This window comes from Rousettus aegyptiacus, unplaced genomic scaffold (assembly GCF_014176215.1).
Source record: "Rousettus aegyptiacus isolate mRouAeg1 unplaced genomic scaffold, mRouAeg1.p scaffold_m13_p_16, whole genome shotgun sequence".
Classification (NCBI taxonomy): Eukaryota; Metazoa; Chordata; class Mammalia; order Chiroptera; family Pteropodidae; genus Rousettus; species Rousettus aegyptiacus.
This window is the reverse complement of record NW_023416291.1, coordinates 26,375,964-26,520,142: the sequence shown is the minus strand read 5'-3', so window position 1 is coordinate 26,520,142 and position 144,179 is coordinate 26,375,964. Positions and strand designations below refer to the sequence as shown.

General features: G+C 38.1%; 1 protein-coding gene and 1 pseudogene across 1 annotated transcript; one reads left to right on the top strand and one right to left on the bottom strand.

Moving 5' to 3' along the window:
* Positions 1-48,349: 48,349 nt before the first annotated feature.
* MFAP3L (microfibril associated protein 3 like) lies at positions 48,350-84,396 on the bottom strand. The gene is made up of 3 exons (XM_016148209.2): positions 84,232-84,396; positions 62,869-63,294; positions 48,350-50,210 (listed from the first exon to the last, which is right to left on the bottom strand). Exons 2-3 carry the CDS (start codon positions 63,161-63,163, stop codon positions 49,279-49,281), a joined length of 1,227 nt encoding a protein of 408 aa, XP_016003695.2. The 5' UTR covers positions 63,164-63,294; positions 84,232-84,396; the 3' UTR covers positions 48,350-49,278.
* A 51,887-nt stretch (positions 84,397-136,283) lies between these two features.
* LOC118612611 lies at positions 136,284-136,402 on the top strand (annotated as a pseudogene).
* The last annotated feature ends 7,777 nt before the right edge of the window (positions 136,403-144,179 follow it).

Sequence of the window (144,179 nt, the reverse complement as noted above, 5' to 3'; positions counted from 1 at the left end):
ATTTTAGGGCTATTTATAATTTTGTAATGTTTTCACCACTTAGCCCGCTACCTTGCACAATCAAGGGCAGTTAGGGAAGAGGATCGCTGCAGGCAACTTGATGTGTTTCAGAATAACTAACTCCATGGAGGTTACACTTTTGGCATAGTAAGAACAAAATCCAAACTAATTTTTTTTTTGTAACAAAAATATTCTGTTGGTTTCCATTTTAATAAGTCCAAGCGCTCATTTATTGACATTGTTGATCTTTTTAAAAAATTATTTTTAATTATAGTTGACATAGAATTCTATATTAGTTTCAGGTGAAGTGTTAGTCTTTTAAATGGCAGTTTTCCTAACAAATTACAATATGATGTTGGGTAGCCCTTTATACACTGACTTTTTTTTTAAGCTTTATTGAGATAGAACTCACATACCATACATCTTACCCACTTAAAGAGTTCAAGTCAAAGTTTTTTTTTTTTTAGTATATTCATGGGGTTATGCAAACATCACCATAATTTAGTTTTAGAACATTTTTATCTTCCCTAAAAGAAACTCAATATCCACTAGCAATCACTCCATCCTGCCTTCTGGTCCACCTGGGCCACCATTATTCTATTTTATGTTTCTATGAATTTGCCTATTCTGGACATTTCATAAAAATGGAATTATACAATATGTGGTCTGTTGTCACTAGCTTTTTTCATTTAGCACAATGTTTCCAAGATTCATCTATGTGGTAACATTTCTCAGTACTTCATTTTATTGGCTACCGAATATTTCGTTGCATGGATATAACCATATTTTATTTATCTGCTCATCAGCTAAGGGACAATTGGGTTGTTTCCATTTTTGGCTATTATGAATAATGCTACCATAAATATCTGTGTATAATTTTTATGTGGATGTGTGCTTTTATTTTTCTTGGGTACATACTTAGAAGTAGAATTGCTGGGTCGTATGGTAACCAATTTTTTGAAGAACTTTCAAATTGTTTTCCAAAATAAGTTGACTTTAAAAATGCTCCCTGTACTGCTGCCATTCTCTCTTAGACTAAATTTTTTCATTAATTTATAAATTTTCTAGTTATCATATTGTTACATGTATACGCACAATTTATAAAGTCATCAACTCAATCATGTTTTGAAAATATTAGAATGCCAAAATTGCCTGTTTTTCCCAGTCAAATGAATTTTTAGAGAACCATTTTATTTCCTTCTGGGGTTGCATACAATTAATTCGGTTAAAAAATTTTAATTTGAATATGATTTTATTTCTTTTCTTTTTGAGTAGGTACTAGAGCCGCACAGTTCAAAATTCTGGAGGTACATAGTAAGGTACATGGTGTGTGGTACCCTTCCCTCCACCATGCAACAGGCTGGAGGCAACAGTGTTGTTTAATGCTTATGTAATCTTTCAAAAAAGACATTTTAATGCAATTTTAATTTTAAAAAATCAACTTTAAATAAATGAGTATGTGGAACTATAAAAGTTTTGTTCTAAACTTGGTTTGGTTAATGAAAGTCAGAACAACATATGCCTCTGTGATGACTTTATTTCAAAGTTAAATAACAGTAAAGAACTTCAAAGTTCAATAATAATTGTCTTAAATAGCTTGAGGACATAATCAAAGCTGTCTCTGTCTCTTTAACTTTTAGTTTTCCCCCAGAAGCTAATACTTGATCTACCACCTTCTGGTTATTACCTCACTTTGTCTACATTTCCTAGACATATTATCTGCTGATTTTATCTTCTCTAACTCGATTTCGGCTGCAAATGCTTTACTTTACGGGAATCATTTTCAAAAGTCTACAAAGCTGGCTCCTGCTGACCCCCAAACCACATGTCACACCTTGCTCTTTTCTCTTTCACGAGTTCCAGACATACAGACATCCTTTCAGTTCTCGAACAAATAAGTTCTTTCCACCTCAGCATCTGGCACTTATAGGTTCTTCCCTTAGCCAGGAAGGTTTTCTTCTGCGCTTCTGTGACTAGCGTTCCTGTCCTTCAGGCCTTCTCTTTAGCTAAGGCCATCTCAGCTAAAGCTGACCTCTTCTCCTTTACTCTCCATTGCATTTGACTGTTAATTTCCTTCATAGTACTCACTGTAGCATTGGTTTACTTACTAGTGCATGGTCTGGAATCATCTATTCTAGTATAGTCTATGGTCTAAAGTAAGAATGGGAAAACTATGGTTCAAGCCTTGGGTCTAAGAATTGATTTATATTTTTTTAAAGAGTTATTAAAAATTGTTTTTAAAAGCAAAGCATGCAACTTGGTGATGTCTGCGAAACTTTAAATATTTACTATCTGACCCTTTACAGAAAAGTTTGCTGACTCTCGGTCTAAGCAATAGTTTCCAAAGTGTGCATTTTAAGGTGTGTACAAGATAATCTAGTGGGATCTTCATTGTTTATCCTTTTGCAGTTATGTATTATGTATATTTTATACAGTAAGTAATATTTAACACAGTATTATAAATTCTAAGTTAATATGTGCATTCATGTATTGGAGATGGTGCCGAGAAATGTTTTAAATTATGAGCTTGTAAAAATTGTGGAAGCAACTGATACTAAAATATATCATTTATGAGGACTGGAGCTACATTCTCTCCTTCCATATTCCCATCAATTAATACCCACTCAATATAATATTTTTAAAAATAAATGATGGTAGCAGACTTATTTATTGAGCACGTTATAGTCTCTAGGCATTAACTAAGCTCTTGCTATACAATACAATTTTTAGTGATCACAACTACCCTATGACCTAGGTCCTGTTACCTCTATTTTACAGCTGAGGATCTTGAAGCCCAGAGAGGATAAACTACTTCCTATAGGTCACATTAGTAGTAAAAAGTAGAGGTCAAGTTTAGCTGCCTGTCTGAAACCAGTAGTTTTGTCTAATTTTGTTCCTTTTGACTCTTTACATCAGAATACAATCATATTTTGGAGCCATTTCTGCCTCAAATGATGAAGTCAAATTGACTTAGAAGAGTTAATCAAGTTTCCAACAGCAGTCAATTAATGTGATGAAAGGGTGTGTATATTTCTAATAAGATAAGTCACCCTCAATAGTATTAACTCTTGAAGTTAGATTTGGGATATATGAGTCTAAGTATGGTTCTGCAATTTAGTAAATACATCATTTAACTTCTACGAGTTAATTTCTTATCAATAAATTGGGGCTAATAATAATATTTATCCCAGAGGTAGTTTTGAGAATTAAATACATGTGAAAATAATTTCATACTAAGGTTTATAAGATATTAGTCCTTCTTTAGTCATATATAACTGTGTAGGGGCAGATTTTTTCTGCTATCATAGTTTTGGCTACTACTGTATCATGTTTTGCTTAAACCACTAGGCAGAGGAAGGAATCAGAGCCCAAATCTAAATGCGACATTTCATTTTTAGGCTTCTTATAAGCCCTAGTTTACTTGATTTTAGTCAAAAATGCTCAAAATTACTCTCTGCAGTGTAAATTTAAAAGAGAAAACTAGTACTAATTGTCATGTTCTTTATGTATATATTGGAACATGGAAGGATATAATGCTTTGTCACATACTGATCAACATTAGAAGCAAATTTGAAGTTACTATTTAGATTTTTCCAGTGCAACTCCTATTTATTAGTCTTAAACTTAAAAAAAAAAAATTCTTCACGATTAAAAAAAATACCATAGCTCTTTAAACTAATTTTATGTTAAATTATAAAACCCAAAGCATATACAACATTTTCATTTCAAATAACATCTTTCACTCATTTTAAATACTGAACTTCCAAGGCCTTAAACTAAATCTGAAATATAAACGTTTAAAAGGAAAACGAATCACATCAAATCATTCTTACAAAATTCTACAATTTTTGCCACAAAGCTTTTATCTCCTTTCTTCCCCACAAGTCAGTGTCTTCTGGCTTTTCTTCCACAAGGCCCTTTTGCAGTAGTCACAAGGTTACATTTTTCTCTTATTTTCTACCTTTGTCCTTTCTCTGGTTCTAGGTACTTATTTAGAAATTCCTAGCACATAGAATATGTTTACCAAAGCTTGTAAATATTTATAGATCTCCTTTTCCTCTAAATAATTGTACCAATTATTACCTAATGTTCCATTTAGCAATTAATCATGTTCCACCTTATGACAAAGTTTCTCTTTTGACTTGAACCATTATTTTATTGCTATTTAATTTTATGTGACTCTGTCTCATTTTCTCTAGTTGCGCATCATAGTCCTTAAAGACCAGATTCACTTGCTTATTTTTCGGTCCCACACAGTGGAGCAAAACACCTGACAACAGCCAGCCCTTTGGAATTAGACCTAGTTTCAAACCTAGCTCTGTTCTTTATTACTGCGTGACTCTAGTCAGTTTTGTTACGTTGATGAGCCTGTTTTGTCAACTGTAAATGGGAATGATAATACTGCCCTATGTAGTTGTAAGGATTGAATTGCATGATTATGTGATGGGCCAGGCTGCAGCATTGTCCACTCCAGGGCTGCCATCCACATGGGCTGTGATATATGTGGTACTGCCCGATCCATGGGCTTGGTACATGTGAGGCACCATACGTGACAGTTATTATGGCTATCACGCAACCCCAATCCCTTAATTTTCAAAGTATAAAGAAGACAAGGAGAGGCAAAGTCGAACAGTATATAAATTGTTGGCAGCAAGAGAGCTGCCTTTGTCTCAGGCTTCCAGGATCCCATGCAGATTTTTATTTTCCTTAGGATCAAGTCAGCTGTTTTTTGAAGCTAGCACATTTATTGTCTCAATAAGTTTCCTTTAAACAATCAGTTCTCGTCTCTGTTTCATATGATTTGGGATTGGGAGGTGGATAAGAAAGGCGCTCCTGAGTCAACTGGCTTCTCTGACCCTCGAAGTTCTCTTCGCTAGTCTGTCCTCGTGGGTTTGGTGATATCAGTCTGTGCTCCCAGCGAAGGAGGGACACAGACTTGCAGTGAAACTTGAGCACTTTCAGGTGTTTTGGAATGTGGTTCAGTCCTTATCGTTAGCAACTTATTTAGTTTATCACGGCAAAAAAAATAAAATATATATATATATATATATATATATATATATATATATATATATATATATATATATATATATAATTTGGATGGGATAAAAGCAGGAAACAGGAATTTAAGGGCTGGTGAATAAAGAATCAAACTCCAGGTAGATTTTTAAATAAGTTTTGAAGATATGGCCTTAAGGATGGCCTTTGTTTAGTTGAAAGATGTCCTCAAATAATTCTTCAGGGTCACAGTGTAAGTGACATTGGTGGAACAGGCAGAGTGATTATATATTATTAGATTAATGTCACATCATTGCATCGCACGGAAAAAACTCTAATATTATTAGGCAGTTGCTAAGGCAAATTAGAGGACAATATTAACTGGTTAATAGAATCATAAGATAGCAGAGCTGAAGGCAGTTTTAGAAATGACTTGCCTAGCTCTCTCGTCTTCAGGCAAGAGAATGTCTAGATCATCCAGGACAGATGTTATTCACATCCCAATGAGCTCACGACAAATAGAGAGGCCTCTGTATTTTTTGGTAGCCCATATGTTTATTTTATTGCCCTGAGAGTAAAAATAAATAAATAAAATAAATCTCATTCTTATCCAACCTAAATTGCAGATGATTAATTTAGATGTATGTTTTCTTTTCTATAACCAACCACAGACTGGTGCTGTAGTGGTGGTGTCGTGTAGATGGATGACTAAGAACAAGTTCAACTTTTCACCTCTTACTGCACGTCTTTATCTAAGAGAAACAGAGAGGTTCATTCACTCAATAAATATTTATTAAGCACAAAGCTCTGTAATAGGAATTGAGAATGGAACAATGCGTAAAACAGAATCTCCACCCTCAGTAGATGTATAGTTTGGTGGGAGGAGAGCAGACAAGTAGATAAAGTTTATTACGTAGTGTGGCAAGTGAAACAATGTTTATTATAAACATATGAGTGTTTATTACATGCTGGCAATTGTGCTAAATACTTGAGGTACTTTTCTCATTCATCTCACAAGTACTCCTTCATCATAACCTTATATTTATAAAATGACAAGTTAAAGGCAAACTTTTCTTTCTGTTTGGAATGTTCTTTGTGGCGTATCTTAAGTTCTTGCTGCTGATGGCTTAGAGCAAATTTATGATCAATACTGCACATTTTGCTGCTGAGATGTAGAGAAAGTATTCCAGGCTTTAGAAATCTCTTTTCTCTCTCTAATGTTTAGGCTTTCCAGACTATTACTTTTCTGTGGGTTTCAAAAAAAATCCTATTCCGGAAGTCAAATGCTTTCTTTTTCTTTTCATTTCTATAGTAACAATTCTGATGCCCCCTAAAACAGATGGAATCCTTTGGTTAAATCAGGGGAATGTCATGAAAGTAAGTGAAGAAAAAAAGGATTAAGAGCACATTTCAATATACCATCTCTCCTTTACAATATCTTTGCAATATAAATGCACATAATTAGATACATAATTATGCACTCCAGGATTCAGTGCACATCCTCCAAAGATATATCTATTTTAATTAGAGATAATTTGTAAACCCACATAATACACATTACTTCTAACTGTGGAATTTCAGGCATCAATGTACTGAGTACGTTTTTTTTATTTTCTCTCTACCAATTTTTCTTCTTTGTAGAACCTACTGAGCTGACAATATTCTATACAAAGTTGTTCTTTTATATAAATTAGTTAAATTGTATCATGTATTACAACTTCTGTAAAATGTTCATAGACACCTATTGCTCCTCAACATTTTTGCATTTGACTTCCTGCATGTCTCTACTACACATATGTATGATTATAGTTCCTTAAAGTAATCATTATGCTGATGATAATGATCCAGAATGGTCATAAAGATAGTCTCTGATTACCTTTAACGGCAAATACAAGGACACAGTGCTTGAGTATATTTAATGGCAAATGGTATGGTGATAAAGAAGGCAGTGGTGATGACCAATTTGATCAGTCTATTACTTTAGTAAAATAGAAATTAACCATTGGAGAAAGAAAGGCTTCCCTATAGCCTTTATTGTGTTATGGGCTATAACAGATGGCTCAGGCTCCTAAGCTGAGGATTTACCAAAGTATGAACTGAAAAAATGAGTTTGGATCCTGAAGCTTCCAATTGGTGTAAGAGCAAGTGCTGTTGCAGTCTGTCTTGGTTAGCGAGAAGGCTGTCTGGTGGGCCCCCCTGTATTACGTGTCCTCCTCTCCCCTCCCACCATGGCTTTGAGTGGAACTTGCTGTGCTGGCAGTTAATGTCCTTGAATACATTCCCTTTCTAAGCTTGGACAGATGGTGTTAAGATGGCCAAAATGGAAATATATTCTTTCAGGTTCATTGATTCTCTCAATCTTTGGTAGGATTTTCTTTCTTCCTGGATGAACAGGAAGCTGTATGTATGCCTGGGTACCTTAGAGAATGTGTTAGAAAGAGCATGGTTAGATAATATCTCTCTTCTTGAAGTCCAGGTTATATTCGTAATACACATGTGTCTCTGCTGCTCTGTCCCTTTCTGTCTTTCTCTGTTTATGTTTTTCTCCCTTACCCCCTCTTTCAACACCCTATAACCACATTACAGGATGGAATAAATTTGTGTTTGCTCTCTAGGCAGCATGAGAAATAACAGATGTGATGCAGGTTTTGGGAGGAGAATTATAGTGTACAATGCATGTGCTAAGAATAAATGGGGAAAGTTGTTAGCATTATTTATTATAATATGTCAAGTATATTGTCATCGATCTACTGACTTAATATTTTAATGGGACAAGTAAGATGTTTTAGAACTAAAACATCAAGCACATGAGAAGGTTATGCTTTAAAGGCACTATTTATAAACATAGAGAAAAAACAAAAATCCTTTAATTTCCCCTGCAACTCTTCCTGAACTTGTTCTCTCTTTTATTTGGTGAAAAATGGTGGAGCTGCATACAAATAGATCTGTCTGGCCCTGAGTGGTGCTTCAAGACTCTTTTAACTATTTAAATGGGTTCTTGAGGTCCAATGAGCCTGCAGTCTTGTTCGTGTGAATATCATTAGGAAGAGTAGAGAGCTAGAGATGGAGATAGAGAAATAGAGGGGGCGGGGCAGAGACTGCAGACAATGCAGGGTGATGGGAAGGGAAGTAGAAAAGGAATGGCAATCATTGCCTGCAATCAGAATGTATAGCTTTACTGGCCTGTTGCGTAATTCTACTTTGGCCAGGTGATCACCAGGCTATATATTTCTCTTTTGAAGCACAAAGGAAATGAAGCCTTTAATAGCACTGCCGGGCTGTGAGTTAGGAAATGAGATGTTTCTTCTGCTGTTGGAGCCTCAGGTTGTTTCTGAAATGTAATTGTGACATCCTCTGAGAACACGGTGTGCTGCAGAATAGCACAGTATAGGTGCTGGTATTTCAATTGGTGAAGCTCCCATCTCTGCCTCAGACTCTTTCTCCTGCCACCCAAGGCTCCAGACAGTGACAACTAAATATTGCTCTGCATGGTCATTTGTCTGGGGCGGGGGGAAGCTTTAGGACTGTACCAGCTTTATGGATCAGCAATTGTGGCATTTATGTAAAATTTGAACCTAGCCACCAAGAGATTTGCTAGAAAAAAAAATTTACTTAGCAAAATCATATTTCAAGTTGGCATTATTCACCATAAGGTAAACCACAAATTGAGCAAAAGGGAAAATAAAACTGAAATTCACCTTCAAAGCTAAACGCTAAATCTTAAAACCAATGTTAGCCTCTAATTCATTGGAAGTTTAATAATCTCCTTTATGTCTGGTTAGATCCAAAGTTCAGTGGTCAGTAAAATGTTTTGGCTTGTTATATTTTTATCTCTTTACAGATTAAAGTTTTATAAATAGAGATGGGTTACTGGTTTAAATGTTTTCCACAGCTAGATGCAGAGAAATACTATTTTATTAGTCCTAGCCTGGGACAATAAGTTCTTGTGAGAAGGAGAAGGAAGCCAGCCTCCACAGGGGAAGGTGAGAAGAGAGAGAGGAAGGAATGGCAGAGTGACGATGTTCGGAGCAGAGCCACCCGTGTTGCAGAAGCCCCAAGCCAGGCCGAAGGAGGAACCCACCTGGATGTTGAGTTTCTGCCATGATTCTCCCTAACAATTTTATTTTGCCCCAGATAGGTGTAAATTTTCAGAAAAAAAAAATATTTATTGAGTACTTCTTACGTGCAAAATGGAGAGAGACAAAGAGAAACAGCAAAGAATAAAAAGAAAATATGTACGTAATGACAATGGACACTTAGGAGATCATGCTTGTCACAGGAATGGAACAAACTAAAGTGATTTCCAGTTTTTTTGAGCATGAGACACTCTCTTTTTCCCTATTGAGTTTAAATTTGTTAATATACAAATTAATTTTCATTAATAAAATTAACTACGTATGTAAATATATCTACTTAATAAACCATTAATTTTGAACACAGCATTCATTTGACATAATTTTATAAATTGCAAAGTGAAATTAATATGAAGATTGGTTCTAGAGTTAACTTCAAATGACTCCTGACTAAAGCCACAGCCGGGTGCTGCTAAGAAAAACACTCCTGTGATGACACAGGTTGGGTTCTCTGTTCCTTTTGCCCAACTGGTACCATGTTATTTGCTGGTCTTCTGTACTATTCCCTGTTATATAACATCTTGAGTGGCCCCTTTTTAACATCAAACATTTGGGGGAATCCCTACATGTAATGGTTACTTGAATTATTTTTTGACTGAAGAAATATATATATATATATTTACATAAAGCTATTGTGAATGATTTTCTTGATCACAACAATGAAACATACTTGAAAGCAGTAGAAAATAATATAGGTGAGGCATAATATCAACTTGGCTTAATGATAATGACTGGGCAATATGTAGATTTGCAGACCAATTTACAGTAATGTCAGGGCCACCACTCCTGTAGGATTTTGAGGAAGGAGAGAGTGAATACATTTAAGAGTACCTTTAGCTGGCTGCCTAGGGAAGACTTTGTTGGTGAGACTGCATTTAAAATTTGTGCTTCCAGGCCTCCCTGTTTCTGAACTTTGCACTATAAGAATGTAGCTGATGGCATCATGGTGTCAGGTTGCTGAGCAGTATCTAGAAGCTATTGGTATTCTCACTATAGGGTAAAAGATTAGCTATTCTACTGGCCAGATGTAACTCTAGCTGGCATTTGTATTTGAGTGACATGAGAACCTTCTCTTTTTGGAACTCTAGGGTGCTTATGCTAATCTCTTCCTAACAGTATTTGTACACAATATTGGCTTCTAACTCTTCAAAACAGGACTGCCCACATTCTCCTTTATTATGTTTTTATTTAGCTTACTAGAAAATTCAAGTAAAAAGAACCCCATTTAAAATGTGTTGCTCAAGATAATACGGAGCTCTTTACTTGAGACTAGAGAGTATTTGATCCCTTGGGGTCCCTGGCCAGCTTTCACTGAGGACCTTCCAGCATCCCTGGCAACTCCATGTGACACTGCCCCTTGCCCCTAAGATGGCTTGCGTAAGATACGTGCTTGACTTCAAGTGAACCGTTTTCATTTCTCACCTGGAAATGTGAAACTTACACCTGAGAAGCACAGTCTGGTAATTTCAGAGCTAAGCAATATTTACAGAAACTTTCTAAAGAGGGGGGGCATGGACTTTAAGTCATAGATGAGTTCCATGAGCTAATCAGTATCTTTCCAATAATTCTCTACTTTTTTCTCTCAAGCCAAGCAGAAGTGAATTCTGTTATTTGCAACCCAAAGCACTTTAAATGTGTAAGTGTTTTAGGCCATGAAAGTGGATTATTATTTTTTAGATTCTAAGTTAAACCCACTGAAAAAAATTAAGGATTCTTAAAATTAAGAGTAGTTGTAGGCCACCTATGCATTAGAAAGTTGTAGGATTTAGACTAATCCAGTGAGAAATCTGCATTCACATGTACATTGTCTATGACCAACTTTGTGTTTTCGTAGAAGTGGGTAGGGAATAGTAGTGCTTTCTTTTGACCACTTCCAAGTTTTATAAGACTTTACCATGTGCAGAAATTTCCTTTCTCTTACCCTATAGAAAGCTCATCCAATGGTTTGGCATCATTAGACTTGACCAAGCTTATCTAGCTAATGCTACTTTTAAAGGGGGCAGTTCTTATTTCCTCCCCTAACCATAAGGGCTGTTTTTAGAAGGACTTAAAAAAAAATAAGTGCTCTATTTAAAGCACTAATTTTATATTGGTAAATGTAAAAAAATATATCTTATTAGAAAAAGAGTATACATTTGCATGTATAGTATAATTATGTCAATATAGTAAAAATAAAAACAAGTATTTAATATAAGAAGATTGAAAGGGCAAAAGGCCAAAGTGCTAATAGCCATTTGAAGGGGCAGTGGAGTTACAGATATTCCCCTCTCCACAATTTTCTCCAGTTTTCCAAACTTTCCATAATATTGTGTCATTACATCCATAATAATTTTTGAAAACATAGGATATAGAGAGAATAAATAAATACACCTAGTCCACTGTAAATAAATACACCTAGTCCACTGTAACTAAGGAGAGAGAAAAGGAGAAAAAAGAGAGAGGAAGAAAAAGAAGGAAAGAAAGAAAAAGGAAGGAAGGAGGAATTAGATATTCTCAAGTATTGTCCAATTATCAGAGGGGGAAAAAAACTGATAAAACAGTCTTGAAAAACTTTAAACTTTGACATTTTGTCTTAAAGTACCAGGAAAATTTTGTGTTCATTTTCATTTTATGAAGGACTGAGTGATATTTGTGTCAGCATTTTAAAAAATAGGATAGAAACTAATGTACTTTTTTCTTCAGTGTAACAGTTCGAAATGCTTATATCCCTAGAAATGAAGCAGCTGCTTTCAGAGAACTGCTCCAGGTTTAAATTAAGAGGTTATTTGGCAGAGTTGTCCTCTTTATTTGTCTAAAATAGAATTAAATGACACAAACAACAAAGAGAAACCCCCTCCCAGATTCAAAAGAAAGTGAACAATTGGTATTAATAAGGATCGTCTTTCTACTCTCTTTCAGAATTTTAATGTAAATATATTGTCCCAGAAACTGTTTTAATTAGAAATTTAAAAATCATTTAACATATATAATGTGCCAAAGTTGTTACATATTTTGTGGACTAAAACACTAACACCTTCTTTAACATGGTGTGCTCATATGTTTACATATGAAATACAAGAGGACCTTACTCAAAGCACAAAAGAAACAATTAAGGAATTTAATGATTTAGGAATTAGAACTAGACTGGCCTTTACAAATGATCTTGACCAGTGCTGTCCAATATAACTTTTTGAGATGATGGTAATGTTTATATCTGCATTGCCAATTCAGTAGCCACTAGTCTTACATAATCACTTGAAATGTGGCTGGTATGAGTAAAGAACTAAAATTTAAATTTATTTAAATTCAAACTAAATAGTTACATGTGGCTAGTGCTAGTACAGATTATACTTATTTGGCAGAAAAAGAAATTGAGAGGCTAAGTGAGAAGCCCAAGACAACTGTCAAATCTACCATTATTATTTTCTATCAATTTTCATTAGGAGAAATTAGGGAAGAGAAGGAAGATGAGTGAGTTTGGTACATTAGTGTTCTAAAAAATGCTCCTTAATAAATGTCTATTTTGAACCTCTTGAAATACCTAGAAACCACCCACCCAGTAGAAACCAACCACCCAAATAGATTAAGCCCCCCAAGCCCACTCGGATTAACACATTAGATAGTATTTTGAAATCTTCAAAGCTTGTTCACACATATGATATTCTCTCATTCGCTCTTTTCAACAACCACATCAGATTGGAAGAGAAAATATTATCCCCACTTTATATCTGATAGGCCAAATGATTAGCTTAGGTTCATGTGCCCTGGAAGTGGGTCTACTGGAAAAGAAGGTTTTGACTCTCAGTTCAGCTTCTTTCTGTGATACCTGACTGTCTTTCATCTAAGTCCCTGAGAAAGGTTTGGACCTGGGAAACTGCCTTAGTATTTAGGGCAAATTAGGGGAGACCCACAGAGCAGAAACATCTCACACAAAACATCCTCTGGCAAAAGTCTAATTGGAGACAGTATAGACTCTAACATCAAGAAGATAAAGGATTGATACCAGTCTATTGAATTTACTAGAAGTATACCTTGAGAGAATTACTTAATCTCTAAATTCTACTTTCCTGATTGGTACAATGAGGACAATAATGATACCTAGTGGACTTCTTGTGCAGGGCAAGTGAAATTATTTGTGTAAAGTGCAATGTACAGGCATATAGTAACTGCTCAGTGCATGTTAGCTATAATTATACATATTAACGTGAAAAGACATAAACTGCATTTTTATTGCTTTCTTGGCCTATTTCAAGATTCAGAACTAGGAGGCAGTAACCTTGAGTTTGACCTACTTTAAAATACTACAAAATCTCTTCGTGTTTTCCCACATTCTTTTCTTCCTCTATAGTTCTCCATTCTCTTTCTCCTGCTACAACACCATCAGGAAAATGTAATTGAGTTTCTATCCTGGAATCCCTCTTTCATGCCTGTAACATCTGTGAAGTTCTAGGGGAACTAATGAGGGCAGACGCAGAGTGACTGGTTGAATTATGGAAACGCCAGTTGGCTTCCTAATGTCCACCATCATTGTAAGAGCAGCAGCGTGTAGCCCCACACTCAATTCAAAGGAATATATTTTAACAAAGTTTTCTAAATTAAACTCTTTCTCCCTGTGGACACATTTGCCCCCACACTCCTACCATCCTTACTACTGTAAATATTGAGTTATTATCAAAATAGGAGAAATCGGTCTTTGTCCCCAATTCAGAGGTTATAGCCGGTAAACTTCGTTTCTCCTTCTCCAGCCATCTTGTGACCCACAGGCTCATTCATGACTTTGGAAATGTTCAGGATGGACCCCAAAACATCTTGGTATCAAGGATATCATTTAGATCCATAGATTTCCTCCCTAATGGTCATTCCTACTATGAGAAAAGACTACCAAAATCATGTAGATCCTACGTGTAAAACAAGGGAAAGTTGAAGACTAATACTCTAAGTTAAAATGATAACCTGTTGTCCTCTCTGATGGGAGGAAATTCATAGCACAGAAAATGGTAAAAGCACCATCCAGGGAGGTAAATCTTTTCTCTGTGTTCTGGGTGACCATAGCTCATCCCAATTCCATTAATTACCATTCTTTTAAGAGCACTCCATTTTAGTACATCCTCCCGCTATGGATTTTTCAAATGGGTAGAAAGGTTTTAAAATCCTTCTTTGGCTAATATGGATGATGACAAAAAGAGAGTATAGTAATGTTAGGGCTCCAATTTCAAAAGAACATAGTAATTATTTAATAATTACTGTGACCAGTCATGTGCCATGCGTCTCCATTCTGGTCAGAGCTTCTATTTTTGTTTTTGTTAAAAATCTGCATCATAGCAGGAGTGTAGATAGATACCTATAAAGTTCTTTTAGCAGTTGGGAAAAAAAATCTGGTTAAAGCACGGTGCTAGTGTAATCACGATCTCAATTTTGATCTCTACATAAGCCAGTTAGATAAAATATTCTAGTTCACATTTATAGACTGAACCCCAACTAGGACTAGCCTTTTAAGCAGTATGCATGCTAGATAAGATGAATGGACTATAGAATGTTTGTGGTACATTTACCTGTCATGGTTACTGGAAAAAGCAACAAAGACCTTGGCCTCATATCTGAAGGACAGCACATTATTAACAACAGAGTGAGAAAGTGCTAGGCCTAAGTTCAAGCCCAGACTACTAACTAGCCATATGACCTTGGGCCTTTGAATCGTGAAAATAGAAAAAAAAATGGAAAATAGAAAAAAAAAAAAAAGAAGCTTTTCTTCCTTTATCACAAGGGTGTTGTTGCAAATAAATGAAAATGAGCAATATCTTTGTAACTGTAAAGTGCTTATACAGGTAGAAGATACTATTAATATTTATAACCTAAATGCTCAGAGATTTTTTTTATAGTTGCCATTGTTTGTTCTCCCCTGCCCCAGGGTAGCTTTAAAAAATACGCCCCGTGTTTCTGTTATGATGGCGTTTAGACCTCTGCTTCATCAAAGTCAGGGACAAACTTTCATAAATTCTTCTTTATTGAAACAGAAACCTCATATATCTTTAGTGACACATTATCGCCAGCAAATACTCAGTATGATGAATGACCATGAAACAAAGTTGATGGTCACTGCATAATTATTCTTCCATATAAATTACATTAAAACAACATTGTGTAACACCTGCAAGACAAGACTGCCTTTCTGAGAAGTTATTTTTAGTTGATAGGGTGGAAAGGAAGAGAGATCGGCAGGGCGCATATAACTGCCTCCTGATGAACTGTAAAAACATCAAGAAAATATAGAGCAAGCATGACTTTTCTTTCTGTTTTACACACCTTCACGTTGCACAGCTGAGTTGTAAATATTAAAACTGTAAACACAGAGAAGCTCTTAATTTCCTCCCTTCCGTTAAATTAGGCTTTAGTTTAAAAGTTACCCAAGATCTCAGAAATTATCTCCTTAAAATGTTAAGCTGCTTTCAGGGAGAAGTGGTTCATTGACCTGGGAGCAAGGAGTATATTCTTGTGTCTCTATACCTTAAACTTTGATGCTGTTTTGTGAATTCCTCAACGACTTAAATCCTGAGGGGAAAATGCCATGTTTAGTGAGAAATAAAAGACATAAAACACTTTGACCAGTGATTGATAATAGAAAGGAGACAAATCTTAGTGAACTGGAAATCAAAATCAGACTGAGTCGATGCTAAATCACAGAGACTAGACGAGGAAAAAACCCTAAATCTTTGCAGAGCCTCTGGATTCCAGGTTGGAATATCAACCTCCAGGCCAGAAGAAAACTACTACCTTGTATTTTGAGGTATTTCAGGAGGGCATCCAGATAAGCTAGGCCAAGATAAAACACAACTTTCCATTCCTATAAGTATTCATGCCAGATATATTTTCCTCAGGCCTTTAAATAGAAAAATGTCCAGTTTCTTGAAATGCAATGCAGAGTTGCTACACAACTGCTGATTTGAGGAAAAGAACAGAATTCTTCTTGCTGAGAAAGTCATTACACTTCCGTTGGGGGAGACTTTGATTTTGATCCATTTCTCATGAGAGGGAGAGGGGATCCTGGCCTAATTTATTTTTCTAGATACTATACTCATTAAATCATCTGGTAGATATGACTCAAAACATGACCTTACCCCCTAGAGCCTCAAGAAAGATAAAGAAAATTTTAATATATTTTAAATAAGGTCTTTTGCTTGGAGTGGGTATTAAAACTATTGATAAAGATGCTTATTTAAGAATATACATGTATGGGATCCATGATAATATCTGCCGGCACCTAATAACCATGACATTATTGTGTGTGCTTGCTCAGACATTTTTGTTTTTAATTAATTAATTTTTTTAATAGTGACATTGGTTAATGAAATCCAGTAAGTTTCAGCTGTACATTTTATGCTTAGACATTTCTATTCCCAGTCTATTGCCTTAGTGAATTAATGGTTGATATTTTTACAAAGGGTCGTTAGGCTGTCTCACAATGGTGATCATGCTTGTAGGGGTGCAAAAATACAAAGAATAAACTAGATGGCAAATGGCTATAATAGAGGGATAAAAACCTGGACTCTGGAATCACATGCTTTTGATCCTAATCATAGTAATATTCCTTGTTATGTGGTGTTTTTGCTTCTAGGATAAAGTATGTGGCTTAGACTAGAGACCAATGTAGAGCTTTTACTTCTTCATAATCCTAAAAATTAAAATCCTGTACTCTTCACCTCTGGATAGCTATATGGTATAGGAATTTCCATTGCATCTTGGAAGCAAAGAATAGCCAGCTCAGATAGTCATGCAAAAAGAAAGAAATGTTTGCTAGTTTCCAAGACAAGCCACGATGACTTAATTGATCCTTCTACATGGCCTTAACTGAATGCCTAACAGTTACTTTAAAATTAACATGCCCCAAACAGGCCTTGTTTCATCTTATCTTTGCATAACTGGTTCCATATCCAACTTCTATTTTAAACCTGCATATCCCTCAGTCTTTCCCATATCAGTTTATAGCACCCAATTGCTTGGGCCAAAAGTACCTATGAGTCACACTAAATTCCTTCTTTTTCCTTATTCACAACCACAATGTCTGATCCATCCGTTAAGTCCTCTGGTTTTATTGCCAAAAATGTCTTCTGAATCCATACATTTCTCACTGTTTTCACTGCTACTGTGCTTGTCCAGGCCTCCATCACTTTCTGCCTGGATTACTGTAACCATAGTGTTATTACTATGGCCCTGCTTCCGTTCTCAATTTACCACAATTATTCCCAGCACTGCAGCCAGGATTAGGTTTAAAATTATAAATCAATTCATATCCTTTCCTGTGTAAAATCTTTCAGTGGCTTCCCATGCATTTAGAATAAAATCTCAGCCTCCTGGTCAACCTGGCCTTTGTGGCCTTCCTGGTTCTTCATACTCTGGTGGCTACTTGTAACACCTAATTGTGACCACTCCCTACCCAACTCCTAATTCTGCTCCAGCTTCTTTGGCCTTGCTCCATCTTATCTTTGCACAACTGGTTCCTTCTCTTTATTGAAGCTAAATCATCATCTCCCTAGAGAGTCCTTTTTGGACATCTTAAATTTAATGTCACCTCTTCACCCCAGTCCCATTACTCAGTTCTATTTTATTCTTAGCATTCTTTTTTAAATGTAAAATGATCTCATTTGTTTGTTGATGTATTTCTTGTCACCTCTTACTACAATAGAACTTCTGAGCCTATTCCCTGCTGATCCTCAGGGACTAAAATAGTGTCTGGCTTGCTCCATAAATGAGTGATTTTATAAAGTTACTCTCCAAAAGTAAATGTGGCCTAATCAGTGTTCTGCAATAGGACCAACTGATTTGACATCTCTTCCTTTTGAGAAGAAAGAGGGGAGAGATAGGAGCACATGGGTGAGTGCTTTCCTCTCACTTTGCATCAAGTAGCATATGTTATGTGCTGTTAAAGACATAAAAGTTACTGAGCTCTAAGAGTATGTTGTGTAGTTGGGGGAGAGGTGGTATGTGTACAACGTGAATCAACAAAAGAATTATATAATAAATTCTAATAAATTCAATAGGAATATAAAGAGGAAAAGATCAGTATGAAATGCAATAGTTGAGCTAGGCTTCATGAAAGAAGGATTGTCTGTGACACATGGAGGGGGGGAATCTGAAAAGAGAGAAGAGGAGAAGGGCTTTTCGGGCAGAGAAAGGGTCATAAATGAAGGAAAAGAAGTGTGAACAAGGACTGGTTTGGGCCAGATTTTGCCTTCGGAAAGCCAAGAAGAGAGTGAATTAGATCTTGCTTAACCCATACATATTTAGAATGCTCAAGTATGTTTTTTCAAGCAACTTACTATTCAATGTTCTAAAAATATAGTTTTCTTCACCATTACTTAAAAATTTTAACTTCCAAAGCCATCTCAGTAGAGCCTTTTGGCAGAAGAGAGTAAAGGATTAATCTAAAGCACCTATCATTCGTGGTCACTAAACTACTCAGCAAAATCCCAGTCCAGTCTGAGTCTCAAACTTTCACATGTATTGAGATCACCCAAAGGGCTTGTGAAAACACAAATTGCTCTGCCGACACCCAGAGATTCTGATTTAGTAGATATGAATGGGAGCTCGAGAATTCTCATTTCTAGCAAACATTGCCCAGAAACAAGTAAGTGGAGTGGAAGGTGATTTATTAAAGCATTCCTTTCCTTGCTAAGGCTCTGGTGGTATTTTTCTTGGTAATTGGGTTTCATTTATTAAACAAATATTTATTACCTGCCTACTCTGTACCAGGCGCTATTGCTGGGGTTCAAGAGTAAACAAGAGATCATAGTTTGTGTCCCCAGGAGTTTATAATCTCTCTATGGAGGTATACAATACATGAATAAATTAATAATATAATTTAAATATAACTTAAAAATTACATATTTCAGGCAAATTATTTTGTACTAGTGATGTGGAAAGAGAGAGGATTGTTTGGAAAGGAGAGGATGTTATTGACAGGTAATTTGCAAGGATATTTGTACCTAAGTGTGTTAGAAAGGACAGCAATGTGGCTGTCCCTTTTTGTGGTCTGTGACAAAATATAAGCATAGTTACAATGGTCCCCACGTAAAGCATCTTCTCTTTTTCTCTTTCATTCCCTTCTCCTGCCTTTAGATGTTGCTGTCAAGTTAATCTCGGTGGTGTAAAAAGTACATAAGCGATGAATAATGCGTGATAAACATATGCCTTATAGCAATGCATGCTACTGGGATGAAATTGACAAACAAAACTGTAAATATGTTAGAGGGCAAGTACCAGGTGGGACCTCTTCATTCACCAGCTGGAGAGGTACAAAGTGGCTGTTTAATAACTTTCACTGTTAGAATTATAGGGACCTTCACAGGCACATCCACAGCTTCCTTCAAGACAGTTATGGGCCATTACTAAATGATCAGTGACCTGGTTCTGATAGAAAGTGATTTTGTAGAGAATTGTGGAATGTCTAAGCTTTTAGTCCTCTTTCTCACATCTTGGACTAGAATTCAATAGCAGTTACTTTTGCAGAGACATAGATTCAAACATGCTTCTATAGATTAATGTTTCATCTTGGAGTATTCTCCTAAAATCTTCATGGTTGGCCCTGAAGATCTGTTTTCATAGTGTACTAACATATTCAAAAATGCAAATACTTACATACAAAATCAACTCTAAACAAAGCCAGATACACCTTGTAAATTGTTGAACAATTACCTATTATCAAATGACTATTACACAGTTTTATTTGTCTTGTATTAGTTTGCTAAGGCTACCATAACAAAATACTATAGACCGAGTGGCTTAAATACAATTTAAATTTATTTTTCACATTCTGGAGGCTAGAGGTCCAAGATGAAGATGTCAGCAAGTTTGCTTTCTTCTAAGGCCTCTCTCTCTACATGGCTTGCAGATGGCCACCTTCTTGCTGTGCGCTCCCATGGTTTTTCCTCTGCACACATCCCTACAGTCTGTGTGTCAAAATTTTTCTTATGAGGTCACTAGTCAGATTAGATTATGGCCCACCCTAATTTTAACTAATTTCCACTTTAAAGGCCCTATTTCCAAATACAGTCACATTCTGAGGTACTGGAGGTTAGGGCTTGAAATACGAATTTTTGGGGAACACAATTACGTCCATAAGTCCAATCCTAATATGTGTTATTGCTCTTGAGAATCAATGCGTAGGATTCAGAGAATCCATGCTTTAGGGGTAGAGAGAGACACCTCACACATACACCCAGAACCCAGTTATGAAACAAATGAATTCTAATAGAAACTTTTAAAGTTATGTATTTTCTTGAGATTTTACAGAAAGAAGAGGCTTCAGCTCTAATGTTCTGACAAAGAGATATAAAGACAGCATGCTGTAAGAATTAATAACAGAAGGACATTACTTGTAGATGGAGGAGCACAGAAGCTTTGTGTAATAGGTGACATTCTATCTGGGCCTTGGAGAAAAGGTAGCAGCAGGTGGATATGAAGAAATTATAGAGTATGAGAGGCAAGATAAAGGCATGGATGTGGGAGAGTGTGGCAGGTATAAGGAGGTTATCTTTTTTAAAATATACCATACATGATGCATTTTATGTAAATGATCACACTGATTTCCACCCAGACCCCATGAGCTGAGCTAAACAAGAATTTACACTCTTTTTCAACAATAAGGAAACACAAGCTCAGAGAGGTTGAATAGCTAATAAGAGAAACAGGATTGAGACATGACTAGGCAAAAAACAGCCCCATGAAATTAATGTAGACATTGGGAAGGTCAGAGAATTTTCTAGAACATATGAGCTGGGATTTGAGCTAATTTTATTTGAAATTCAATGCAGAAAGTGACCTTGGTTAACAATGCACAAAGTGACCTTGGTTGCACACCAGAATGTGAAAATCAAATATGTCTATGATTATCTTTTTCATCAATATTATGCTTATAAACCATTCAGTATTGTTTTTAGATTCACATAGCAGTAGAAGGGATGGGAAAGAAAGGTTATCAATACATTTGAGTAAAGACTTTATTTTTGAGGAGATTCAGACAGAACTTTTGTGAGTGAGATAGTTTTTTAAGTCTTTGCATAGAAAGTCAAAAGAAGGCATGCCCTATACTCAACAGTGTAAAATTTGATGTCGTAGGATGCATGGGATATCTATTTTTTTTTTTCTTATCCACTAAGTGTATGTCTTTCTTCACTTTCTTTTTTTCATAAATCCTTTGATTATGAAATCTCTTTGTTATTTTAGATGCAGCACACCTGGGTATTATTGGCACTTGGCGCCTGGAATCATATTCCATTAGACCAGAATAGTAGACAGGGTTTATAGATCTACGTGATCCTGCTGGAGGTTGGCATGGGAGATGGGCGAGGGCAGTGGTTCTCAGAGTGAGGGCCCCACGTAAGCAGCATCAGCATCACCTGGAGTAATGTCTGCTAGCAATGTGAATTCTCAAGTTCCCATTCATATCTACTAAATCAGAATCTCTGGGTGTTGGTAGAGCAATTTGCATTTTCACAAGTCCTTTAGGTGATCTCGGTACATGTGAAAGTTTGAGACGCAGACTGGGCTGCGATTTTGCTGGGTAGTTTAGTGACCACGAATGATAGGTGCTTTAGATTAATCCTTTACTCTCTTCTGCCAAAAGGCTCTGCTGAGATGGCTTTGGAAGTTAAATTTTTTAAGTAATGGTGAAGAAAACTATATTTTTAGAATTTTTATATTGAATAGTAAGTTGCCTGAGAAAACACAGTGGCTGCCAACCAGGCTGTTTATTGTAGAACAGAACATGGTTAACAAGATTTATTTGAAGCGGAGCAGGGGGTGCCTACTATTTCTCCAACTTCTGCCTTCACCAGCACACACCTTGGGTCTCTGTCATTATGTTTCTACTACAGCTATCAAATTCATCCCATTTCCTTTTTACGTTCACCACAATCACTCACAACGTAAATGAACCCCAGTTTACATAAGTGTCTGAGTTTCTGCTAAGCTCCAGAGCAGCCTTTCTCCCAGAACTTCTGCCTCCACATGACTAGAGATTAAGCTAAGTTTATGTGTATGCTCCTGGGCTCACATTTATTTTGCCTAATGAGAATGGGTATGGAGGAGTGATGAATAAAAAGTAGTGACAGTTACTTTCACTCAAAGGGAAACTCGGAGGCATACATTCAACAAATATTAATCATTATCATTTCATGTTCTTTACAATGAGAGAAGACACATATAAATAACTAAAATACAATAAGATACAATGGTCAAAATAAGGGTACGTTTAAAATATAGAAAACTAGATAAGGAGAAATTAATGAGGTGGAGGAAGAGCTAAGAGGGAGAAGTACAAAAAGGAAATAACAATTGGCACTGGTCCTCAGGGCCTGTTTCACTAGCTAGAGCAATGTGTGAAGGGATTGTCAGGTAAAGGAGGCATCACGAGCAAGGGCTTGCAGATAGGAAAGATGCTTCAGGAATATTCCACAGTAGTGCAGTGTGGCTAATATATAGAGGACAAAGCAGAGGGGCTACAGACAGAAGTGAACCATACTCCAGGATCAGACTGTGAAGGCCCTTTCCTTACTCTCATAAGTATTTTGATATAATTATTTGGATGACCACACTGAGTAGTGAGATCGGAATCCAAATTTAGTATATAGATTGGGATATGGACTATAAAGAAGGGGCGGTTGTTTGAATAAACAAGTCATAGAAAATGGCTTTTGTTGTCACAATCAAAGCATAACAAAATAGATCCTATTTATTTATTGTATATGTTACTATGGTATTTTTAGGTCTAGCACTATGATTTTGGAAGCAAAAGAAGCTTCAGATGAGTGTCAGTGTACCTCTTACTATCTTACTTAATTGAATTGGAGTTCCACTGAGATTAATTTTCATAAATCTTTTTTTCTTCCCTGCTAACATCCTAGAAGCTAGAAACATGATTGAAACTTTTCCCTTAAATTGTGACCTGTTAGAACTCTTACCATTAAAGGCATGATGAGCAATGGTCTTTAGAAAAAAAAAAAGGAGATATAAGGAGTATTATCATCACGTCTACTGAAGCTATGGTGGGATTGTAACCCTTGGTGCCCACTCCCAAATTCTGTCCTGCTAAACCCTACAAAAACAGTAAACCACATTCCCCATCTCCTACAGCCCTACAGAGACAACTAAGATTTCTAAATGAGCTTAGTTTTAAATATGAAAGGGAAGAGTTTACTCCCACACAAATTTCACCATGGTTATAGTCCCCAATTTTTATTATACATACCAATATACCAGGAACTCTATAGATCTTATTATTTTCCTCTATTTTATGGCTTGGGGTTTTACATTCAGGTCTTTAATCCATTCTGAATTAATTTTTTGGTATAGTATAGGACAGTGAGTGGTCTAGTTTCATTCTTTTGTATGTGGCTGCCTAAATTTTTCAGCACTATTTACTGAAGAGACTTTACTTTCTCCATTTTATGTTCTTGGCTCCTTTGTTATAAATTAGTTATCCACCTATATTTGAGTTTATTTCTGGGCTCTCAATTCTGTTCCATTGGTCTGTTTTTCTGTACTGGCAGATCTTTAGTAAGTATTTTTGGAGGAAATGCAATGTAAAATTTACTGTGAAGAGTAAGTAAGATTTCAATGGAGAAGGCAGAAGGAAGAGTATATGTATATATGCAAAGACACAGATGTGGAAAAATTGAGGCAATTTGGGGGCATAGAGAATAACGAGTAATCTGATAGATGTAGAAAATATGGTATGAATGGAGGATATTGTAAGATAAGGTTAAAAAAATTCTTTCAATTATATTTAGAGAAACTTGAACATTATGCTTGGGGGTTCAATATTTCTTGAAGTAGACATCGAAGAAAGTTTCTGGAGGAGATAGCAGTCAAGATTTAAGAAAACTTATAGGTTGAGGGAGAAGGGCTAATTCAGAGGTGATATTTGAAGACACGAGAGAGAGGAAAATTGGGATCAAAGATGAAGACTTGGAAAGCATTTCCAAAGTCAGGAAAGAAAAACAAGCATGAGTGAAGATGATGAGAAATCGGGAGATGGAGTGAGTTCATAAATCAGGAGATGGAGTGAGTTCATTCCAGACAGCCCGGATCTCAACAGAATAAGGGCGAGATTGCTGAACGTGGAAGATGGGAGTGAGGTGAAAGAGCTTTGGGCGGAAGAGCCATTACTGCAGATGACAAAACAGGCTCAGGGCTATTAACTGACTTGCTGTGAAGATGGTGGAAGGCACATCGGCCAATAAGTAAGATACCTAGAAAAATTCCTGGCGTGCAATTAATTGGTGCTCAGTAAATGTTTGACCCCTCTTTTATTTTTCTTGCCAGGTCTCTGAATAGTAAGTACCTCTTTGCAGGCCAGAGTCCACAGGGTAGTGGCTGCTCTGCCAGCGTGTTCTCTCTCCATGGCTTACCACTTTCTACCGTGTGGTCTCCCAGGCACTACCCCATTCCCAACAATTCTGCCTCCTGCTTTTCATAGTTCAGAGGCTGGCATCCCTCCAAACATTCCAGTCTGTCTGTGATGTCAATTTTTAGTAAATTTCATGTATTCTTTAATCTCAGCCCCTTTACATGCTTGTTGACTCATGTGGCTTCTTGAAATTCTATTTATAGAATTAGACATTTGAGAAGTGGGAAAATTGGTTTGATTATAGACGCTGAATCAAAGATTTACTTCAAACCCAACAAAATAAATGAAGCCAGAATGAAGCTTCTGTTTGGTATTTAGCAAGGCTGGCAGAGATTTCTCCAGGATAGCACATGGAGGAGCAAGTGAACAGCACTCCCTGAAGCATCACCAGGAGCTCTAAGCTAGAGTCAGCCAAATCAGGCTGCTAACCGGAGAAAGAAAACTTGGTGTGAATATACATATAAATGTTACATGTCTATGTGAGCATATAATATGTACCTATATATAGTCAGCTAAAGTTGGCAATGAAAACATCAACTCTACTTTCTTAGCTTACTTAAACTGCGTAAAAATAGAGAACAATGTGCAAGCCACAGCTAGTTAGAGGGCGTGTGCTTATTGCATGAAAGGATCTGTTAAGAAACTTACAGTCTGACTGCCTGCTTGGTTTGGAAGCCAGAGGCCAGCCTATTTGTCATGGCCTGAACAGATTTAATGGGGATGACTTCAGGAGGACTTTATGCTCAAGCACAATTTATGTGGAGGGAAGAAAGAAGGGGTTTCTCTACACAAGTAAAGAGGGCAATAAATATATAGGTGCTGGTGAGGTGGGGGCAGGGAGGCTGGGGCAAACTAGTGCACACAAAATGTGTGTGTACAGTCACATGCATTAAATGTATATGCAAATATACGAGTACTGCCATCCGTTAGGGGCATTTTTGAGAATTCATAGAATTTGAGGCACTGGACAAAAGTTTCTGATAATTATAAATATAAATTATTTTATAATTTAATTATAGTTTAATATTATTTGACATCTGTGCCCTCTCAATAATTTATTTAACAAACATATATTGAGCATCTATAATGTTGCAGGTACCATATTTGGCTCTGAGCATACAAAGATGAATAAAGCAGAGTTCCTGCCTTGGGGGAGCTTGCAATCCAGTGAGTAAGATGATTAACATTGTTATTCTTCAATATTATTGAGTGCTATAATATTGGTATGTACAGAGGCCTTCGGAATCATAAAAAGAAAATCGTTCTAGTTATTTTGCTGTGTAATAAATTATTCCAGGACTTAGTGGCATAAAGCAATCATTTTATTATTCTCACAGATTTGTCAGATTAGGAATTTGGAGAGGGCAGAGAAGAGACAGAGAAGAGATGGCTTGTTTGTGTTCCATAATGCCTGAGTCTCCAACTGGGGAGACACAGTGAATAGGACTGCCAGTCATAGTGTATACACATGGCCTGTCCATAGAGCCAGGTTTCCTCATAGCATGGCAGCCTCAAGCAGGCTCCGAGTGCGTTGTTCCAGCAAACAAGGTGGAAGCTGTATCGCCCTTTATGACCCAGCCTCATAAGATTTTAGTGTCACTTCTGCCACATACTCTACTGGATGAAACAGCTACATGCCCACTCAGAAGCAAGAGAAAGGGACGTAGATCCTAAATCTTGATGGAAGGAATGGCAAAGAATTTTAATGATAATTTTTAAAAACTGCTGTGAAAAGGGAGTGTGTAACTAGCTTGGGGAATCTGCAGCGCCTTCACAGAAGGGATGATATTTGGACTGCATTTTGAAAGAAGCAGATATTTGCCAGGAGAGTGAAGTGGGTGAGAAGAGAATCTTTAGAGGGAACAGCATCATTCAGGCTCACACATACACAAGGAATACAGAAATACAGAAGAAGGAATCCAGAGGCAACTACGAAATAAATCAAGAACCAAAGAGAAATCAGTCTCATTGCTGCCAGACACCCTGAATACATCAACATGTCTGAATTGTTAACTCAACAATTGTCCACTGATTTTTACACCAAATGCCTTTATTTAGAAAAGCATTATGGAGTCACTGGATTTAAAGTTGGGCTTTGAAGTGAAGGGAGTACTTTAACAAACACAAAGTACTTACTCTTTGTCAGGTACCATAGTAAGAACAAGGCAATGTAAACTCAGTTTTCAACACAGCCCTACAAGGTAGATATTATCATTATCTCTCACTTACAGATTAGGAAATTGAGTCCCAGAGGGATTAAGTAACTTGCCCAAGGTCACACAGCTGGCCAGTGGCAGCCTAAGATTCAAAGCAGGTAGTCTGAGTGCAGTGTCTGGGCACCTCGCCACTACATGAGGTCACCCTTCAGACCATGGGAACTTGAATTCGGTCTGTATGGCGACTAGGAGCCACTGAAAGCATCTGAAACGGTAATAAGTATAATCTAAATTGTATTGACATAGCTCACATAGCTAGTTTTGGGCTAAGATAGATAAGAAAACAAGTCTTTTGCTTCTCAGTTCAATGTTCTTCACCATTTCCTAAAACTCTTGTGTCTGCAAAGAGTATTTTATGGTTCGACACGCCTGACCTCTTAAAGAAGAAGCAAGCAGTGCGGTTATCTATCTCATGCTCTGCCACTCAAGACTTATCTGCAAGGTACTTCCCAGGTTAGGTTAAGTCAATTGACTTACCTACAATTACCTACCTAATCTAGAACAATGTGAAGCATGTATCCGTATTTTGACTCTCCGAGCTAAGACACAGTATGTAATTATAAGCAGTTTAATTTCTCCATCAATTCAGCTGTTTTTTCACTGCCACAAGCTGTGAATGACCTACTATCTTGCTGCATGGTGTAGCGACATTTAAATATGCATGCTTGTGTTAGGACAGACAGCATTAATGTAAGCAATATGTCTGAATGAAAACATCATTATTTCATTAGCAAAATGAAAAATGGTGATGCCAGCAGAATATTAGGAATTGATGCTAAATAAAAGAACATTAACCATTGCACTCAATTTTAGTCTCACATCTCTGACTCTTTCATGTACTTATTATAGAACCTAAGATGCATAATCGTTAAAAAAAAAGTGAGGGGAGGCACACTGTAATGGTTACCTCAGAAAAATGGTAGGACAGTTGGCAGCTTAATTTCGGGTTTTGTGGAAGTGATTTTAAATGGACATTATGTTCATCATTTTCTATAAAAAATGTAAACTTTTTACTCTGTGATGACTTTCACAGATATATTAAAAAGTGATAGGAATAATAAAAGCAATGAATACATAACGTTAAGCCCCTGTCTCAAGCAGACTTTCAAAAAAAGACTAGATTTAGTTAAGTTGATCTTTTTGAAATTGAAGGTGGTTTAAAAGAGCAAAGTAATAGTTCTAGAATTTGAATATAGAGTCTATAAAGACATAATATGGGAGCAAAGTCAGGCTCATTTTGGCAGGAGGTATAGAATTGCTGGGCTAGAACTTGATAGAGCAAGTCCTACAAGTCATGTCTGGTGAGCTTAAGTGGACACACATATGTATTTTTTGGGTGAGTTTTCTAAAAGTGGTTGATCAAATAAACAACTCGAAAAACTAAGCTCCCTGCATGTATCTATGTACGTATTTTACCAAGCGCCTTTTTCTTTAACAAAATGATTTGCACAGTCCCTTTCCCTGATTCTCTATACCCACCTCCAGCCGACAGCAGAAATGGGGAAAACAAAGTGCCCAGTACTGGCTTGTCAATCAGACCAATGGCCTCTTTTTTTCCTTCCTTGAGCCTGTTATATATATATATTTGGTGCAAAGGAAAAGAGAGCTGAGAATACACATTTATATGCCACAAGTCTTCTCTACAGACGGTTATTTTAAAAGGATAGTCACATAGACTGTACTCCTCTCTTGGAAAAGTTAATGAGAATTTTCACCGATTTCTAAGCTGTAATTGTAACTAAGTTATAAGACTTAGTAGTGGGAAAACTTATCTACAAGTATTAAAAGGTTCTTGATTTTGTGGTGGCATTAAGGTGACATGAAAAGATCCCATATTCTCTTCTAGGCTAGAATCTATTAAGTACTTATTCGTGTCTCTTACAGACATTTTAATTCTCTTTAGAAAATCTTTCTTATTAACAAAGCTAGGGTGTCACTAGCAGTGGAATATCAAAACGTTCATTTAAATAGGCCTAAAGTACACATAAAAGGGAATTTTGAGCATTTCTTTTTATTTGTAAGTTATCTTGATAACCAAGAATTGAAGAGTGTATCCTGTGGTCAGAACATTTCAATTACCATTATTCTCTAGCATTTTACTCTCTAAGTGTTTCATACATATTAAAACTTGGCTTCTAACATGATTATTCCATGCTGACAGCACACACGAGATGTTTGGAAAGAGATTATTATTCAATAGGCCGAGTTTTGGAAAGCAGTTTGTTTTACTTTGCAGAGTGAATTGCTTATAAAAAAATGAGGCTGTTTTTGGATTTCTTTTTATTCTATTAATGTCAGCTCAATTGAAGCTCTTTGATTCTTCTACCCTGTTGCTTAGAAACATTTTGTTAAATATTATCAGTGTTTCAATCTGATCTGATTTAATATGTTACTTTTATCTGTCACTGTAAAATGAGCTTTTTGCTTTGCCGTTTTTTCCAGTAACTGCATTCTAAGTTATTTATAGTTATTAATATTTTATTGACAGAATGATAGAGAGTGAGTCAGTGTCTTTGGCTTATCTATTTTAAGAGCATTGGGTGGGTGTTGGTCTGGAAAAAGTTTGTGATAGGCAAAAGCAGTAATGATGGGGTATTCTAAACAGTCTTCATTTCTGACCTTTAGAATCTAAGAGTAAACAGATGGGGCATTTGAAACCTTTATTTTAAATTGCTTCCAACCACCCCTCCTCGGTCCAGTTGCCTATCACCATCTGCCTCAAATTCCACCATTGGTGACATTTCTTTGATCTTGTTTAAAAAGTTACAGGTTCAAAGTTACTCGGAGATTTGTTGAAAGCTGGATGAGCATAAGACTTAGTAGAAATGGGGTATAGGATAGGAAGTTAGTGAAATCAGGGGCGTCAGGAATGAGAGGGAGAAATGAAAGGGAAGATGGAAAACTGACAAAAGCAAAATTGTAGGTTTCACCACCCTTACACCCATATGCTTAATCTGACCTGATTTTCTCCAGAAAGCTAGTTTAGGAAAAGATTAATTGGGCCAGTAACTCATTCATGTTAAATGTGAACTGCTCATATGGAAAGACACCAAGTACTGTCTTTAAAAGTAACACCCAACTCATACCTTCTGAATAATGAAACACCATTTGTTATTATAGATACATTTCAAATTAGTATATGTATATTATGTCAACTAATAGAAAGGATTTGAGTATTTTAGAGTTGTTACCCTAAGACTTAAAACTTATTTAAAACTAAGTGAAATAAAACTTTCCAAATTAAATACACACACACGCGCGCACACACACAATTCACATTTATATAGTGACCCCTATACTTCATGCTCCCTGTTAGATAAAGGACATTGTCATGTTATATCATAGACTTGATTGTTCGGATTCTAATACTTTGTGTAATATAAAGTTCTCACTGTTTCAGAATCTCATCCTGCTGGTTAATTGGCTTCAACTTGAGAGCCCTAGACCTAAAACAAGTTAGTGTCTACATCTAATACCAATGTTTTATAATAAAAAGCTTATCACTATAATAGTAAATTAGACTTCTTTAAAGATTTAGGTTGGATGGGTAAACTGCCAATAATTAAGGAAGGACACCTTGTTAATTTATGAAAGGATTTCTAACGGAGCTGCTAGTAGAGGCACAGTCTAGGAAGAAAATATTCAAATTAATTATAATTTGATTATGTCAATGTCACTTCTAAAATCAAGTAAATCTTAGCCATGATTCAAGCAGCAAAAGCTAATAATAACTTGGTATGGAATTACTATTTTTGCCCATCCGCATCTGGGTGGTTGTAGCAATCTGATTGTATGATTAGGCACAAGTCCAATATGTAGAAATACTATGGTCTAAAATAGTTATGTGGGAAACCATTGGAAATGTGTCTTAGCCTCTGAGAGATTTCAGCCTGGTGAATCAGTACATTCCCCTGCTAATATTCGACATTTATACTTCACTGGCAAATAAACCCACAAAGAGACCAAAAAAAGAAAGTTTTAAGTATTTTATTTTAATGGCCACAGTCACAGTTGATAATACTATACACCTCCAATATTCTGGGGAGCTCATGATGTTTAACAGTTATATTTGCTCACTGATACTTAAGAAAGCTGAGAAGTACAAAATACTGGCATGATGCCATTTCCACACAAAAACTTGGCCCATCTCAGTGGAAAGCAATTCATAAATAATAAATCTGTGGATAGGTAGGATTTAAAAACTTGAGTGTCCCTGTGAAATGTTGCCCTTTATAGAGATAACTCTCAACTTTTAAATTTCATGAATAGTTAACATGTACAGTATCTACTCTTAGTTGGCTTTTTTCTTTTTTCTTTTTCTTTTCTTTCAACCGATTGCCAGTTTCAATGCCCTTAGACCTAATAGTGTGAAAAAGAATTGTCCTTTGACAGCTGTAGTGAGGTGGCTTGCTTATGTAGCCTGACATATTGAGAGTTTCCTCCCCCTAGAATATTAGCTACGCAAGGGAAAAGAATAAGTTTTGTTAGACGCTGTGTCTCCAGTGCCCAGAACTGTGCCTGCCTGCTAATAGTAGTTGTTGAGTAAATATTTGTTTGCTAAGCTAAGATATTGTTAGGTTATGGATGCCTTTGGTCTGATACAGCTTGTTACTATTGTAAAATAAGTCTTGGACTTTGGCCAGTTAAGAGAAGGTCTCTGTGTGGATGCATGCACAACTATAATGAAGGTTTTATTAATAATTTCTAAACAAGTTTGTGTGTGTGTGTGTATGAGAGAGAGAAACTTATACATATAGAGGTTATGACGTTGTATTTATAACTTTCTACACTATTATGCTGATTGATTTTCTTCATAGTACTTTATTAGTACTTTCTAAAATTACCTTATTGGGTCGGTCACATGTGTACTGTGTGTGCTGACCAATTTGTAAGCCCTGTAAGGGCAGGGGCTTAGTCTTGTTCGTGGCTGTGTTTCCAACACTCACAATAGTGCCTACCATATACATTAGTAGGTAGTTAATAACATTTACTAAATGAATGATAAGCGTCAGCATCATCATCATGATTTGCTGTAGTATATTTTGATTTCAGTATGTTGAAATAGATTCTTCATATTGATTTATAAGAAGATGAATAGAGAATGAAGAACAGTATAGTCAACGAATAGGCCAGGGGTCCTTGATGACCTGGCTGCGGTAGTATTTGTATATGACCCAGTGAATCAAGACAGAGTAGACTCTAAACTTGTTGGTGAGCGTAGGTGTCTAGTGAGTTGGATTTGGACACTTTGGCATGAATTTTTCAAAGCTTTCATACTGCCTAGTAATGGCAAATGTACAAATCTATCAAATTGACATGCTAAAAAGACCGTAAGTATTGACATGAAGATATGAAGAACGCAGCTGTGTATACAATACTTATTTTACCCCAAACCTTAGTCATTTTGTCGTCCATCCTTAATCAAGTAAGAAAAGTCCTGGAGGCATGACAAATGGAAACGAAAATTGGATTCATGGGTAAATACTTTCATGAATCTGAAATGAATGGGTTTAAACAGATCTGAGACAGTCTAATTTATTGGGATGTTTTTATCAAGTGAGTGTAAATGAGACATCACAGGAGGTAGAGCCAGTAGCTCTTTAAGCTGCAGAACTTGCATTTCTATTCTAAACCACACCATAATGATCATTAGTCATTCATGATAGAAATCAATGATCCCACTTTTCTGACAGCATTTGTTCGCTGTTCTCAAGAACTGCCTTCTCTCTTTTCTCAAGAGGGCATTTAGAAATTAAGGCTCTTTCCCTCGGCTTGTTTATTGTGTACTTTCATTTGCAGAGTGGCTGCAGTATTCTGTGCCAGTTTGGCAGTGGGATGAAAGTTTGCTCTCACATTCTTCCAAGAATAAGTGCTAGCTCTCCAGTGACTTAGAATTCCCTTCCAAACAATGATTGTGGCTAGATAGGCCAAGAACTTTATTCTAATCAGTCCTAGTTTTTATGGCTACAAAATTCCCCTGAAAGAATGGCAGAAATAAGGCGAGATTGTTCTCAATTTCTGAATTCATTGATATAAAATGTTAGAAAAAAATCCTCTCTCTGAATCCACTCTCAAGTTGGTTATTATTTCTTTCTTTTCCTCTCTCTCTCTCTCTCTCCTCTCTCCTCTCTGCTTCTTTCTCTCTCCTACAATTTGAATTACAGCAAATGCCACTGATAGGCATTACAGCAGCTACCACTTATCTTTACTGTCCTCCTTTCTATTACAACCCTGATTTTTGCTCACCCCTCTAAATAGTTGTGGATTTCAAAGGCAATTGGCCCTTTTAACTTAGTGTTTATTATGATTGATATAAACCAGAGACTGATTTAGGGGTAGGCATTTCAGTCAGTTCTAGACAATGAAATGTATGAGGAAGTCTGCTAGGTGTACTTATGAGAAAGATTTCCTTTCCTTAAAACAAAACAAAATGAATAAACAAACAAAAATAAGAAGAAATAGACTTTTTGTGTGTTCTGTTTCCAAATGGCAAGCATGTGAGACCACGCCTGCAGTTGCTTGTGCTGCTTGGTACCATGGGTGAACCCAGCTGAAAGACCAAGGAGAAAATGACACTGTTGAAGGCTGGAGAAAAACTTAGTACTCAATTATGCTAATTATTGACTCAATCTGGGAAACGCCCCACCTCTAGCGTTCTTGTTATGTGAGATAAAAATCCTGATGTTGTTTTGACTCATTTTGAGTTGGGTTTTCTCCTGTCAAGAGCCAAAAATATCCTAACTAAGCCATTTTATTTATTATTGTTTGTAAAACATATCTTTATAATTTCCCTCTCTTCATTGTTTTCGAACTTTCGAATAACAGTAAGACTTTCTAGTAATTAATAAGCCAAGATATCAAATATAATTAGTCTCTATTTTCAACAGAGACAAATTAGTCTATTCTTAAGTACTAGAAAGGTCAGTGTGATTTGCATTTTATTTTCAATATACAAAACGCCATTGCATATGCTCATATCACAGCAGGCTCTTAAAGTCCAGCTAGGTGAGGGAGTCCAAGGACTAGAAGATATTTAATAATTCCAGCTGTACTGTAGAAAACATTTCTGTCGAAGTACAAAATTATATACACAGATATGTCAATCTCAGGGAGCTAAAAAAGGACTTTTAAATATCTCAACATTAATAATGGCAAATGTTTCAAATTCTATTTTCTTTAGGTTCCCCTTCCTGTTTCTGCTAATGACACTATAATTCTCTTAGTCATTCAGGCTTAAAATCTCCAATTTATTTTTGGTTCCTCCCACACTCTTGCTCCAGAAACAATGTGTTGCCATCTTAGAAAAATCTTATGTCCCTTCCACTTGTTCTACCCTCCCTGCCTCTAACGTAGTTCAAACCTTCATCAAAGGCCTTTTGAACTGCTCTACAGAGAGCCTCCACTTTCTCTCCACTCATCTTTCTGAAGCAGAGACCTGTCATGTTCACTCTCTCCTTCATGAGTCCACATTGCCCAACGATAAAGCCTGAGCTCTGCACACTGGCATTCAGGGACCCAAGAGCTGGCGCCAACCGACCTCCCAAACTTCTCACCACTGCTGCCTCACAGTCTACACCGCAGCCTAGGAAAAGCTCCCTTATTGCTCTTTACTGCCTTGACCCCTCGCCTCACATTGAGTCTCATCTTCATCTGTTCAAATACTACTTTTCATGATTATCTGAAATTGTCTTTTTCGTCACAAAGTTCTCCTAATTTCTCCCAGTCAAAAGTATGTTACTTCTCCCTTTAATTTTACTAGAATTTTATCTATCAGTGAAGACATTTATTACTTTTTAACCATTTATTGTAGTTATTTACTGTATACCTTATGGCCTTTCTGAAAAGATGACGTTCTTGAGAACAGAAGCAAGGTCTTGTTCATTTTGTGTTCTTGAAGCTAATATTTCCTTGACTACTAGAAACACCCAGTAAATAAAGTTAGATTACTAAAGAGTGACTGGCTCTCTACTGAATCGTGTTTTGTGTGTCTAAACCTTATCATCATTTAATTAATTAAAACGTAATAATTTTTCAAAAAAGGGGAAATTATTTGGTTCAGCTGGTCAGTAGTTGACGATAGGGGAAATCCTTTCAGAGGTGATAAATTCAGAATCACATTAACTACAAAACAGAATAGAAAACTTCATTTTGTGTTTTAGAGATATTTTTAATCTCGAAGTTTGAATACAGCAGATCTTTGAATAACATAATTTCATTCAACATCATTTTATTTTAAGGTTGAAGAGATGCCATAGGAATGTGACTCTTGTTTTTATCAATTAGCTGACAGTAAATTGATTTTGTTAAACGTCATTCTGCTTAATGTCACAGAACCTATCGACAATGTTGAGGACTTACTGTAATGTATATACTTCAGGATTGTTCTCCAAATTTATAAGTACTTTTTGTTCTTTCATCTGAAGATTATTATTTGAACTTTAGAAATAATAATGATTGTTTTACTTTACAGAAAAACACCACTTTTCAATGAGTAAAGAGATCATATGCATCAATATCAAGACGAAGGATACATTTACAAACACAAATGCCTGTTTCTTCCCTGGGCAGACTTAGCAAGGTTAGTACGCTGTGATTCACTTGCAAGTATCATGATGGGATTCACAATTATCTTGTGCTAGTTTCCCATTAACACAGAGATATCCCGGTGAACCTCAGGAATCTCTAATTAGCTGGTTTGTTTAAAAACAATGTAGTCCATGCCCATGCAGAGGGGTTTTTGAAAAATATCTAGGATGACTCTCCACGTTTTCTTACTTTTATTTTTTTTCCTGCCATTTAGCTTAAATTTAGTGTGTAATGTAAATAGAATTAGATCTAGAGGTTATTAAATTAGGAATACTATATCATAAGTATAACCTATTCATCTTCATGAACTTATTACTTGTTAGGTAAGAAGGTAATGTAACTCCGTGTCACAGTAAGATTTCTTCTGACTCAGTTCGTATAAAGACAGAATATAAAGTACACACTTGATAATTAGTCAAAATTAAATTCCTGAGTATTTAGCAATAAATTAAGATTTTATTTGCACAATATTCTCATAAAAGTAAAAAAAAAAAACTGCTCTCACTTTTGATCCATATCTGGGTCTAACAATTTCTTTATAAGGTGGCAATAAAGAGGTCAAGTGGAGCTCAGAGAAATACAGCAAATAAGTAGAGAGAAGAAATTTTCAAAAGTGGTTCAAAAGGATTTCTACCATATAGTTAAATAAGAACTAGGGTACAGCCTCTCATGACTCTGCAAATGCTAGAAAAGAGGATTTATCATGTGGTCCAGGCGAGGCTGATGTTACATAAGAAGGCAGCAGCCGAGCCACATGGCCAGAGGCCAGGTCAGGGCAGAACTCTGGAATACAAGACCAGTCTCAGATTCATGGAGCAGAGATTATGGAACTAAGCTGTTCAGCAACGTGTGACAGAGTGCTAAAATGGACCTAGCAAAAATGTTTAGAATCTGGCTATGACTTCCACCTTCACCACTGCCTAGATAATAATTAAACTTTAGGATGGGAGGGTAGTATTAGGAACAAGTCAAAGAAATGGCTGGTTTAGTTGAGTGCATTTCGGTCTGCACAGTGTTTCGTGGAGGACATGAAAGGGGATAGTTAGACTTTCCTGGTTGCAAATATCAGTCCCACTGTAAAAAGATCACATATGTGTCACCTGGTGATGTGGTTCTGCCATTATAAGATGGATCTTCTTAATTTTCTATAGTTCTGCCATTATAAGATGGATCTTCTTAATTTTCTATTTCTGAGAATCATTGGAATGTCCCATAACCCTGTTAACACTTCTTCCTCCTCCTTGCCCGCTTCTGGTTGCATTTGGAGAGCTAGGTTGCATGTGTGTGTGTGTACATATGCACATGTGAACACATATGCAAATGTGATGCAGGAAGTAATGTATGTTGGTATATGAGAAGTTTAGCACATTAGGAAAGCAGTTCAGGGCCAGTAGCTTGAGGCCTCTAAGAAGAGTTTGCTTAGTGTCCTGGAGACAAGGGTGAATGTGATGATAATGTTCTGATGGTGGTAACAATGTCATTGTGTAGGTCAGTGGAGGGTAGGCTCAAGAATGAGAGCATTAGAAGGAGTTTTTGAGGTCCAGGGATCAGAACAGCAAGGAGGAGTCAGGCTAGTGAAGATAAATTAGGCCTGATCACTCATGAAGTTTGGAAAGAGAGGTCAAATTAGGGGAGTGTGCAGGCTTATCTTTCAAAGGCCTTTGTAGTACATGAGAAAAAAAAAAAAAAACTCACCCACAGCGTTAAAAGCAATTTGTATTTGGACATTTTTATTTGTCTTAGTGGATGCATATAGTGACTAAGAATAGTTGGAGGGGCTAGAGGTAATTATAGCCAAAATATGAGAACCAGTAAAGGCCAGCATCTCCTGGGGAGTATTTAGTAGTTGTCTATGTAAATCTGAGCACCAGCCTACCTATGATGCATCTGGCTAACTTCAAGATGAGGAAAACAAAGGTGTGCACCAGGGGCTGAGGTCAAAGCTTGATAACTGGTCCAGCTTGCCCTGTAACAAGACCAAGATGGAGGGGCATAAAAAGACAAGGTGAAACTGGATTTCTCTGATGATATGGGGGAGGAGATGGTGATTCCTTGAGAAAATAAAGTCCCAGTAAGCTGCAGAAGTCCTTCATCTCCCCACAAATGATGTGAACAGTGGCTCTTTACAGATACAGGCACTAACTAGCTGTGTAAAGAGAAATGCATGCGGGCAACACCAGAATGCACAGGCTCAGGATTTTGGAGTCAATACATGTTTAAGTTTGTATATCATGCTGGTTATTTCAATCTTGAAATAATTCCTTTAATGAGTCACATTTTTCAGCTCCTACTATGAGATCCATGTGCAGTGCTGCCCTGTTTGTGCCCTGAAAGCAAATCAGGGAAGATCAACCCCATATCATTTAGGAAAGGAAGCTTTAAACTCTTCAGTTGTTTGTGGATTTTCGATTGTAGTCACTTTGCCTTGGGGAAGATTTAAGATAGCACAGGCTCCAGGAACCAGATTCTTGATTCCTATTTTTCATTAGTATTTTGGTTTGTTTCTTTAGAGGTAAAAGAACCCTAGAAGAAAGCCAGGGCATTCTGGGCAGTTAATGTATTAAGCTATAACTGGGCACATTGACTGTCCCTGCCAATATCTGCACTACAGAAAGGGTGGTTTTATTCTGTTCATTCTTCTAGTGATGTAAAGTGCTTACAGAGAACATGACACGTAATGACATAGAAGTAATTTTACTGCCACAATTCCTTTCTCTTGAATTCACTACAAATATCTGATTGTAGAAAATTGCCTCACCATGACACAACTAGAGTGGACAAAAGATTTTTAAACAGCCCTTTCAAATATTAGGTTAAAGTGCGAAAGAAAAGAAAATGGGAAGAAATTTAAAATTATATTCTATTCTTGAAAAAAAAAAAAAAGAAATCCACCCAGAAAAACCACCCTGGGAAAGGGGGAGTCTGTACAAGTGTAATTTTAGGTTCAGAGAGATTCTTCAAAACAAACTTTTTACCCTTCACTGGGCCCTATGAATAAAGACATTTAATACAAGTCCAGTAAATCCTAATAAGCTAGAGGACATATTTGTTTTCGTTTAATTGATGTTTACTAAATGCTGGTAATCTCTAAAGTTCCTTGGGAGGCACTGTGGTGATGTGAATACGATTCCCATCTTTACAGAACTCACAGTCTAGTAGCTGAAGAATCTGTTATGATTTGGGGAAAATTAACTTTTTTATTCTTTAGAACATGGGGTCATTTATTAGGCTAGCCTCTCTGTAAGACAGGGAGGAAGAAGGGTGTGTATTGTTACAGAGGGGAAACCAAGAAAAAACTTAAGGGTTTACCTGGCTTTATCTAAATACTCTTTGATTTTAAAAAAGGATATGTTATATCCGATTGTTGATAAATGACTATAAATGATTTTGTAAGACTGTAAAATACAGCATATGCAGAGAAAATAGAACAAAACTTAGGTAGTACATATAACACTGAACATCAAATTTAGGGTATGGCATGTAGATCTTGTGCTTAGTCCGGCCTCCTGGGAACAGCTCTGTTACTGATGTGGTAATTATAAAGAACATTTTTGAACTCGACAAAGACCAAGTATCCTAAATAATGTATCATGCTCAAAATAAACAAGTATTTTAAAGGTCTTTTAATGTTGCTACTTAACTGAAAGTCTGTCGTCCACTATCACTGGGAATCATTTCTTGAAAATGATTGAATGATTTGATTTTTATAAGTAGACAGTTCTGATTAGACCCAAATGCTTTAGACATTGAGGTTCGTGTCATGAAGGTGACAACAAGGACTAAAACTAGAAGGATTCCTTGACTGGAAATTAGGTAATATGTGTAATTTTCTGGAATTTTGATTGATTCACATAAGCTAATAATACATATATTATGTGCCATATTTTAAAAATTCACTGATATTTGAGCATGGCTGGTCCTTGATAACACTATGAAGTAGAAATTATTTTTTAGTTTCCCATGCTGCCCTTAGGCAACTCTTCTTAGTCTTCCAAGAGGTCAGTAAGCATGATGCTTTCTGGCTGCTCAAGACCTCCGTCCTGGCCTGCCCTCCCACAAGTCTCCTTCAAGTCAGCATCCCTCTTCCTCTCAACGCTCCTGTCCCCCTAGGTGCTCAGATTTCAGCTGGTTGTTAGGTAGAGTCATAGGATTAAACCAATCCACGTTATGAATTAATAATACCTGGCAGAAGCTATTTGTGATTACAAGTCTAGGGCACTTGCATAATGAGAGAAAAATGTCAGTCTGAAAGAATGAATCTGTTGGTGGCATCGCAGTGGTTTTGAATGAGGATCTCTCAAGACCCCTCAAGTGACCCTGTGTAGAAATCTGCCTCCTGCACCTCAGTTGGATAGAGGCTCTTTTCCCTCAACATTGTGACCAGTGTCTTAATTTCAATACTGGAGATGGTAAATGGCATTAGGTTTTTACTAGAACTTTAATGCTTTCATAATATATCATCAGAATTGATAGATATCTCCTTATGGCCTAGGTGCTGGGTACTTAATTCTAAGTCCTATGTAATTAAGGGAGAAGGATGTATAGTTAACAAAATCACCAGTATCACAGAGGTTGTTGGAGCCATCACTCACCATTTTCTGTCTGTCATTCAGTGCCCTTAGTTTTGGAACTTCTGGAGGGGTGGTGAATACTAGATATTTTCGATCCTGGAGGAAGTTCTTTCTCTTTCCTTGACATTTTTAAAGGCATGCTTTGTTCTATGCTCTGCATCATTTGGCTGCAAGAGAAGTTTAGGCTGTGAATTCAATGACCCAGAATTCTCCACCAAAACGCTATGACCTCTTGCTGTCCCAGAGCCCCTACTTCTGAAGGGTTTTCTCAGATTTCAAATATGTGGCTGTCCTTTGTGTTTCAGAAACCCTCTCTTTGTCTTCACTGTATAAGTCCTTCTATTGTAACAGAAAATTAGACTTCAAGAAGCTGATAAGTTTCAACATATGGAAAACACATTTACTACAATTGGCTCCAGATAAGCCTTAGTTATCTAAGTAGAGCTCACTGACTTTTTTTAATATGTGCTCTGGGGCAAGAGGTAGGTAGTTTTGCTGATAAAACAGCACCACAAGGTATCCTTGTGATGATGGAACTGTTCTATGTCTTGACCATGGTGGTAGATACACAAACCTACATGTATAAACTGTATAGAATGAAATACACAAATGAATACATGTAAAAGTGGGGAAATCTGATTAATACTGGGAAATTGTACCAATGTTGATATGATGATTCTGATAGTGGACTATAGTTTTGCAAGATGTTGCCTTTGAGGGGACTGGGTAAAGGGTACAGGGAACCTCTCTGTACTATTTCTTAACAACTGCATGTGAATCTCCAATTATCTTAAAATTAAAAAATCTAGTTAGGAATGTGTTTTGTGTTCTTGGTTCAGAGTATTTAGAAAGATAAAATTAATTAATATATACAACATATAAGCAAACACACATTCCCAAACAAGTAGTTAAGGTTCTACCCATCATATACATTTTCAGTACTAACCGGAGTGAGATAATTTTGTTTGGGTAATGGACTGAGTTTGAATTTGGTGTTATAAGCATAGCCATCCTCTTGAGATTTCATACAAACAGGACAGTTATGACCATGTCATAATTTTGCTATACTGGTGAATGTGTTTATTGGAGGAAAACAATCTGAAGCTTTATAACTCTATATTTATATTTTTATATTGAGGCATTTTTAAAAATCTCATGAGGAAAATTCTTAAAAAGGCAGTCTAAATCCCTATATAAGGACTTGGAGGAAACTCGTTGCATGTTTTACATGTTCTTGTGCCATTTTGCCTTAGTCCATTCAAGCAGCTATGAAAAAGTGCCATAGACTAAGTGGTTTAAATAACAAAGATTTATTTCTAACCATTCTGGAGGTCAAGAAGTCCACGTTTAAGGTGCTGGAAGATTCGGTATCTGGTGAGAGCTGGCTTCCTGGTTCACAGACGGCTGTCTTGCTGTGTCCTCACCTGGCAAAAGGGGCGGGGGAGCTCTGTGGGATCTTTTTTTAAAAGGGCACAGATCTCATTCATGAGGGCTCTGCCATCATAACCTAATCAACCACCAAGCCTGCCCCACCCCAATATCATCACATTGGGGATTAGGAGTTCAACATATGAATTTTGGGTTGACAAAAACCTTCGGTCTATTTGTGAGCATAGTGTAAAAACAATGTCTCATTCCTGTGTTAGAGCCTTCCATTTTCAATTACGGATAAAAACAATGATAGATCATCCTGCCATTCTGCTTATAATCATACTGTAAATCTCTCACTGATTCAAATTAAGTAGAATGATTAATAAAGTAGCTTGGTTATTGAGAGTAGTGATCTTCTATGAAACACAGAAATTATCAATTTCAAAGGATTCACAGAATATAAAACATAATTTAACTCAATCACCTCCACCATTATGGAATGAGAAGGTAATATTAAAGTTACCATGATATAAGAATAAGACATATATATTTTTAAATCTGAGATTTTTTTCAGGATCTGGCAGGGTTTCAGAAACATCATTAATGTATCTCAGCAATTACTGTGATGACAAAAAGTAAGAAAGTTATACTCTACACCTTAAAAAGTTTAATGATCACAGTTTCTCCATAGCGGCTATCATTTATTTTCCCTACAAATTGAATGCATTCAATTTTTCTGCAATTTCTGAGGTCTTAACACCTCAGATTCAAATTTCTTCTTTAGATGAAACATTTCTATATGTATGATGTCAGGTGATAATTTTTGCTATGTTTCATTTTGAAAGTAATTTCAAACATAGCCAACATTAAAACTTACCTCTTTTATGTTTAACTGATGAAGTGTTTATTTACTACATGGTAGATGAATTTTCTCGTAGAATCTATTCTGTAATCAATCATTTTACCTCACACATAATGACTTGGTTCAATGGCCCAACAGCTGGGGTAACACTAGCAGGGAAGAGACTAGGAACCGTCATCGGCAATGCGGGCAAGCTGCACAGCTGGTCCCCAAGGATTTTATCTCTTTCTTCAGAAAAATTTGTCATTCCCTGCCCTCCCCCCACCCCCATTTCATGTACAAAACTTGATGGTTAGACTGAAGATTCTTAAGGCTTTGGGACAACTTTGTTCACCCTACCGAATATCTATGCAAAAGAAGTGTGCAGCACCTGCAAACAGAATAATCAATCAGACTTAAAACCAGAGGCACTGATCGTTTTAGGGATTTCCGATATGCATCGGCTTTATATGAATCGTGCAAATACTTCAGAAAGTAGATGCTGTACAACATTTACATGAACAACAAAAGTCCCCCAATTCTGTTAGACTTCTATGCGTAGGTGATTTTCTTTGCATGATTTACTGGGATTCCTTCCTGTTTCACAATGAACTTTAAAACATGAGTCAATTAAAAGAAAACCCATTCCATTGGCAGTGAAAATTTATTTTTGAAAAGTTCATATTGTTGTATCAATCTTCAGTCATATTTTAAATCTTATTTAATATGTATTAGTTATTTAGTATCTTAGGAAAAATGTTATTTTACACTTGGAGTCTTCATTTTACCTAATTGTGTAAATGTAATTGGTGCCGGTTTTAATTCAATTGCTATTTAAAAGTACCTCAGTATGCTATTTAACACATATATACTACTCCTTTCAGTATATCACTTCTAATGGTCCTTCAAAACCTTAATCTATGGTGGCAGTTAATCTGCTGGTTCATTCTTTTTTTGGTTCTGGCTCGTTGAACCGTCGTTTATTTTATGAGCTGTAGGCTTAGAGTATCTCAGGGGCTGAGGCTGGACGAGGCACCTGAGTCACCTGACTTCTACCTCTAACACCAGTTGGCAGGAACCATTCACTCAAAAGGGTGTGTGCCACACGGCATGTAATTATAGTAGTGTCAGGAAGACCCTTGATTTTTGTAATTCTCTTTTTTATATGAATACATTTATAATTTTAGTTTTGTGTCGACAGTAAAAAGATAATTCTACCGTGGCGGGATTAACTCATGCTTTCAGCTCCAGATAGCTCAAGGACCAGTGTGGTACTACTTTTAAGATTTTTGCCTCAAAATTTAAAACCTATCAACAATGGAATGTGCTACTGCATGAGATGGTGACTCCCCATTTATCAGAGATTTTCAAGCAGAGCTGAACTACTACTTGTTAGGCACATGATGGAAAAATACATAAATCAGATAACCTCATACTTATTTTCTAACTCTGTGACTATATCCTTTAGAAATTACTGATTAACATTAAGCTTTACCTAGCTCCTTTGACTAAGGCCCATGCAGAACATGACGTTCCAAAATCTGCCAAAAAAAAAAAAAGCATCTGTTTGTTCTGGGTCTGAAAATATGCACCAGTCAAAATTGCCCGGTTAGGATAAAACTTTCCTATTTTCTCTTCATGAGGACAAAACTGTTAATTTTTCCTTTAATGTCAACATAATTCTCTTAAACTCTTTTTTTTTTCCTTTTTTTTTTTTTTTTTTGCTTGAGAGAACTCATGGGTGGTTGGTTATACACATGGTTTATTAGATAACTCACTCAGTAATTTTGTTTGCCTCTTTAGTCTACAGTCAAATACTGACTTTCTGTCATTTTCATTTCTTTCCCATTTGGTAATCTTTTAATGTCCCACATTTCATCTTATCTGAGAGGAATTCAGCTTTCGAAGCTTACTTATTGTCAAAGGAACCTATGTACTTGGCACATCCTTGGTTTTGGTATTGTCTAGGTGTTTTGTGGTAGATCAGTTACTCATGCCTTCTCCTGTGGAAAGTTCTGGCTATGTGAGTTTCCTGATCTTTTTGGATTCTCTACAGTAAGCTTGACGTTACCTGTTAAAAATTATTTCTTGATATAGATAAAAATAAATTGCTCTAAAGTTTGTCAGGATAGAGTTAAGGTTTCTAAATTTGGATAAAATTTGTAGTTTACATAAAAATTATGTTTTCCTTTTTTACCTAAGATATGCCACGGATGTAAAAGCTAAAGATGAGAACTGGGAACTGATACTAGATTTCATCATTGCAAAGAGTAAATGAGGCCATAACGTCCTGCAAGTGGGACACGACACACATTCCGTAAATCTGCGCAAACCCTTTATTAAAGCAACAATCAAAATACAAGATGGATCATATGATTTTTTCCTACTATAATATCAACTTAAATAGTAGTAATTTGTTTCCATCTTTAAATTATTTTTTAAAAGTGAAAACTTATAATTCAAAAAATCACCAGTTTGACATTTCTGCCCAGATAAATTTTTGCCTTATTTCCCGATTTAAACAAAGGACATCCAGAACCAGATATACAGCAAACCAAACATAAGCACAAGCATCTCCTTTGACCTTAACTCACTGTAGGCAGCTCTGTGGTGTCTAAGACATAAATTTGAAGGCTTTTATTACTGGTTAAAAATTTTGCCAAAATCTTCTTAAAACTATTTGCTTTCTAGTTTTACATTCCCTAAGAGCTTCAGTTTTGATTGTGGTATTCTAAGTAATAGTCTCCTTAAAAATGACTTCTCTAAAGAAACTCAAAGATTATTATCACTCTCATATGATACTTTCTTGTATAATAGACAAACAGTCCTTTGGAAAACATAATAAGCAATTCTGTTTTATTCAGTTTTCCCCCCACCACTGATTTGTTTAATCCAAACCCAATTAATCACTGTAGAAAACCTCTAAAAGTCATAAGGACAATAAACTTTCTCTACTGAAGGAGTTTGAAATGAATAGCTGTATATAAAAATGACTAATATCGTGAAGATATCAGGTGCTCAAAATATGTGTGGGAATATACAAGGAGATTTGGTAGATATCTGAAGAGTACCAACAAATTAGTTTAAAAAGCAAGAATAGAAACAGGGAAAATAATCTTAAGGTATTGCCAAAAGGGTTTGTGACAATAGGTACAAGATAGTAGCTGAACTGTGCTGAGTATAAAAGAGTATCTGAAAGATAAGTTAAATGCTCCATTTGCTTACCAAACGTAACACTGAGAGGAAACCCCGCTAACAGAACCACATAGGCTGCCAGTTAAGAGTTTCAGCACTGATACCACACTTCAATCTGCAAACAAAAGGTGTTTGATTTGCCTTTTCAAACCGTTCCTCCGTGGTGGTTGGGATTGCCGTTTCTCTTGTTAAACTGATTTATGTTGGATGTACTACATTGAGAGTGTGCCTGTACAAACACATGCAAATGTTCTTTGTGCCTCACATTTTCTTCATGTGCTAAAGAAGTGAGCAGACCCTAGATCACCAATAAATAACAATCCAAGCATTAGATTTAAAACATGTTATTAGTCCATTAAATAATTTACATAGCCAGCCTTTCCATCCAAGTTGTTTTCTTATCTCACCACTTGCCCTTTAAAGGGAAGCTTAAACAACATAGTTAAAAAAATGAAGCAAACGGTAAAAAAAAGAAGAAAAATAGAATTCCAGAATCCATTGTGTAGAATGTCAGGCCTCACGGCCTTAGTTTTGAAAAACAGGAATGTTCATTAGCATCTGAAACAAATCATTCTGGACATAATGACACAGCACAGTAACACTTGGGATGGGTGAGAACATTCAGATATTTTTAGAGTGAATTCTATATGTTATGTATCACATTTGGTTCCTAGAGATTTTAGTCAAGTATTAGTATTTCTTTTTGTTAAGTATGATATACCAAAAGATGAGAATAGATGTGCCCTAAAGATATGAAAATATAATATATTAAACAAAACCATTATAAATTACATAGATTTTCAGTATAAAAATTTTTTCCATTTAGAATAAATACCATCCAAGTTTACAGATCATCTAAGTGAATTAAATATGCACGCATGTCTGAATTATTTTCAGAATTTCAAGAAAAAAAATTGCTAGAGATATGAACAGATGACCCAGAAACCAGAAATTGATTTTGAGAATGATAACATAAGAGCCAAAGGACATGGCTCGGGATTTAGTCTTAAGCTTTTAAAACTGTCGAAATGAGTCTGACATGTGTGTATGCACACATGTACACACACACAGGCATACTTCTATAAATTTCTATGTCGCTGAAGAGTTAGATTTATCTTTGAAAATTAGGTGAAAGTCATGAGGTCGTCTACATTTCATATTCTAGCAGGAGAGCCATTCTCATTTCATAAAGTAACTGCAGGATGAATAGGATGAGTGTAGAATTTCTGGAAGGAGAAATCTCCATTGTAAGCAAATTTCCTTTTAGGTTGGTTATTATTATATCAAGAGCTTGTTGATGCTTTAAAGAGGAGGAAAGCTTTGAAAATCTGTATAATCTCCCCAGTCTAAGGAAGCTAAAACCAAAATGGAAACATTCTTTGGTCATACATTTTTGCTCCTGCTTCATAAAAAATCTGGCCTTTTAAAACTTTTTTACCCTTAATCAATGTCTAGATGGAACAGACGATTTCTTCTCCTATAATTTCCATGTAGAAATCTGAATATGGGTTTGGGTAGAATGAAAACTGAACAGAATGGGAAGAAGTTCACATAAAATCAGCTTATGTCTCTGTTGTTGTTGTGGGCATATAGATGCATGGTAAGAATTTGCTGACCTCTATAAGTAGTAGAAAATGTTTATATTCTAAATGTTGGAGATAAAACTTTTCTGCAACCCAAATATATAAAATCTAAGTCCACAGAGCCCAAACAGGAGTCATGGTTTTTCTTGATTGCTCATTACAAATTTCTTTAAAACACCTCTACTTAGATGCCAACAGTTCCTTCCTGACCAAGAGATGTTGGGTCAAACTCCACATCTTTCAGATTGCCTTCCACACCAGTTGTCTATGAATAAGAAAACCTTTCAAGGCCATTTCTAAGTCAAACCCACTACCCTCAGCTATAGAGCCAGGTATATTTGCTGTTAAGTTTGGATAACAAAAACCTCCAATCTCATGTACCCTTTTTTGTTCCCTATATTGCTTGTCTCTTGCAATGGGGGCCTTCATGAGAGACTACAAACTTTACATAAAACTGTAAATGTCTGAGCTAGAAGGGATCTTGTGACCCATCAAGTACAACCCCCATATTTTGCAGATAAAAAAGATTAAACCCCAGAATGGGGAAAGGAGTTGTCCAAGGTCACTTATCCAGATAGTGACAGAGTGAAGACTAACATCTGGGTCTACTCTCTCATTACCATCGTGGCCCATGTAACTAACCTCCGGCATCACGACCCCATCACTTGACGTGACCATGACCCTTCTAACTACTTTAAGTTTAGTGTCTTCCCTGGTCCTAAGTGAAAATGAAATAAAACCACTCATTTTTACTGTGATTAAGTCTAAACTGTAGAAGTGGTTCTAATGATTTTAGTGGAGGAGAAGATCCAAAGCTTGCTAAAATGCTATGATTTTTCCAAACTGATCCTTTTTTTATTTGAGTAAGTAATACAGCATAAAAAAATGTTTGGTGAATCCAGAGATAACAAAAAATCTTCAAAGTAATTGTGAAAAAGAACAAGGATGAGGATATTGGTTTGGTTCTGTAAGAGAGTGAGACCATGCAAATGGTGCTCAGAGCTCACCTAATCTTCCTCCTCTGACAGATAAGGATACTGAGACTCAGACTTACCCAAAGCCAGGTAGCTGGTATTGGCACAGTCAGATAAGTTGTTGGCCTCTGGATGACTAATTTTGCCTTTTATCCATAACATCATTCTGTCTTGCATATAACTACTTTCTTGTGAGACTAAAAAAAAAAAAAAAATCCAATAATTTTGGAATGCAATTTGATGGTATATTTTCCTATACTATTATTCTAACCTTTCACTCTCCCCTTCAATAGGACCAATGGCTTAGCCATGCAGTTCTTAAAAGCAAGTGCACAAAAGTGGACCTGGTTACATGACTTCACAGATCTTTATATTTGTTGTCCCAAATCAATTGTTTGAGTCACCTGATGGCATATGGTTTCTGCAAGCCCTTCTGGGAAACCAATATTCTACAACCTACAGGGATTCATCAAATGCCTCTATCTTTAGAAGCAATAAATTTTCCAGATAAATAATCAGTCTGTCTTTGGAGGATGATGTTACTTAAACGTAAAAGCAGCAATTTTCATGGGTAGTAGGGGTATATTCAACCTTTGACAGTCTCTCCCTATACCTTGGTTGAGCTTACCAAAATGCTCTCAGAATTGGATAGGTAAACACATTTTTATTTAGCTATTAAAGTGCTATTCCTGGGCAAAGTTTTTCTCAGTTTCACAATAGCAGCTTCATTGGAAACAAAAAAGTAATGTATGAAAATAGGCCTGGGAAATGACAAAAATAAGGAGCCTAATAACTACTTTGGAACATTACAAATAACCTGTGGATATCAGCCCTGGTACTGGTGACTGATAACAAAGCCTCTGAGGTAAATGTTCTAGGGGAATATAAGGACAAAGTGGCAAAGACGACTAAACCAGAAAGAGCAATTAATATTAATTTAACAACAACTACTCCAATGTAAAGGAACAGTGAAAGGAATAAAAACTGAGAAGAAAGTGCAACAAACCCATTTACGTCCATTTGCTGTTGTAGCAGACCTATAATTTCTTAAAGGAAAAGCAATGCAGTGTGCACTGGACAGGGCTCTTAAACTCAGAATTTGTCTTACAGTAGTGTACTATTTGTCAAAAGGTCACCATCATCAATTAAGGTATTCGGCAGGGAAGCGCCTCTAAAATTTGCATCACATGGACAGATACCTTCTGTCCAATATTATCAGTTCTGCACCCTGATGTTTCCCGCATCTTTTTCTATCGGGGAAATCCCAGTCACAAAATGCACACAGGTGTTTCCCCTTTTAAAATGGCATCACTCCTACCTAAGGGATGAGAGTCTCCTGGTAAGGCTTAGTGGCAAGTGCGTACTACAACTGGACTGCAAGGAGCAGCCCCTGATTTTCTTGATATGCATAGCTTTTCGGAGTTGATATTAGACATGGCTTTCATAAATAATGCAGGTGTTTCTGTCATGCGCCACTGCTGGCTCGGTAGTTTCCAGGTGAGCTGGCGGCAGGACTCTATCTGATACCTCAACAGGTGTGGGCTCTTCAGACGTTAGCTCCGTGGATGTTACATCTGTAGAAGGCTCTGCTGTTTCTAGAGAACGTTCAGCTGATGGTTCTGTCTCCTCTTCATCTTTGACTTCAAACTGTCCCTCCTCTTGGTCATCTGCATGATCTTTTTTGGACTGTGGATGAACGGACACCTTGATGGCAATCTGCTGAGGCTGTTCGTGCAGCGACGAGGCATCTGAGTCGGCGGTGGGGGAGTCGCTTCGCTTCAGGGAGTTGGGGATCGTGTACACCTCGTCCCTGTCTGTGGCCTCCTGGCCTTCTGGAGTGTGCCGCACAAAGTTCTGCCCCTGTTCCTCCAGCCCAACCACTTCCATGATCTCCTCCATGATAGTTCTGCAGTTCATAATGAGAGGAGGCAGAGGCACACTCCTGGCAAGCTCTTCAATGTAGCGGGCAAACTCCATGGTTTTGAACTGGGTCACTTTGGCGAGCTCTAGAGTTTTGGCTGAGGTGATGATAGGGATCCGCTTGGCAATCTCAAATGCCTTTTGCAGCTTCTCTGCCCCTTCTGTCCTAAAGAACTCGTTGATGGCTTTCTCGGTCTTCTTCAGGTGGCTGCTCATCATGCACAGGCGGGTGATGTTGAGGACCATGACGATAGTGAAGGCCACTAGGCAGACGACCATGTAGTAGACACCCATGTCTCCAGAGGTGAAGATGACTCTCAGGGTCACTGTGTTGTTCACAGTGCCATAGATATTAGAAGCAACACACGTGTATTTACCTCGGTCTGAAAAAGATACCTTGGTGATGTTCAGGAGGCCGCTCTCGTGCATCTGCCATTTTCCTGTCAGAAGGGAGAAGAGAAAAAAAATTCAAAAAAGGACATACAGTTCCCACTGAAGTGACTACAGACTTGCATACTACTAAAAACATCTGCTACTACTAACGACCAAGACAGTGAACATTTACTATGTACCAGACAGTGACATGTATGAACTCATTTAATCTTCACAACAACTCTGTGGGGTAGGTATTAATACTAGCCTCACTTTATAGCATCAGAAAACTGAGGCACAGTTAGATTAAAGCACCTTCCCAAGGGCACAGTTTAGAAGCAGTCAAGCTAGAAGATGAACTCAAGTTCAAGAGGCCGTACTCTTAATCACCAAGCCATACTGTGTAATTCCACATCCTTGCGAAAAATAAGAAAAGTAAACAATCCAGAAAATACTGTGTTCTTAATAGAGAATTCCTTAACTGTAGCATCTGATTTTCTAAACTGCCTGTGAGCACGACTCTATTAAATATATGTTCACTGGGGGAGCTTAATGCTGCGCGGAATATAAAATAGTTGAGGCTCAAAATGAAATCTGGAGGAAATCAGTTAAATTATAATTGTTTACCTGGGTTTCTTGTATTTGAGATTGAAATTATCCTTGTATGACCTCAGTTAATTAAAACATAATTATCTCATTAATTTTGAGAATCTACAATGAATTATCTATACTAAAGTTATAAGCTAACAATGTAAAGATTCAGAGACTGGGTATAAATTAATAACAATTTGTATTAGACTTGCAAATAAATTACAGACACACCAAACTGAAAATAAGCATCACACGACAGAAAATGCATGGTGATAAGAGCAATTCTTCCTACCCTCCCTGGGCTGGAAGGGACCTAGTGCTGCCCAAGGAAGGAGGCTCTGAATCAAGCGAAACTGTTTTAGTTTGGATTTTTAGTCTGCCTGTGTTCTTCCAGGTCAGTGGACCCTTGGGCAACATGATACTAGATTTGGCTTCTGGGTCTTGAGTCTGAACCTTTCGGAAAAGGATTTCAGAATGGCTCAGACTCAAGAGCCTACACTGTCCTATGGAGAAAGGAGAGTCCAGGTCAGGCCTCTTGGGAGTTCTGAGGAGCCGAGCAGGCTGAGCTTTATCCATTAATGCCCTTCAGTTCCCAAAGCCAACTAGAGGAACCTCTCCCAAGGGGCATTAACATGCAGTTTCCTTTTAAGTATCTATTATTGCATTGCATTTTTACTTCTTTCTTCCTTTCTGGCAGTGACTTTTAATTCTAATTAAAAGTATGATATTTCCCCCAAAGCAACAAGCAAAATGTTCCTTTTTTAGAAGCTTGTGAACACGTACGTGAACAGGGTCTCAAGGGACTGAGGAATGAGGCCAGAGAGGGCCTTCTTTATTCCAGCATCTTCTGCTATAGTATGGTGACTATATTCCAAGTTTGAAAAAACCTTTAAGAAAGTTAGATGGAGCAGTAAGGTGCCTTCGGGGGCACAGCGCCTATAGTCCCTCCTACTTCCTAGCTGTGGTGAATCTGGCAGGATGCCTCTAGTAGACGCTGTCACATTTGCTTTCTGAAAGAACATCTGTGAAGAGTGGTTCCTGGTGTCCCTGAGTAACCTTTTTCTTTTCCTTTTTCCCCTCTTTCTCCCTTTTTCTTTTTTTCCTCTCTTCTCTTTTCATTTCTTTCTTTCTTTTTACTTTCCTCCCTCCCTTCCTCCCTCCCTCCCTCCCTCCCTCCCTTCCTTCCTTCCTTCCTTCCTCCCTTCCTCCCTCCCTCCCTCCCTTCCTTCTTTCTCTCTTCTTTTTTTTAAACAATTCAGCCAGTGTATTTTCTCCAAGAGTAGAAAACACTGGTTTATAAAATATAGTGAATTTTCAGTCTTTGCGAATGTGCATGAATTAGCAAACCTAGAACCTACCTAGTCTGTGGAATTTTCTCTCATTCCAGTGGGGCAGAGGCAAGTCTTATATACCTTTCATTTCCTGAACCTGAATTTTGATGCTTCAGATGTAGATTTATCCAAATATATAATAATCAGAAGCAAGAAAAATGATCATGATCAATTTATTTTCTTAAAATCTGCATGTTTCATAAAAGTAGATAACAGCAGGCACAGGGAAAAATCTCTAGTTGATTGAAAGTTTATTATAGATATGGAAGGAATCGGGTTTCCAGAAATTTACAGACTATTAAAAGCTTATTATAGATATGGAGGGTTTTGGGTTTCCAGAGAATTATAGACTATACTCATAGAAGTTTCTCATGTTTACCTTCTTTCCTTTGTTGGAAAATATAACAGGAAATAAAGTGGAAGAGGGTGAGAAGATGAGGTTATTTATACGAGAATGATTAGGATCAATTTATTCTTCTCCTAACCCCGCCCTCCCGCCCCCCACTGCTATTCCTCTTGTGGAAGAATTATCTATAAATACAAGGATAGAGTAGCCTGAACCTGGATGCAGAACAAAAGCAACAAAGAACAGTAAACTAAGAAGGCGGGCATCGCATCTGATGGCCATATAAACAGTCTTCTCCTCAAACCTATGCAATTATTTTAGTGATAAACTGTATTCTAATTGTTACAGAAAAAAACACATATTAGTTACAGCATACCAATGCTTTTCTCTACTGACTATTTAAAAATATTTCTAAATTCAAATTGTACAGTTATTTTAGGCATATTTGTAATTGCCCATTGACATGTTTTTATCTATCTTGGACCCAAGTAATTCAATTCAGATTACGGCTTAGACATTTCAGAAGTTTCTTGTCACATTGTGAAAAGAGGCATAGTTTGGAGTCAAACACAACCTTATTAGGTGACACCTGTGGCTTGTTTAGGGGAAAATTGTAAGATGTTCAGCAGATAAATCTTACTTAGGAGCATATTTTGCTTCTTAGACCAGGACAGCAGGTCTTTAGACTAACAGCTTTTACATACTTTATCCAACCATTATTTAGTTTGTCCTTGAAGTCTGAACCCCAGCTGTGTATCTGTAAAGTGACTATATTTGCTTAGCTATAAACTATGACAAAAATGAATGTTATCATGTAAAACACTTAGGTTATCACCTATAGTCTGAGCAACAATACTCTAGTTAAATAATTGAGATCACATCTCTCTCTGCCAGGAATTTCCTGTTTCCACTCTAACACAAAGACACCAAGACATCTCTCCAGTTTTCAGTCCTTTGCTAGATTCCTCTTGAAACAAATATCATATTTATTTTATGGATTAAGGTAATATTAATGATACTAAGGCTTCCTCGCAGGTATTATATGGGAAAAATAGTGTGTGACCTGGATTAAACATTCTATTATCATATCACAAAGCAAGTCTTTGGATGCGAACACACATGTGCGCACGCACACACATACACACACACACAAACACAGACACACACACATCTAAGGACTATAATGTCAGGAGAACAAAGATTCTGACTTCAGGGAGATGAAGCAAACCTATGTTGTTTGCTTCTTTTATAAAGGTTGATACATTCATTCCTTCCCAGGAACCAAATATTTCCTCTCAGCCTCAGCTTGACCTTTGATTAGTGATAAAAATGTCTGCATATTCTAACAGCATATGCAGCCTGAAAACTATGAAGATGGCACAAATTTCATTCCGGGGGTCTTCCCACATTAGCTTTGGGCCAGGATCATAAAGAATCTCCACATAGTACCTGTCTGTCCACCTGGGATCATCTTCAGAACATTTTCTGTGCTGTACATCATCATTCACCTTAGTCTATAAATACCCGACCCAGAGACTCATTCCGGAAGGGTCCTGACTTCAGCTGTCAGAAAGTTAAATAAAAACTCCCACAGTGACTGCCACAGGAAACCTTCAGTGCTGCACACATGAAGTGGGTACACACAGTGCTATTCCCATATATTTTACGCTATAATTGAGTAGGAATGTCAAGATGATGTGTTTTCATTAAGCTGCATCACTTTAGCACAAATAAAAACCTAAAATGTCAGCAGATAATGCTAAGTTAGTTCTACATGCAATGTTATTGAAAGAAATGAGAGAGGCAGATGTTTAAACATTCCATTTTGAATATGACACAAAGGGTTACATGTTAAACATTTCCCTAATGCTCTCAATGGCAGTTCACTTAGGTCCTGTGCCTTGCTCAGATTATGGCTCCCCCTTTGGAGTGCCCTCTGCCCGCCCCCACTCCCTCTCTCTTCACTCTGGTCCTGTAAGGTGACAGACACCTAAAAGCTTCAGGCTAAAACACTGAAACATGCAGCAGGAGGAGGTCTGCTGCATCCCTACTGGAGACTAGAGTTTGCTCAGGAATCTGTCACCGTCTTCCCCAAGATACTCCAGGCACAAGAATCACACGTGAAAATCTCCCATGCGTGAATAGAAGTGTTGTGATGACAGTCTCTCCTTTGCGAAGAGAAAAGCTAACAGATGTTATTGCTTAGCTGTACCGCAGTGCGTGCTATGCTGCACAACAAAGCTGACATTTTTAGAAGGGCAGCGATCCTTTTTTATCTTGTTCATGCATTCTGTCAACAAATATTATTGAATAAATTGTCTATATACCAGGTTCCACACTAGACCGTGCAAATACAAAGATGATCCCTGACTATGAAAACCATCCAGCCCAAAGGAGGACTCAGACTCCAACAAACAACTAGGGGGTCGTGTGGCAAATGCGCTGGTGCAGGGCAGTGGGGCGGAGAAGGGAACAGCGAGGACAGGCTTCCTAGAAAGGTGTGTGAGGTACTCTCCAGGGCAGAAAGGATGGTGCAGGCAGGAAGAAGAATTGGAGTAAAAAGAAAGGACCTTTAAGGTCGGAGGGGGATGATGTGTGAGGGGGAGCATATGAGCAAAGGAAGAAGCCTACTGTATGCTGCTGCAGCCGTCACACCATTTTTAAAATCAAGAAGGGGTAGGGCAGAGACAAGGCTGGAGAGGATGGCAGGGTCAGAATGTTCAAGAGCTTGACCTATCTATCCTGGAGGGAGAACAGGAGCTTCTCATTTCACAGGACTTGCCTCCTGACAGACCTGCCTGTTTCATACCTCAAGGTGCCTCAGGACCTCCAGGAAAGGTCTCCTCCCTGCCCACTCCAAGCCCCCTACCTCCCACATTATTAGCCCAATCAAGACGCCACCTTCGCATCTCACCTTATTCTCTGAGAAAGCCTCTGATCCCTGATTAAATCAGTAGAGAGACCCTGAAAGTCCAGAAGTAGATGCCGGGAAGTGTGAGAATTTAAAAAAGAAAGAAGATGTCATTTCAAGTCATTGAGGAAAGAATGTTGAGATAATTGACTACTCATTTGAAAGAAAATAGTGTTAAATTCAGACTTTATGTGACATGTAAACATAAATTATAAATTCCAAGTACTCTGATGATCTAAATGTAAAACAAAGTATAAAACAGAGGATGTTAAAACATTTTTATAACCTTGGAATAGGAAGGCATTTCAGGAATCTTGGAAACTGTAAAGGAAAACATTGATGGATTGACTACTCCAAAATTAAACTTTTTTTACACTATAAGTCATACTAGAGTAAAAGCAAATGACAATGTGAGAGAAAATTCTAGAATATTTGACAGACAAATGCTTAATATCAATAAAACATAAAGAACTCCTACAAATCAAAACAAACAACCCAAAAGGAAAAAATGGAGAAATGGTATGAATGTACAAAACACAGAAAAAAGAAATGTAAATGGTGTCTAAGTGTACAAAATCACTAATGATTAAATTATAATTAAATTTAAAGGGATTAATTTTTAAAAACATAACCTTTTCACCTTTCAGAGTGCCGAATAAAAGGGGGGTGGGTATGTAAAACCTTTGGAAGGTTGATTTGGACAAATCTCAAAATTTAAAATGAATGCCATCTATGACCTACTTTTAGACTTCGTGAAATTCTTCAAGTCAGGCAAGTCTACACAGACTATACAAATATTAAAGAATGTAAGAAAATCAAGGTAATGAAAAAAATTTCTTTCCAGAATAGTTTTTTCTCTCCACGGACATAGCTCTAGAGCTTTCTTCCCCTGCCAACATCCTCTGAAAGAAGCCATAGCCTCAATCCCATCCCGAAGGAAGATGGCCACTGCGCTCACCATGGAACATACACACACGGAGGGGGAAGTCCCTCAAGACAGCACTACATCATGTTGGTAGGATAGTGTCAGGTAGACGAGTCACCAATTGGAGAAGTAGAGCAACAGCATCGTATGGCTACAGTTAAACCTGCAAAGGTCAAGAAATCCTATGGTATACGGGTTTTTGTGACTCAATGTGAAACTAATACATGGCACCAGATCAGAACTGTGGCTCATACAAACAACTTCTGACCAATTATTGCTGTAGAGAAAAGAGCTGCACTGACACTTTCTGGGACCGAAGACCCATGAGGAAAGTGAGAGCACAGCCTACAAAAATACGGTGATTACAGCCTTTCCCTGAACACCATGTCTACTGAAACCCTAAATCTTTCCAGCTTTTCCCAAGGATCATGGAGAATTAAAAATTGACATGATACCCAAATGCTAATTTCCCTCAGTTTACTTATTAGAAGGACTTCTTTTTCCTTTGAGGTACCTTTCTGTGGCTGTGTAAAGAAACTGGGGTGTGGTTTGTCTATATTCCCAGCGAATGTTACGAGAAGATTAAAACATTTTTAGGTGATGAAGAGTGCCAGTGAATGTTTATGCAAACATAAATGAAATACAGCATTCATTTGAATGAGTATCACATTGTATTGACGATCTTCAAAGAAGAACAAAATGCACATATCGGTTTATGGCTATAAAGGTGGCGGTTATTTTCCAATATGTGAAATATAGGCTACTAAAGAGAGCCACGTTTTTTTTTTGTTTGTTTTTTTGTTTTGTTTTTGTTTTGTTTTGTTTTACAAAACATAATTGAAAATAAATTTAGCACTGCATAGCCACACCTGTTACAGGGCTCTTGCAGCAGATGACATCTCCTTGAAGTGGCTGCAGTCAGGTTATAAACACTACAAGCTGCAAGGGCTCTTGTGCTCTCCCTCCCCAAACCACCCAAGGGACCTCTTCAAGAGTACTAGGACAGCTCTAACAAGCTATTTCCTAGATCACGTGCTTCCAAGGTAGCCCGGGCTAATCCAGGTTTGGCCCAGCTTTCAGCTCGGGAGGGTGGGATGGCAGGACAGTGCTGTTGAGAGCCTGCGCGTCTGCTCTGTTTAAAAGCGGTTTGAAAGTATCATCTCCTGGTAAAGGAAACATCTGACACTCCAGCTAATTTAATCTAGTAATCTTGATTTTTTAAAAAGTGCCAAGCACTCTTAATTCCATGTGGACTAGTAATAGTCTTTGCTGACAGTAGCTGTAGGTGGTCTTCAAATCAAGAGCACCTTACACTGGGTTCATATAAATAGCTTCCATTCTGCGAATCTCAGCTGTCATTCTTATCTGAGGTGGTTCTGGGAGGGTTTTTTAATGGCGAAAAGTAAAGCATCCTGGGCTCACAGCCCAAATGGAACACAACTCATCAAAGAAACACTATAAATGGTAGTTAGTTACCAGGTTGGCCTTTAATATAACTCCATTTGGAAAATGGACCAAAGTACCATAAATTAAGCCACTTTATGGAAAAATACATTATGAGTTCAACAACTGACTTAACAATCTACTTTGCAATGATTCTTTAGTTAGCTGAGGAGTGCTTCTTTGGGTTAGACTAGGGTTTCTAAATTTGGGAACTACTGGCATTGTGTGCTGGATCATTCTTCATAGGGATCTATCCCATAGGACATTTAAGAGCATCCCTTAAGGATTCTAACTGCTGGATGCCAGGAGCATATTCTCCCCCTTCCTTCTCCTCCACGCCCTCAGTAATGACAACCAAATTCTCCAGACTATGCCAACGGTATCCTAGGGGAAAAACAGACCTTAGCCGAGAACCACTGGGTTAGGCAAATGTAAAGGTCATCCTATGTATAATATACTTTGTAATTTCCACATACACTGCCTTTTCAGAGACAGAAGCATAGTGGACATCAGCGGGCCCTTTGTACACGAAAGCGATATACGTGCTAGGAAAGGGGAAGCCTCGGTGGTAAAGAGGATCCCAAACCTGTTATCCTAGCACATACTATTTTGAAATTTCAAATACCATTTAAGGGATATAATTTTTTTGTGTGTGTTTACTGAATGTGTTTTTTTTTTTTTAAAGGTCGAAAAATTGAGATAGAGAATAAGAAATTACCCAGAAAATGATTTCCTTTCCTTACAAAACACACTGTATTATGAAACAGAGATTTCAACACTTGGAATCTGTGCTTGAGATGATATAGGACAATATTACCAATCACAGCAGTTGCCATATAGTGACAGCTTAGTGTGTTCCAGATACTATACTATAAGCATTTAATACACAATCGTTTATTTAAGACTCACAACCTCACCTGGTAGTTAAAAGAATTATCTCTATTTTACAGATAAGAAAACTGTGGCTCAGAAAAGTTGAGAAACTTGCTCAAAGAAAGAATATCATGAGGGGCTTCTGAATTTCCAATAATATACTCATAATTACATGTATTTTGTTTAATGCCTTTTGATAAGTTGATTTTATCTCAAATATTTAATGTTAAAAGAGGAATTCAGAATGACGTTTTCATAAGTTAACATACTACTTAATGCTGATCTTAGAGGCCAAGGATAATTTATATTTAATGCTGTGGAAACTGAACTCTTTCCACATATATAATAAGTAGGTAGGTGATACACAACATCTGAAAACTTGGCTGATATAGTTTGTTGTTGTCCTTTTCAAAAGTAATGAAAAGACAATTCGTAGTCTATTTTTAAAAATCTGAAAAGTAGAGAGATAAAAACAATAGAGTGATATAAACCAAACGCAAAATATAATGATGAATTTTGCAAAGCGAGAGTAGCCGTTGTGACAATTGTGATCTTTGTGCAGTTCAGTTCAGAGTACTCTGTGCCTGTTTATTTTCAAAGATAATTCTTTACTTATGGTGACAGAATGCTTCAGGACGACTGAAAACAAATCTACAGAAAAGTCTAAAACTTTTCTTTAAGGAAGATTTTAAACTTAATTGCTAACAAGCCAGACATGTTTCCAAAGGTCTATAACAGCTGATTTTCTCGAAATGCCTGTTATATATCATCTGATAAAGATGCTAATGTGTATTTAAATGGGTTCAAATCAGAGTAAGAAGCCATGGCAAAAATATACTCGATAATTAGAACCTGAAATAACTGGGACTTTTTCTTAATACTTTCTAACAACTATGTGTTTCTACTTAACTCTTGCACCAGGAAAATTGAAACCAGCATATTCATGGCCATTTGTGGCTGTTCATATTATTCGAATTCTGAGTTATTTTTGTAACATGGTTGGTGCACACCCCAAACATGTTCTTTGGTGAATGACCAAAAAAAGGCTTTCTCCAGAAATAGATTACACATTGGTCTCTCCCGAGCCTGTGGAATTGAAGTGAAAAGCACCAGGGAAGGAAACCAAAGCAGCTGCTGCCCCCGCCAATGACAGGAAATAGCCCCATTCTCTCTAGGACCAGCAGGGCTGGCGTGAATAACAGCTATCTCACTTTTTCAGCATAAACAAGGAATGAAATTGTTCCTTTCCAGGCTAATCACAAAGTAAAGGGTAGTGTGCTCCTGCAGCAACTCACCAGATGATTCTGAATACCTCTGTGTGTGCATACCACACGTACACATGTTACAGCACACATCCTAACACTGTTGAACTGTGACGGTGGTGGTTATAAATACCTTTTCCGTCCAGGAGGGCTTCTCTCATTTGCTCAGTCTGGGTTAGACACTCCAACACTTTTCACCTACTGAGACCTGAAGGATAAGCAGATGCTGGTTGGGTACAGAGGGAGAATAAATACCAGCTTGGCTGCACTCTGGTTGTGTAATATCCTCTCCATTCACCCGTTTTTTTTCATCTATAAACATGAGGAATAATAATACCTAACCATCATGCTTAATGTAAGGATTAGAAAAAATATATGTAACTTGGTACAGGGGCTTAATCAATGGTAGTGGTTGTGTATTAATGAAAATTACATTCTTTTTGTTAGTTTGGTTTTAACAGCAGTCTACTGAATCTGAGCAATGTTCCAGGATATTAACATCATTTTTCATGCTATATTCAATCACCTCATTGTTGAATTAAAAATGAAATACTGTTTCATTTAAACTTCTAGCCTATCATCCTGAAAACTGAAATCTATGTTTATGCTATAATACAGTCATTTTCTTCATTAGAAATGAAGTGTTATAGGCTATGGGTCCTCTAATAGGCCATTCTTGGACTAAAATTTTAATATTTTATGATGAATAGTTTCATTTCTACTATTTCCTATATTTTGCTTGGTTGTTAGGTACAGTGTTTTGAATATTACCCCGCGTTACTTATGTTCTGAAATTACTATAATTATGCATTGTAATAAAGCCGAGTTGGAACATCAAGTACTAGTATCATGAGTTCTTTTAAAAAATATACAGTGCATCTTCCTTATGAGATTTAAAAACAGCTAACTGATATATCAGCAAAGCTACTGCTACAGACATGACAGTGCTGAGTTCTGATGGAACAGTTTGCTGTGCCAAAGGCTTTCGACTGGCTACTATTGGTTCAGGAGTCACTGACAGGCTGCTACTATAGACCACCTGAGCACCCGCAAAACAAAAGACTATTGAGCTGAATAAAACCCTTCCAGTTCAACCTCTCAATGCACAGATAAAGAAGGCAAGACACAGAGTCTGCTTGCCAAGACTGGGTTCATAGTTACAAGGATCTTTTCAATTAAGGCATCATATGATCTCTTTGAAGCAGTAAGGAACTACTACTTCAGGACAGCACTCAAGATGCTGCTACTGAAATTCAGGCCCTAATACCATGCTGTTCCCATGATTTTCTTCCTCTCTTGAACTCAGGGCTTTAGTGCCTCAGTGCCAACTTTTTAATGTCTGGGGATAACCTTTGCTCCAGGGTCCATGTGAAAGGTAGATTCAGGTCTGAGTCCTTGCTGTCCTCAATTCAGTCACCTGGATGTGGCTCGAAGCGGCCCAGCCCTGCAGAAAGACCTGATGAATTACAGGGACCTGAGTGTATGTATGTTACCATGGTTACTGCCTCCTTTACAAGTGTGATGTCACTTCCCTTTCACTTATAGCCTGGGAGGAAGGAACACTAAGAATGGAAACCAACTGTGGGCTTGGGATGGTGTTGTTTCATCTCTCCATTGTTAGTAGTGAAGGTTTTAGTCACATCCACTTAATAGGAACAGGACCTAGGGAAAATCTGAGTAAAAGAAGAATTCAGACTACATTGTCTCTGAGGTTTCTTCTAATTTAAAAATTCTGTGGTCCCATAATTTTACTTGGTAGGGAAAGAGTTCCACTCTTCTAGGTTAAACAAACATATATAATATATAATTTTTTCTTCATCAAAGGAAAACAGCTTTATTATGCTATACATCCTTGAATGGCTGGCCAAAAGCAATGGGAGTGAGAGCATGACAGTGAAACCCTGATCCCAGGGAGTTAGACTTCTAGCAGCCTTAGCTATTAGGGGCACAGCTGTGAACCAGAAGTATGTAATTGCAAGAAAACCCCATCACTCAGCTCCTAATGAGACATAAAGCAATAGCTTCTCTCCTTTTTCAGAACAATTAGGATAAAACAAGGGAAAGGGATTTAGAAATGTAGGCTTTCTTAGAGTAGAAACTCTTCTGGAGATCGGAGATCGTTCATTGGTTAAAGGGCTGTGGAATGGGAAGCGTGGTATGAATGAAAGGGGGACAGAGACTCATCAGCTGCTACTTTGGAACAGTGGTCTTTTTACTCCCCAGCTCCCCCATCCCCTACTGCATCTCACAGTCAATGCTTAGGAAAATACATTAATTCCTTCTGGGCAGTTGGATCAGGCTTGGGTTTTCAGATAATTACTTCTCACGTCTAAGACAGGAAATGTACTGATTCCCAATGACCCAATCAATCCTCTCTCTGGTTGGAATTTTTCCTGACGCAAACTTGGTACTTAGGTAGGTGATTCACACTTCTTGGCCAGAAACTCATTCATTAAAAACCAAGCATTCCCCTATCGCCACATGTTATTTCTTGCTATTTCATTCTCCCTCCCTCTCAGCCTCAGCTGCAACAGACAGTCCTGAATTTCAGCCTAGTCTCCCGGAACACAGAGTGATCTCTGGCTGGTGTGTGAGAGTTTGCACAGAGACTTCTCTTCAGAAGCGTGGTCTTTAAATCCACAGTCCATGGATTAAACTGACGTTTAATGATAAACAAGTGCTATATTGTTTCTTTGAGCCAGTTCCGTGAAATGAAATAAAACTCCTTTATAAATGGAACATATACTTATGGGAAAATCCATTTTACATGCGCCCCTATAAAATTTGTATGCATTAAAGTACAACATGCCAAGAGGCCTTTCAAAAGATTTTAATGTTTGCTCTTTTTCTTCTGAGCCAAAGAAAAAAAATGAATTAATTACTGCTTTGAATCCTTAAGGATATATATTTTACTCTCTTGCCTCAGAAAAAGATGACAAAATGAGATCTTTAAATGACTTGAATAAGAACAACTAACATTTAAGGTGCTGGCTCCATATTCCATGTTTCTATTTTATGACAGTTGACACAAGTTTCAAGCCTACCTGCTCCTCTCTCCTCACTGTCGTCTTCTTTCAGCATCTTGCCAACGGAATTATACCACTTGAACTGTGGGTTAGGGATGCCATAAACACTACAATTAATCAAGGCACTGTTCCCTTCCTTGACTATGATATGGTCAATTCTGGCAATGATTACGGGCACAGAGCCCAAGACCATGTCAGTGCCATTTAAAGTGCTGTTAGTCACACTCTTAGCGGTCGCTAGAGTGGATACTAGAATTAAAAAGGGCACAGAAGGTAGAAAGCACACAGGCAGATGGCTCTTCAACCGATCCATCTTCTTTGCTTGCTCTGTAAGGCAACAGAGATGGTTTGCCAATGGAATTGTCTATTGGACAACACGCTGTTCAGAGCTGGCCATGGGACAAACTTGTCTTGGATCCATAGAGGTGGTTCTTGGTTAACAACCTGTTAAAAAAAAATGTACATACATAAATATTAGCATCCACACTTTAAATATATTATTTATGAAATGTTAGAAACCCTGTTAAAATACAAACCCACATAAATTTTAAACAACACACAAATTCAGAACATGTTCCAAGTATTATATTTTTACAAAAATCATAAATAATTTTGTTATTTTTGCTATTGAAACATATAGTTCTTGGTTGGAACAATAATATATTTCTTATGTTAAATTTATATGACATTGGTTCAGAGAGTTAAAAAACTGATTCAAGCCTCTTTCCTTCGGGATAACAAAGTCACTTTCTACACTATCACCTGAGTTGAAAGTGGATGATCTGATTGTTCACCTGGGGTGTTCCTTAACCTTATATCTTCCTGTGAACATGACTTGTTGTTTATTTCAGTGGTCACAGCTCTGCCAGCATTGGGAAGAGCTCCGTCAGAATCGGTCTAGCATTCTCCTAACTGCATTACGGCTTCCAGGATACTCCTTCCTTCTGCTTTCATGCATCTACCCGCACTCCGCTGAGCTCCAGGCCATCCAGCTCTCTCTGCTTCATGTAACTGTTATCTACTGTCTCCTGATCACTCACAGAATGCCCTCGTTTCGATCTTCATCTGCCTTCCAGAGGCTGGGCAACATCAGTCTGTATGGGGTGACATTGTGGGTGGCTGCATTTCCATGTCCAAAGATCTACTCTTCACCTGCATCGCTATCCTGTTTCATCCACAAGTCATATGGCCACATTCTAGACCTTTCATCTCTCCAAATTCTAAATTCTAAAGTTCCAAGAAATTTTGAAGTTTCTAAATAACCCTCTTTAACTGTACCCTACCATGCCTTCGGATCTCTTACTCCTCTCACTAGACTTTCTAGCCTTTCTATTTTTCTAGGTCTGTTTCTCCTTCCCCACCCCACACCCTCACCGCAACCTGCATGCTCCAATTCTCTCAGTCTAGACCCAAAATCCTCACCCCTTATCCTCAGCTACAACACTGTCAGTATACAGTTTTGATCAAGCCAATCACTTGTCCTAGCTGCTACACCCAGGAGGCTGGAGCACTACTGAGAAAATCATACAACCATGTTATTGCCAAAATAAAGGAATCGTCTCTAATGCTAGCTGGGCTTTTGGTGACATTTGGCAAACTGGTTATCAGGGCTTGGTTGGTTCAGTATTTGCTTTTCATGATGTTATAAATGTCTTCAGCTTTCAAATCAAGCACCTTAGCCCAGTGATATTTTTTTTTTTTTACTTTTCTCAAAAATCACCTTTCTCCTACTAAGACTCGCAGGTGTGAATTCCCATTTCTCCACCTTTTAAAAAGAATCCTGCATTTTATCCTAAAGTCCTCCCTTGCCATTTACTTCAAATTATCCCATTGTATATTTTGCCCGTTCTTTATTGAAACAGCTCTCACTCTAGTCACCAGTCACTCCTAGTTGCCAAATTTTGTGTCTTTCTCTTGCCAAATCTCTGTGGGAACTGCCACTCTTAACTGTTCTTTCTCAAAACTCTCTCTTTCCATGGTTCCCACACTGCTTCTCCTCACTGCTCCCGTTATTCTTTACTAGTTCCTTTTTCTCAGTCCTTAAACGTTAGTTAACCCCCAGAGTTTCATCGTTGGCCCTCTTCTCTTTTTACCTGCAGCTCTTCTTATGGTTCCATTCCTATGCCTTTATTACCACCTCCGACCTAATAACTCTCAAATCTACATCCTTAGTCCTGACCCTTTCCTGAGGTTTAGACTTGTATTACTAACTGTCTACTGGACATCTTTGCCAGAATGTTTGTTCTGAAGATAACTCAAAATTAATATTCCCAAACTAAACTCATCATATTTGCTAAATGTGCTGCATTTCCCAGATCTCTCATTGCAGTTCAGGGCAGCACCATCTGGCAGATGTGCATGGGTATTAATCCTACATTTGACAATGGCCCTCACACCCTCAGAACATCAGTAACTCTATGTTGTTGATTCCACCTCTTAAATGTTGTTTGGATTATTCCATCCTTTCCATCTTCTCTGACTGAGCCTCAGGTCAGGCCACCCTATATTCTTAGCTGAAATGATATGGTAGCCATGTACACGATCTGCCTGCCTCCAGTATTTCCCCAGTTCCCAGTCCAATCCCTATAACCATTCTACAATGCGGAATCTAATATTAGGCAGGCACTATTCTAGGTCCTTGAGATAGAAGAGTAGAGAAGACATCTTTCCTGTTACATAGAGGTTACATACTCATGGAGAAAAGCAAACAAATACCACATAAATAAGAATTTCAGCTAATGATGCATGCTTTGAAAAACACACAATGATGCACCTGAATGATGAGTTAGGCAATGCTGAAAAACTTCACTGAGGAGGTGGCCCCTGAGCTGGGGCTCTTTAGGAATCAGCCATGCCTAAACCTGGGAGGAGAGCTTTTCAGGAAGAAGAAACATTAAAAGCAACAGAGTGCTACAAGATGGGTCAGAGAAATAGACAGGCCCAGAGAACATAGGGCTTTGCAAAGCAGAGTAAAATGTTTAGATTTTTATCTGACAGTCACTGGAAAATTTTAAACAAGGGAATGACAGAATATGGTTTCCTTTTAAAAATCAATTTTACTGTGGTATAATTTACAAACAAAATACATACCCATTTTAGGGATACATTTTAATGGGTTTTGACTAATTTATACTCTCATGTAACTGCCATAATCAATAAGATATAAAACACTTCCATCACCACCAAAAGTTCCCTTGTGTTCCTTTCTGGTTATAGGTTTTACATTGATACATTCCAGTTATTTTTGTTTATGGCATGAGGTATGGATTGAGGTTCATTTTTCTCCCCCAATATGGATATCCAGTGGTTTCAGCACTGTTTGTAAGAAAACTGTCCTTTCTCCAATGGATTATTTTGCCTTCTTGTCAAAAACAATGAATCTAGTTCTAAGCTCTTTATTCTGTTCCATGAACGTTTATGTCTATCCTTATGCCAATACCACACTGACCATACTGTGGTTATTTACTGCCTCATCTACCTTTGTATTTGCAGTGTCTGAAGTTGTCCCTGATACTTGAATTGCTGAATAAATCTCTCTCTAAAGGCATAAATTATGATTCTAATTCTGAAGACAATAAAATGAAAGTGGTGGGTGGTGGGGAGAGGTGGTGTGTGGAAAATTAGCCTCAGGCCATAGGTTTGTTCAGTGGGAAAGATAAGAGTTTTTTTTTTAGTGTCGTAGACTTTCACACTCCGCCCTAGACCAGAGTGCCTTCCTGCCCAAGGAAGGCCAGTGTGTACTGCCCCAGCAGGAATTGTGTGGCGAAGGGAGATAGTACAGGCTGCAAGGGCATGACAGACACCCTGCTATGACTTTGTAAATGTTTCTCTTTTCTTGGCCAAACGTGTGGTTTCCTTTCAATGGAGAAGTTGTAAAGCTGTTCTGTTCAATACACAATGGTTGTTATAAGCATGGTCTCAGATTTTAGATAGACTGAGCCAGGATCCTGGACATAACCACCTGTATTGGCCGTGTGTTTCTGGCCAAGTAGTTACCAAGTACGATTATAATGATTCAAGATCAAATATACATAAAGCATTTATATAGTACTGGGCTTGATAATCATGAATTATTAACAGAATGTTTGAAGCATCCTTTATTGAAATTGTGTTTCTAAAATTGATTTTTATTTTACCTTGTATCATTTAAAAGACATGCCTTGTTTTTGGTTTTGTTTGATACATTATTAACTGGCATCCCACCCACAGAAGTCATTACAAATGATTTCAGCACTGGGTTCTTTTGCAAGGACTCAACTCTGAAAACGTGGGAGTTGCCTTGTGAGCCAGACGCTGCAGTGAGCATCTTGAGGGCAGTAGCTACGGTCATTCATCTTGACCCCGAGGCCTAGGACAGAGCAGACACCTGACTGTCCAGGAAGAGCATCAGAGATAAGACAAAGTGGGATAGATTCTAATAAATATGTGTAATAAATATACTGTAACAAATGTACTGTAAAATTTTTCATAATTAGGGAGAATGCAACACATGGAAGGTCAAAAAGCTTTAAAATGCATAACTCAAGAGCTGTTTTCAAACAAAGGCCAGCCACACCGGTGTTACACTTTCAGAACACATTGTGCTAGCGAGAATAAAGAGAAAGAGATACTGCTGTTCTATTATATTTTAATAATGTCAGTAGGCACTTTGGGCTAGAAACATAGCAACTGTTCTGAAACTGCATCTCGTTCCCTTAGAGACCTTAAGATGTACAGAGAAAGAGATTTTCGCTTGAATGCAGGAATGTCAGCAAGCTCATTCCTCCCTCTCCCCATTCTCACGCTCATCCTTTCCATTTTAAAAAGTTGCTGAGGTACAGAAAGCATAATGCACAATTTATAGGTTGTATCAATGCGTTTTTATTTTAAAACTCGCTGAAGCATTTTCAAATTGATTAACACTAATGAATTAATCACTTTTAGTAAGAATCCACTATATTTCACATCATACCCTTTTGATTCGTATTTTTAAAGAAAATATTTATTATGTGCTTGGCACACTTCTAGGGGTTTGGGGGTTGGGTGGGAGTCTTATAAAACTCAATCAGCCATAGGCCATGGCCACTAATAGTCTAACAGGGAGAGAGAGAGACAGACAATCTCAGTATGTTCTGCAGGTGGTATAAGCTTAGGGTGGTGGGTATGCAGGTCCACTGCCAGTCTGGGTGATACCCAGCACCCACTCCCAGTTCCATCTTTCCCTTCTCATGAATTCTATAGCTCAGAGACCCCAGTCCTAATCTTCCCATGGCACTTGCAGCTTGTATCAAACTTCCAACACTCCTCCCTGGCATATGACCTTGCACTTGTCTCAATTTTGTCTTGAGGAAACTTCTTCTCAGTTACAAGGAGAGTTCCTTGATGGCGGGAACTCTGGCATAGAGTTCTGCAGAATTTCCTTAATGTTGGGTGCCCACCGCAATGCTTATGCACCTGCCATACAAAGCCATACTTAGGTGGAATCTGGTGGCAACTGTATAAGAGCAAACTCGCAATGAGATCCCAGAAGAACATAAAGATATCATGTCATTTTGGACATTGGGAAGTAGTCTACAAATGCACTTGTTCAGCTTGTCAGATTTTACATACCGCATTATGAAAAGTTCAGTTAGTAACACTATATAATATTGTGAAAGACATTTTAGCCACTAAAGAACAAACCACAAATACTATAATCTAGCAGCCTAAAATGGAGTCCTTCAAAATACGAGAACAAAGGCCACAGATTCCAAAACCAGGGTTTAGCAAAAGCTACAATGGATAAATTGTTAAGCTTCATGTGTTTGCTCATGGCCTTTGGGAAAACTTTCACAGAATACTTTATTTTCTATAAATAAAACAAAAGAGAAAATATTTAGCAAACATCCCATATCATTTCTTTAACTAGGTTCCTTCTTTACCTCAACAATTGTATTTTACCTAAAAATGTTAAAAATATGCTTTGTTGAGTATTATTTTTTGTTTCTCTTCCTATAATAAAACATAACTATTGACCATATATTTCTAGAGTTGAGAGGAAAAGGGCCTCTTATTAAAGGGTGTTTTGAACTAAATGAATATACGTTATTGTTTTCTCTTGGCAGTGTTCACGCTGGCATTTCCCCATTAACTATGATGAATAATTTTATAGTTACACAAGTGTATTTTGTCATAACATCTACCAAGAATACCACTGTTTTCACTTGTGCATAAATGATACCACAGGCACAAAGGCCGCCTTTCATTTTGAGACACATTCTTGATAGGTTTCTACTCATGAAGCAAGGAGGGGAAATCTCAGCTTCATGTCAAATGGAAAGAGGCACTAAAATACTAATTACATCATAAATGCTAACCTCAAAATTGGTAGCCACCTGAGATCATTTTAATTATGGATATATTTCTGCAACTTACTTAGCCATATATTGTAATTAATAAAAAACATCCACACCAGTCTTTTTTTAAAATGGCGTTTAAAAATGATTTTCTTTTGCAATTTTTAAGAAAAATCATAACGACAAAACTCTCACTGGGCCATTGGCCATTCTTCTTCCTCTAACCTCTTCCAAGATCAGCATATACTGAGTTTTGAGGTAGTTAAGGTGATGTCTGGAAATAGATTACGGGAACCAAAAGTTTAAGGCCAAGAAATTTGTAGAGCAAGAATGTTCCTGTAGCAATTACTGTAATCTAGAATCAAGTCATTTCAGTGCTAAATTAGCTAAATTTTATCTCAGTGTCCAAAGTCAAAATATAGGAAGAGATCCATACTGTCCTTCCTTCTTCCCTATCCATTTTCTAGAATCTATTCATGTAGAGATTCTCAATGTTTCCAATCACACAAAGTTAATTCCTGAATCAGATGGCAAATGTGATCATTACATAAAAGTATGTAAAAGCATCATTTCTGCTTTTAGAAGCATCCAGACAGACCAACTCACTCCAAATCAATACACATTAATGAAGAAATCTCCCTGTACCAGGCATAGTGCCAGGGGTGAGGAGCACAAAGGTAAGACACAGTCTTTACTCCTGTCATACAAGAATCTAGTAGAGGGAGAGAGAAAGTAAAACAACAGTCGTAAGACAGTATGATAACTGTCCCATCAGAGAGACATCAAGTACCACTGTGGGATATGAGAGAAAACTCAAGTGGTCTGGGATCCAGGAAGAACTTTATAAGAGAAGTGGCCCTTTAATAATAAAGGAGTTCACCAAGTAGACCAGAAAGAGAATCTGACCCCAAAAGAGGAAGGGCAAATTCAAAGAAATGGTAATTAGAGAGAAACTGGCATAATTGGGGAAATATATGTAATTAGGCACTGCTAGTGGTTTGTGGAAGAGAAGGGATGTCAGCTGGAAAGGTAGGATAGTCTAGAAAATAAAGGGATGATATGGAATACTAAGGATCGGGGGCACCCGCAGGATTTGAAAGGGGACAGTGACATAGCCAGTTTTGTGTCCAGAATGATCACCTTGTTCATAGTACGGCTGATGATGTAGAGATGGCTAGGAGCCTCCTACAGTATCCAGGAAGGAAAGAAAGAATACGTTCCTGAATCAAAAGTAATGGGGAAGGAAAGATGTAGGCAGATCCAAAAGAGGAACTGGAATTAGAATATATGGTATTTAATGACTGACTGACTATATACAGAGCAAGTTAACGTAACACCAGACGCCCCAAGCAGCAGGGCCTATGGTTATTCCGACAGTTCTCTGAGGAAATGAGTGTCTCTCATCTGCCAAGAACCAATGCCTGGCACTGTTAGTGGAATACACATGAATACATGAATACATGAATTAGGAATTTCAACTAACAACTCCCTTGGACAACACTGCCCACTCGCTGCTACCCGTGGACGAAGGCTGCCTGCTGGCAGTGGCCGATCGGTCTGCAGTGGCTCCTGCCTGTTCCAGTCACCTTTCCTCCTAGCTTCAAGATCCCCTTTCTCTGCAACCCCTGACTGATGATGGAAGGTGCCCTGATGATAAGCAGCAGCAGTGACACTTAAATTTATGAATCATCACAAATTGAGAGCCATATGGCAGCACATCATGCGAAGAATTAGGGCCTGTCTTATGGAAGTCATAGGTCCCTGGAAGGAAGAAGAGACCACAGGAAGGTGATCTCATGGCATTCTTGGTATGCCCTTTATTAACTGTGGTATTAGGATAATTTCCAGCTACTTAATGGTAGAACACAATGTATACCCTGACCTGCTGGACTGTTGTGAACGACCACCAGATGAGTTCTTTTAAGCTCACTGAACAATTTAGGAGCTGGAACAGAAGGTCTCATTCCTACTCTATTAACTCCACTAATATTAAAGGCTCTACAGAATTTTATGCTTTGTTATTTTTTTTTTTTTTTGCTACACAAAAGGCACATAACTTTCCAAAAACTGATCTATGTTAAATTACAGTTTTTCAAACCTAAAAACGAAGTATATATGTGCCCAAAATTACCATCTTTGCAATACTTAACTTTTGATGGTGCAAAATATTAAGAAACCATTCTTGGATCTTCACATTTTTTTCCATGTGGTATGTTTTTCTGATTAAAAGTAAGAATGACATAATATAAAGCTATCAGAAATATAATGATTAAAAAAGGAGGAAGAGAAAAAATTATATTAAAGTCTTTCTCTACAGATAAAATGATTATCATCAGGCAAGATAAAAACAGGTTCGGCATACATATTTGTTCACAGAACTAGAGTTTAGATCTGGAAAAACTTGTATGTCTTTTCATAAAAGCTTTTCTTTAGAAAGAGAAGCCCAGAGAACGTAAGTCATTGCCGAGCCTACAGTTTAATGGCTCAGAACCAGGATAAAGAGCTCATGCTCGGATTGGGCCAGATATCATATTAAAATCTCTTGCCATAAAGGCAATTTTTAAGTTGTTCTATCAATTGAGATATGCAATGAGGGCTATTCTAATCACAGGTATATATTTTAGAAAAGTTTACTGATGTTTTAGCATGTATTTGTTTCTTCAAATTCTCATTCTAAATAAATAGTCTGAAATATTTTTGGGCCCAATTAATGTGAATCTTTAATTGATCATAGAGATGTTGCCTCAGAAATCCGATGGCCCAGGGAATAAACCAAGCCTGAGAACAGAATACAAATGGGATAGATGTACTGGTGGGTTGTGCTTTTATGCTACCCAAGCCAGTCTCCAAAACACATTATGATGAAGATAAAAGGGTTAGCATGCTGTCTTGGCATTTAAAAAAAAAAATCTTTAACATCACCATTATCAGATTCTATATTCAACCTAAGGCTCGTTCAGAAGCACCTCTAGTTATTTCTGTCTTGTTCTGCCTGTCTCTACCACTAGATAGATACTTTTTCTAGCATCTCCCCTACTCCTTTAAAAAATTTTGTGCCTTTTCAAAACATTCTCCCTACTCAGCTGGAGTAGGCATATAGGGAGATTAAAATTTTCATTATAGTCCAAGTAGTTTTTGTTACCTGCTAATCTACAGCACTGCTTCTGCGAATATTCAATTCTTGTTTTAATTTCATCTCAAGCCTATTTCATGAGAAGTTCTTGATGTATTTAGTATATAAGCTCCTATATCCAGAGTGAAGCTAGGCAGGAACTGATAGATATCTGGAAACCTGGGCACTTCAGTGAGTCTCTTCTGGCCTTGAACGACAGCCAGAGGATGTCATGTATCAGGAAGCTGCTTTAGTGAGGCACTGGCCCCTAGCTGCCTGCACTCTGCCTGGATGGAAGAGGCAAACACATATCCCCTATGCAGCCTGCAGAGCATACTGGTCTATAAATCAGAGAGCAATATTCTTAGCGTGCCTCCCTAAATATGATTCATGGCCTAAAGCAATTGTGAGTTTACATTTTCTTGTGGATTCTGGCATACTTTGTAAACTCTTAAGGCCTTGATAGTGAAAATGCCTTTCACAATTCTCTCATTTCATTGTATACAGATAGCTTCCCAACTGGTCAAATACAATGCACTTGTTGAATTTGGAGGGCAGTTTCCCACAAACAATCTTATAAAGGTTGGTTATTTGGTGGTGGGACCACCCATGATAAAGCTATTTAACTCATTATGAGTGTGAAGGATAGTATAACTAGTACCCAGCCAAGGAAAAGAGTAACAATAGAAACACATCTAGTGTTCCAAGTGACAGCCACTATGAAGAGGAACGTGCTATAGGTCTCTCTGTGGCCAGGGAGCTGAGGTTATAATACAGCTAAGGAATAGAATTAGGCTCTTGAGACATGGAATAGGATGGACCCTGATGTTAAGGTCAAAGACAGAAATTTGGAGGTGAGGTGTGAAAAGGGCACCAGTTTACCATTTTAGGATTAAGACTCACAAACTAGGAGTGGCACACTACTTCTGTTCCTAGCTTCAGCCATTTACTAGTAGATGACCTCTGGCGTCAGCTGAACCCCTTGACCCCACACCCATCTTAGGTCCCTTCCCAATCTACCACTCTGTGATCATAACAGCCAGAGCTTTGACTGTGGCAGGTGAAAGGAAGACATGGTGAAGGGTGGAGAGACGAAGGAAAGATTAGGGGGTTGCTCATACACAGATGAAGATCCCATTGCGGGGAATTCGAACCCAGTCAAAGTACTGTGATTGCTAAGCCATTTGGGACCTGGCAGAGGGCCCAGGAGCCAGCCTGTGTACCATACAGCACATGGTAACTTGTTCTCCACAGGGAATGCAACTTCTTATGTGTTCCTTATGTCTTGGACAATATAATCAGGTAGAAAACAGACTCAAGCTTCCAAAGCCTTTGGACTCTGCCATCCACACTGTCCAGATCCCCTCAGTACACTGCAGAGGTGAATCAGTTCAAATTCCTGCAGGGCTCCTTTATCGGGAGGCAGGATGGGTCAGCTGGGAGGCTGCCGGGGAGATGCAGATGCAGATCTCTCCCTGCAGCCCTGCTCTTGGGGCGGCTCAGTGCAATGCCAGCCTTGCTGCTCTCACCTTGCTACCTGAACTAAAGGGGTTAATCGCCCGACACTGTAGTGTCTGTGGCCACACCACTGACCCAATCTTTCTTCTTCAGACCTGCGGTGCAAATCTTTGCTGTACCACTGAGAGGGCTGATGGTTATCATTGCCTCTGTGTGGGGCCTTGAAATCTTTCACTTATTAAATCACTACTGAAAAGTCTTGTGTCTGTTTCTGCAATTTGGGGCTATACTTTTTATCATGATTATAAAATTCCCCTATAATAAAATGTGGTTGGTGCTCAAATATTTGTTGGCTGTGCTAAGCATCGAGCATGCATTATTATTATTTATTTATTTATTTCATTTTGGAGTGATTAGTAACAATCTGCGAATGGGGAAGCCTCAAAGAAAATGAAAATAAAACACTAATATATTTCCAGGGGTTCTTTGTTCAAGGGTAAAAGCTAGAGAAGGCCCTTGCATGGCCTCGTTGATATTTGGCCCCTGGTGGCTTCACAATCTTCGTTTCTCATTCCTTGCCAGCTATACTGGGCTCCGCTAATCCTGGAATGTGCCAGGTCTACCACAAGCCTCGCATTTGCTATTCCTACCATCTGAAACCAGTCCCTGGGACTCACTCCTGTACTTCCCTTCTGACTCTTAGGGCTCTGCTCAAATGTCACCTTGCCAGCAAGCAAGGCCTTCTGTAGTCAGCTTCCATAAAAGAGTGTACTCCACTCCCCATCACTGTCTGTCCACCTTTACCATGCCTTTTTCTTCACAGCATTACTGCCATGTATGTATGCATGTGTCTGCCCCTCCTAGGACAGAAACTCCCAGAGGCCTGGGCTCCCGTAGCTGATGTTGTTCACCATTGTGTACCCCACATCTAGAAATACACTTTGCTCCTAGCCAAGCACCTGAACATCTGCTGAGAAAATTTACATTACTTCTGTGCCCTTTCATTTAGACATACTGCTAACTTATTGGGCATCTACATTTGCCCTGCATTTTCTACAAATTCTACCCATTTCTTAGAAATTCTAGGTAAGCATGTCTATTCTTTTCAACAAAACTAATTTTAAAATATCGACCAAAATTTCTTTAAAAGTCGGTCTTGAGAAACGTATCCTTTCCTTACACATGCCCTGAGAGGCTGTGGTACTGCAGATGTGACCGTGGAAGCAGAGAGGTTAACAGGAGGTGCAAGGGGGCATCTCAAACCACTGCCCGTCTCTCCGAGGGCTCAGGGCAGTGGTTTGAGATGAGTAAAGTTCATGTGGACTAATTTCTATGTCTGTGTAGGGGTTCAGAATGAGTTGTCCCAAGATCTACCACCCTGACATACAGATTATTTTGGGGTGAAAGCAATCGAGGCCCTGAAAGCTCAGGAAGAATCTTTGACCTTCCCCCTTACAATCTAAAAGAATTTAAGATAGAGGACCTGTCCCAGGAAGGGAACTATTATTATAGATAAGTAGTTTAACCTGATTGAGGTGTGGTAGATAGGGAGGAACCTAGCAAAGCCCATTTCATCAAAGTCCTCCCTGTGTCCTTGATTCAAGATGGCTCAATATTTGTTTACTAAGCATTAACTCTTTTCATCTCCTTGTGAATTGCCTTACTTTCCTTTGAAGTCTTAGACCCCTACTTCCCTCTCCTTAATCCAGAAAGGTATATATACCTCATTCTGTATAACTGTCTTTGGAATTTTCATGTTTATCTAAATTCCTCATGTACACTTCTAAAGCTTGATTTTCTCCTATTAATCTTCCTTATGGCTTTTAATTTTTCAACCAGGCAGAAGAACTAAGAAGGGGAAAGTTTCCCCTTCTGAAATATACATTATTACTATTGAAATGAAAAGCTAACTTAATTTATATTTCATAATGTCAAAATAAATCCTCTGGCCTTGTCTCTTCGGTTGAATAAGGTCATTCAGAGTCACAGCACAAAAGTGGATCATCCTGGGTTTCTTCTTTTATCAGAATTAGATTTCATCTATTTGAAAAAATATGTTCGATAACTGGAAAGGGTAGTTTAAAAAGCTTTAGTTTTGTTTGTTTGTTTGTTTGTTTAATTCCTTTTCCCTTTACCAGCTCATTATCACAAAGGAGAATTGCATAATGAACATTTTTCTGAATCACTCATGCCAAGTATTTTTAATAGACTCTCACTAAGAACTGGATCTTAGTGAAAAACAGATCAGGAGAGACCCTGTAATTCAAACTGTACTTGATTGAATTCTTATTAAGCATGCAACAACATCCCTTATCTTCGCCTAGCATTATGGTTTACAAAACACTCCCACAGAAGTTATCCCACTTGAGTTGTACCACTGCCTTATGACATGGGCAGGCCTGTGTGATTCTGTACCCAATGACAGTGGAATTAAACAGAGGTCAAGCCATCAACCCTTGTAGAACCACATCTGACTCCCATTCCAGGGCTCTTGGTAACCTGGACAGTTATCAATGAATGAATACCATAGCTTGGGCAATATGCCCAAACATCTAAATGCCACAAACATCCCAACTGTCACAATCATTATTTTACAATAATAATTTAAAAATATAATTATTTTAAAAATTATTATTTAAAAATTTTATACAAAGAGTAATATTTTTCAGAATTTGGTTGACTGAATAATCTTCTAGCTAACTTTAACGCATATTCTAAAATCAATCTGTCCTCAAAGTTAGGTCATTTTCAGTGTGACAATATGAAAAATTAGCTAAACAAAAACACCAGAAGAAAGTTGAAAATATGGATTCAATGGTTTCCACACAGAATTTTTGAAGGAAGTTTTGCTTTTCTCTCATTTCTGATGGGGAAAGGCCCGGCTCATATGAGCACGCATTTGAGGTCTTCTCAGTGATTTTCCTATCAGCTGGGCAGTCAGATTCATCAAAGTGATAAAAACAATTAAGAACCAGTAATAACAATCAAAATAAACGCAAAGTATTTATGAGGCCACTATTGTCAATTTAGTACCGATTTCTGTGGGGATTTAAAAAAACCTTTAAGACCAGCTCTTTACCATAAAGGTGATTAGAATTTTGATATCTGCATATAAAACAATATATAATTAAGCGTCAAACTGTGTAAATACCACAGAAATTCAGAGGAGGGCCAGCTGCAAAGGTCACAGCCTGTTCCCTGGGGTTGGCCAATTCCTGAAGGACAAATAAAAGAGACAGGGCAGTTTCCTAGCAGAAGTAATAGCTTACTTTAGACAAGAAGGGGTGGAAATAAACATGGCATACCAATTAAAAATACAGTATGTTTTAGCAAGGCCCATCACTAGAACTCTGGGATATCAGGCACCCCTCCAGAAATTCTATTAATAAGAGGCCTCCAGGTCTTCTTAGGAGAAATGATAAAGAGGACTTTGAGAGAGATAATCTATTACCTTGGAAGTAAAAACTACCACCACAGTGAAAGAAGGGGAGATGGCCAAAAATTGAAGGTAGAGATGAGATGCCCTACAAAGGCAGGAGGGACTCAAATTCCACTATAGGTCCTGGATTCAAATGTAGAGAGAGAAATGTTTAGCCCCCAGTAAAACAAAGGACTGGTTATACTCAAATGTTTTTCTGGAAATTAATTTCAGGTCCTCAAAAGTATTTTAGAAGGGAGAATAAGCGTTAGGATGTCTAATAACAAGAGCTAGACTCACTCAGAGACCAAGTAATCTAGGGGTGTTCACACTTTGAAGGGAAAAACCTTCCCTCTAATTTGGGACTGCCAGCAGGAGTGGCAAAAAAAGGTGGGCGGGGAAAGGACTAGAGAAGTGCAGGCGCCAGTAGCAGGGCAGAGCAGCCCAGTGCCTGCCTCAGTAGGGAGCAGAAATTTACAAAATAAAGTTAATGACAGCAGTTGACACACAAGAAAGCTCAATGGTTAATAGAAGTCTTGATTAAAGCTTTGAGCCAAACATGAATGCGGCTTTCATTCAAATACCTTCCTCTGCTGAGGACCAGAGAAAGTGGGTTTTACATCCTTAAGCAAGCACAGTCCCTGTACACCTACCTGCCTCTTTACAGGGGAGCCTGGCCTCCAAGAAAAGAGTTAGCTGGCCAACTTGGGATGGTCTCCACTGTTACAAATATTATAGAGCTCTCGCTAGGCTTAACAGGGTACACAGAAAGGTACAGAGGCAGGAGCAGGTGAATCCCATCTTGTCTGCTTTAATGAGCAGATCAGAAGGACTTAATTTAGCCCCAGGCTGTGCCCTTCAGCTCTGTCTGAACTGTGTGGGCCCTTTCAATGGGTAATTCAGGAGCATTTTAATCCAATCCATTTATTTCCTTAAGGAGCAAATCCTTCCCTTAACTCTTCCTGGTACCATCAGCCAACTCAAATCCTCAATGGAAGGAAAGAGTTGGGGTTATATTTAAAAATCTGTTCAGCAAACTTCCTCTTTCCCAGTGATTATGAAGAGTCAACGTCAGCTCAGCCTCTAAGACAGTTACCTTGTAATCCAAAATTAGGGAAGCCCACTGTGTCGCAATTTCCTTTTGGTCTTATTGGCAAACCCCAAATGCTTCCTTCCAGAAGCTGGAGAACCAGCAGAGAATTAATTTCTTCTTTCTTTGGTGCCTCTCTTACAAAGTCTGTGCCTGAGATGAAGTTCCAAAGTCTTCCGTCACACACAGCTGTGCGTGGTCCTTCCTTAATGTCTCTCTGCTTAAGCACATGCAGTGGAAGTTACTCTCTCTGGTACTGCAAAGTCTTGCACTTGGTAGGAGAGCCCTTGAGAGCTGCTCTAAGCCTGAAATCCCTCGAGAAGGTGTGTCTTCCACACTTCCGCAGAATCTGACACAGATAATTCAGTGACATAGGAGTTAAGATGCTGCCTTTCCTTTCCTGCCCACGTGGCTACCATTTCTTGGTTTATGTGCTCATCGTCTCTGACTGGTAACACTCCTTCCTCACTGACCTGCTTCCGGTCTTGCCTGCATCCAGTCTACATACCATGTCGTTGCTGCAGGCAGCTGACTCTAAAAGATCTGTTTTAAAACATATTCCATGTCTTCATTTTGTCACTAGTGTACAACTTCAAGTCTTTGGCAGGGCACAGATGATCCTTCATGGTTTGACTCCCATCCGCCTCTTTAACTCATCTCTGGAGCATCCCTTTCCCCTCCTCACATCACGTTCCCTTTTCTGAGCTCCCTGTAACCCAGCCTGGTGCCTGCCTTAATCCTGCACATCTGGCACAACCCTGCTTAGCCTTCGAGTCCTGGTTTAAAAGCCCTCCAGGACTCCCTGGGTAGCCCCAGACACTCTTTCTCTTACTTCATATTTCTAACGTCATATTTTCACTATAATTGTCTTTTTGTATATCTGTTCCTCTGTTAGATTATAAACTCTCATGTTATCATTTTTTAAAATAAATTTATGAATTAGTTAATGAATAGATGTGAGAGGGTTAACTGAAAATACAGATTTGAAGAGGCTAGTGTATGGGGTGACTGGTACAGTCATGAGGAAAAATTAAATCACCTGGAAAGAACACAGTGGGCCACAAGATGAGAAGATGAAAGTTAGAACACTTGAGGAAAAAGCAATTAAACAACAACAACAAACAAATGCAAGACAAAGGAAAAAACTGAGGGCACATATCCCAGAGACCAAGGCAGAAGAGGTTCAAAAAATAGGAACAGTTTACACTGAGCTCTTTCTTTGCAGTGGAAAACAATAATTATTGCATCATTATATAGAGAAGTTTGGGTAAAAATCTTACAAAGTTATGCAAATGAAAGTTGTACAATATAGGTACGTGGTTTTGCTTTTATGAAGGTAAATCTTATCTAGTTTTACTGTTGTTTCCAACATCGGATTTTCTAGCCTCCTTTACCATGTTATCTAAAAAATTTTTCTCTTACTCATTTTTTCTAACATATAGTTCAGTTTCAATTCAGAGCCAGTCTTGTAACACTAAGGTGGGGGATTTCTTCAGTTTAGGTGATCGAGATACATAGAGATGTCAATTCAACTAGACTATAAGTTTTCAAAGGATAGGTATTAAGCCCTTGTACCTAAAAGAGACTGAATAAATATGTATGGAAAGAATGACTAAATTCCTTATATTTAAATGCATAAGTTAGGTCATCTGGTATTACTGCTGTCACCCATCCCCTGGCAAATATGGAGCCCATGGCAAACATTGCTAACAGATAATGGCAAGTTCTCAGCTAAGCCTGTATTAGCCCACAGTACTGAAAGCAGCTCCTACCAACTGGTCAGAGTTGGCCCAGATGACATGACATCATTCTCAAGTTAACTATGTTAAATTTGAGCTTTCACAGCCCTCTACTCATGTCGGCATGGTATGTAGCCAGTAGAGCAGCTGCCTGCAAAGACAATGAGCAGAAGCAAAGTAGTCAAAATGTGACGGCCTGTCTGATTTACTTTCTATGTTCTCCTTCTATTAGGAATTGTAAATAAAAGTTTTCTTAAGCTATTCATACATGTCTATAAATGTCATGTCAGATCAATTCAGAGAACTGAATTATATAATATGCTCATTCCAGATCTCTATCTATCAGTGACCATCTCTGGTTAGATATCCTTTGTTGAACTGCCCCGTGAAACTTGAAATTTAGCTACACATTGCTTTTTTAGGGAGATGAATCTGGCAGCAGTCTGGTCATTGTTCCTATTTAAATATGTTCCTATGTAAAACTCCTTTGCTGCTCTCCGATTGTTGATATGTAATAGGATAAAATCCAAACTCCTTTGCATGACATCAAGTTCTTCACAATGAAAGGACCACTACATTAACCTTCTTTTGGCCTTGCCAATTATTATATCACACCAAATCCTTCTTTGTAGGTGGTTATATTAACTTCCTATGGCTTCTTTCTATGGCACTTAAGTCACAAACTTAGTCACACACATTTACTTTCTTTTAGTTCTTTGGGTTAAAAGTTCAACATGGGCTACAATGAGCTGATCGCAGGGGTGGCAGGGCTGTGTTCTTTCTGGAAGCTCTAGGGCAGCATCTGCGTCCTTGCCCGTGCCCGCATGCCTTGGTTCATGGACCCCTTCCATCTTCAAAGCCAGCGATGGCCAGTCGAGTCTCTCACATGGCATCACTCTAATGCTTACTTTCCCCTTTCACTTATAAGGACTCTTGTGATTACACTGGGCCTACTGAATAACCCTGAAAAAATCTTTCCATCTCATGATCCTCAACTCAATCACATCTGCAAAGTTCTAAAGTAAACATCTTTGGGGTGGTATCTACCATAACGGCGCTCCTTCTGCCTGGAAAACCTACTTCTCTGCTTAGAAGACTCCTATTCAATTTCTTAGACATTCCTTAAAGTTCTATGGAAATGCCAATATTTTCATGCGGCCCTTCTTCTTCCACCCCAAGGGGTTCGTTCTTAAGTTTCCTCAGTCCCATGTACAGCCACCTCTCCTGCAGCACTTACTTTGCAGTATAGTTTATTCATCCTTAAGCATGTTTCTCTGACTGGATTGTGAGTCACTATGTCTTATTCATTTCTGCAGCCTCAGGGGCCTATCTATAAAAGATTGTGGGGAAGAAAAATGAATGTGATATTTTAAAGAGTAAAGACCTCAGGTGGAGGCAGAAGCAAGAGCAATAAATTCACAGGACTTCTATTTTGAGTAGTTTGGAAACTAGTTCTGACAGCTCTTAATTAGTTCTTATTACATAATCAACCAAACCCCTTATCCTTTAACCCTTCCAGGGAGGAACTGGAGCACACTTAAAACCAACTCTTTTTCATCTAAGGACATTTCTAACTTTAATGTGATTTGCCATAGATCACGAAATGTCAGAATTTTAAGTGTCCTCCTGGGTGAGGCTAGAAAAGGGCAGGCCACACCCTAAGTGCTTGGTTAGATGCAGAGGTCTGGAAGGGATGTTATCTGCATGATTTACGAACTCTGAAAAAAAAATAATAACTCATCTAACAAATCTGACTGTACTGTGTTAGAGGTTAAAAGCAACTTTTCTACAATATTTATTTGGTATTTCAGTATCTGGAAGTTCTTGCATTAAAAAAAAGTACAAATTAAGTAAAGTTTAAATAGCCTTGAATACTTAAAATGTAAATCAAACAAGAGGTTGAATAAATTTAGGTCACGTGAATGGAGAAAATCTATTTTCAAAGGAAATCGTTTGCCATGAATAGCTAATGTCACTAACAACACTATACAGAATAAAAATCCAAAGACATGGAAATAAAACCAAAAATTATGTGCTTAGCAGTTGAGCTGCAAGAACCCAAGATTTGAGTACAAAAGAGAGGAAATTATTACCTGTTTCCTATTTTGACTACAGTCTACTTTTCTATTGTTTCTTCATCAGCAGTAATAAAACCCCTCTTCAATCTAAATCCTGTTGGTGTTGCTAGTTTTAGGTTAGGAGAATGTGAAGTTCTTGAAGCCAAGAATGATGTTTAAATATATCTTTTGTTAAATTTCATTGTCTTTCCTAACTTAAAAAAAAAAAATTAGGGTTTTTAGATCCAGAAGGGGCCTATGGATCTGTATCAAACCTCACATTCACAAAGTGGAACCTAAGGCTCACTTGCTTCCTCTGGGTAAGGACAAACCCAAGGTCAAGGGGAGACGGCATTAACTTCCACTTGGGAAATGCAGCTTGAAAGCCCTGGGCCTTCGGTACTGACAAGCCGTACATACCTGCATTACTTCTTGGCAGATTGTGAACTTGATGCATTTTTATAGAAAAGCAAAGCATGATTTCCCAATATTTGTGTTGAGTTTTTCAAATGTCTACAATGTTCTAATAAATGTATTTAGAAACATGTTTAGGACACCACCAACTGAACCATTTGGCTAAAATGGATGACTGCAGGTCTAATTTGTTGAAACAGAAATTGTGTTGTTGCTATTGTTGTCTGGACATTTCAAGCTTTTCCTGTTATTAAATATCTGTTATGTATGGCCATAACATAGAGCCCACTTGGGGAAACCATCCAGAGTAGCTGGGATTACAACTGGAGCCATCATAGGCAAGAATAGATATTAAAAGCTATTCACAACCCAATGAAAAGTCAGAGCATCTCAAATGTCTATTAAGGTCTATCAAGAATCCAAACAAGAAATTTTGTAATAAGCTTAATAAATAAAACAACTAAGCCCACTAAGTGGTACTTATAGAAATAGGCTTGAGAATATAGCTTTAGTTAGAGGGAAAAGTAGTTCCCACTAGAACAAGGATTGTTTACCTTGCTCTTTATTAGATGGTAATGGTACAAAATGTTTTAGGAAGAACCAGCAGTAGTAACCGCTGTGGGACCTACAAATTGTCTTTTTTGTTGTTGTTGTTGTTTTATAAAAGTAAAATGCTAGAACTACACTGTTCTAACTTAACTCTTCTGAAAAATAAATCTTCCATCTTGCATTTCATTCTGAACTATTTTACTATGTTCAGCATAGTAGCAACTGAAAAAAAATGTTTCATCTACAAACAAAAGTGAGAACACTTTACAAAAAACACTGTGGTTCTGCAAGGCTAGGTTCCCAAGTTCTTAATATAAAAGCTAAGATAACACAAAATAAAGATTGTTACAGTAACCAAACTTTTCTGTAACAAGTATCATTAAAAACAATAGCAATTTAACCATGATATGTTATTTTCTACTGTTTGTACAGATAATGGACCTGAATACATTCATTTTTTTTGTCAGCTTGCGTTATAAATCTCGCAACTTGCAAGCTCCAGTTTTTTTGGTGGGGAAGGCAGGTTAATGGTTGAACTTAAAATAAATCGGCTCTGCAATTACTTTTTTTTTTTTTTAATTCGATGATGCACGTTTCCCCTTTCCACGCCTTGAAGCAATTCTATGTCAACTTGCTATGGAGTCAAATGCGACAAACTCTGAGAGCTCCAGTCGCGCGGCTGTGGCTCGAGGCACCCGCAGCTTCCCACACTCCTGCAGCATCAGGACGGGGCACCCTCCCGCCCCCAGACGTGGAACCCGCACCCAAAGCCTTCGGAGCCGGGACAGTACTCCCTCCCCTTCTCCCTGTTTCGGGGAAACTGAGGCACGGTGAACGGAGAGATCTGGACTCCAGCGAAGGCTCTCGCCGCACCCTGGCGATCCCTTCCCCTGGGAGACCCCAGGAGGCTCTAGGGCAGCGTGTAGTGGACACCGCGCTCCACACCCTAGGAGGCTTATGGCATTAGTCTGAGAAGCGGCTGTCCCCAACTCACCCGCCCCCTCGGTCCCGCCCCACATGGATCTCGGAGCATCCTACGACCCCCAGGAACCCGCTGCCGGGACCTCACCGCGCCTCTCAGCGCGCAGCCTGCGATGCGGACTCCGCCAGCCTAGGCACCCGAGAAAGTTCCGCGGCGACAGCCGCAGCCGCGACTCGACCGCCCACCCGGTGCGGGACGCCCTGCCAGCCGCGCCCGGCCGCCCCGGCTCGCCAGGCGCCCCAGCTAACCTGACGCCGCGGCGCCACTCAAGTGGCCGCTGTGCGCCCCTCGCCATGGCCCGCCTGAGAGCTGCCTGTTCGCCGCGCTCCGCTCCTGACACCCGGCACTGCCTACAGCGGGCGAGCAGCCTCCGCCGGCGCCTTGCAGCGATGCGGGCTGCACCGCGGGCGGCCGGGAGTGCGGCGCTTCCACCTACAGGAGCCGGAGCCGGCCGGTGCGGAGCATGCCCAGTGCGACTCGCCGGGCGGCGCAGAGGCGCGGAGCTGGGCGGGCTGTCACCGCCGGGTTTTTGCGGCAGCCACGGGCGGGGGTTGGTGCGGAGCGAACTTGTGGGAGCGGCGGATGCTCCCGCATAGGAAGCGGCAGGCTGAGCATGCTTGGGAGTCCCCCATTAAGTCTGCGTAGCCTCTGGGGCGGGACTTTGCAGCCCCCGGGGCTCCGCTGCAGCGTGCTGAGGCTATGAGCGAAGCCGAGGGCTTACTTCCGATGCTGTCACACTGGGCAGCGTGACTGATAATTGAGGGGTAGGACGCACTCAGGGCTTCCACCCCAACTTTTCTGAGCGTCGCGTCATACTGTTGTTCAGGGACATCCAGTAACAGGTTTTTTAGAATCCCATCCTAGGACACGAGAGAGAACCAACCATCCAACCCCTGAACCTACCCTTTCTCCAAGGCCACCTGTCAAGCAGCCTTGCGACAAAAGCTTCGCAGGCTTTATCCAGGTGACGCTCCCGGCAATTCTAAAGCCCACAAAGACGAGGTTGGGAAAACAAACAAACAAACAAAAATCAGTGTTCACTGGTGGCTTCTGAGTGGTGGGGTTCCAGGGATTTTTAATTTTATTGTTTTTCCATTATTTGTAGTTTGTTTTTTCTAATGAACAATATAGTGCTCTTTAAATTGGAAAGGTGGGTTATTCTAAACAGTCTGCAGAAGTCTGGCAGCACAATCCTGCACTGTAAGCGCCCCCTCCCTTTTTTTTCTTTTTTTTTTGACTTGACAGAGACCTTCAATTTCAGAGGCCGAGATCAGGCTCCTCCTCCCTGGCTTCTCTAGGCCCGCCCCTTGACCACGCCCCCAACAGCCCTTTTACTCCAGTACCGTCCTCTTCTCCTTTGGTTGCTGCCAAAACCTGGAAAGGTGGATTGCACACGCTGGTGCTTGTGGCTCTTGCAGCCTGACTGGGCATGATCCGCCGCTAAGTCAGGGACTGCTGTCAAGGAGAGAGGAGGAAGCTTTAAGCATCTCTTAGTCTCTCGCTTCCTTCTCTCTGTCCCTGGCCAACGAAACAAAATAGAGCCCCCGACCCCCTGCTCCGAGCTCGGGCCAGCAGAAGTGGGTCAGGACCTGACTGAGCATGCTCCGCTCAGTGCCAGGCTGCCGCACGCGGCTGCATCGGGTTGCCCAAGGTTGTGGCTGCGCTCTCTCATCACGGTACGGAAGGTCAGGAGGCCTGTGGAAGCGGGGCCCTAGAGGTGCGCGTTGGCCTCGACACGTGGACAGGACGCCCCTGCCAAAGCCTCGTGTTGGGGGGGTGGGGGGTGGATGCGTGGGATTTGGTTTACAAGTGAATCAAAGCCTGATTTTTCCCTAAAAGATTGCAATTAGAAATCATATTTTAACATTCGTTTTTATGTCATTTCTAATAAAACACATTTTAGCTCTAAGAACTTTTCAGCCTGATTTCTTTTTCAGGAGACCTAAATCTTATTTTGTTCTTTCCAAGTATTTAATAAGTATACTTTACAGTTGTTCTTGAGTACTAAATTTTCACCTGTTAATTAAATCTTTGGCCTCACTCTCAAATAATTCTGCAACATTATGCTCATTTTTTTTCCCGCATTCAGGAAATTCTGCATTTACTCTCGGACTCTCTTGCCTTACTTTAAAATTTTCAAAGAACCTGCAAAGTGATCTCATGCTATTTTTGATGCACTTGAGGCAGGTGTGGGGAACTTGCTTTTTTCCTCTGTTATGGAAGACAGGACTGAAATGGAGCTTATGGGAAAGAAATTTTTATAGGCTTGAGATGAATAAACTCAATGCCGCATAGAGCCTTGCATTATGCCAAGGCAGGTGAGTAGGATAGTTGTCTATTTTACCTGAGGAGGTGGAAGATGGGTAGATGGGTCAGCCGCCCGGTGAGGTTTGGTGTGACAGTGGGAAATTCCTTCAGTGAGAGTTGGCCTCATCTCAACCTTTTGCTTCCTGTAGCCCCAGTTTAGCTTACGTGTAGTTGGAGACACCATCTTTAGTGAAAGCTCACTCCTGGGAAGAAAAAATTTACTTAAATACTTCCCGCCCAGGGTCTTAACTTGTTCTGGAGTCATCCTCATCCCTGAGCTTTCAGACTTCATTGCTGCTGATACCTCTGAGCACTGCTCTTGAATTAGCTCAGGTTCCCATAGACATCACAAATAGTCAAGCCTAGGAAAAGGTGGGTAAGACATCTCTTCAATAATCCATACTGCTCCTCCTCACCCTCTAGTTTTCTGGTCCTGGCTTTCACTACACAACCTTTCTTGGTTCTCTTACCTCTCTGACGGTTCCTTCTCATCTTTCTTGTCCAGATTCTTTTTCTTTGCACCACCCCCAATTGTAGATGCTCTGTCCTGTGGCCTCTTCCCTTGTTATCTCACTTGAGAGCTCTCATCCACTCCAGTGACTGTCAGTACCAAGATGGTGTTCAGTTGGTGTGTGCACGTATGGCCATGCTAGTTGTTTATTTGTGGGATCCTTTCTGGTCCATCAGGCACCTGTTCTGATTAGTCAGTGTTTATGCCTGACTGTTTGTTCACATCAGTATTTTGAATATTAACTTTACTCCAAACCAAAACTTCCTTTTCACATTTCCTTGAGTTCAGACATTTATATGTAATCTACCAAATATCTCAATTGCTATGACCCTCAGGAAACTCGAAACCAATACGTCCCAAACAGAACTCAGAAGCTGTAATTGCTCTCAGCTTGATTGCTGGTAACCCCATCTTCTCAGCTATGCACACCACAAATATAGATGTTATCCTAGATTCATCTACCCGCCTTTCCTCTGTTATTTAGCTAGTCACTGGCACTGTCATCCTGTCCTTAGACACCTCTGAATATGAACCTCCACCTCCATCTTCCCTTCCAGAAAGATCTCCTCTCTCTATTTTCCCCAATCCATCTTCCTTGCCGCCTCACTTTTTTTTTTAAAGCGAATTATATTTCAATATGTGTGCTAAAAAATCTGAATGGATTCATAGTGCCTTCAGGATACAGTCTAAGTTTTAAACACGAACCGGCCTCGGTCTCCCTGTCCAGATTAGCCACCAGCCAGTGCTCCCTAATGTCGCATATCCTAGCAATCCGAATTACTTGCCATACAAATTCACACCTCCACGTTCCTTTAGTTCTTCTGTCTCTCCTTTTCCCTTTTCATCCCTTGGTAAACAATGCCTTCAAGACGTTCAATCTGGGTCTCCTCTGACCTCCTCTTGAATTCTTCACTTGTGCAGTATACCTTGTATCCATTTTGTCACCTACCCTTGATTTATTTTCCTACATCTCCTCCACTACATTGTAGGCACTGTGACCTCAAGGGCTTGTCTCAACCATCTTTGTATTTTTGTTCTCAGCCGTAAGTAAAATTTTACCTAATAAATCAATCAGAGACATATGCACCCATATAATAATTAGTTTATCAATTTTTAAAATTCTTCCCGAGCATTGTAAATACAATGCAAAGAAAAATACCAGAACAGTTACATTGTGTGCAATGGTTATGCTCCTTTGAGTAATGTAAGCAAGATCTCAGATTTAACCTTAAACTAAGTGGTTTTATTCAGCTTCAGAAATCCAGAAGTATTTTGTGAGCTAGTCTGATGTACTTGTTTTATCACTCTGTAACTGCACAAAGTTCGGTATCGTATTGCTAATTAATCCACAACGTCCATTGTTCTCTCTCATTGTGTTTCCTTCCATGGTGTAGTTATAACCTCCTAATGATACGTTACTTCTTAGAATAGATTTTATTTTTCCTGTTGAAAGTGTGGCACTCGGGGAGGGCTGATTAACCATTTAAGAATGGACATAATGTTTACAGTTCTACCAGCTTCTGCTGTCTGATGAGAGCACCTAGAGTTAACTGTGGAGGACCCGACTGCCTGCTTTAGGTTAACGGTGGATGATGAACCCATTCAAGACCTGAATAAAGTGGGCAGGGGCAGCAATTTTAATAAGTCCTCCAGCTGACTCCAGACACTATATTTGAGAAACAGTTGTAAGTCATATGGATAAAAGGGAAAAAATAACTGGTAAGTCCAGCACTTTAGGTAATCCCTAAATTGGTTTTCTTTGGTAGAGATATATATGTAGATGGGAAGAATATTGGTCCATTTTTAAAAATGTGATTCATATTTGTGCTCATTAAATAGCCTTGGCTTATGTTAGAGGGTTTGGAGAATACAGACCGGTATGTAGTAAGATAGCTGCTTGTTTTTCCATGTGTTGGACCACACAGGGATTTTACTTGGTGACTCATGTAGGCCTGGTGTTACTCTCCCTCATTCCTTTGCTAAATTCAGCCTTCTTTGACAAAAAGGGGTAGGACATGGAAGTTCTGACCTTACCTCCTTCCTGGAAGATGATGATCTCAGGTGTATGACCTTGCGTTTGGCTTTTTCCTTGTTCCTGGGAGTTTGAAAGGGCTGTTAGAAAGGAGGCTGGGGGAGGAATGAAAGGAAGCAAACACTTCTATATCTCTATAATCTTGTGATTTCATGAGGTGAACGAAAGTTCTTGAGAAGCCTGAGTCAGTATTAGAAAAATATTCCCTTCCTCATCATGGCTTTAGACTGAGCATGCATGTTAGTCCTTTCGAGGTGTGTGTGCATGCATGTGGTCTAACCAGTTAGCCAGCTGTAAAAATCAGGACAGCAAATGCCTGCAACTTACATGGGGCAGAAGACCCAGCTTGAACACGTCCTTCCTGGACCTGCCTCTGAGAACACACCAAAACCCCACTTTCCTGGACAGTTTACCAAACTGTGACATTTATGGCTATTGCAGCCGAGTCTTCCACTCCTCAGGGCTTCACTGCATACAGTGACTCAGGCTTATAGACATAAATTATTGGCAAGAGAAGGAATGAATCGAGGAACCACCTCCTGTTGGGAGGGACTTCCTGAAAGTGGGTGGATATTTGTACAGGAAGGTTAGAAAAAGGACCCTCTTGGTGAAAGAGGTGTGAAACAGCCCTGGAGAGCCTGACTGGGAAGATGGGGTGAGTCGTAGAGGGGACTCCATTGTATAAACTTGACTTCACAGACACTTTTCCCTTGAATTGTGGAAAAGTGCCTCACACAAAGCTCTTTTAGTTTATAGTTTTCTCGGGAAGGAGGGAGAGCCAAACATCCACTTTCCCACCATAGGATAGAGTAAGTAGAAGTTGGGGTGATCCAGGTAATCAAACAAACAAACCACTGGTCAGCAAGTGGCAAACAAACACCCAGAGAAGTCGACATGTTCTCCAAGAGCATGGTCCACAAGGACCATCTTTTGCCCCGACACTTGACAGAGAGGCCACAGCACCCACTTCAGAACGCTGCTCAGGACCAAGGGGTTCTCAAGTCCAGGTGAGCTGCTGCAGCTTTACTGCGCCTTCAGCGGGAATAATCTAAGAAACCCATGTGAGGAGTCCAAAGTAATGTTGCAAAAGTTGAATTGTGATTTTCCTTGCTGGTTATTTTCAAGCCTCTCTCTTTTCTGAGTAGTTAATTTGCTAGAATTAAAAGGAAAGGACATTCTATATTTTATCTGGTGGATAACTATGACATCAGAAGTCTTGGTGTGAACACTGGGGCTTCTGCCAGGGCAGAGGCAGTGAAGAAGCCCTGAGGTGTGGTCAAGGTAGAGAGGGCAGAGGCTGTGTGGATGACAGGGGAGTAGGAATGAGCCCTTTGGGGGGCTTAGCAGACTTAGAGAGGCAAGAATGAGGAGAATGAGATTCTGGCCCAGAGTAAGTAGAAGGAGCTGGTTTTCCCTTGGTAAGATTTGGAGGACACTAGGAAGCTAAGAAGCCCTGTTGTATATGACTCCAACTGCCTTTCTTGGGCCTTCCCCTTTGCTAGGCGGGGTTTGGATAGGGCAGGTTGCTGTTGTTCAAAGCCCAGGCCCTGCGCTGGGAGACCACATAGCCAGGAGCAGGAAGGCCCTAGACATCTACACGGGAAAGGTCTGAAGTGGGGACTAAACTTTACTTTTGATACTCCTACAATTGTGGCTCAAGCCCTAGGACTGAAATTTCCTAACAAATTGAAACTCTTCTTTCCCCTTAGAAAATACATAGTCCAAATGTGTTCACCTTCAGTTAAACACGGCCCCCTGTCTCCCAAATAATAAATGCCATTCCTACCTGTAATTCCAGTAATGATTGTGTTTGGCTTGTTCTCCATCATTGATGAGTGTGCTTCACTTATGACCCATGTGGTGGTTATGACACACAAGTGCAATTATCCGGCTGAGGGGACAGGTTTCTTCATTTGGACCACACCTGCTGTGCAGGCATTTTTATGTTCTGTGACTTTACTTTAGTAATCTTTTCTATTTAATCTAGCATAAGTTCTGGAACTTAAAAGATGCCAATAATTTTTTTTTTTTTTTGAATTCGTGCTGGAAATTGGTGTTAGAGCTACATGTTGGAGTACCTTGGAGGCAGGTATTTTAATACTGTCAGTATTTTTATTTTCAGACCACTTGGTTTGGTCTGAAATGTCATTCAGACTTTAGCCTCAGTCTGTATGATACTGATTCTGATTTTCTTTCTGAAGAAGTATTTCAGATCTTTTATCAGCACATTTTCCCTGATTTGGGTCAGCTGGCAAAACAGAAAAACCGAGAATAAATGTGGATGTATCAACAAAATGCTTGAAAAATTTTAAAAGAGAAGGTTAAGGAAGTGTTAGTGTCTATTTTTCAGTATCCTGGATCGTGGGCTTCCTATTGTAACAGAGCATTTCTGCTATTAATTATATGTAACAGCATCTCTGCTATTAATTTCGAGTCTTTTTTTTTTTTTTTTTTGCTTTAATAGGAATTTTAAAGGTGTCTTGGAATTAATCGTCCCTAAAACTTGAGGAATATTGTGATAATATTTATAACTAAATGGGCCGGTTTCCTTAAACTGAATACAAATTTCGATTTGCTGCTCACATGTATGAAATGTAGGGTAAAGTGACTCAGAAGTGCAGCTGAGAATGGCTAATAAGCCTAGTGACATCGGCTAGCGATACAGGGAGAAAATGGAGTGGAGTATAAAAGGATTCTGCAGACTGTCTTGATATGATTGATTTCAGTGATTTATAATTCTGTGCATGTGCTCTGGCTTCTAGTACTAATTACTGAAAATGGACTAAACTTGAAAGGGGGAATACCCAGCCTGTCTTTAAGAATCTTTGGCTGTTATATGAATATTATATTTAATTATATTAAACCTCTACTGTTGCTTATTGCCAATAAGAGACACAGGAGGTAATGAGTCCACTTGGAGCAGAACTGCCTGTCATGTCTTTAGCATTTACCAACCTATAATTCACCTAGTGCTGGACCCTTCTCCTGAGGGCACCAGGAAAGTGGGAGAACTAAAGACAATTCTGAAGTTGTTAGTATTACAAAAGAGCCCCCAAACAGTCATCGCTAGGAAAATCATACCCCATACCCTGCCTTACACTGATTTTCCAGCTCGGTGCCATTGGTGTACTGAAGATCCCGTGTACTAGGTGCTTTGGTTCTAAATGTCTTAATCTGGTTTTCTGTCTCTGTCTCTTATTTTCACTTGTATTTACTCTCATGCTATTTATTTTTCTCCAGACTATTATTTGCTTTACTTTCATGTTTTGGGAAGACTCATGAGAAGACCAACGGGGAAATGCGGAACCAGAGTCATTACTGGAAAAATTTGAGACTTGTCAGATGCAAGCCAGGCTATAGCCCTCAGACGGCCTGTTGGCCTGACTTCAAGGACAGTTCTCAAAGGCCACATACTTAAATGGTTGATTTGATTTATTTCTTGTAAGATTCTGACTCAGGCATAGGTTTCCTTTAAATAGTAGTTGTTATCTAACCTAAAATATTAAAATGTGATATGATAGGCAAGTCATGGAAATTAATGTAATTCAAGGATCACTGGCTTTTTGATGCCAGCATCTTGTACAAAATACACCTTTTTCTATTTGAGAGATCTACTTACAAATGCACTTAATTGTTAGGAAACCATATTGAAAAAGCAGTGCTGCCATCTTCAAGAGGCTTCTGTGCTGTCAAACTCCTTGTTAAGCTTCCCGTGCTCAGCCAACCCAGCTTCCCCCATTGTGCCCCTTGTCCCTGGTTCCACCAGGGTCTCACTTACTCTAGAAGGCAGCCGTGGTCTAAGTGGACCTCCCCGCAGGCAGTGCCTGGGGCCCAACTGGCTGAAGGCCAAAAGCACAGGGTGCTGGGACCTTCTGGGTACTCAAAGTCATCCTAGATCAGGAGCGTCCTGGCCTGCTTCATGTTCCAGCTGTTTCCTGGCCCCTGACTACTGTCATCAGGATTGAGGGTGACAGAAGGAGGTCATTTGCCACTGCCCTTAACTACCCCCCAACTTCCCAATCGCTCACGGTGGCACCAGGTGGAAGTCTGGTGTTGGGGCTGAAACGACCGTCCCACTGTCCTCTTGTCATCTCTGCTTCACAAGCATGGGCTGACACCCTACTAGTTTCTGGTGCCGAGGCACTGTTACACCTGACTCAGTCCTATTAAAGATGCCTGACATCTTGTGAAGCAGCCCTGGGGATCTCCTCAGAGCCTGTCGAAAGCCAGGAGGCCTCTCAGAGTCGCAGCTTTACCTGGGGTTGTGGTTAGATCCCTGAGTCCCTTGAGAGGTCTAGAGGTAGGACCATGGAGTGACAGGGAACGTAAATTTAGGACGTGGGTATATGTATCTTCACTTCATACTCTTGTCAACTGAGTGCAGCTTTTAAATGGAATCAATATTTTTAATATCCAAAAATGCATATTGATAGTTTTAGAGTGAGAATATTTTTCATTTGCTGCATTAACTGTCAAGCTGTATCAACCTAAACACTAAGATGACTATAGATCACCAGCACATCTACGATGAAGTGGTAAATTGGACAATGCTGTATGAGCTGTAGTACGATTTGCTCTTTAATGTCATCACAGGAAATTAGCCATGTAATTCATAAATTTTAGAATGCATCAGATGTAATATTTTGGACCAGTGAAACTAATATTGAAAATCAGTGGGAAAATCAAGTCTAATGCATACATTTTAATTTATCATAAAATGAACATGTCAGATTTGTCTAACCATTTAGGAGCATTGCATAATTCGTTGTGACAGTTCATTTACAAAAGAACTAAGATGATTTTTTTTTAAGCTATAAAATAAATTGGAGAGTAACTCTTATCCCATGAGTTATTTATGGTGGAAGATTAATAAAAACATTAAGCACGACAAATGAATTTTCAGTGACAGGATTATAGCAAGAATAAATACCAGGAACAATAAAAATATAATAAATTTTACATTTTTAATCAGTCTAAAGAATTCCACTAAGCCCCAAATGACATGATTTTATTTTTATCGGGTGTATTAAAATGGTCTCATCATGCAAACTCCCTTTTACATACATTGTCTGTTTTCCCAAACTAGTTAAAATGGATAGAGACCATGTCTTATGCTCTTATAGCCTCTGCATCCAGGGTATTACCCTACGCATAATAGATACTAAATGCCTGTTGAATAAAATATGAACTTAATAGTGATTTATATAGTTTTCAGATAAACTAGTCTGCATTAGGAAAGGCAGTATATAGAAGAAAGGGAATGACTTCATTTTGAATAGTGGTTTACCTGAAAAAAAAAAAAAGGATGATTATTTGGCTGGAAGCAAGTTGGTATTTGGGAGGTGGCTTCTCATGTAGGGTTGGGTTCTAAAATTAGTATATCATAAAAATTAGTCTAGGAAATCCCTTACATTGGCCATAAAATTTAACATGCCTGTGAGTATATAATCTATTTCTAAAGGGAGGAATGAAGGGAGAGTCTATACAAATGTCTAGGCAGGCATATCCATCTGTCTTGAAGATATCTATTAAGTTCCCGGGTGAATGGAAGCTACTGAGAGACATGTAAGGATTCCTACTTGCCTGCAGGATTCACTTCATTCTGTTTTAATATTAAACCATTATAACTTTAACACATATCATTGTGAGAATTCAACTTAATAAGGAGTCACATTTTCTGTATCTTATGTACGTCATCAGGGTTCATTCAAGTCAGAGACTCTACTGCTTTTGTCTTATAAATAGGTTTTTTTGTTTGTTTTTGTTTTTGTTTTATGATGTGAAGGGAAACTGGAAGTCCATGGCAATTCTTTAATTCAATTAAATTATTTGAGAGTTGCTGGAGCTCCATGCTGTACCCATTTTGGAGCAGTGTTGGCACAGAGGTTTTGATACAGTTTGAACTGCTTGATAAAGGCCTGGCCAGTTAGTCCCTGCTCTCCGATCACAATATACTACAGAGAGACAGTAAAACCAAGATATCATTTATGTTTAGAATTTACTCTCACTTTGTTCTGGTTTTAAGAAGACTCTGTTTTAAGGCAGTTACAAGGGAGATTGCATAAAGCATAGTGAACTAGTGCACTTATCACTATTATTAGTGAATTAGTGCATTTGTCACCATTATTAGAAAAAATATTAAATCTGATGGGTCATCTAACGTTGATTATATGTCTGAAGTTCATCAATAATAATGGTTTTGCATGGAAGGTGTAGTATTTCTGTTCCATCCGTGTGCGTGTACTGTACAGTTCTCAGCTTTTCCTTTAGTGACACCCTCGCTACCGTAAGTGCCATCCAGAGCCTTGTTTGCAACCTGCTTTAGGAACCTGGACGATCAAAGCCCATGCAAGATTTGTCCTGAAACAACTTGATGGTTTAGATGTCAGAAATGCTGACTTAAGTTTAAGCTCCAAATAGCAGTAGCCATGCTGGCTTAGTTTAGCAATGAGATTTATTCCTGACAGTACTATAGAGAGCTTCAGTTACAGAATGATTTGCAAGGGCTCACAAGAGCACTGATACTTGCCATATTGTAAAAACTGGATGGTAGAGAGCATGGATTCCATGAGATCCATGGATTTGTGTGCTCCTCTCATTTGATTACACTTAATATCTCCATACAGAAGTGGAATGTAATGAACCGTCATCCAATAGGCCTGGGTTTCCATGATGGCAGAGTAGCCGGGCCTCCACATGCTGAATTACTCAGGAGTAAGAGTCCTCTACACAGTGCACGTCCTGCCAGTGTCCTCTGGCTGGCCTGCCATGGGCGCTTCTCTCCTCCCCTCTGTGTGCTCCTGCCATGTGAGTTGTTCTTCATTTACGAAATGGGTGAAGTGGACCTTCCCCTAAGTGTTTGTGATCTGGTGAAAGTGCTAAGTACACAGTGTATGAATGTTCACTGTAAAGCTACATACGGAAATGTATACAACATATCATCACTTTTGAGGTGACAAGTATAGCACCATCTTAGCCAGAAATGCAGACAGAAAATTCATTGGTTTGAGTCCTGCTGGGCTGGTATGCCAACTGTGCATACATGAATAATTTATGTGGGAAGATGACCTTGGAAAACAGGCAGAACTGGATAAATTCTGTATATATGCTATGAACTGAGTTGTGTCCTTCTAAAATTGACATGTTGAAGCTCTAACCACCAATGTGATGGTATTAGGAGGTGAGAGGTGAGACATGATTAGGTCATGAGCCCTCATGACGGGATTCGTGCCTTTATAAGAAGAGATATGAGAGGATCTCGCTCCTTCTCTCTCTCTCTCCCTTACCTTCCCCCTCCCCCTCTCCCCACCATGTGAGGATACAGTGAGAAGGCAGAGGGATCTCATCAGACCCTGACTATGCTGGCATCCTGATCTCAGACTTCCCAGCCACCAGAATAACGAGAAATAAATGTCTGTTGTTTAAGCCACTCAGCCTATGGTATTTTATTACAATATCAGCCTGCCTGAATAAGACAGTATGTTTCCAAAAAGCATTTATCTAGAACACAGTGTCATCATTCAAGGTAATAGTCTTACCCTGACTCATGTCTCCTGGCATGGAGGGATCAGCTTACAGCAGAACAACAAAGTGACAGTAAGAAGAGGCCGACATGAATGTCACCTTACTGCAGTGTGCTATGATGAAACTCCAGGCCATAGTATGATTAAATTATATTGTGTTCATAATTTATGCTAAATATGAGATACATTTATATTTTTAGAATATCACTCAGAATCAAAATTTACTGTAATGCTTTTGCAAGCTTTTTAAAGAAATCATCACGAGGCAAGCCTGCCACCTTCTGGTCAAGATTTGTTACTTTAGTTCACATTTGAAATAAACTTGGCATTTTTTATTACAGTATAGGAAGGTTATACAATTTGAAGTCTTGTGATTCCCTAGGTTATCACAGATTATTGAAGCTCAGATGTTCTAATGATGGTCGTTCCCACGAACCTTTCATTTTTATTCTTCCCTCTGGATGACTTTCGATAACAAATCTATGACCATATACTTCTAAGTCTTTGATGAGTCCGAGTTCAATTCAGGCTTCTTTCTCTTGAGTAATTGTGAGCCAAGAATCTGACTGCAGGTGAGAGGTCCCTGTGTGTTGCTAAACTCCCTGCCATGTTGTACTCCTCTGCCTCTTCTTCCTCTGACCACTGCTGCATATACTGGTAATGCTGCCTTGTGCCCTTCCAGGAGTGCACTCTCTCCCACGCTGGCTGGCCCCGAGCCCCACCCTGGGGTCATCCATTACTCAGGCCCTCCCGGAACATCAGTTCCTCATTTATAAAAAAAAAAACAGGGCTAATAAACCTGCTTCCAGATTTTTTGAGCATTAAATTAGGTAACACATGAAAATCATGTAGCCTTATTATTGTTATTCATTAACCTTATAAGATTCACCAAGATATGACAATATGACTTTTCACCTAATCTATATTGCCTAATCCATTTTTTTTTAATCCTAGTTTTCTTCTCTTTTGTACCTTGAAGACCTTCTTCAGTACTTGACAGACTTTACAATCTCGGGGACTAAAAGTTTAGCACAACCTAACATGACAAATCGTCTGGAGGCTGGAGAGAAATGCCCCCGTAGGTCCTCCAAGCACTTGAACCTCCTCCAGCTTTACTCATATGTTCATTAGTGTGTATTCATTAAACCTAACTTTATATTTGCTGGGAAAAGGGGATAATCATCATGACTATTTCAGTAAAGATGAGCAAGAGAGGTAATAGTTCAATAACTGTTAATTAAGTGCTAACCATAATTATATGGAACTATCAGGAGAGGCTCCAGGAATATAAGATCAGGAAAAGGGTCCCTCTCCTGAAGTAGTTTATGAAAACCTCTTAACTGTTTTAATCCCAGCAACAAGGTGCTTTTCCTGGCTATTCTATAATATCACATACGAATTTCCCAAGGATTCTTTTTTTACCTTTTTAGGTCTTATGAGCTTCAAGTACTGAAATTTCTCACATTTGTCTTCTTAATAGAGTTGATGGCTGTGTCTGCTGGCTGTGTCTCTGGCTATCCTGAATAAGTGGTGTTCATGGCGTAAATTAAGCGTTTGGCAAGCATATTCATTTTTTAAAATATAGCATTTGGCAAGCTCTTGCTACATGGAAAGTGTTCCATAAACATTTGTTTTAATTATTGAAAAGAATTTTCAAGTTGTCAGGGTACCATTTAATTTCAAAATGCTCAGTAATTGAAGTTCACGAACAGCAGATAGATGGACTCATTTGGTATTTTTGGGAATAAGGAGCAGGTGGAGCAATATCTGGGAACTGAACTGATACCCGAGAATTTTCTGCTTCTTAGCCCTTTGGAACTCAGAGTCAGCCTCAGGCCTGGGCAGGTCAGTGGTCAAAGCATTGAGAGGGATGTTGATAATAATTTTATTTTTATTATAGAAAGTGCATATTCATTTCAGGTAATCAATAAAAAGATAAAGGGGACAAGACATCACCTGTACTTTCATTACCCAGAGCTCTTGCTTGTTCACATTTTCATGTATGTCGCCAGGTATTTCTCCGTGAACGCAGCTGAGTGCAGTTTTCTTCCCCTTCTCTTTTAAACCCACTCTAATCAGTTTTTCAACCCCGTGCTACTTCACAAGACTGCTTTTATTGAAGTCACCAAAGACCTCTGCTTTGCGTAATCCAATTGGTCAATTCTGAGCCCTCAGCTCATGGGGTTCTGGGTGGAAATCAGTGTGATCATTTACATAAAATGCATCATGTATGGTATATTTTCTAAAAGATAACCTCCTTATACCTGCCACACTCTCCCACATCCATGCCTTCGTCTTGCCGCTCATACTCTGTAATTTCTTCATATCTACCTGCTACCTTTTCTCCAAGGCCCAGATAGAATGTCACCTATTATACAAAGCTTCTGTGCTCCTCCATCTACAAGTAATGTCCTTCTATTATTAATTCTTGCAGCTTGCCGTCTTTATATCTCCTTGTCAGAACAACATTAGAGCTGAAGCCTCTTCTTTCTGTAAAATTGTCGGAACTAAAGTCGCGAGATCAAATATGCGTGGATCTGTTTCCCCTCCCGCCTCACCCCGCTCGTCTATCTTAAAGTTTTGCTATGTCTTGCATTGCTGGAAGGGTGGTAGTTTAGGTGTCTAGGTAATTGCAGGTTCCTTGCTATTTTGTTGCTTCCTTCCTGAGATGCTTCAGATGGGGGTTCCAAGAGACTTGGAAAAGAAGACCCTGTGGCAAATCTTTGTGAACTAAGGCTGGTGGATAGTTGCAATGCCTCAAGTGTGGAGGGCTTCAAAAGATCTGAACATTCAAATCAGTTTCCAATACTTCTGAAGTGTAATAAGAAATGTTTTTATTTTCTCTTAGTTTCTTCCTTAAGTGTAAAAGAATTAAGAGCTCCATTAATTTCTAATTTTGATTGATTTTTCAATAACTATAATGAACACATTATTTTGGTATCTAGGCAATCTCACTATTTAAATACTAAATGTTACTAAAATTATAAGCATTTTCGGGTTAGTATTTAAATTTCCAGTTTCAGTTATAAATTCTAAGCCTCCCCTTCTCCGCCAAAAAAGACATAAAAGTTTATAAAAAGTACATGAAATAAAATGGGAATTAAAAAATCTGTAAACAGGAATAGGAAAGAAAAGGAACTTAATCAAGTCAAGCTAATAAGAGAAATAAAAAGAGTTACATATTCAAATTATATGAGAGTAGGAATCATGTTGTATTTATTTCACCTTAAATTCATAAAGCAGCCTCTTCATATTCAGTTTTTATGAAAAAATTATTTTGCTTCTCTCTTTCCTTAGATATCTTCATTAATTGCCCCTTACTTTATTTGAATCTTGCCTTAAATGTCATCAGAGAGTTCCTTCTTGATCATTCTAATCCAAATAGAAGGTCCTGTTCCCAAATTCCTATGTGGTCTCCTAGCTTTTACCCTTGCTCCATTCTGATCCATTTTCCGTGCTGGGGTCAGAGTGACCCTTTTGAATTCTAAGCTGGCTCATTCTGTTCTTTTTAAAAATCCTCCAATGGCTTTCCATTTCCATAGAATAATTAAAAGGCATGCATGGCTCCCAAGGCCCTACCTGGTCTGACCACTCTTCACCCTTATCTCTGGGCTTTTTATCTTTTACCACTTTCTTTTTCTTGTGGGCTGAATTGTTATCCCTGCTTCTGAATTCATATGTTGAAGTTCTACTCCCCTCCTCAAAATGTGACTGTGTTTGGAGATAGGGTCTTTAAAGGGGTAATTAAATTAAAATGAGATTGTTAGGGTGGGCCATAATCCCCTATTACTGGTGTGACTGGTGTCCTTATAAGAAGAAATTGGGCCACAGCCAGGGAAGACCTGTGAAGATTCAAGGAGAACACAAGCATTATGAGCCAAGAGGCTGTAGAAGAAATCAATTTTGTTGTCACCTGGATCTTGGACTTTCAGCCTCCAGAACTGTGGGAAAATAAATTTCTGTTGCTTAGGTCACCCAGCTTGTGGTGCTTTGTTACGGCAGCTGAACAGACTTGTGCACCTCTGTGGACTCTTCAGCTACTCTGAACTCTTCATAGTTCCTAAAATAGGCCAAATGTGGTCTTTCCTCAGGGCCTTTGCACTTCAAATTCACTCTGCATCGAGTGCTTTATAGAGAGAATACACACAGCCTATTCGGTCACTGATTCTGCTCTCTACTCAAATGTCACCCATTTTGGGTAACCTCTCTGAGAACTGTATTAGAAATAGTAACCCTGCTTTATCATTATCAATCCCTGTATCCTTATTATTTTCTTTGTAGCACTATCACTGCATAATATACTTTAATTAATAATTCTTACTGTCTGTCTTTCTTTACCAACTCTTGCCTCGAATGTAAGAATTAATTTTGTTCTATATGTTGAGTGCCTAGAATAGTAGGCACTCAATAAATATTTGCTGACTGAATGAATAAAACTAATATATGAAAATTGAAATCCCAAAGCTTAAAAGTAGAGTAAATGTAAAGGCAGGCATACAGTGCACACGTATGCAATATACACATTTAAAAAATGACATTCTTTTAATTGCCAGTGGGTTTCACAGGAAGGACTTATAGTTCTTGATTTCAGGAAAACTAAAATCTTAATAAACACATATCACCAGTTAAAATTAGACGTTTAGTCAATATTTGATTTTCATTAAGGTTTTTAGTCTCTGAAAATTTTAATTAAGTTTACTTTTGATAAAGTTAATAACTATCACCCAATGAAGAATTAATTTAACATTCTTTTAAAAAGGAATCTGAAGATAAACCATGCTGTAAGAGTATTATTGGGAAGCATTAAAGACTTTCATACGTAGAGGAGAGAAAATTCCTAAAGTGGACAAATAAATATTCAAATTTAAATAAAAAGAGAACCATGCTAAATGATGACTGTTCTAGCCAACTCGAAATAGACATATTGAAAACCACCAGGACGAGATGCTCCAGCTGCTTCAGTTCATTTGGGACCATGGATGGTGACACTATGGCTGCTATAAAGAAGCTACGTAGACTAACAATAGAAAATTAAACCTATGTGTTTTTTGGCCAGGTTCAAATTGACTCTGGCTGTACAGACGTGACTTCCAATTTGATTTTCCATTACATGGTATTTACACCCTTGTGCCATCCTGAATTATATTTTTTACCATTGCCTTTAAGAATCTCTGCTTATCAAACTGAAAGAAGTGTAACTTGTTTTCTTAAGGTATTCAAAATTATTTTTAAATTGTAAAAGTAAAGGGCCATGTTAAAGAATATTTTGAAAATGAAAAAAATTACCCAATTTTCACCTTTTTGATAGATTTGTTCTTAGCATTTAGAGTTGTAATTAAAGTATATGTATACTCAAACCCTGATTTTTCATTCCATTTTATATATATTTGTTTCACTTCATATAGTCTGTGCTTTCCAAAATAGTTAGAAAGGCTGAGAAAGTAGACAGAGCTTCCAGGAACCATTTAACCCCAGAATTTCATTTTGGCAGAAGCAGAAACCACCAAACCTAGAAACTGCTTATTATAAAATCATGCTGCCTTAGCTATGCCAGCAAATGGATGCCTTGCATCTTACCTTGTTCCCCTCTTAGCTTAGTTCTGAATCCAGACATCTGAATGACAGACTTAAATCATACCCAGACCTGTAGCTGCAGGGGCATCTGGAAATGTAGTATTTTACTTTTACGGTGCTCAAAGAAACAGGAAGGAAATTAGATTTAAGCCAAGTGAGTCAATCCACAGTATCTCATACATCACGTTGTAGAGTATAAACATTTTATTGTTTGTTAATAGCTTTCTCAAAAGGCTGAAAAAATTCTCAATGGCAATGACATCAAGGGTCCAGTTTCCTAGTTCTTTAAAGTATGAGGGAAAGGTCATCTCGCTGGACAAAAAATGCACACTGAGTAATAAGGGACAGCCTAATCATTGCCTGTGTTCTTTCTCTACCTTTCTCTCACTCTGTTTTTCTTGGAAGAAAGAGCCCTATAAATTGTAGTTAGAGGCAATCTCCTGCTTGAAAGCTGAGGATTATGAATGAACATATAAATCAACTATTCTATGTTGGTGACTTAACAAAAACAAGACACTCATTTATATAGTGTATGGCTAAACAATTTTAGTTATTGTCGAAAACTACTAATTTTATTTTTACTTTTATTAAGCTCTCTAATTTATGTTTTCTTCTCAGTTTCCTCATCTCAGCCCTCTTCCAGGCTCTGCATCTCTCGAATTTTCTCCTAAATAACCACCAGAGTTACCTTTGAAAAAGGGATTTGAGCTTTGAGCCAGGTGATTTGAGCTCTGAGGTGAGATTTTTGCTCAAGAACTTTAACTCCTGGGAGATGTAACATCTCATCCAGATGCCAGGACAATAATAACTATGATACAGATGTTTATATACACAAAGTTTGTCACAAATGACACATAAATTTCCTAATTTCTTAAAGGAACTTATAGCTATACAACTACTGGATCTTAGGACACCGTGGTAATTTGTTACACAGGAATAGAAAACTAAATACAGGATACTTATGATACACTACCATAATGAGGTCCTATTCTTTTACCTGTTACATTTATATGTACAGAAAAACATCTAAAAGGATGAGTGATAAATGCTGACAGCAAATATCACTAGGGGGTGAGACAGTAAGTGGCTTTTACTTTATTCCTTATATTTCCTGAATTGTTTTAAAAATTTAAAATAAGCATATATTACTTTGGTGATCCGATGGGGAAAATAAACTTCTTAAGAGGTGGGAAAGAAAATAATTTAAAAAGTATATCCTAAGTACCTTAAAGTGGTGTAGAGATTTAAATTACATAACTGGTAAGAATGTGTTTTTGTAAATTATGCAGTATTATGAAAATGCAATGTAGTAAAATTTTCTAAGTCCCAATCTCTCCTTCATACTTATAATTAATAGGTCTTATGCTTTTAGGTATGTTTAGTGAGTTTCAGAACTTTATTTTACAGGGATTTCTATGACATAACAATGTTCGTGGTATTCTTATTGAAAATCATTGATAATGGTCAAATTCTAATAATTTTTGCAACAAGCTTTCATTAAATTTTCCTAAAAAGTTGAAAAAGTTCACATTATATACCATTTTGAACTTTATTTTCTTACATTTTCAAAATAATTTACTGTAAAATGTTAGTTTCAAAGAAAATTTATGGAAAATTATAAAGCAAGTACAGGGTTCTTTAAAGTAAAATCCAGGACAAAAATAATTTTTTGCAAGTTGAAAATTTATCAAAAGGTACAAGTGGATTATACATATATTTTGCATATTTGATTCTCAGGATTTTTTTGTTGTTCTTATAGCTCTCAAGGTCATAATTTTCTTTTTTCCACACCAAACATGATTTTATTTTTTCATATAATCTCTCACTTGCATATACATTCTATATAGTTTTAATTGCTCAACTCCATCCTTATATAAAAGCAGAGATAGCTTATGAAAAGCATATTTAATTACATGAGAAAGCAAGTAAATAAAGAACACATAAAGAACCAATACATCCACAAGGATAAATATAACTCTTCTTAAGGTTAATGACAGCAGAAATTTATATAGATCTTTTGGATTCTCAGACACACATTCCTTAGGAACTTGTTTCCTTGGTTGCATTATTTGGTTAAAGCTAAACTTTGTGATTAATTTGAAAATATTATTCTATTTGACACCCTGCTGATATGCTTTTTCCTCAGTGAAAGAGATTGAGCCTACATAAGATTGTACTTTTGGTTTATGTTAATTCTATGAAGGAAGTAAAGAGCTTTTCTTTATAACATATTGGTAATCAACCAATACTGTTTAGTAGGTCTGAAAACTACTCATGAAAACAACAAATTATAACTCCAACTCGGTCTCTTCATTTGTCTATAGAAGTCTAGCAAAAAAGTCAAATGTGTCTTTTAATGGTAATTCATGACTTCAACTAATACCTGTTTTGCAGAAACTCAAGAAGATAGTAAATCATATTGTAACTCACAAAATGAGTGCCTATACCAAAAAATAGAATTTATAGCTAGTGTTACTCTAAAGAGAATATTGTATTTACCACATCCATTTGTTCTGGAGAAGCCAAGGAGAAGGATGCTCTAAAGTAAGGGCTGGGAGCTGAGCTATCGATGTAGAAATCATTTCCAGGAACCATTATTATCTGAGTTTATGGAAAATAAGTGACATACCATTAAAGAAAAACTGAAAGAAAATATAGGTAAATCCAATCTCAGAATGAGGAAAGACTTTTTATAACTAAAAGCAATTAAAGAAATCACAAGAGAAAAATAAATTTATATAAAAATTCTGTATGACATATAATAAATAAAACCAAAAGCACAGAAACTGGAAAAATGTTTACAATAATTATGGCAAATGCTACCTCTTTTCCACATGTAAAGAATTCACAGAAACTAAGAAGAAAAACACTAAAATTGTAGCTTTAATGGGTAAAGGGTAGATTACAAAAGAAATATAAATAGAAATGGTAATAAATATGGATACATACTTAACCTAACTAGAAAAGTAATGTAAATTAAAATGATGAGATAACATTTTTTAGTTATTAAATTTGGAAGTGACTTTTAAGCTGGGACCTGAAAGATAGGTAGGTGTTGGCTAAGCAAAAAGTTGGGGAAGAGTATTTTAGTAGGAAGATACAGAGTGTAAAGACCCTGAGATGGGAAGAAAATTGACCCCCTCAACGAACTGAAAGACGGTACAAAATTTGATACATAAAGCAAAGGAATAACAATGCTTAGCGTGTCAAGAACAGTGGTGAGAACCACTGCGATTCTTGATGACCACTGTGGCAGATAGCTCGCTCTAGCAAAGTACATTCCCTCTGCTTCCTGGGCATACACATATATTCTATTCCCCAGCCCCTTTCTAGTTATATGTGGACATATGACTGAACCCTAGCCAATGGATATGAAGTCGTGTGTGCTCATAGGCCTGACTCATAAAATTCTCCCCCGTGTGATTCACCATGCTCTTTTCATGCTGTAGCCATTTGTGAAACCTATGCATTGAAGACTGAAGAGCAAGGAGATGGAAGGAACCAGGGTCTCTGAATGACCATTTGGAGCAGAGCTGCCTGCAGATCATATCTTTGAAAATGTTATGTGAGTCAGAAATAAATTTCGATTGTGTTAAGTTTTTGAGGTTGTTATGTAGTATGATCATGATGTTCAAAAGTATTAAGTAAATTGCTTGTTACATGGTATAAATCTGGGCACTGTCTACTAAAGTAAAATGAGTTGGGAGTGAATTGATTTGGGGAACTCTGGGGAAAAGATTTCAAGGCAGAGGATGGGATTTTGCATCCTGATTAACAATAAAATGAAAATCAGTTCTCTTAAATAGTAAAGTTTTGGCATGTGCTAAAAGCAAGTTGCTGTAAGAGAAGGAGGGTGTGGTAATAATTTCTTTGCAAGATGATCAAAATCTAGGCTAAGGCAATGGTGATAAAGTTGGAGATTATTTAGAAAAGTTAAGATACATGCAACAGGATATATGGAATAAAGGATGAGGACTGAAAAAACTGCAATTAAATAATGATACATAGTCTGTATCCTTAGCACATAGCTCAGAGATACATACAAATAGCCAATGATCAAATGTACTTAAGACAATGGCATTGATAGAAAAGCAAAGAAAATATAAACTTGATTATTATGCTAAAATATATTTCTTTGAAATAAATCAGTTTAGTATTTATTAAGTACCTAACGTGTGCTGTTACTAGGATCAGAACAATTCATAAAGCATGAGTCCTGCCCTCTAGTGAGATGGTTAGAGAAGATGAATGACTTTCCTAAGCAAGTGGACCTGGCACTGGAGTCCAGCCGGTCAATTTCCAGTTCTAGCCTTTCGGTAGCTTCCTCTCTTAGACACCAGCGGAGTACTCTGCCAACATCAACACAACCTGTTCTTTTGTACATATTGCCTCAGGAAAAAAATGATGCTAGAACTAGATCTTCTTGTTTGCAAAAAGACTGACAAGCATGATAAAATAATTAATTAATGGAGAAAGAATTAATTTATTTATTTGGTAATTTGGAAAACTATATAGAAATATATTTAGATTTCTCAGCTTAATCAATGCCCCTGAACAAAATATAATTAGCTTATGATTGAAATATAATAGGAAGAAAAAATAGAAGAAATTCTCATGGGTTAATTTGAATTGAAAACATTTCTGTGTAATTTTAACCATAAAAAATAGTCGCACAGCCAAAATACCAGCTATATGCAAACTTTTCAAGAATGAACACCACAAACGGTCATAAGATCTGGGAGGTTTAATTATGGGCTATTAAAAAACTTTTCATTATATTTTTGTTAAGTTTCACGTTTGCTACCATAAATATGCTTTACTTTCATTATCGGATGGGGCAGGAAACCCTCTATTTTAAATAGTAATGGTTAATACTTATTGAGCATTTACTATATGCCAAGTAGTAGTCTAAACGCTTTACCAATATTAACTTATTTAATTATCATGGCAACTTTATGAGGGAGGGATTCTCGTTACTTCTATTTTACAGGTAAAACTCAGAGAGGAATAACTTACCCAAAGCCACATTTCCAGTAAAGGATGGAGCTGAGATTCAAACCCAAGGAATGTCACTCCAGAGAGTGCTCTTAGCTACTAAACTAACCGGTAGCTCAGACTAATGGCAGTGTTTCCATTAATTTAGATGAGAAGAATGGTTATGTAACCTAAAAATCTATTATGATTTTAATAATGAGATAACACATCTGATATTAAAAGATTATGAGTTGAGGTGGTGGGCAATGATAAATATGTCTCTCCATTTTTATTTTAGTAAGAAATTACTTTAAAGAAAAAGTATAACTCCCCCCCCAGCCCTTTTTACCTCTTTCTTAATGGCCTTTTCTTTAATCAGTTTTTTTACATCATAAATGCCCTTAATTTGAATCCATATGAACATCCCAGCAGTAGGAACATGCCACTCTGCCAAACCTATAAACAAAAGAAGGGAATAAATATCTCCTGAAGCTACTTTTGATGATATCCAATACATTGTTTAATGACATAATTGCAGTAACTATTAGCTAGTATTTCCAAAAAGGTTCTTTACTGATGGCATTTAAAAATACATAATTTTATAAGTTCTGAAAATTGATGTTCTGAGTTTATTTCAAAAAGTAAGAGTGAAGGTGTGACTGAAAGGGAGGCAAGGAGCCCAGTGTATATTATTTACAATTTCAGTCAGTCTTAGGGTTGGGCAAGAAATATACTGCCTATGCCTATTTCCCTGAGACAGAAACAAACTGAAGCCAAATATGACTCTTGAAGTGTTAGAAGAGGATTCTTCAACTCTTTCTAGATTCTTCCGGTGTTCCAATAAATCCTATCATTTATGTAACAATTTAGAAGTCCAATAGATTAGTTTTTATTAGCATGTAATTAATTATGAAAAGAAGTACTTAAAATCCAGGAATTCCAGGTGCATTTGTAGGCTTTATGCTTCATTGAGTCTCAAGATAGAAACATCAGGAAGGAAAGGTAATTATTTTGGTTTTAATTATATATATTTCTTTAAAGTTACTGTTAATTAAAACCTTTTCTTCAATTCCATTGTAAATGGTAGAATAGTACTCTTAGCATAAGATAATTCTATTTTTACTGAGACTTCATAGAGAACAAGATATGGCAGAAATAAGGAATCTTTTTGTTTGTTTGTTTATTTACTATTATTAATATCAAAGGCATTTTAATGATATAATTAAAGCCATGTAATTCACTTTACTTTCTTTTTTAAATAGAAATTAAATCTAAACCATCCTGCAATCAAATTAGCAATAGATAATATTAAATAATGTTAGTGATTTAAAGGCAAATCATTTGTTAGAGAAATCATCTGTAGATTGTACTCTTTTGTCTTTATATACTCTAGCTAGAAAAGAAGTATATTTGATTGTTTCACAATTCCTCTTCTATTTAGAGAAAAATTTTGAAATAACTCTAAAACCTTTCGAGTAGAGATGTTATTTAGCTTTAAGTAACTTATTGCTGGTTGATTATTAGACTAATTGGTCTTTTTTTTTTTTTAAACCACAAATTCTTTGCAACAGACAGGTAAAAAAGATATAGGTAGAAATGTGCCAGAGCTTGCAGACTGTTACTTCTGAGATTATTTATAGGGTAATATTTTATTGACAAGAATACTCTTGCACTCTTGTTTCTTTGCCCACAGGATTATTAACAATACTATGCCGTTTTATCACTCATTGAAATAGGTGCCACTGTTTATCACGGGATGGAATATATGTCCCACTCACCACTTAACCACTTCTCTGCAGCTGCCAATAATGCATCCTTCTGGTTCCTATAGAAATCAACAACACTAGAAGAAGAAGAAAATAAAAAGGTTGTGTTTAGTACCTTTACTGCAGAAGCTAAAAGGCTCTGGACTCCCGTCTATAAGAATTTGTTTTCTGTCTTGATAAAAATGTGGAATGCTTGATAAGGGAATAGAGCATATTTATTTGACCTGTCTGGTGGTAAACTTCTTACCATTATATTTTTTCCTTTATTGCGGAATAATTAAAAAATGAAAATTAATAAAGCAAAGTCCATTTATATGTAAAGTATGGAACCTAACATACAATACCTGTCTACATGAGCCAGAAAGCCCTCTTCTCCCCATTGGTATAAGAGCTGTGCTACCAGAAGCTAAAAGAGATAAGACAATAACAAATGTCACGCTTTATCCTCTAAAATAGGGTTTTTTCCCACCACAAGAAAATATAACCGGCTAAGTTTTATAAGTTAGTGATTTAAAATAGATGTTAATAACAATAAAAATAAATTTATATTGTACTTGCTAAGTGCCAGAAATTATTGCCATATATTAAAATATTTTAGCTAATTTAATATTATAATAACCTTATTAGGCAGGTGATTATTTCTATTTTACTGATAAGGAAACTGAAATCCAAGGCACTAGAAGCTCTCATTCTCATGGAACCTACATTCTAGTGGGAAAAAATTAAATATACATAAGCCAATGGATAATGAAGAAATATTAGATGGGGGACTTTCAGGGTATGCAGGACACTATACAGGGTGCTCAGAATGACAGGAAGGAGCCAGTTGTGGAAATATCAGGGAAGAAGCTTCTAGACTGAGAGATGAGCAAGAGCAAAGGCCTTTGGGTAAAAAAAGAACTTGGCCCTTTTAAAGGTTAGAAAGGACAGTGTGACTGCAGCAAATGGGCTACAGCAAGAAGGTTGATAAGAGGCCTGAGAATAACTGACCAGGACAGCTTTGCAAGGCAGATGAAGGAACAGGTATTTTATTTTAACTACAGAGGGAAGCCCCTGGAAGATTGTAAACAGAGGGCAGTGAGACTGGCTTTCCATTTACATTTCAGCAGGGGGAGGACATGAATGGCTGCTGAATGAAGAATGGTCAGAGACCAAGAGAGGAGTGCAACAGGGGTCTGGTGGGGAAACCGTCCTAGTAGACAGCAAGGGAAGGAAGCTGGTATCTGAGTAGGTGGTGATAGAAATGGTAGAGGAGAGAAATGGATGGATTTGAATAATTTGTTGGTAAACCCAACAGAATGGATTGGGTGTAGGGGCAGAGGTGAAGAGAAAAGAGAAAGAGAGGAATAAAAGGTAGTTGTTCATGCTGGCACAATTTACGGAGATGGAGAATGTGAGGGTCTACGAATTGGAAGTTTGGGTGTGGCTGGACAAAATCAAGAGTTCTATGTGGCCATGCTAGGTTTGAAATGCCTATTAGAAATTTATGTTGGATGTTGGATACAGAAGTGGAGTATTAAAGTTGGAAGCAGAAGTCTGGAGTTCAGGGGAGAGATATTTCATTATAGAACAGAATTGCAGCCATAGAACCAGATGACACTGTCTAGGGAGTGTGTAAATAAGAAGTGCAGCTCAGGACAGAGACCAGAGGTTTGTGACAAACAGGAATAAGGCAGTATTTCAGTATATGCAGTCATGCACCACATAATGACATTTCTGTCAATGATGGACTGCATATACAACAGTAGTCCCATCAGATTATAATGGAGCTGAGAATACAATATGCCGCACACCTGAAACAATGCAATATTAAAAGTCAACTGCAACTGAAAAGCAAACAATAAAAAAATGAATAAAATATGGAAAAAATATCCTATCACCTAGAGACGTGGTGGCCATCAGAACATCGTAGCACAATGCATTACTCACGTGTTTGTGGTGATGATGGTGTAAACAAACCTATTGAACTTTCAGTTGTATAAAAGTATAGCACATAAAATTATGGACAGTATGTAATACTAGATAATGGTAATAGATGACTGTTACTGGTTTATGTATTTAATATACTGTAGTGTATTTTAGAGTGTACTCTTTCTATTTATAAAGAAAGGCTGGCTGTATAAACAGTAATGTAGTGTTACGGCAGCAGCAGACTCATGCATCTCGTGTTTACCTTGTCTCTTGGTCGCGTCATTTTCTCTTGTGTTTGATTTAACCTCATGTTGTTTGTATAGTAACATGCTGTACAGGTTTGCAGCCCAAGAGCTGTAGGCTACGTCATATGGCCTGTACCATCTAGGTTTGTGTAAGTGCACTCTATGATGTTTACACAACTGTGAAATTGCCTAATAACACATTCTCAGAGCGTGTCTGTCATTCAGTGGTGCATGACTCTGTGTTCTTGAATAATATCGTTTCGTTATAATGTTGATGAGATGCTGTAGGAATTGAACTCTTGTTTATCTCAATTAGCTTATGATAAAACTGGCTTTGTTATATGTTGTTTTGGCTAAAGTTGCAATGTTAAGTGAGGATTTTATATTTATACACACACACATATATATATATATGTATACTCATATATACAAGATTTTAAACATTTCCTTTTACTCATATATATGTGATTCTACTGCACATAATTAAATTCTATATATTTTAACATGAGTTTGGTACTTATTTTAAAAAGCTATTTGTAGTGAAAGGCTAGGGAGCACAGTCAGGTATGCGAAAGACTTTACAAAAAGTCACATTTCTCTTATTTTTGAAAGATTTCTGTATAGCTCCATATTTGTTTGATATTTAAAAAAAATGTTTATGGTGGAAAGCTTAGGCATTGTAGTCAGGTACCCTTGGCATAGCTGGCTCCCTTTTGTTAAGAAAGGGAACTTGCACAGTACTATTCTAAAAAGTCAAAAAGAAACAAAAATGTAGCTGCATAACACATTCTTTTAAAATACCTCGTAAATTTCCTTTTTTGTGATCACTTGTTAATGAGTTTCCAGTAGGGTTGTTGCCATTTGGGACAGTATAAAGAAATTTGGGGGTATTTTTCTTAGGGTTCTTTGCATCTTCTGGTTTCCATTTAGAAAGTATTTCTTTGAGGGAGTCTGGAATAATCCCATATTCATCACTGCGAACGTTAATAATGTTGCAGCCCAGTGGTAGAAGCTGTTGTGTACAAAGGAAAACAGAAAGCCCAAGGTTCAGACATGATTACAAAAAATGTGTCATTGATTCTTCTTATACTAACTGGGAATGTTACTGTTTACACTCTTCAGCACATAAACTTGCACTCGGCTTTGTGCTCCAGATAATTGAGGTTGTATATTCTAATACTATTGTTGCCCTGGGGTAGATTACATTACGATTCAAAAAGACCCCCTGTCAGTTCCCAGGGGAAGGATTATACTTCTTTCTTCCTATGTGTCAGGCTTGGCCATGTTTCTGGTGCTGGCCAAAAAACTGTGAGCAGAAGTGATGTGTGTCTCTTCCAAACAGAAGTTTTAAAATCCAGCTTGTGGTCCTCTCTTTCTCTTTTCCCTCTGCTTTGAGACTCACGGTGTTGCAGAAAGAGGCTGCTTCTGGCAAGCTGGGGCTTGAGATGAAGGTGACATGGAACAGGGCTGTAGTTGACTTGCAGTGGCCATGTGGTGTGAAAGAGAAATGTCTGTAGCGGTAAGCCACTGAGATATGAGGGTCACCTGTTACATAACACAACCCAGCCTCTTCTGACAGAATTATCTTTATAAGTATAATTAGAACTGGTTCATAAAGTCAGTGTTTATTAATAAATGTTTTTTTTGACGGCAAATTAATTCTATAAAGCATCTGTTATGCTAACATATAAACTAGTTACAAGCAAAGGTAATATTCAAAATATTTAACAAATGGTGTAGCATGGGCACATCAGATACAGCTACAGGCTGGAAGGGGGCCCTGGAGACTCCCTGCTATGCCAGCATTAATAATCCATCATGGGAGGGTCAGAGGGATCTTAGGAGAGGGCTAAGAAAGCCAGGGTGGTAAGGGGACAGTCGAGGGCACAGGGCGGCCACTCAGCAATGATTGTGGAAGTGCTTCAATATTTTACCAATTGCTAAAGCTGAACTGGCAAGTAGTGGCCTTACTTACAACTTTATAAAAATCTTGTGGAATCTTATTATTAGATGAAAATGCACAAAAAATCAGAACTTAAAAAATATAACAATAATTGAATGAGGTTCTCAGAAAAAAATTTCAAAATATAAGCAAACACTTTTTAACACTCAAATGTAGAATTATGCACTAAGTGGGGATAATCAAGATCCTACTTATGAAAAATTTAAATGATCTAAAATAGGAGACTGGACTTTGGGTGATGAATACGCAATGCAATATACAGATGATATATTATAGATTTGTACACTTGAAACTTATATAATGTTATTAACCAATGTCACCCCAATAAATTTACTAAAAAATAAGAGATCTTAGACTTAAAAAGCACATCTATCATGAATAAAATAAATCAATATTGGGCCACAAAATAAACACATATTTCTTATTAGTGTACATCCTTATAGGTTGGCACTCGGTTTCTGTTTGGGTATGTGAAAACATTGTGCATGTGTACATGTTGTTGCTTACTGTTTATGTAGACACAAATTTTATACTTATAGGCATTATATAATCTTAAGTCTTAGGACTTTAGGAAAGTAATAATTAATATTGAATCATTAGGAAAAGGCAATTATTTTACTTCAGTTTTCTTAACTGTGGTAAAATACATATAACAAAACTTTTACCCTTCTAAAGAGTACAATACAGTGGCATTAATTACATTCACAATGGGTGCACCCGGCATCATCGATTTCCAAAAGCTCTTCATCGCCCCAGGTAGAAGCTCTGTACTCATTAAGCAATAGCTCTCCATTCCTCCCTCCCCAGTGCCTGGATAACTTCTAATCTACTTTCTGTATCTATGAATTTACCTATTCTAGATATTTCATGTAAGTGGGATTATACAATATTTGTCCTTCTGTGTCTGGCTTCTTTCATTTGGCATAATGTTTTTGAGGTTTATCCATTTTGTAACATGTATCAGAACTTTGTTCCTTCTTAATAGCTCAATAATATTCTATTGTATGTACATTCTACATTTTGTTTATTCTTTCACCCATTGATGTACGCTTGGGTTGCTCCCACCTTTTGGCTATTGTGAATAATGCTGTAGTGAACATTTGTGTTTCTGTTTGAGCATCAGTTGTTAATTCTTTTTGGGCATATATCAGAAGTGGAATTGGTGAGTCGCACATTAATTCTGTGCTTAATTTTTTGAGGAAATGACAAGTTGTTTTCCACAGTGGCTGCACCATTTACATTTTTACCATCAGTGTACAAGGATTCTGATTTTTCTACACATTCACCAACATGATCTATGTTCCATTAAAAAAATAATAATCATCCTAGTACATGTGAAGTAATATTTTCCTGTGGTCTTGATTTTCATTTCTCTAATGACTAATTGATGCTGAGCATCTTTTCATGTGCTTATTGGCTCTTCATATATCTTATTTGGAGAAATATCTATTCAAGTCCTTAGTCTCTTTTTAAATTAGGTTTTTTTTTCTTCTGTCTTTTGTTGTTGAGGTATTAGAAGTCTTTACATATTCTGGATATTAAGAGCTCATCATATATAAAGCTTGCAGATATTTTCTCTCATTCGTTCTCTCATTTCTTTCTTTTGGATGTGAAAATCCAGTTGTCCCAGCACAATTTGTTGAAGAGACTATTCTCGTCCGATTGAATGGCTTTGGAGCCGATGTCAAAATCAACTGGCCACACATCTATGGGTTTATTTCTGGACTCTTGATTCTATTCCATTGGAATATTCAGAGCATAAAGGCATCTCATTCAATTACCCTTACTTTATGCTAGAAATAGTTTTATAACACTTGTGTTGGGTGGCAATCAAGAGTAACTTTGAGCATCTGCAGTGATGGACGATGCTTTACCTCCCTAGAGAGTCAGGTAAGGCTGATGGTTAGAAAGTTGTTATATTGAAATTGTTTCCCTGTAGCTTCTAGTCTTTGGTTCCAACTCTCTCAATCTAAGGACACCCACAGACAAATCTAGCTCCTCTGTCACCTGGCTAACTTTTATATGAGGACAGTTCTCATCATGTTCGTTGAGTCTTCTCTTTTGGGGGAAGATAGCCACAGTTCCTAAAACCATTCATCATGTGGTATGGTTTCCAGTTTCCTACTCACTCTGATTACTCTTCTCTGACTGCCTCACTCTGTGTACTTATCTATCCTAAATCACTGTGTCTCAAACCTAATTCTCAGCAGTGCATTCGAACCAGTGCACAGCAGAGCCAGATGACCAGCTCCCTCTTTCTGGTTATTATAGTCGTATTAATTTAACATTGGAGTGGAAAGTCCTAATTACCATATTAAATTGGCATATAACATGATTATACTAAGGCATATGGCAATTAAAATGGTAATGAAAAAATAAAATTTTGTAAATTATGTCACATTTCAAGTGACATCTGAAGAAAGCTGGGCATGATTTTGCACAACCCAATTTTTTAAAATTTACTTTTATTATTAGTTTCAAGTGTACAGTATACTGGTTAGGCATTTATAGATCTTATGAAACAATCTCCTTGATTGCTCTTTCTCTCACTGTCCCTATGCCTAGCCATTTCATTACTGCTGACTGCATTCCCTATGTTGTGCTCCCCATCCCTGTAACCACCCATCAACTACTAATTTATACTTCTTTAACCCTTCATCCCTTTCTCCCAGTCCCCCAACCCTTCTGTCCTGTAGCCATCACTAGATTGTCTTCTATGTTTGTGAATTTGTTTTTGATTAGTTTGTTCTTCTTGTTCCTTAGGTTCAACATATAAGTGAAATTATATGGTATTTATCTTTCCGTTTATCTCATGTCACTCAGCATAATAACCTCTAGGTTCATCCGCATCATTGCAAATGGTAGCATTTCATATTTTTTTTATGGCTGAGTAATATTCCATTGTATATATGAACCATAACTTCTTTATCCAATTGTCTGTTGATGAACATTTAGGTTGCATCCATATTTTGGCTACTGTAAATAGTTGCGCAACCTTATTTTAGTACCTATACATTTAAATTTGATAAAAACAAATGTATAAAACAGAAAATACATTTAAGATAGTTTGCATATATCATTTAAGATTCTCTTGTTTACAGATGAAAGATACTATTTTATTTTTTAGTGGGCAGATAATTCTAAAGGTGCAATGTTTTTTTTTTTCTTATTTATTGTAAGAAAGAGAATTGCCTTTTATAGAAATGTATGCTCGCAGCATGAAGTGTTCCTGAATAAACAGGTTCATTTCGAAGGACATTATCTCCATGATTAATGATCATTTCAAACACCTAACAAAAGAAGTATAGGTTAGCTTGGATAGTATTGTTTCCATTCTTAGAACCCTTCTTTTGTTTTTAGTTTGCAATCACTAGGATTCCAGAGTAGGAGTTGGCATATATTCTGTAAAGTGGCAGATGGTACATATTTTGTGGGCCATAGTGTCTCTGTTGCAACTACTTATCACTGACTCTGTGAATAAGAGCCATAGACGATATGTAAAAGAATGGGTGTGGCTGAGTTCCAATAAAACTGTTTACAAAATCAGATGGAGTTTGGATTTGCCTTTCAAGCCAACCTCTGTTCTAGTGTTAAATATAAATTAACATAACTGGTTCGGCTTCTAAAATTCATATAATCCTTTTAGTCCTTCTTTGAAAATGCATTAAATATTTACTAAAATCCAGGCTTATATAAGGTATGGAAATAAAATGATGAGTATAATGACATGGTTATTAGTCTAGAGGTACTAGTCTACCAGGAAAGCTAGACACTAATCAACTAATAACTCAAATAAATGTATATTTAAAAACAATGATGAGTGCTATTAAGTAGATACACAGTGTTTTAAGAGCTGTTGTTAAGAGGAGTTGGGCATTCAGGAAATAAGGCGTTCAGAGAAAGCTTCCCTGAGAAAGTGATGAGTTGGTGTAGAGGTGACAATAGGTACATTCTGAGAAACTGAAAGAGTTCTGTGGCTTGAAGCCAAGTATAAAGAGGAAAGTGGAGTGATAGCAGACAAAAGTGGGCAGAGACCACACCATGAAGGCATTGGGGCCAACCGAGGCCAGTAAGAAGCTTAAGTAGAGGGTGGGAACAGGGAGTCAGTCATATTATCAGATATCTGTTTTGAGAAGATCATTCTGGTTACAATATGAAAGAATGAAAGAGGAATGAGAATATATGTGGAAAGTTTGGAAAGTTTTTATGATTATTTGGGACAGATAAGGGTAGTCTGAATTAGAGTGACGATGATGGGATCGGAGAGAACTGAGAAGTATTTAGGAAATCAAAACCAACATAATTATGGACTATCGGGGAGAGAGGAAGAGGAGGCAACAAAAATGACTCCTGAGTTTCTGGATATGGAAATAGATGATGGGTGCCATTCACTGAAAAAAACAGACCCCAAAAGTTTTCTGAGAGAGAAGATGATGAGTGTGGTTTGGTCTGAGGTGCCTTCAAAACATCTTGTGATATGTCAGGTGGACAGATGGATAAATAGACTTGAAATTTACTAGCATATGATCGACCAGATTGATGTAAATGGAAGTACTCAAGGAGAGTGTACAGATTAAGGGCAGAAGAGGTTCGAGGCCTGAGCCTTGAGGATCCCCAATAAATAATGGCAGTGTAGCAGACATAGCCATGGAGGCAGGGAAAGTGGGCCTCCAGAGAGCTGTCCAGTTTGGTGCTGAGAGTCCAGAAGAGGAGAGTATTTCAAAAAGGATGGGGAGGTCGACAGTGTCAAAGGATATTTAGAGGCCAAGTAAGACAAGGCTTGACAAAATTAGGAGTTTTTGTAGACAATATGATGCCTGCTGACATCAACAGAGCCAGACAAGAGGTATTTCCAGCCTAATCAAAGGAGTCTATTATTACTAAATCTTATATCAGTCACAGAATAATCTTTTCTTACCTTGCAATATTTCACAATCCTCAATTCAAGCCTCTCCTTCCTATCATTTTAACAATCTACATCTCATGACAAACATTATTGCCATTATCGATTGAGACAGGAGATTTTACTCTTGTTTACTGATTTGGCCTAGGATGATCAATTTACCATTTCCTTATGAGCTTTTAGCATTTTATGACAAACTGTATTCTCTGAAAAGTTTCTAATTGATTTGGGCTTTACAGGATATCCTAAGCCCAAGCAAATTGCTTGAATGGCATGTGCATTATCAATAGATCAAATGAAAACCTAATTACTTACATTTTCCATGTCAGTTAGGGGACATGAGAATGTCAAACATCCTAAATGAAGAGAAGGGCTGTTTGTTATCTGGCAGCACTGTTTAATAGCTGTAGACAGGAACAGAACATAGGCACTTAAAATAATATCTATCCTAGAAGACAAAGTGGAAGAAATATTAAACCAGAGTCCCACTTAGGCCTCTGCAATAAGCATGTCTATAAATAAGTAAGTTATTAATGTATTTGGCCATCTATGCTATCTTCCTTCTTTGATATTACTGATGTTGTGACAGGTAAAGAAGAAATTGTCTTGAGCATCTTTGTGGAAAAAAAGTTCATAGTGTACCTTCCTAAGAAAAGAATTTCATGGAAAAGAACTTTTTTTTACATTAATCTGTAGAGCCACAAATGTTTCTCTTCAAGCAAAAACTCTAATAGTAGCAAATCTTTTTATTTTCCTTATTAAATAAAAAAGAGGGAGGAAAATTATAAAGATTCCTATTCCGCCAATATATTATTCTATAATAATAATTTAACTAAAATTTATTAAAGCTAACCAGATTACAGCTTTCACATTTACATAAAGCGACTCTGGTTTATGATAAGAGTCTGATTTTAATCTAGATATTAAGATTGAATATAGAGAATCTTTATTCATGAGTAATTATTCCTGAAACAGAAAAGAAAAATACAAGGAAAGCATAGTTGCAGTCTCTTTATTGTGGGAACCCCCCAGTGTCGGTTACATCTGTGGAGTTCCTGGAACCCAGGAGAGAGGCAGATGGAACACGAGTGAGCAAGTGAGCTAGTGAACGTGACTGAGCACGAGGCTGAGAGTGAGAGAGAGAGAGAGAGAGAGAGAGAGAGAGAGAGAACCTAGAGTGAACTAGAGTGAAGTCAGAGACACAGACATATACTTAGATCTAGAGAAACATCCAGGATGAAGATGAGATCCACGCTGGCGAGCACAGATGATTACATAAGCAGCCATGCAAAGAAATTACATTTCATACGAGGAGTATCAAGATTTGCCCATTAAAGAATTTAAAAATTACACTGCAAATTTATAACTAAAATAATATAAATCAAAATATAATCTGAATCTTTGAGTCAGGTGAAAAGCAGTGCTCGCTAAGCTTCTGGTAGGAGTTGAGTAGGATTAATGGAAATTCTGTTTGAATGACTCATAGCTCTGGGTCTTTGATCACATGATCTGTTTAAGAAAAATTAGGCTAGTGCATGTTTTTAAGTTTCCTGTTTATAATTCTAGGTAAAGACAAGAAAGACTACCAGTCACTCACAAAACATGATCCTTCTGTTTGTAAGAGATGACTATTTATGAACATATTTGATTTTTAATGTGGGGTCTTACAGTCTTACCTTATTAAGACCGCCTTGGCTGCCAGATGTGACTCATATGTCCATTTGTCCTTGGCTGGATGGATAATGGATGGTGGGAGGATTGTGCAATTTTACTTGTAACTGTTTTAGCCAGGACAACAGCTCTGGATTCTAAAGTATAAAATGTATTTTCAAAATTATAGTAGTAAATATTATAATAAAAGTAGAGAGGAATTAAATGATAGCCTTACAATAGGTACTTTATACATTGAATTTAAAAATCCTCAAACCCTTTTTGCCGATATTCATATCCCTATTTAAATGGCGAGGTAACAAACAGACTTAGAGATTAAGAAATTCACACAAAGTCAATTAGTCAGTGATTAAATAAGCTGAGATTTGAGTCAACATCTTTCTTATTCCAAAGCCTACATTCTTTATTTTATGCTAGAGTACTCACAGCATAATAGAGTCTTTGTTCTCCTTAGGAATATTTCCATAGGCTACCTAGAAGTTCAGGATCAAAAAGTTCTTGGAAAGAAAAACCTATGTATGTATTACATATAATATAATTCATACATATATGTGTATGTATATAAAACATGTATGAAATTTCAGTATACATTTCAATCACAGTAAAAGGCTTTAATAAAATGTAATTACACTCTATAAATTATCCTTTATCACTGGAAAAAGATGAGCTAAGGAAAATGTTAAGGTATATATTCTAGGTTGCCTGTAAGAATTAAAGACATCTGAACTAAGGGCAACATATTTTCATGGCTGCCTGTTTAGAAAGTGAACATCATTCTTAGTAATTGCCCCAGGACTTTAAAATTATTGCTTCCTGGAACATCCTTTTCATCCCTTCTCCTAATCTGCTTCTTCACCTAGCTATATTTTCATTTCTTTTTTAGTCTCAGCTCAAATGGCATTTTTTTTCCCCCAGAAGCCTTCTCTGACTCTCCCTGTTATGTAAGAGTGAGAAGCACTCTTATTAATTATTCTTTGAAGACTTTTCTCCAAATCTTCCTAACTGTTGAATGCCCAGTTAAAAAAGATAAAGTCACTTTATCAGTGGGCCTTAGACTACTGCTCATAAAATGAGCCAACAAAACTCAATTATCTGTAGTTACCCAGGAGTTTGAGAATGCTGAAGTGCTCTCTTCATCACCTCTTCGTGAAACTGGATGGTCTTGCCATCCTTTGTGGTGATAACAGCAGTCTTAAAAGGGAACGTGCTTGGATTTGGTGATCCGGTAGCCAAAGAGATGACCGATTTCGGTGCCCTGATCAATAACTCATCTACAATAAATATGGAAGAGAAGAAGAAATATTTTCATTGAAGACTTGCCCAAACAAACATAGTTCAGAACACTGCATTGTAGCCAATACAACTGTAAAGTTTAACAATATCTAGAGATAGGATGCTAACATAAAATAACTGTTTTTTGGACCAACCTCATTGGTGGAGGAACTAAGCAATGGAGCTGTCCAACTAAGAAGGAAGAGTAATCAGGAAAGGCACCAAGGGCTATACTATCAGAAAATGCTCCTCCAAACGCCCTTACCTGCCTGTCAAGCTTCATGGCTCACGCCTTTCTCTCCGCATTCACCAGGCCTTCCCCACATCTGCACACTGTACCTAACCCTTACTCATGTTTCAGGAAGAACCTTTCTAGATAGCACTCCCTGTCTCTTTTCCAAGGACCAGTGCTACAACAGCCTGGGCCTCTATTGCAGCTCCTACTACCTTCGAGCAGGATAATGGATTCCCCACCTAGCCCGAGTTCTTCATGATTCGCATGCAGAGCCTGGCTCACACAGAGCTTTCACAGTTGAATGACTGTAACCCAGCGGCGACTGTAGACACCATCCTTAGGGGCTCTGAGAGAATCACCTCCACCCCCACCCCTACCTCCAGGAGAAGGGGTGCCGCCCCAGCACTCACTCAACATTCGGAGGATAGAAGGCCTTCTCGCTGCGCTCGTCGCCGTGATGAACCGTGTGTAATTCATGTCTCTGATACTCGAGAACCTTCTTCAGCAGTTGAAAGCTAAAACAACCGAACAGCTGCGTCAAGGCACTTCCTCTTGTCTCCGGAAACGCCACCCCAGTTGCCCTGCAGCTGTGTTTGGGTTCCCCGGTGCAGCGCTGGAAGAGAGCCACCGAAACTTCCTGGCTGCAGCCGGCGGCACATGCTCGGGTCCTGAACAGCCTGGGCGGGTGACAAGACTAGCGAAGTCCGCTCGCAGAGGCAGACTTTACTCGCCCCTCTCCCGGGCCCGCGCAGGAGTCGAGGCCAGGTTGGCCTCGCCGCTCCGCGTCCCACCCCTCACCGCAGCCTATAGTCATCTGCCGCGCTCACCTCCCGGCTGCGGTCATCGCCCGCGGCGCGCGGATCGGGACTGAGGGCGCCGCGAGGCCCCTGCAGACCTGGGCCAATGCCTGAATCAGTCCAGAGAGAGTACTTCTCTCGGCGTCGCAGCTGGGAGTCGCCGCAAGGAAGTGTCCCCGTAGGCCTAGGCACAAGTACTGAGATCTCGCCGATAGGCTTGTGGGATGTGAGTCAGAGAAGTGACCCATCAGGGCAGGCTAATGGAATACAGGGACCTGAGGATTGCGTTTAGAAAATACAAGGCATAAAATTGCCACAGCGATAGGAAAGGGACAGGCAAGGGTTAAGTTGAAGAGAGTTTATCTGACAACCAGAAGCTGAAAATTGAAGATAAAATCAATTGCCAGAGAAAGCATACAGACTGATCTTTGAAATTGTCTGGAGCAACAGTAGAAGACGTTCTCCTGAGGAAGATGAATGAACAAGGTTCACAGCTCAGTGCTGCCTTTTTAAAGACTTGCCTTGAACTGCCTGAGGATAGAATGAAAGGTGCCAGATCTTCTGGGTTCAATAATTCTCTAAACATTTATTACATTTATTGAATGCTTATTTTGTGCTAGGAGCTGTAATGGATTTTAAAAGATAATTGAGACAAGTCACTGCTCTGGATGAAAAAGTGTCCATCGAAGAGTTAATAATTCCACTTAATTCAATGTCAGTGGCAGAGGTAGATACAAGCTGCTAAGGAAAGCAGAGAGAAGGTATTGGTTATTTCTTATGGACAGAATTCTGAATTGGGTTGGGAACATAAGCTTTTTTCCCTCTCATATTGCTTTGATGATCTTAGTCTTGGTCATGCTCATAGACTAAAATCAAACTGTCACATGCAGGCTAATTCTCATTAAGTACTTAAAACTTAGAGGTCACTCATGGGAAGACCTATTCATTACGTAAGAGATTTATCATAGAGCCTTTTCCATGATCTGTGAGGGAGTCAAACTACAGAAGACCTAATTTGTTCAAAAAAATTTTGCTGATTGTTGAGATTAGAGGTGGAAAATGTGAATGTTTATTGTGGAGTGGGGTGGGAAAGTATATTATAAGCTATTGTTGTGTGGCAAGTTATCCTAAAACTTAGCAGCCGTATTAATCTGCTGGGGCTGCCATAACAAAATCCCCCAGGCTGGGTGACGCAAACAACAGAAATTTACTTTTTCACAGTTCTGGAGGCGGGAAGTCCAAGATCAAGATACCGGCAAGCTTGTTTTCTCCTCAGGCCTCTCTCCCTGGCTTGCAGATGGCTGCCTGTGCACTGCGTCCTTGCCTGGCCTTTTTTCTGTGTGTGTTTCTCTAGTGTCTCTTCCTCTTATAATGACAACTCCCATATTGGGTTAGGGCTCCATCCCAACAACCGTGTTTAACCTTAATTGCCTCCTTAATGCTCTATCTTCAAACAGAGTTACCTTTGGGATTAGAGCTTCAGTATAAGAATTGGGGGATGGGGGGGTCATCATAATTAGGTCCAAAACAGAAGCTAAAACATCAAACACTAATCTCATATTTTTCATGTGTGGGCTAGGAATTCAGAAGCAGCTTAGCTGGTAGTTTTGACTCAAGGTGTCTCAAGAAGTGGCCATGAAGGTAATGGTCAGGGCGGCAGTCATCTGAAAGCTTGACTGGGACTGGGTGACCTGCTTCCAAAGCGATCTATTCATATAATGTATTTATTTCTAGAACTACTAGAACAAAGTACCCCAAACTAGGTGGTTTAGAACAACGGAAATTTATTGTCTCACAGTTCTGGAGACTAGAAGTACAAGATTAAGGTGTCAGCAGGGTTAACTCTGAGACATGCAAAGGAGAACCTTCTGTGCCTCTCTCCTAGATTTTGGTGGTTTGATGGCAATATTTGACATTCCTCAGCTTGTAGTTGTGTCACTCTGATCTCTTCATCACCGCATGATATTCTCCCTGTGGGAATGTCTCTGTGTCCAACTGTCCCTTTTTTGTAAGGACATCAGTCATATTAGACTAGAGCTCACCTTAATGATCTCACTTTAACTCGATTACCTCTGTAAGGACTCTATCTTCAAATAAGGTCATGTTCTTAGGTACTGGAGATTAAGAGTCCAGCATATCTTTTTTTGCAGGGACACAATTTAACCTATAACATGTGGCTGTTGGCAGCAGGCCTCTTGCTGGCTATTGGTAGGAGGACTCAGTTGCTTTCCACATGTACCCATTTATAGAGTTGCTTAAATGTCCTCATGACTTGCTGTATAGATATAAATTTAGAAAAAAAATAGTAATTTTTGACTTTTTTTTCCTTGAAAAAAAGAAGGCAGGTAGTAGCTGACACTAGATTCAAAATAGATAGCAAGGTATTGTTCCTTTTTTGGCAAGTAAAAGCCCCCAGGACAAGGATTGATTGGAAAAATATTGTTTTAGCATTGTCTATATCCAGTGCATTAATAGGCATTGGTAAAAGCTAAGAAGTAATGCACACAGTGTTATGGAAATATATAATGGCATCATAATGTTGTCACGGTGGTTGAGGGGAAATAGTTCTCTGAAGAAGTGATGTTTCCACTGAGATCTAAAGATTGCATAGAAGTTGGCAAAGACAGAGCGGATGAGGGGAGAGAGCATTCTCAACAGCGGAAGCAGTATATACGCAGGTTTCCAGCAGGAGTGAGACATGGCATATTCAAGGGTAAAAGGAAGCCAGCAACTGAAGAATTGGGTGCTAAGAGTTGAAACTACAGAGACAGCTGCGGGTGAAACCATACTGGCCCTTATAGGCTATAGTCAAAATTTTAGTTCTTATCCCCAGAGAACATATTGAAGAGTTCAAATTGGAGGATAGAGGGAGGGGCAGAAAGGTTGGGGGCGGGGCAGGCAACACGATAAGTGTGTTTTGCCTTCAACAAAAAAGTAAGTGAAGGGAGCTCAATTAAGAGGTTGCTTATCATAATTTAGATGAGAGTTGATTTTATTTTGGCTGGAATTTGGTTATGATGGTGGAAAATTGAGAGAAACTGACAGATTAGGAAGTAAAATTGACAGCACTTAATGGATTGGAAATGGATTCAAGAGGGAAAGAAGTAACAAAAATGTTTTCTAGGATTCTGGTTGGCAGAGCTGGGTGGACAGTACTATTTACCGAGTTAGCGATCTTGGGAAGAAGTTAGATTTGGATGGTGCTATTGTGAGTTTAGAAGGAATGACAATGCTCCTATTATCTTTACATATTTCGGGGTACCAGGGCAAAGAATGGTGGTCATTGTAATCTCAAATGTATTGAATGGATTGAGTGAGAATGTAGAATATGAATTATATTAGTTTTTTTGTTTTGTTTTGTTTTGCGAGTTTTAGAAAGTAATAGAATAATGTAGTAAAGCAGATGAGGAGAAACATGACCATATTTATTGGCAAAGATAAGCTTTTTTCCTAAGCTACCAGCTAATATTAGTGTGTGTGTGTGTGGAGTATTTGACTAAATGGAAGGGAGGGGAAATGGAGTGGTGTGATCCCCAGTCAAGCTGAGAAATATTTACTTCATTTTCTTTGCCCTCCTTCCCTGTCTTCAAACCCTGTAGTGTAGTGGTGCCCTCTCTCAAAAAGGGTTAAGACCTATGGTTTCACCTGGCATTCCCAAAGCATGCGCATGTACATGTTTAGCTTGGAGATTTGGCTTGAATGATAAAGTAAGTGGTGATGACTAATGATCATGCTTTGAGTAGAAAGAGCTCCTGATTTTCAAACAGATGGTCGGCCAAAGTTTGTATTTTTGTTGGTTGAATGAAATTTACTCTTTTATTCCCCTAGAAATAATGTTATAAATGGTGATTGAATTTTTCAAACATTATTTCTGTTAAAATGAATTCTTAGTTGAAATATCAGTTTCTGGAAAAATATATCTAATCAGATTTGGTTAGTGTAACTTGAGGAAATTTGACTGCATTCTGTGTCATTATTTCAAAAAATGTTAATGAGCACTTTATATTGTCTAGGTACATGTTAGGCATTGGAGATATGCTAGAAACATGACCGACACAGTCCATGCTCTTGTGGAATTTACATATTTGGTACTTAACTAAAAGCGTACTGAAATAGAAGATGTGTGAGAAGAGATGAGAAAGCATGTCAAGGTTGAGGAGCCTAAAGAAGTCCACGCGACTGGAGTCGGAAGAGTAGTGAAGGACATGCTGATGGGACCTGCGGGGTGGCAGGCTGGCTAGATCCCAGAAGGATTTGTAATCTGTGTTGAAGACATTGGAGTTTACTCTATTTGTAACAGATGTGTTTTATGCAAGACAACGACATGCTCATATTTGTGTTTTAAAGTCACTCTGGTTACTAAGTGGAAAATGGATTGGAAAAGGGCAAAAAGAAGCATGTGGAGCCAGTCAGGTGCTTTCAGTAGTAAAGACATGAGAGATGATGGGGGTTTGTATGAGACAGTGGTAGTGAGAATGGAGGAAACAAATGGATTCAGGACACCCTCCATGGATGGAATAAAGATTCGTGATGGATTGATGTGGAGAGGGAGAAGCCAAGGGTGAGTCAGTGCATTAATTTCCTGGGCCTACCATAACAAGTTATCATAAACTAGGTGGCTTAAAACAACAGAAATTTATTCTCTCAGTTTTGGAGGCTACAAGTCTAAAATCTTTGGCATTTCCTGGCTTGCAGCTGTAGCACTCCAATTTTTTCCTGTTTCCACATGGCCTTTATTCTAACTCCGTGTGTCTCTGAGTCTCTTTATATGGACACATGTCATTGAATTGAGAGCCCACCCTAGTTCAGTGTGATCTCAACATGATTATTTCTAGAAAAACTATTTACATATAAGGTCCCATTCACAGTTTCTGTGTAGATATGAATTTTGGAGGGGAGGACACTCTTCAGCCCAGCACTGCTATTGACTAGAGGAGCCTAAAATATACCAGTCTAATAGATAAGAGGACGACCAGAAATTTACGGTGAGAAGGACAGCAGAGGAAGAGATGTTTTGAGAAGGCCTGAGCAGAGGACCATTCTCTCTCACTCACCTCGGAACTCCACTCAGTCTCCCTTGGACACTTCACAGGCATCTCAAATTCAACGTGACTGAGCAAGAACTGTGCTGTTTCCCCCAACCTGCTCCTCCCAGTGTTTCTTATGGCAGAAAATGGTACCATTGTGTAGCCAGTTATTCAAGCCCGAACATATTAACAGGGCCCCTCCCGAAATTATATCTTGAAAAGTCTGCTTCTGTCTAGCAGCTGCCAATAGTATGCACGTCACTCTCATATCTTTCCCTCATAAAAAACCAGCCTCCTCATATCTACCGTAATCACCCCGCAACCAAAATATGATGAAAAAATGCAGATTTGATATATTTTTCTCCAGTTAAAGTCTTTCAGTGACTTTCTTAGGAATCCAGAGTAAAATCTTAAGGTCAAGAGAGCAGAGTGCTCAAAGTGGCCTTTGAGCGTGTACATGATCTACCCCTGCGCCCCTCCGGTTCACCCTCACCGCTTTCCCCCCCGCTCCCTCGCTCCAGCTGCTCTGGGCGTCCTACAGACCATCCAGGACAGCAAGCTCCGTCCTACCTCATCCCTTCGATCTGCTGCTTTCTCTCCTGGAAACTCCACTCTTGGTTGAACCTTCCAACATTTCTTTTGGAGTGCTATTCCCGCCTGTAATTGAGTTATTTCTTTTGAAATTATTTCTTCTATTTCTATTTCTTCTGTAAAACAGGAAAGCCCACAAGGGTAGGCAGAGTTGTCTTGCTAACCCCTGAATTGTGCCAGCGCCCTTCATAACATTCTAGGTGAATGGTGACTTCTGAAGTCGCACAATGGAGAGGCCCTGCCTCTGAATTCTGCCACTTTGTGTAGTGCCTGTCCAATAAGGAGTGCTCACTAAATATTTTTTTGGAGTGACTGAGTCAATTACTGAATAAATCAGAAGATATTAGAAATATTAGAATTGGCTGAGCTCCATCAGGAAGAAAAGCACAGAGCCCGAAGGTGCTCTAAAATGTAAGTGTTGTGCAGAGTATAAAAAGCCAGTGAAAGAAGCTGAAGCACTGCCAATGTGGTGGATTAAAATCAGGACCATGTGCAGTATAGACACTAAAGGGAGAAAGAGCTTAGAGGAGGGAGAGCGTGGTCAAGAATGTCAAATACGCAGTTTTAATCAAGATAAAACAGAAAAGTTTTCTTTGAATTTAGTGATGTAAAGTCATTGCTAAACTTTACCTGCCTAATTTTGTGGAGTGTTTTGTGCAGAAGCAAGATCAGAGTGGTTTGAAAATGAGTGGGATGTTAAGAAATAACACAATTAGTTCTTTCAAGTATATTAATTGAAGGGAAGGAGAGAGATTGAGCAATATCTGTAGGTTTATATGAAGGTGGAAAGAAGTTTTTGGTTCAGAGAAAGATTGAAGGATTGGCCTTGGATAGAGGGTAGGATGATTTTTACTGGTAAGGACAGTCATGCACCACTTCTCAAACCCTGAGTGGCACATAAGAATGGCCTTGGGCGTGGAACATTTCCTTGCAAAGAGATAAAGAGCCCTCACAGCCTGTGCTGGGTTTATCTCCTTGTGAAGGAATGTCTTTCCCTGTTCCAAGTTTGGTGTATAATCTTCTGTTCTGCTTAAGTGCATGTATCAGTGGCCCTCAGACATGCCCACAGCCTTCTGTATTTCAGACCCTATGGGGAAGGACGTGGGGTCCTTCTACTGCAGCACAGAGCAGGGTGTGTACAGTCACACAGTCCACATTGGCTGCAGATCAGAGTGACTGGCCATCAGGGACCAACGCATTGCAATAGGCTGGATCTTGCATACCATCTTGTTCCTCTTGATGTAACTAAATGTTTTGCCACTTGAGCCTGTTGTGCATGTTGCTTACTCTCAGTGACCTTGAATCACACACCGATCTTTTCCTTGAGTGACACTTAATCTTTTAAACTTGGCTGCATGGCCTGGCCATCCAGTGAACAGAGCGGACCACTTTTTCTTTTGTAAATGGGTGTGGTAAAAGATGGGGAAATAATGTCACAGATATAGGCGGGTTTATCTGTTTATTTTTCTAGAGAAGTAGGATGTGGGAGAAGTGGAAGGATTGGGGTTTGATAAGAAGGAAGAATATTTAGTATTTGTTATGGAGAATAGAGCAACATTGTAGCATTGCTGATCAGTGTTACAGGCCCATTTGAGGTTGGTAACTACAGGTCAGGACCAATCTACACTGTTAATGAGATTCGTCTTTATCAACATTTAGCACTTAGGATGCAAACACAAAGAAGGATAATTGGATCCATCCAGGTTTGAGGTTTTTGCATGTGGATGCAATGAGAGGTCTGTGGAGCAAAAGAGTTGAGAACATTAGAAAAAGAGGAGTTAAGACTGTACCCAAGAAGAATAAAGAGGGAAGTGAAGAAATGAAGCAGCTAATAGATAGAATAGAGGGTTCTATGGACTGGGGGTGCCCTGGAAGTTAAAGAACTTATGCGATAAATCATAAGCAAGTAGGCTGGAAAGATGGGAGATTGTGGGCAGACAGTGAGAAGTCTGAATCAGTGACATCAAAGATAAAGTACTTTGAGAGGATGACAAGGTCTATAGAATGGTAGCTTATGTTATGAAAATGATAAAGTCAGGAACATGAGAAGCCAGGGAGTAAATCATTCGCCTACGTGGACAGTGTAGTCGTCCAGGACGATAGCAGGACTTGGCATGGAAGGAATACTTTGAGCTGGGTGCCACTGGCAATGAAAAAGTTTTGCCTATGACAGTGACAGGAAGGGTGGTGTTAGAGAATGTATGGAAGTAGAGGAATAGTTAGATCATGTGAGTCTCAGGGGCAGAGGAGCTTTGGTGAGAAGATGTAGGAGCGAAGGTGTGGGAATGGTTTTGGGAGAAAGGGAGATATCTCTTTCCAAACGTGAGGTAAATGGGATGGAGGAAGATGAGCAGTTTTTAGCAGAGAGAGCTACAGGGAAACTGGTGCCTTCTGTGGGTAGCCAGGTTTCAGTGAAGCCAGAGTCTGATAAAGCCAGGAAGTACAGAGCCAAGTTTAAAGGTTATAGGAGGTAATGATGACTCAGCCATTCCAGAGGCTTGGGAGAGGGGAGAGGAATTATTTGATTAAAAAGAAGTCATATGGAGTATTTGAGTAATGGGAGCATTGGAGAATGTAAATCACCAAAAGCTTTTGCTTTTGGACAAGAACCAGGGAAAATAGGAATGTGTGTCTTTGTGGTTATGATTACATATTCCCTGAAGCAGTGTGTTCTCAGAGCATGGTTTGTAGGCCACTTCATCAGAATCATTTAGAGGTTTATTGAAAATTCAGATTTCTTGGCTCTGCCACTTACTGACTAAATTAGAATCTGGAGGAGTTGGATGAGAAGGGTTGGGGGAGTTGGTGGTGTGACAGAAGATGCTTAGGAATCTGTATTTTCTAAGCTTCTTTTCACAAATAAAGTAAGAAAACTAGGGCTCTGGAGGAAAGTGGGCACATAATTCACAAGTGAGTGCTTAGACCACTGCGCAATAGAGTGGAGTGGTGTAGTCACATGTGGTTAGTCAGAGAGTGCATTCAGTCAGTCCTGATAGTAAATGGCTGTGGTGCAGGCCTGATGTAATTAGATTGGACAAGACAGGTTTTTAGTCATACTAGACTGAACTTTTAATAGTGGAAAATGAGATTGTCCTTAAGATTGAAAATTACCCCAAAGCTTTGATATCTGCTCTAGATACTGTCATGGTGCAGTGGCGAGGATCCCACAGTCTGTCTGAAGGCAGTAGAGGGGAAAGAAGTCTGCCTCTAAATGCGATCCATGAGGTTTAGCCCCTTTAATAAACTAGTTACAATTTTTTCCCTCCTCTCCCCAATTAAGTTTGACCAGTAGTTCTGTCACCACTTGAAATATTTCATCTTCTTCATGACCTTTGCAGAAAATCAGATACCAACCTTTTACATCCTGCCCAAGTTTTAGAAGTGATAGACTGCTGTCACTCCAGCTGACTCTTGCTGGCTCTTGCTGGTAAAAGGTGGTGTTTGTGAATTTTGGTAACCTCCCATCACCTGAAGTGGGCACCAGCAGTAGCTATTCTGGTTGGAGCTCTAGAGGATTTTGCTCCATCTGCATCAATTGATGCCATTGATGGGCCAGTGATTGTGTGTGGAAAACTGTCTATTACAATGCCTCAGGATGTTTGTAGGCCCAAGGTTGAGGAAAGGGGCAGGACTCCTAATAGATGGTGAGTAGGAAAAAAACAAGCTGTATTTGGGGTGCTAAGACAGAGTTTACTGGACTGGGACACACATGGGTCACTATTATATAACTATTACGTAGTTATAATGTAACTGTTATATGTGAGAGCTCATTTGTCAGTATTTATACTACTAATATTGTATTGTATGTACAGAACACTCTTAGACTAGAAACAAGAATATTTCTCTAGTTTCTCTCTAGATTGACATAGATTGTTAGAGGAATAGTACATAGAGGTAAAGAGTGCATGATCTCTTAACTGGAATAATGGAAGAGACATTAATAAAGCAAAATCAGTCCCAGAGAATGTAGAATTAAGGTAGTGGCTCTCAGGCGACTCTGTGAAGTGCATCAGGTACCGACCCTAAGGAGGCTCCTAAGAATCAGTCTTAGGGGTCTGTAACAGATTGCTGTCTGAAGTGTCTTCTCCTCTTCTGGAGCATATGGCTCCCGGGCTTTGACTGTTTTTCAGCTCCCTTTGAGACTGGCCGTGGCCATGTGACCAAGTTCTTACCAGTGGAAACTGAACCAAATAGATGTGTTTAAAATGAAATTTCTTGTTCTGGGCTCCCTCTTTTCTCATCACATAAGCTGGGTCATAGACATGCTTGTGACTCAGTTTTAACCATGTGGATGGGGACAACCCTGTCATACAAGTGTCAGCAAACTACAGCCTGTGAGGCCAAATCTAGTCCTTGTCTGTTTTAAAATTATTTTTATATTTTTAAATGATTGAAAAAAAAACTCAAAAGAAGAATAATATCTCATGCGAAAATTATATGAAATTTCGGTGTTTATAAATAAAGTTTTATTGGAACACAGTCATGTTTTCTCTCTCTCTTTTTTTTTTTTACTTATTATCTGTGGCAGTATTATATGTGCAAAAGATATATGTAAGGCATACAATTTTTTCCTTGCAGAAGAAAATGCTATGTGTCGATTAGAATAGTGTTGGCCAACATCCAAGTTAACAATTTAAGGTGCTATTATTTTACAAGATATCAGACTTAGTGGGTTCATAGGGTTTGAATGAAGTTTTAGATTTGACTTTGTAAATATTTTGCTTAACTAACATGGAGAAAAAATACTGAAACCTGGAATAATATGTTTAAAAATGGGTTGCTTTAACAATATCTGGGAGAAAGCGTACAGAAATGCATATTGTGACTTTTATGATTGTAAAATTTTAAAAGTGCAGATGATCCATTTGTATTCTGTCATCTCCTAGAGAGTTTGCATATAGGCAACAGAGGAAATTAAAATTGGCAATGTGAGCATGGCATTAATGCATGTGAACAGCTTGCATCTAGACAACAATGGGATTTATTGAACAATAGTAGAGTATTCTCACGCCAGGTTCTAGGGTTCCGTTGTGGCTGTTTTCGTTGGGAGTGTGGGTGGGTGCTGGCAGGAATACCTTCATTGACATGTTACATTGATTTCCAGGTTTCACTTGGTGGTCCTGGCTGGCAGGGCATTTGTGCACTTTTTTTTTTTTTTAAAGCTATTCCATGCTGGTCACATTGGCGTCTGTCTTTTATGAAGAGAGTCTAATGTTTGTGTGTTTTTATTCAGAAAAGCACATGGAGCCTTTTTAAGGGAGGCCGAATCTTAGCTGTGATGTGCCTGTAGTGCATCTGGAGATGCTGGACCATCTGGGGTAATTGATCACTATTTCTGGAATAAATGAATAATTATCTTACACTGTATTTGGCAACTGGGTTACATAGGTAGGGTAGGCCACATCACAGGGGAAACTAAAGGCTAGACAGAGAAGCCACAGAAGAGTCATCATATTTGGAAAGAAGTGGGCAGAGAAGCATGGAAGGCAGCAGGCCCTTGAATAGCGTCATTTTGTTCAATGTTGTTCATTATAATGTTGATGGGATGCCGTGAGGACTTAACTCTCATTTACATTAACTAGCCCGTGTTAAAACTGGTTTCATTAACATCATTTTGCTTCAGTTCTAAGAGCCTAAGAACATTAAGTGAGGACATACTGTTAATATATATTTTTGGCCTGGTTGTATCACTAATAGAGTTTATAACTTTAGATGATGTAAGTTAGTTAATTTCTCTTTGGAAAATTAGGGAACCCTAACTGAGAAGAAACAATATATATCTTATTTGGAATGAGTATGCAAATAAAAGCTAATAAAATTATAACAGTTATTAAAATGATGTTTGGTATATACTGATTTGGAGAATAGGAAATAAGTGGATTTACTCTAAGAGAAACACAACTCTCTAATAAAGAGATAATGTTCACAATGAAATGTTTCCTTTACACCAGTTTTCTTACAGTGAAATAGGTCTGGAGAGGCAGTGGTTCATAATGGGAGGCACTCAAAGTTTGGGAGACAAACTTAGGTTTAAATCTACAATTTAGACATGTGTCTAAGTAAATTACACTCTCTAAGTTTCAATTTCCTATGTAAAATTTATGTAGAGTAATATCTGTATATTGCAAGGTTGCCGTAAAGATTTGAGATAAAAGTCATCAAGGCTTTGGTACAGTGTATGGCACATACCAGCGACTCAATAATTGGTAGATATTGTTATTCATTGTGCAGAAAGCCATATACCTTCACTAACCTTGTCCTTCATGAACTTCTCTCTTTTAAACTGCAGTGATATTTGGTATTACTATGTGGGAAGGTGTTAACTAGCTCAAGTTTTGGAGGTGAATGTGAAAGTACAGTGGTAACTTTTTCAGAAACAAATTTAAGTAATGAAAAAGCAATTCTGGTTATAATAATGTCCTCTGAAAGTGAGCTCAAGAGAGGAAACTGATGTTCATATTATTTGTTTTATCAACCTTTTATTGTTATTACTGCTCTTCATAGTAGACTAATTTGTAAAAATGACTGGGTGTTAGAGGTAGCCTAGTAAAGAGAAAAAGTTCCGGTCCTGTGGTTTTCTGGTCTCCTTTCTATCTACCAAGTTGTTTTCTCTTTTGAATTGTTTTTCTGTATCTATAGAGAGTGGATGGGCTGTGAAATGGGATAGGTTAAAGACATCTGTGAATGCCTTAATCTCTAATACATCAATCTATATCTCCTTTGGTGCCCTCAGAGAGGAGAGTTTAACTTACCAGTAGAGAGCGGGAATGTCATTCGGGAGTGGGCTGGGTAAGGAAAGGAGGTGATGACATGGAACAGCATTTATATGCTGGAGCACTAGTTGTCTCCGCACTTCCTCTTCGCTGTAGAGTTTAGCAAGGCCATTTTAGGCATAGACATCTCGCCTAGTTGATAATTCTTCTGACTCTTCCCCCTGCACGTAAACATTTTTCTCTGATGTTTTGGCCAGTCTCCTGCTAATCCATGATCTCTGCTTAAAACCTCATTCTTGTCCTTCAACTCCCTGGTCAGTAAAGAAGAGAACACCTTGATTCTCCCCATTTCACTGCTTCCTGGGTCCCAACATTCTTGCTCTTCTTTTTTAGGGAGTGTCCTGCAGTATAACATGCCAAGACTTACATCCATTGTTTTCTTTCTTTTCTTTTTCTTTCTTTTTTTTTTTAATTCACTAGATCCAAAATATCTTATATAAAGTATATTGCATCATTGATTCAATCACTGAGCATTTACTGTTTGTGTTTCGTATGCAGCCTAAGCTCATCATATGTTTTGATGTGAAAACACAGGTTTTGTCCCTCATGGATTTAGAAGAATCTTTAGGGGAAATGAAAACTCCACAAATGATAATAAAAGATCTCTTTATTCACCAGATTATGTAGGACAATTTTTCTAAATTGTATGCATGCTCTACCTTCAGAAGAAATATGTTCTGTGTTGCTAAGTCTTCGGGGTAGGAACGTTGAGTTCTATTGTAAGGAAAAAAAGAGGCAATATGAGGGCTTTTATGTGGAAGGGATAATGAGAGTTTCCACAGAGCAAGAACAGACCGCTGAATGGGAGAAGTAAGCAAAAGGATGTGCGTGGCTAGGCAGTGCCTGGATTTATAAATATACCCCTAAGTGGTCTAATAGATAGTGATCAGTTACCTGGAATGGACTTGACATTTGTGCGTCCAAGCCCTGTGGTTCTGGAATGACCTAGCTTAGCCAACCATCTCAGGTAAAGAGTCATTATTGTCATTTAATGGAGGCATTGTTGTGCTTCATTCAAAGTCTCTACAGCTAATAGCAACTAAGTTGTTGACTGCATAGTAGTAGCAACATCTTGCTGCCTACACGCAGAGATCTTTTTAGTCAATTACCTCATCATCTGGTAAGTGGGGAGTCAGTGTTATACCTAATCTATACATATGCTTCTTTCTGCAGTGCCGCAGGGAGTAGTAGTAAGCTTGATTCCTGGACTTCTAGTGGGATGGGCAGTGGCAGGAACTTCTATTTGGGCAGGAGCATCCTGACCTGAGAAAGGCAAGGAGTAGACTCCTCATGTCATATATGAAACTGTGTGCTAGGCATTGTAGAATCAATGGAGATAGATAAGATTTAGTCCTTCTGTCTCATTTTTATTTATGAGGCAGAAGAAATACTTTGGGTCCGTGATAAAATGTCAGGCCAGGAAGTGAATGCTTTCGGTAAAATATTTGTCTTCTTGAGACAGTGATTGCAGCCAAGATTTTGGAGGTCTCTTCACTTTTCGGATAGGGCTCAACTCTGTTTTAATAAATTTTTGATCTCTCTTAATTCACTGATATATGCGTGAAACAACAAGGCCACTTCCTAAATTTCTTGAAAAAAACAAATATCCTCTGTAAAGTCCTTTGCCGATATATGAGATTACATGGAGGGAGAATTATGGTCTAAATCATAATACTGCTTGCTAGCTTAATGAGTTTCTGGTTGAACACCTGCATCCAGAAAGTGTTAAATCTGATGACAGCTTTCTGCTGGTAAGTGTCATGGCTTTATCCTGGTCTGTATTCTGTTTGATATATTCATCAAGGATTTAGATATAGGTGTAGAGGACATACTCATTAAACTTGTGAGTGATGCAGAGTTAAGAGGATTTATAAAAAACTAAATGACAGAACCAGATGAAAGAGATCTTAACATGGTAAAGAGATGAACCAAACTTTAAAAGCAGTTTGATAGGGATAAATAGCAAGCACTACATAATTATTTTTTGGTTTAGTATTATTGAGTCTTAACATTAGAAGCAGAAGAAAACAAAAACTTGCCAGAGTATAATAGTTTAAAACATATATATTTATAAACACACAATTATTATTATTAAAACACATATAATTGTGTTCTTACATTAGTATAATAATAGTTCAAAACACAACATTTTACCGTGGGACATAGTTAAATAGGTAAGAACACCTTGTATGACTCATCATGATCATTAAAAAGCAATGATAGAGATCTATGGTCATGCCACCCTGAATAAGCCTGATCTCATCTGATCTTGGAAGCTAAGCAGGGACAGGCCTGGTTAATACTTGGATGGGAAACCACCTAGGAAGACCAGGTGCTGTAGGTGTAAAAATTAAATTTCAGGGATTGTAAGCTGACAAGGTCCTTGCAATCTAAAAGGTCAACCAAGAGTTGCCTTGCCTTAAAAAAAAAAAAAAAAAGGCAATGATAGAGTTCCTCTACTCTAATATTTTCTTGAATCCACTACAGGCTATAGATTCCGTGCATAAAGTATCCACAGGAATGTTTTTAAAAATCTCTGTGTCTGAGAAGTGTGTATCTGAGAAATGTGTATTTGCCATAGTTACTGAAATTGTATTGGTTACATGTTTTGGAGAAACTGGAACATGACTCATGTTCTTTTAATCTTGTTGAGCATGTGGAAACATCCTTCTGGATGATGGTACAATTTTGTAAGTGTTGATCACGATGATAATTTCCACTGAGTTTTTCTAATTTCTTCACAGTCGCCCTGTATGATATAGACAGCTTCCTCTCTTGCACGTTGCTAGTCTCTACCTGGGTGCCCTGATGGCTGAATTCCTCAGTGATTGCCTTGCTCAGACCTAGCCCACCTCTTCCCCTGTTTCTGGGCCAGGTCCTGGGGGAGCTGCTGCTGAACTCTGCCACGTTGGGCACAGTGGAGGCTCAGTGGGGCTGCTGGCACTGCCAGGCAGCAAATGGAAGTCACTTATTGTTAAGAATTAAAATTTTATAAATTATAACAAAACAAAACAAAACAAAACCCAACTAATGTTCAAGAGAGAAATTTAGCAGTAGTATTTGTGAAAATGTTTTAGAGGCTATAAATCTGCAAATCTATCTTATTGCAGAATTAATGCATATTTTCTTCCTAAAATAATTTTAATAGAAATTTATTCTGTGAAGAAATTGATAATAATATTCATCACCTATTCATTATCACCTGGATATTTTTAAATTGTGACAGTTTTTGTTGCTGTTATTTATAATATACTCAATATATAATAGGGTGCCCAGCTGAAGGTCCCACTTATGTTTTTTTTTTTTTTTTTTTTTTTTTATTCTAGGGAGAGAATTGTCAGAATGTCATCTTGTCATCCTCTGTAGGTATGAAGACAGCTTCCTCCACAGAGTATCTTGCTGTAGGCAGTCGGGGCTGAGAGCAGTGCATGACACAGAGAAGGTGGTAACAAGTGTTTGGTAAGTGAATGAATGAATGAACGAATGAATGCATAAATAATGTAATGCCTTCTGGAGGTTGAAGGGGATACTTCTATTTTCTAAGAAAAGAGGCATACTCAAACTTTTAGTGTATCTAAGAGGGAAGGAGAGCTCCTGCCTGATTTCTGAGGATGTGGAATTTTTAGAAGGGAAGTGAGATAGTGGCTAAGTTTACAGAGGGATGATAACTAAGCATGGTGCTCTTGAACTTGACCCCTTGAGCAGACTGAGGATTGATGACTAAGGGAGTTCAGGAAATAGAGAGCCTTGTTCTAGATTGTTCTAATTTGGCATAGGTGTTCACTAATATAAATTCTAAAGGTGTTGGCCGCTATGGAGTGAAATGTATTTCTGATCATTTTTGACTCATTTACTGATTCAGATATCTGTTTCTTTTTTTCCTGTAACTCACACAATGTGACTAAGAAGGATGTTTATTTTAGCATTCTAGAATTCTAATTTTTACTTAAAAGATTAACCGTGATTAGGTGGTCCTCCCCCTCTTTTTCCTTTTTGTAGAAAGGCTTCCAGATAGAATTTGAAAATGTTACCCAGCAAATGGGATTATTCGCCCTGAAGTCTTTTGGCAAAATAAATATATTTTTTTGTGCTCTATTTGACAGAGATGCATACAGTTTTGATGGACAGCAGCCATAGGTGTGTTAAAGCTCCCTACTTCAAAAGTGCACACAGTTGTAGTACACTATGCATCACTGGACAACAGTTCTCCAAGGAGGATGAAGAGAAATGGGAATTTTCTTTGAAAAACAGAATTTATTTAATAAGAATTTTTATAAAGCAGTTGAAGAAAATGCATATAGATATTATAGCTTTTTGACCAATTCCCAGGCCAAAGAGACAAAGATTATAAATTGAGGAATCAACAAAAATAAGAATGATTTTTACATGCATATCTAATAAGTCTAAATGGCTGTAATGTGATATGTTCTAATCAGCACTATAATATGAGAAGGAGCTATTTCGATTTGGGGGAGACAGAGTATGAATTTTTTAACACCTAGCAGGTTAGTTCATATTCGTACTGAAGCTACTCTTTTGAGGTTAGACTTTTTTTAATTTTTATTTTTAATTTGTCTGAGTTCATATATTCAAAGGCCAGAGACTCATTTGAGACAAGGACTTTTTCATCCACTTCAAACTTAACAATGAGTCCAGCATTTAGAAAATATTCAGACCGTCTGAAAGTCAACGTTCAAACAAGCATGCATGCTGAACATTCTCGCATGATGTTCCTTCTGGTAATGTGAAAATCAGATGTGCCCAGTTGCCCAGATCTTGACAAGGGGCTTCCATTTGACATTGTTAGGAGTTTAAATAAAGACAAAGGACAGAGATTTTGGATTGGGAGTTTTTCAACTAAGGCAAAATTGATATTTTTCTTTTGTCAGTTACTAAGTCTTCAGCCAAAGTTATCTTCTGCCCCCTCAGCATTAGAGACTTATTTTATTTACTTTCCAGCTTTGTTGAGATATAATTGACATATCACATTGTGTAAGTTCAAGGTGTACAATGTGATGGTTTGACATACTTACATATTGAGACATGATTACCATGGGAATGTTAACACTTTTATCACCTCACATAATTATTTTTGTGTGTGTGTATGATGAGAACTTTTATGATTTACATAATCATAAATCATAAAATTAACAATTTTTAAATATATAATGCAGTATTATTAACTATGTTCACCATGCTGTACATCAGATCCCCAGAACTTATTCATCTGGTAACTGGGAGTTCATATTCATTGACTAACGTCTCTCCTCTTCCTCCGCCCCCTAGCCCCTGGCAACCAGTAATCTACTCTCTGTTTCTATGAGTTCTGCTTTTTCAGATTCCACATATAACTGAGATCACATAGTATTTGTCTTTCTCTATCTGACTTATTTCTCTTAGCGTAATGCACTCAAGATCACAAATGGCAGGATTTCCTTCTATCTCATATAGCTGAACAATATTCCATTGTATATATAGACCACACTTCTTTATCCATTCATCCATTGGCAGACGCTTAGGATTTTTCACATCTAGGCTATTGTAAATAATGCTGAAGTGAACACTAGGGTGTAAATGCCTCTATCGGATCCTGATTTCTTTTCCTTTAGATATATACTCAGAAGTGGAATTGCTGAATCATACGGTAGTTCTATTTTTAATTTACTGAGTAACCTCCATATTGTTTTCCATAGTCACTGAACCAGTTTACATTCCCACTAACAGTGCACAAGGGTTCTCTTTTCTTTATATTCTAGTCAATACTTCTTATCTCATCTTTTTGATAATAGCTTTCTAACAGGTATGCGGTGATGCCTCATGGTGGTTTCGATTTGCATTTCCTTGAGAGTTAGTGATGTACCTATTGGCCATTCGTATGTCTTCTGTGGAAAAAATATTCAGTTTTTCTGCCTGTTTTTTGAATATAATTTTTTTTTGCTTTGTATGAGTTTTTAAAATATTTTTTGGATATTAACTCATCAGATAAATGATTTGCAAATATTTTTCTCACTTCCTTTAGGTTGCTTTTTCATTTATTAATTGTTTTTCTTTTGCTTTGCAGGAGCTTTTTAGTTGAAGTAGTTCCATTCGTTTATTTTAGGTTTTGTTGCTTGTACTTTTGTTGTCATATTCAAAAAATTGTTGCTGTCAAGACCAATGTCAAGGAGCTTCTTCCCCATATTTTCTTCTAGGAGTTTAATGGTTTCAGGTCTTATGTTTAAGTCTTTAATCAACTTTAAGTTAGTTTTTGTGATTAGTGTAAGATAGGGGTCCAATTTCATCCTTCTGTATGTGAAAACTGGATAACTTATTTATTAAGAGAATATTCTTTCTCCATTAAATATTCTTGGCACCCATATAAATATCAATTGATTGTATTTATGAGGGTTTATGCCTGAGCTTTCTATTCTATTCCATTGGTCTATGTATCTATATTTATACAGTTTTGAATACTGTATTATAATTTAAAATGAGGAAGTGTGATGTCTCCAACTCTCTTCTTTTTCAAGATTACTTTAACTATTTGCAGTCTTTTGTAGTTCCATATGAATTTTAGAATTTTTTTTTCTATTTCTGTGAAAAATGCTATTGGAATTTTGTTAGAGATTACATTGATGGCTTTGGGTAGTATGGACATTTTAACAATATTTATTCTCTTAATGCATGAACACAGGATATCTTTCCATTTATTTGGGACTTCTTTAATTTCCTTTGTTTCAAGAATTTTTAAACTAATGGAAAACTCACAGTATTTCTTTGACAATGCTAAGTCTTCTGCCTAAATTTTTTTGTGCATTTCAAGTTGATTTTCCATTTTTCTTAGAGACACCTAGAAACATTACCATTTACCTTTGTACATCATGTATAATATACCTCCATTTTTATGACTTTGCTCAGTTATTTATTTCTTTTTATAGTTCTTATTTTTATAATTACTCCACTGCCCATATCTTTCCACATATGCAAAGCTTGCGGACATTTGATGTAACCTGTGTAGAGAGAAGAGATCAAATGGAAATTCTCAGAGTGTTGAATTGTGCTTTGAGTAATATTAATGAACCTTAAGGATAATAACTTAATTTGTAAGCTGTGAGAAAAATGACGAGATCTGTGATAGGAGACATGACTTCTACAATGGTAGAATTCATTCCACTCAGAATCTACAGACCGAATGCTTCATAAAGGAAGGGGAATTGAGCATAGAGAAAGTAGCATTTGGAAAGGTGCAGGAGAGTAGCATTTCATCTTCACTTGCATTGTTTCAGAACAGGTTTTCAATGTATCTCATCTGGGCCCTTGTAGTTGCCTCTAATGCTTTTCTTGTTTTTATCTCTCCACATGCAATTCATTTATGCTAAGCTGCTTCCAGAGTGATATTTCTAAAATGCAAATATGTACATTGTCAAATGAATTTGCCTACATAGAGTTTTAGAATCTGTGGACTACATCTAATGAGGAAATTTGCGAACCAACACAATCCTTCTCAAATTTATGTGGATACATGTCTGCAGATTGATGGTTGTCTATAAATCGTCTCCCGCTAATTTACAGCTCACATGAGATTCTAGAGTCCAGACCACCCAGTTACTACCTCGAATGACAGTTCATTGCTTTGACAGAGATTTTAACAGCTATTTTAGGCTGTATATCTTTGTAAGAGTTGTCCCACCTGTTTTACCACCTGAACATGGTTCGGAAATTGTAGAGTGTGAAAAGGTAGTATTTGTAAACTATTTCAGTGTTCTGTTTTTAACTCTCTGAGTATTTACTGGCAATACATTCTGTGGTCAGTATAATGTTAGGAGTTTTTGGAATTTGGGGAAAACTAGATATAATATTGCCTTTATCCTTGTTGGAAATGCAAAGATACATATAATGCAATTAAATAAGAAATTATAGTTTCATAAGAGCATGGAATATTGTAATAAGGAAAAAACCAAATAATCATAATAGGTAACACCGAAATCTTACTATATGTCACAAACTGTGCTAAACACTTTACATTAATAATTTCAACTATCAATTTAATTTTTATGACTACCCTATGAAATATATATTTAAAGGTCAGAAGCGAACTATAGATTCAGATATGCTCAACCACTAATTTGATTAAGTCATAGAGGTAGAAATAATTTCCAGTATTGTCATAGAAGACTTTTACAAGGGATAGAATTTGAAGCTATATTTAAGGGCTAGTTTGGAATTGGATAGATAAGTATAAGTAGGAAGCATTTTAGATGAGGGGCGCCATGAGAAAATTCCCAAAGGTAAGGATCTAAATGAATGTTAATGGGAGATGCAGATCATAGAGAATTTGCAAAGGATGATTAAAAAAATAGATAAATAAATGAAGCTAAGTAGGCTGGGAATAAAATATATATGTGTACACTATGATTCCCAGGCAGTGGAGTCTCACTTTTCTCTGTGAACTTATAAAAGCAAAGAATTAGGCTCCCGAGCTTTTCCAATTCTACCCTTAGCCTTTGAAGAGTGTGCTGCCTGTTGGAATTGCCCCTCAGTGTCAGGCTCCAATTGGGGAACTGCTTTGCTGTGTCGTGTCTGTTGATATCAGTGCAGGAATGTTCAGCCTCGAGATAGCATTCAGGCAATCTTGAGGACTGTTATTTGAAAATCCTTCAGATTTTGGAATCAGGATTTCTGGCTTTGAACATCTGTCTCCAGCCACGGCAATTCATCTACTTTATATTCCTCGCCCCAGATAAACATTCTGTAGAATACTGTGCATGGGGTACAGGCTGCAGTAATTTCTCTGAAAAGGAAAAACTAAAATTATTATTGACACCTTTCCTCTTTGAACTGTGGGTTTTCTGAAATGGCCCTGTGGTCTCACTTTGTTGCCCACTAGGCCCTGTATTTCTGTACAGCTTAGTGTAGTGGTTAGGAGTGCAGGCTCTGGAGTTAAATTGTCTGAGTATAAATCCTAGTTGCTTTTCTGACCCAGTCTTTGCTTCTCCTTCTTCATTTTATTACTTCGAGTTCTTTGATTAGATTACTGAGTATCTGGACAAATATATTCTTTCAATTTATATAAGATGTGCTTGGGTTTTTATCTAGAATGTATTATTATTTTACAGACCAAAGTTCAGGAAGGCAACTCTCTTAATATCATGTATGTAGACCGTTATTTCCTTCCCACCATGCTTCTTTTTTCTTATAGTCACAGTCGTCATGTGACGTAACTGATAAAAACAGTAGCTGTCCTTCTGAGCTTCAGCATGCCTTGAGATGCTTGCTGGTTTTCTGGATTTCCTTCATCTCCACAACAGTAGGTGTGGGTAGGCTGTGACCACTGAGTCTAATGAGGTGTGGCCTGGGCTTGGGCAGATAGATTCTGCGTGAGTCTGGAGGTCATCTTCCTGGAGTACGGCAGCGTGGTGGCCTTGGCTATAGTGGCTCTGCTTCTTAGATCTCCCTCTGGGAAGATAGTGTACCTTCTGATTTTCTTCAACAGTCTATTTGGAACAGTCTGATGCTGATTGGTGGGACATAACCATCTAACTTGAAGTCCTTGTCTTTTTGAACTTAGATATTTGTGGAACATGAGATGGTTTCTCTTAGGGAGGCCAAAGCTCTTCTCTGTAATACAGAACTTATCCATTATTTACAATATCACATATATATTTTTTTTGCTTAATAACCAGGTAGATACTGATTTCTCTTTATCCTTCACAATATTCTTTTCCAGCTCCTTCCCATGTTTTTGTTTCTAATTTTTAAAGAATGCTCACTGTCTTTGTCAGCATAGGTTGCCATAACAAAACGCCATGGACTGAGGGCCCTTAAACAATAGAAACTTATTTTCTCTCAGTTCTGGTGGCTAAAACTCCGAGATCAACATGTCAGTGTCGTCAGTTTCTGGTAAGAGCTCTCTCTCTGGCTTTAGAAGGCAGCTTTCTTATTGTGTCCTCATGTGGTGGGGACCGAGAACACAAACAAGCTCTATGGTTTCTCTTTTTGTAAGGGAACTGATTTTACCATGAGGACCACACACCCATGACCTCATCTAACTAATTACCTGCCAAAGGGCCTATCTCCAAATACTATCACTATCACATTGCAGGTTAGGGCCTAAGCATATGAACTTTAGGGGGACATAGTTC

Coding starts and splice junctions, on each gene's coding strand:
- MFAP3L (XM_016148209.2), bottom strand. CDS start 63,163: ATGGATCGGTTGAAGAGCCATCTGCCTGTGTGCTTTCTACCTTCTGTG. Junction 50,211..62,868: donor CAGTGAGGAGAGAGGAGCAG/GTAGGCTTGAAA, acceptor CCCTTCTGACAG/GAAAATGGCAGATGCACGAG.